General features: G+C 48.6%; 6 protein-coding genes and 1 long non-coding RNA gene across 17 annotated transcripts; 3 read left to right on the top strand and 4 right to left on the bottom strand.

Annotated features, from left to right (window-relative positions):
- Positions 1-1,876: 1,876 nt before the first annotated feature.
- LOC118975520 (uncharacterized) lies at positions 1,877-4,118 on the top strand. The gene is made up of 3 exons (XR_005064083.1): positions 1,877-1,963; positions 2,276-2,802; positions 3,563-4,118. It is a non-coding gene; the product is annotated as an uncharacterized LOC118975520 (long non-coding RNA).
- An 11,468-nt stretch (positions 4,119-15,586) lies between these two features.
- Positions 15,587-19,308, bottom strand: AOC1 (amine oxidase copper containing 1). The gene is made up of 4 exons (XM_037029534.1): positions 17,721-19,308; positions 16,539-16,824; positions 16,078-16,210; positions 15,587-15,926 (listed from the first exon to the last, which is right to left on the bottom strand). Exons 1-4 carry the CDS (start codon positions 19,306-19,308, stop codon positions 15,657-15,659), a joined length of 2,277 nt encoding a protein of 758 aa, XP_036885429.1. The 3' UTR covers positions 15,587-15,656.
- A 30,110-nt stretch (positions 19,309-49,418) lies between these two features.
- Positions 49,419-55,205, bottom strand: TMEM176A (transmembrane protein 176A). Its single transcript, XM_037029486.1, has 7 exons — positions 55,100-55,205; positions 54,267-54,456; positions 52,062-52,181; positions 50,962-51,018; positions 50,631-50,825; positions 50,082-50,192; positions 49,419-49,698 (listed from the first exon to the last, which is right to left on the bottom strand). Exons 2-7 carry the CDS (start codon positions 54,450-54,452, stop codon positions 49,642-49,644), a joined length of 726 nt encoding a protein of 241 aa, XP_036885381.1. The 5' UTR covers positions 54,453-54,456; positions 55,100-55,205; the 3' UTR covers positions 49,419-49,641.
- Positions 55,206-55,629: 424 nt separating this feature from the next.
- TMEM176B (transmembrane protein 176B) lies at positions 55,630-66,796 on the top strand. 3 transcript variants are annotated; one of them, XM_037029485.1, is made up of 8 exons: positions 55,642-55,742; positions 56,463-56,565; positions 62,038-62,249; positions 63,997-64,107; positions 64,454-64,510; positions 64,763-64,972; positions 65,925-66,044; positions 66,476-66,796. In XM_037029485.1, exons 3-8 carry the CDS (start codon positions 62,046-62,048, stop codon positions 66,563-66,565), a joined length of 792 nt encoding a protein of 263 aa, XP_036885380.1. In that variant the 5' UTR covers positions 55,642-55,742; positions 56,463-56,565; positions 62,038-62,045; the 3' UTR covers positions 66,566-66,796. The 3 variants fall into 3 exon arrangements, with proteins under 3 accessions (XP_036885378.1, XP_036885379.1, XP_036885380.1); XM_037029483.1 differs by lacking the exon at positions 56,463-56,565 and having other exon boundaries at positions 55,630-55,742; XM_037029484.1 differs by lacking the exon at positions 56,463-56,565 and having other exon boundaries at positions 55,637-55,742; positions 62,041-62,249.
- Positions 66,797-80,132: 13,336 nt separating this feature from the next.
- GIMAP5 (GTPase, IMAP family member 5) lies at positions 80,133-90,305 on the bottom strand. The gene is made up of 2 exons (XM_037029464.1): positions 88,034-90,305; positions 80,133-81,168 (listed from the first exon to the last, which is right to left on the bottom strand). Exons 1-2 carry the CDS (start codon positions 88,074-88,076, stop codon positions 80,291-80,293), a joined length of 921 nt encoding a protein of 306 aa, XP_036885359.1. The 5' UTR covers positions 88,077-90,305; the 3' UTR covers positions 80,133-80,290.
- A 15,356-nt stretch (positions 90,306-105,661) lies between these two features.
- On the bottom strand, positions 105,662-110,203 carry LOC118975497 (GTPase IMAP family member 1-like). 9 transcript variants are annotated; one of them, XM_037029455.1, is made up of 4 exons: positions 110,089-110,203; positions 109,296-109,567; positions 107,877-107,956; positions 105,662-106,887 (listed from the first exon to the last, which is right to left on the bottom strand). In XM_037029455.1, the coding sequence occupies exons 3-4, from the start codon at positions 107,953-107,955 to the stop codon at positions 106,028-106,030; spliced, it is 939 nt and encodes a 312-aa protein (XP_036885350.1). In that variant the 5' UTR covers position 107,956; positions 109,296-109,567; positions 110,089-110,203; the 3' UTR covers positions 105,662-106,027. The 9 variants fall into 9 exon arrangements, with proteins under 9 accessions (XP_036885350.1, XP_036885355.1, XP_036885356.1 ...); XM_037029460.1 differs by having other exon boundaries at positions 107,913-107,956; XM_037029461.1 differs by having other exon boundaries at positions 107,913-107,961; positions 109,301-109,567.
- Positions 110,204-127,480: 17,277 nt separating this feature from the next.
- On the top strand, positions 127,481-130,425 carry GIMAP7 (GTPase, IMAP family member 7). The gene is given in 3 exon segments (XM_037029465.1): positions 127,481-128,253; positions 129,698-129,764; positions 129,766-130,425. Coding segments are annotated over 2 exon segments (678 nt in total). The 5' UTR covers positions 127,481-128,253; positions 129,698-129,738; the 3' UTR covers positions 130,418-130,425.
- Positions 130,426-140,294: the final 9,869 nt, after the last annotated feature.

Here is a 140,294-nt window from a genome sequence, read left to right as displayed (position 1 = left end):
TTTTTTATTAGTTCTTAAAATTTGTCTGTTCAATTTTCTACACAGATCATCATATTGTCTGAAAATAGTGTCATTTTTATCTCCTTCCTCCCAATTCCTATGCCTCTTATTTCTTTTTTCTTGTTTTATAGCATTGGCCAGGATCACCGGTTCTTTGTTACATAATAGCAGTGCTAATAGGACTTCTTATCTTGTTGCTTATCTTAATTGTTTATTAAGTTTCTTCATTAGTTATATTTGCTGTGGGTTTCGATACAGAACCTTCAAAAGTTGAGGTGGTTCCGTTTAAATTCTAGTTTTTAGAATTGCTCAGTGACTCTGTGCTGTGAAGGGCTGTCTGTCCCCATGTCCCCAGCCCCCACGGCATGGCCTCACTTTCGCCTTTGGCTCCACACTGCAACTTCATGACCTAAGGGCTTTTAAAGTAAAATGGTGCCTTACCTATAGGATGTCCCTACTCATGAGAAGCATCCTCCATCATGGTCCTGGGGGGACATGGCTCAGCCCAGCTGGAGAGCGGTGACGTCCTCCTGTTATGCACACACACACCTGGGCCATTCCTGGTGTGCAGACAGGAGGGTGTCATGGAGAGAACACCGATCCTGAATCAGGTCGTCTTGGGTTAAAAACTGGGACCTGCCACTGACTAGCGGTGCGACAATCACAAACTAGAGATTTAACCTCTCTAACCCTGGGCTTCCTCATTTGCAAAATTGGGGAAATAATTGTCCTTCCTTCCCTGGGGAAGCCACATGGGAGGTTGTCAAATAAAACCATCCAGAAAAGCATGTAGCCAGGAGTTGTATTAGTAACCCATCCAAGGCATATCACTGAGACATGAAAAGTCTCACAGAACTTTTAATGACACACAAAATGCCTTTGATAGAAGATTAAGTGAGAGCTATAAACAGACTTAGTCGACACTTGTTTAAACATCGTTTTAAATCTGTGTAAAGAAAAGACGGAGGAGAAATACATGGAAATGAGGGATTGCAGGTGATTTTTAAATGATCTTTCTATTTTTTTTTTTTGTACTTTCCAATATCTCTCTAACCAGCCCAGGGGTGACTGCTGCAATCTGGAAGATGTGTTTTATGGAAACAAAGCACTCGGTGATTCGGGTCTGACAAGGCTGCCGAGAAAGCCAGAGCCGTCTCTCGGGGCCCTCAGGGAAACGGAATGCCCGGGTGGGGAGGGAGGAGCCCACACGGCTTGGCATCACCCCAGCCGTGCCTGGATCCGCCGTTTGTTTAGCCCTGAGCCTAGGTAACCATGGGGACCTTGAATGTCATGGAGGAACAAACATGCGGCCAGCGTGTGAAGGCCTTGGGATCTATGGGGGAAACAGGGAGAGAGTGACACCCGAGGGGGAGGAGCAGAGGAGCCCCCAGCTTGGGGTGTGGGGGCCAAGATGCCACGTGGGGGTGGGGTCAGGGGGGAGGAGAGGGAAACAGAGATGGGGAGGAGAAGAGAGGGATAGAGACAGGCGGAGACAGAGGGAGAGGGGGAGGGAGGGGAGAGAGAGAAATACCAGTGTCGGGAGAGGAGCCCATCTGAGCCCGCCCACTGCTTTGCCCACACCTGGTGCCTGGACATTTTTCAGAGCACTGACCTGCCCCGTCCCAACCAGGTGTTTCTGGATTCCGCCCACTGCCCGGTGGTCCATGGGTCCTGGCCACACAATGGTGCCCCCCTCTCGGGCGAGGATGAACTCACCCTGGAGGACTCGAGCACCAGGCTGGACACTGACCCCTGGCAGTGGACCATCCTCCTCCTGGGCCTGGTCCCCTAAGCCTCCTGTGCGGGGTTCTCAGGGCCGGTTTCTTTTCCCGACACCTTGTTCAGGCTGGGTTCTGTCACTTGGAACCAGAAAGGTCTCGAGGAGCACAACGTGACAGATGTCAGTGGCACAGAGGAGCTAAAAGGAGAGGCTCTGAGGAGAAGGTGGCGAGTGAAAGACACGGTGAAAGACATGTCACCTGCTGGCTCCAGGGCCCGTGCGCTCCCTGTCTCTCTGTCCCTGCCTCTCCCTGTCCCTGTCTCTCTGTCTACAACAGGCTTCCCCCACCGCACCCCCGTCCCTCTCTGGGTGCTGGTGCCATCCCCACACCCAGCCGTGACCCCCTGCAAGCTCCTGCCTCTCCTTCCTTCTCTCCCTCCCAGGCGCACCCGGTGCTTGGCTTCCTGGGTTGTCCTGGAATCTCCCTCTCTGCTCTAACCCTCCCACTCTTGCCCTGATTTAGGGCCTTATCATCTCTCCCATTAACGTTTCCAGGGTTTTAAATGGTCTCTCTGCCTGCACTCTTGTTCCTCCCAAATCCACCCTCCTGGCAGTCACCAGGGCAAGCTCACGCAGTCACAGATGGCGTGGAGCCCCACCCCGCCCCGCGGAGGCCCCATCACGGGGAGTACATCTCAAGGTCACCACTCCAGCCCAGCCTGCACCGGGCAACTCCCTGCCCTCCACATCCTGCTCCGGTCTGGGCCCCACGGAGGGGCTGGGGCTCCCTGCTCCGAGCAAGACGCTTCTCTTTGTGTCTCTGCTCAACAGGCCACCCTCGTCTGAGCCCTCCCCTCCCTGCCTGGACCTCTTATTTAGGCTCAGATTTCTGTCCAGTGGTGGTAACCGGATCCCATCATACACGTCCGCCCAGGGCGCGGATGTGTCTGCGTTTCCAATGCCATTTCCAGCGATGCCCTCGGAGGTTGGTGCTTCCTGCTGAGCAGGCCTCTCACCACGCCTCCCTGGAGTGTGGTCCAGAGCCAAAAGTCAAAGGAACCCACTGGGTCTGGCCCTGCAGGGTGAGGCTCTCCTCGCCAATGCCATTAACATTGTGTGGCTTCCCTGCCCCAGACCTGGCCTGAAGGGCTTGACAAATCAGGTTTAAGGAGGTCAGATTCCCCTCCAGAGGCCAGGGGGGGGCTGCTGAGATGGTCTGGAGGAGAGGAGACTAGGGGGCACCTCCGGGCTGTGGTGATGAGCAGGAAGTCACTGTGGGAAAGGGGAGGTGAAATGCAACCAGGAAATGTTGAGAAGGGGGATTGACAGGGTGAAGAGGCTTGTGGAGGGAGCAGTGGGTACCCAGGTTGGCTTCCAGCACTCGACATAGGTGGGATCCTCCAGCTGGGGACTGAGTGAGGGGCGGGGCAGGCTCAGAGGTGTGCACTGTGAGAGTCCCATCAGGCACTCAGGCCTCGGAGTTCAGGGGAATCTAGACATGGACGCACACTCGAAGCCATGCCAACTAGAGGGGGTGGGACAGTGAGGGTGGCCTGTGTCAGCCCCATTTCCGGGGGTCGGACAATACACTGCGTGGGTATAAAGGAATTTCCGGTGGCATATAGTAATATGTGGCTGACATTGCTAATTGCTTTTGACTCGTTTTTTCTCACATTCTTCTTCCAAACGAAACTCTGAATTATTTGGGGTAGCAATGTGCCAGTAAAAGATGCTGGTCCTCCAGCCTCCCTGTCTGGCCAATGACTTGTAAGTAGAAGTGATTTCCCAGACGTTCTGGGAGAGTTCTTCAGAGTGTGAGGCCATTTCTCTCCCTTCCTCTAGCCTACCTATAGCCTGGCACTCAGATGTGATGGCTGGAGCTCCAGCAGTCACTTTGGACCAAGAAGCTGAGGGCCACATCCTAGGCGGCTCTGGTGAAGAGGAAGTGGCTTGGACACCTTCATGGAGGTCCCATACCACCCGCCCCAGGCTGCTGTTTACATAAAGCGAAACCTCTCTTGCTGAAGCCACTGGGGTTTTGTTTTTTTTTATTCTGTTAAACTCAGCTGAACTTGGTCCAAATGAAACATTGTAATTCTGCAATATTTGGTCAAGCTACAACTTGTCTCCTGGGGACATTTTTAGGCTCTGTTGTGTTCATATCTCTGGGGTGGGTACCAGGGAAAGGCCAGCCAGCTGCTCCAGCAAGCTGACCTCTAGCGTGTGCTGCGCCACCTGGTGGACACATGACTGATAGCAGGTCTTTCAAGGAAGACGCCACCCAGAGCTGGAAGCTGGGATGCTCTCCTGGGCTGCCAGGCTTTGACGTGAAATCGCACCTCAGTTTGCTAACTTGACCTCAGCCCCAAGTCACCTTTAACCAGCTACGGAATGAGCGCNGGAGGGGGAGGGAGGGGAGGGGAGGGGAGGGGGAGGGGGAGGGGGAGGGGGAGGGGGAGGAGCTACCTCTGGGGTGTGCTCCCCTCTCCTGGTTGAGGACTTCTGTACTAAATAAAGGATTCCATGTGACCTCTCATCCTGCAGACTCTGGTCTCAGGAAACAAGTTAGAAGTGGAGAAATGAGGCGATGACTCGTGGGCTCGGGAGCCGGAAATGAATACGGGGGTGGGGGGGGTGGGGGAGCCCGACCTGGCTGCCGCCTGGAACGCAGGGGTGTGCGGTCACCTGAACCTCGGGTGAAGTGGGCTCTAGTGGGCGTGGGTGAGGTGCTGGTTGTTTCCTTCTGCTGACCACGGGTACAAACCCAGCATGTCCGGTAATGTCTGAAGGAGAGTTCCCATCGCCAAAGCCAGTCTTGGAGTTTTAGGAACCCGAGAGGCTTGGTAGAAAGCCCCCTGGCACCTGAGCAGACACGTGTCCCCTAGCCTGCTGCCCACGGTGTGTGACTGGTGCCCAGCTTCTCTCTCCAGGCTTGCTCCACTTGGTACTGGAGGTGGTGGGGACACCTGAACACCTTATGCTCCCAATGTTGTGTCACTTCCAGGACCTTTGTGGTAAGCGTGGCCCTCAGTCACTCAGGTGACATAGCAGAGGCTTTGGAGGAGAAGCACAAACAAGAACAGGGGGAAATGACTTCTCCGGCTTTCACCCCAGAGCAGAAGGGGGGAGGGAGCCTGTGTGTCTGTGGTATGTGTGTGGGAAGGTCCATGTTCTGTGGGAAGGGGTGGGATTCAGCAGGTTCACCTCTGTCCTTGGTTTTCTCAGAAGGGACCTGTCTGGCTGAGTGGAGATGAGAAGGAAAGTCACAGGCAGGGTCCAGAGAGAGGCCCCAGGGTCAAAGGCAGTGGGTACTAGGGAGATGGGGCTGGGAGGATGAGGTCTGGGGGTGGGGGAGGGGGATGAAGATTGCCCTGGCCCAGAAGCTCTGGACCTCAGGGCTGCAAGGAAGGCCTTCAGAGTCAGTCGATTGTTTAATGGCGGAACAAACTGGATCCCGGAGGTTATGTGACCTGAGGGTTGTTGGCAGAGGTGGGGTCAGGCCAGACCCTCCATGTGCCCTGGCTGTTGGGGTTCGAGTCCCGCTTGCCTGGAATCAGCACCCAGACAATGGGGAAGCCTCAAAATTCTTCACCCTTTTTACACTAAAATGGCCAAAATGTGTCCATGTGTTGGCCAGGTGAGATGGTCCCTCTGCTTCCCTTTCCCGCCTCCCCAGAGTCCCCCTGAATCCGACACTCTCAGAAAAGGGCTCTAGAAGCAACAGGTTCTTGGTTCCCTCAGTTGTCTGGCACTCTCCTCCTTATGTAAAGCAATGGCGTTCCTGCTCAGCTTTCTGCATTTGCATCTCCGCCTGGAAGCTGGAAGCCACAGACAAAACAACATCCGTTCTGTCTGCACACCTGTTGTGTGTGGGGCCTGCTGTGGAGGGAGGGGTGGGCAGAGGGTGTGAGTCCTGTTGTCTCTCTTCTCTCCCTCTTTTGGGTCTTTGTGGTCCTCTGCATAGAAGGTTCTGGAAGGCTGGGGTATCCTTTGCCACTCAGAGCCCAGTCCCCTGCTTCTTTTTCTGCCACTTCCACACACGCTCGGCATTTCAGCCTGTCCTGGGGGAAATGTGTAAGACCCTCAACTCCTTCCCAGGGTTGGACGTCCTGCAGGAACGTCCTGCAGGGATGAGTAAGCAGAAATTTGTATAACGGGGGTCTCCCTCCTGTACGTCCTCGACCCACCGGCAAAGCACCCAGCGATGCCCAGGCTGCCCGAGAGTGTCCCTGTGGCTGCCCCATGTGTCCCCAGACCTGTGAACTGCCAGAGGGCAGGCCAGCCTGGCCACGTGGAGGCACTCGTGACCTGGGCGGAGTAGCCTGTCCACCCCAAAGGGAGTGGGCGGGTCTCCTCAGGGGGTTAACCAGAGTGACTTTGGCTCCAGACCCCCCTGGCCTCGTCTGAACACCCTCTGTCCTGTTTCCTCAACGGGCTAGTGGGGTGCCAAGTACAAATGAAGGTTCCTCCTTTCCCGTTCTCTGCCATTCGACCTGCCCCACCACTCCGGCTGAGGACAACCAGGGACACAAATGTGGGTGGGGAGACAGATGGGAGTGGGGACCCAGCCTCCTCTGGTGAGCCTGGCCCCTGGCTCTGGGACCAGCTCTCCTCCCTCCGCCTCTGCCCCTGGGCTGGCCGTGGCCCCTGCCATCTCTGTCCCCGGAATGCCTAGCCCTGCTTGCTTCTCAGTCCCTCCGTCCCCTGAGCTGTCGGGTGCCTGACTTCATGGGTCTCTGTGCTCAGCACCCACATATTTCTGGTTCCCGACACCCACGTTCACCCAGCTCTTCCACCCTGGGTCACAGCTGGGGGCAGACCCTACCATCAATGTGTGGTTATGTTTGGGGGTGAAACAGCCTGTTAAGTTAATTTAAATCCAATTCAAAGTTTTTCTTCCCAGTTCAGCCTGAGCCCTGTCCAAGGGTTCTGCCTGGGACAGGCAGGGTCTGCTTTCTGCGCCTCGCTCAGGGTCCCAGGGGGCCAGGTGGGGGTGGCAGGGGTCTGAGGAGATGGGCTCTGCTGGCTCAGAGGAGAAGAGACCTGCAAGGCTGAGGACCAGGCGGAGTGCAGCCCGAGGCAAAGAGAGAGAGAGAGAGAGAACTCTGGAGAGAACGGGACCTCTCGGCTGTCTTCAGGTTGGCGTCGCTCCGAGGCGTCCAGTGCAGGACCTTCGGGCTCACATGCACTGGGTGTTTCATGCTCGCAGCACTGGACATCACACAAGGTTCATAGACACCGACAACATCCCATTCCACGACTTGTTGCCTCTTTCTCATTTTCCTTTTTTAACTAGCGACTCTCATGGCGAGAATTCAGGCATCTGCTCAGGCTTACGGTCAAGTTGCAATCTGCTCAATTACTTCTTGGCAGTAAACTGTCCCTCAGTGGGGCCTGACCTGCCGGGCCGCTGACACTGGACACTGGGCCGGGTGGCTGGCGGCCAGACCCTTTGGGTTTAACTCCCATCCTGACACTCCCTCCCTGTGGCCACACAGATTGTTTATGGACGGCGGCCAGGAATCCTGGCATGGGGCAGAGCTCCCGGTGGCTTGGGGCACAAGTTATTCCCGAGGCCACATCCTGTGAGAGGCGCTAGAGGCAATGAAGAGGGTTCCAATGCTTGCTCCCAGAGCCAAAAGGGACCCCTTCCCTTCCCTCTTAAAAAAAACCCCCACAGTAACAGCTTTATTGAAATACAATTCACCCACAATACAACTCACACATTCACAGTGTGCAATTCAAGGATTTTAAATGTATTCACAGAACTGTGCATACACTGCCATCCTGAATGTTGAAACATTTTCTTAAAAAAAAAAAAGATGTTATTTATTTATCTTTAGAGGGGAAGGGAAGGAGAAAGGGGAGAAATATCAACGTGTGGTTGCATCTCGTGCGTCCCCTGCTGGGAACTGGCCTGCAGCCCAGGCATGTGCCCTGACTGGGAATCGAACCTCGATCCTTTGATTCACAGGCCCGCGCTCAATCCACTGAGCTACACCAGCCGGGGCACAAAACATCTTCGATATCCGGATAAAGAAAGCTTATTGCCATTAGTTGTCATTCCCCCTTGCTCCCCAGCACTCTCCAGCCCTTGGGGGGGTCACTGCCCCAAGGAGGGTAGGAAGGAGGCAGCGCCATCTATGGTCCCGCCAGCTGCGGAGGTGCTTCCAGTTTCTGCGCATGTGCACTCGCCATAGTGATTGCCTGCCTTTGATTCCAGCCTTCCCAGTGAAAGTGGGTTGGGTTTGCATTTCTCTAACGAACCATAGCATTTTTTAATATGCTTATCGGCTATTTTATCTTCACCCGAGGACATATTTTCCTCCATTGCTTTTAGAGACAGAGGAAGGGAGAGAGAGAAATATCGAGGCGAGAGAGAAGCAGGAGATTGGTTGCCGCCAGCACACACGCAGATGGGGCATCACCGCCCAGACTAGGGGGTCGCGCATGTGCCCGCACCCAGACCGGGGATCGAACTCACAACCCAGGCATGTGCCCTGACTGAGAATCGAACCTGCAACCTTTTGGTTACAGGACGATACTCCAACCAACTGAGCCACACCTTATTGTCCACTTTATATCTTCTTAGGAGAGATATGTACTCAAACGTATCTTTTTATTGAGTTGTAAGTGTGTGCGCATCAGTATCTGTTCTTTCTTTCTTTTTGTTTTGTTAACCTAGGGGTTAATAATACAATATGTCAGACGTTAGAAATGATGCTAGGTCATAGGATGCTATTAATAGACCCACTAGCTAATGTCAAAGACACTCAACTTTTAACTCAAGGAAAACATGATTAGAAACAAAGAACTTTGAAAGCACAGCGACCAACTTCCCCAGCAAGGCTGAAGGTTAAAAGTACAGAATTACAAAGCAAACACATTTCCTGGCTTCTCTTCACAAGAACGTATTGTCTACTGAACCGCTAAGCCTTTTTGCTTAGGAAGATTAGATTTTTTTTCCCCCTAGTGCTAAAAGAGTTGCTATTTCCCATTCCTTTTATGGCCATTCACAAGCCTTTGTCTTTGGGTGGCTTCAAAGCTTTGGAGCAATGTTTAGGCGATTTCAAAAATTTAAAAAAATGCCAAGATAAAAATGGTCACTGTTTTAAATATGGTATCAGTTGTTATAAAGGGGCCTTGTCAAATCCAAGAATGTATGTCTTCATGGTGTGACGATGAAAGGTTTTGGGTTCATCTTCTTACTGTCCTACAAGCAAAAGGTCTTCAGACTGGTTTCTGAAACGTTCAGTAGAACTGAGAGTTTGTTCACTTAATCAGTAACCCTTAGACACCAGAGGACCCAGAATAATCCTGCCCCTGACCATGGCCACACATTCCCACAGAGTCTTGAGGCAGGATAGAGACAACCAGGGTCAATGGCAAAGGCCAGTGAGGTTATCCAAGTGAGATGGGTGGTCAGCAGGGCATGGGCTCTGAACCAGGTAGGGTACCCCACGCATCTTCCCTTGAGGGGGTGACAGCAGATTATGCAGGGCAGCTCCATGCATCCCCCTTGAAGCCCAGTCTCTGACCTCCCCACTGGCTGATGCTCTGAAGGGAGAGAAGTCACTGACGACCAGGGTGCTGGGCTGCTCCCCCTCCCTCCCCAGTTTGGATGGAGGATGAAGGACCGGAGGGGGAGGTAGAAGGTGAGGCCCGCTCCCAGCAGAAGCGTGATGGAGAAGGAAGAGTGGGCTGCATCTCAGTTCCTGCGTCATCTCCTCTCAGAGAACAGAGTAGAAAGTCTGAAGAGAGGTGGGGATCCAGGGCGAAGAGGCTTCTCCTCTCCCTGTCGTTCTCCATCTTTCATTGTCCCTTGTTAACCTGTAGAGTTTGGCGGCCAAGTGTGGTTGGCCAGGTGTCTGGAAGGCTGCAGAAGAGTCCTCTTCTGTACGACACAGTCAGGGCAGCGCCATGTGCTGACAGTCCGCTCCCCCCTTACGCTCACGCTGGCTGGAGGTGGTTCCGTTACTCCAAGTAAAGACAAGAGGAAACTAATCTACAGAATTAGAATAATGCACTAAGTCAACAAATGGTGCTTTCCTTGCTAATCAGAGAAGTGCTTGTGTTTTGGGGGGTGCTCTTTCCTGCAGACCTGTTGTTTGCCCTTCGGATTCAGCAGTGAGTCACGGGGCAATGAGGCCACGCTGGAGGTTTGGGAAGAGAGGGTGAAGTCCCAGTCTTCGGTGGGGAGACCAACAGGGCAGGAAGTAATGGAGGGAAGCATGCAGATAAAATGTGCCGGTGCCCCGGGCTTTGGGGAAGACACTCCCTGCAGGAAGGCAGGCATTTGGTCACTCTGTCTTTAGCTTTCCAGCCCTCCCCGTCCTCCCCTGGTGCACCTGTCTGGACCTTGAACTTGCAAGCAGCAGAGCNTTTCCTTGCTAATCAGAGAAGTGCTTGTGTTTTGGGGGGTGCTCTTTCCTGCAGACCTGTTGTTTGCCCTTCGGATTCAGCAGTGAGTCACGGGGCAATGAGGCCACGCTGGAGGTTTGGGAAGAGAGGGTGAAGTCCCAGTCTTCGGTGGGGAGACCAACAGGGCAGGAAGTAATGGAGGGAAGCGTGCAGATAAAATGTGCCGGTGCCCCGGGCTTTGGGGAAGACACTCCCTGCAGGAAGGCAGGCATTTTGTCACTCTGTCTTTAGCTTTCCAGCCCTCCTCGTCCTCCCCTGGTGCACCTGTCCGGACCTTGAACTTGCAAGCAGCAGAGCAGCCTCCAAGCCCCAGTTCAGTCAGGGCTTGCAACAGCTCATGGGCGCCACCTAGCGCCCAGCTGGTGGCGGCGCCGGGAAAACTCAGTGCTTCCCATCTGCCACCCCGCAAAAAAGCAAAGGAGGGGAGCCCAGAAACGATAGGTCTTCAGTGCTTGGAAAGCCCTAGTAGAGAGAGGGCATGGAGGTGAGGAGGAAAACAAGCTTAGGAACAGCCTGAGACCCCTTCTCTTTTGACATACATACACTTTTGAATTCATGTGTTCTTGCAACAGCCAGTTATTGAGATGTTAAGATCCTGCTTCTTTTCTCTTTCCTTCTTCAGGGGCCTGGTTACTTTTAGTGAAGTAGTCGTTGCTGGGTTACCCAGATGCGGTGTTTTGTTTGCGTGATCCAGCTCTTGAATGGGGGCAGTGGGGCGTTTCTGAGATGTCTTCCTCACAATGGTTGTGCATGCCATAGGCCTGTCTTTCTTTTTAAATTTTAATCTCCCCCTTTCCCTTGCGCTTCATTTGACATATTGGCCCTGCCTTAGCTCTATCTAGGTGTCTGTGTGATGATTTAACACACGTAAAGATTGCAACACGATCTCCACAGTCTAGTTAACATCCACCGCCTCACAAAGCTACAGCTTTTTCCGCCTGATGCCCACCTTTAGGATCCACTCTCCCAGCACCTCTGCACCAGGCGAGACTGTGCTGCGTGTCACCACCTCCCAGGACTTGTCAGTCCTCTGACTGGATGTCCCATTTCTGGCAACCACACGGCTGGCCTGTGCCTGTGTGTTCCATGCCCTTTTCAAACAACTGACCGATGAAGGAAAAAGAAACCTGGAAAAAAGAAACACGAGTTTTGCTCTCTTTTGCTTGAGGGTTGGTGCCCTTATTTTGTCCAGATTCAAAAACACCCTTTTACTTTGAAGTAATTGTAAACTCATGAGGAGTCGCAGAAAGAGCACACCAGTCTGAGTTCGCTGCGTCCCAATCGCCCCCAGGGTGACATCTTATGGGTTGTAGTACAATGTCCCGAACAGCACTGTGACCCTGGTATACGACTGTGAACTAGACTACAGAAGGGACTCAGTTTCAACCACGTGTATCTCCAGTGTAGACTTGGGAATCACCCCGGCAATCAAGACACAGAACCGCCCCTTCTGCAGGAAAGCCCTCTCCCCGAACCTCTACCACTTCACTCTTGGCCCTCCCCTCACCCCCACCCACCTCAGTGGTTTTCTCCTGCCGAGGTGCCATCTGAATAATGTCATACTGGTTGCAACACTTTGTGGTCGACTTTTTTTTTCTTTCCTTCACTAAGCACAATGCTTAGCGAGGCCCATCCAGCTCCTCTTCTGTATTAGCTCATTCCTTTTTTAAAAAACATTTTATTTATTTATCTTTAGAGAGGAAGGGAAGGAGAGAAGGAGAGAAACATCAATGTATGGTTGCCTCTCCTGAGTCCCCTGCTGGGAACTGGCCTGCAACCCAGGCATGTGCCCTGACTGGGAATCGAACCGCTGTCCTCTGGTTCGCAGGCCCGTGCTCAATCCACTGAGCTACACCAGCCAGGGGAGCTCATTCCTTTTTACTGCCGACCAGTGTTCTGTGGTGCCAGAGTTTGCTCCACGGCTCCTCCACCGAGGGACGTGTGGGTCGTGTCTGGTCAGTTCTGATGGGTAATCTGCTGTGACCTGCAGAGTGCAGGCTCTTGTGATGTGAATGTAGGAGTCCGTTTCCCTGGGCCAGATGCCCCTGAGTGTGATTGCTGGTCCAGTGGGAACTGTGGGTTTAGTTTTATCCATTTATCTAAAACGGAAACTAGAAACTGCAGATTATGGGATGTGGATCCAGAACTGGCTCCAGGTCAGAGGACCATACAATGCAGTGGAACAGTCCCTTCTCTCACCTGTGGTGACAAATGGCAGATGTCACGCCCTGACTTGGAGAGCAGAGAGAGTTGGAGAGATTAGAAAGACATTGAACACTCGTGTTCTGAGAAACTGCCTACAGCTGGCCAAGAGTTTAGGATTAGTCCTTGACGTATTTCCAGTTGAGAAAAACGTTTGACTGATCATGTCTTCTTAGCAAGAATGATGTTTACTCCCGTTATAACTTAGAGTTGAGTGTGTGATTGCTGCAATTTGTGTAAGCTTGAATTGAATTAAAATGATGTATTATGGAGATGAGCCTGTTGATTGAATATTTCCTGCACCTGGGGAACGGCTGTGGCCTGTTGTGCGTGCAGCGGGACTGGCCCTTTTCGCACGTGGCCTTAATTTGGAAGGCTACATTGTCACCATCTTCAGATTCTTTTTTATTTTATTTATTTATTTTTTAGAGGGAGAAGGGAGAGGGAGAGAGAGAAACATCAATGTGTGGTTGCCTCTCATGCACTCCCCCATTGGGGACCTGGACCACAACCCAGGCCTATGCCCTGGTGGGGAATTGAACCAGAGACCTTTGGGTTCTCAGGCCAGCACTCAATCCACTGAGCCACACCAGCCAGGGCCCACAGGGGAGGCATAAGGGAGGGGAATGGCAATGGAGGCTCAGTCCACTGGGCTACTTGGAGGGTCAGGCAAAGGCCACCCGCACAGTCTCAATGCCCCAGCTCAGAGCCCCAGGATGTTGGGGTTGACATCCCTCCAGCAGGGAGATTTTGTCCTTTCTGGGCTGCCTTCAGGCCCTGTGAGAGCTGGCAGGCTGTCATTAAGAAGTTCCAGTCCCTAGCTGGCTGGGAAGGCCATACCATCCCAGCATGGCTGGACTTGGGGGCTTCTCAGGGGGCACAAAGGATTGGTCAGACTGCTTGTGAGGATTCTGGGGAGTTGCTGTCTTGGGTCAGGGTCTGGGCTGGGGTGGGACACCAGCTGGTCTTTCTCACTCTTGAGGGGGCCTGACGACTGGGCCACCTTCCTGGCCTGGGATGCTGTGTGCTGGAGAATGCTGTGGTCACCCTGGGCTCCAGCTCAGTCCAGACTCCCTGTCCCTGCAACAAGGAGACCGCCTGAGGAGAGGACCCTCAGGCTGCACCGCTCTGTCTCTCAGGCCTGTCTCCCCACTGTGACCATGGACATCTGGGGACGGGGACTCCATCTTCCTTGTCTCTATGCCCCTTTGAACCCTGGGTTTGCATCATGCTTAGAGCAAGGAGGAGAAATGAGAGAAGTGGTGGAAAGTAGACGCCAGGGACCAGAAGGGAAGGAGGTTGCAAAGTCACCACCTGCGAGGACCAGGGGGACCCAGAGCTCATGAGAGGGAGACGTGAGCTCTCTGGGGTTCTTGGGGCTGCTTTTGCGGGGGGCTGGGGAGACTCAGGTTCTCTTGGTATCTCATGGTGGGAGGTGGGGGTGGAGATGGTGCTGTTGTAGCCCAGGAAATGATCAAAGTCATGATTAGGACCGAGGGACAAAACCCAGACAGGGTTGGGGGAGGGGAGGGTATGAGCAGTAGGTCACATCTGCAATTGGCATATCCAATTGCAGGACCATAAGCACTGCTCTGGCCCTGGCCGGGTAGCTCAGTGGGTTAGAGCGTCGCCCCTGCTACACCAAGGTTGTGGGTTCAATGCCTGGTCAGAGCACATACAAGAATCAACCAGTGAATGCATCATTAAGTGGAACAAGTCTCTGTCTCTCTCTCTCAAATCAATAATTTTAAAAAAGCACTGCAGCCCTGGCTGGTGTGGCTCAGCCTGAGAACCCAAAGGTCCCTGGTCCGATTCCCAGCCAGGGCACATGCCTAGGTTGTGGGCAAGGGGCCCAGTAGGGGGCGCGTGAGAGGCAACCACACACTGATGTTTCTCTCCCTCTCTCCCTCTTTTTCCCTCTCTAAAAATAAATAAACAAACACTATCTTTTAAACAAGCACTGCAGAGTGCCCACTGAAGTCCGTGCATAGACACTGCTACACAGTGTGATGATGGTAGGAGGCGGGGCCTTTGGGAGGAGCTTAGCCTCCTAAGTGCCGCTAAGTATGGTAATAGTATGAGGGCGGAGACTCCAGACAGATCCCTCCCTTCTTCCAACAGGTGAGCACAGACGGGAGTCAGCAGTCTGTCAGCCCGGAGAGGGCCCTCACGTGACTTTGCTGGCGCCCGGATCTTGGACTCCGGGAACTTTGAGCAATAAACTCTCACTTATAAGCCTCCTACTCTGTGGTATTTTGTTATAGCTGCTTGAAGGGACTAAGACGAGAGGGAGTCAATTTTATCAGTGCCTTGTTTATCTTTTTAGGTTTTTTTTTAAAAATTATGGATTGATTTGTAGAGAGAGGGGAAGGGAGGTAGAAAGAGAGGGAGAGAAACATCGACGTGCGAGACAAACACTAATCAGTTGCTTCCCATATGCGCCCTGAGCAGGGATCCAACCAGCAACCTAGGCATGCGCCCTGACCGGGAATCGAACCTGCGAAATTTTGGTTTGTGGGACGATGCCCAACCCACTGAGCCCCACTGGTCGGGGCTCTAGGGCTTTTATAAATCAATATAGATACATACATAGATACGTACTTCTAAATAAACGTATACCCTCCTCTCTTATAGGAAAGGCAGCACGGCGTACCTATTATTCTCTACCCATTTTCCTTTTTTTCCTCCCCCCAGTCGGCGCCGAGAACGTCCTCATCCACACGCTGCTTTCGCGACCCCCTCGCCCTGCGCCGCGTGGATGTGCTGCAGCCTGTTCAGCTCTCCCGCTGGTGAGCGCCCGCCTTGTTCCCGGACTTCGCTGTTACGAACTACTGCAGCGAGTCGCCGCGCGTGCGTGGTTTTCCGCGACTGCAGGCTGACCCCCGGGATGCGCCCCTGGCCTTTGGGTCAGGGCGTCCTAAGAGAACAGCGCCGGCAACCGTGCTCCGGCCGGCCGCCCGCGGGGTCTCCCCAGGGCTGCCCTCCTCTGCCTCGACGTAGGGGAGTTCCCCCCCCCCCATGCTCCCCCCTCCGACACAGGCTCCCAGGAGGGAGCCAACTTCCCAAAGCAATCTGAGCGGCACACCCAGTATTGCAGGAGGTGTCACGCACCTCACGGATGGAGCCTCCTCTCGGCGGAGTAGACCACAGTGAGTGGAGGCCAAGGTCGTGTGCGTCCGGCCCACCGTGCCTCCCCCGCCTGCCCCCCTCCCAAGAAGCAGAACTCGGACCTGAGCACTGAGGGGCTTATTATTTCTGGATGGGGAGGGGGCTCAGGCTTCTAGTTAGGAGTTAGTTAGGGGCAGGACACCCTTCACACAGGCACGTAGGTCCCGTTGTAGCTAAAGCGGGGATGTGGGAAGCAGTCCCCACCCGCCTCAGGGATCCATTGCTGGACATAGTTGGAATCGTTGTCCCCAGGCCACACCATCACAGTGTCTTTGGATGCCACGGATGGGTCTTCTGAGAAGAAGTTGAAGGGACGGATCAGGAAGCCCACGGAGTTTCCCGGGGTGGCCGTGTTGGGGATGTCCTCTGAGTGGGGGATGTGCAGGAAGCCCACTGTCGCCCAGGCCACCAAATCCTGTGGAAGAAAGGAGTGGGTCGTGCTGAGGAAGCTCGGAGAGGAGAGGGCTGGGCAGTCCCCGCAGGCCCCCTTTGTAGGGAGCGCGCAGGTCCAGCCCGGGGTGCAGATGTGGTTCTGGGCTGGGGCTGGGAGAAGGCGGGGCCGGTACCTCTTCCTCGATGTTCTCGTTGTTGCGAAGAAACTCCTCAAAGACCACAGGCGGGTCCCAGGGGTCGTTCTGGTTATAGATGCTGCTGCTGTACAGTTCCGACTCCTGGTACTTGGTCACTGCCAGCGGGTACCTGTGGGCAGAGAAGCCAGGCAGTTTCCAGGCACTGGGAGCTTCCCAGCCCCTCCCAGGGTCAATGATGTGTCTCTCCCCCAATTTCGAGATTATCTCCTGGGAGTCAGCCAGACTGCCCCAGTATCAACTGGGGCTCAGGTGCACAGACAGGGCCCTCCACACCCCCTCCCCAAACAGAGCGACACCCTGGAAACGCACATGCACGCACACGCACGCACACGCAGACACTCCGTTGCGCAGACTCCGAGTCTCATAGACGGAAACACAGACGCAGGAAGACACGGGGAGGGCCCTCCAGCCCTCCCCAGGCTCCTGAGCCTCCTCACCTGGCCCAAGTGACACCCCGCTCCACCTTAGAGCCAGGGGTCAGCACCTGGTGGGCCATGGAGTTGAGCTGCAGGCGGTAGCTGCGCTTGTGGCCCCAGCGGTTCTCCTTGGGGCTGTGGAAGAGCAGGTACTTGGGCAGAGTCTGTCCGAAGCGGAAGGCTGCCTGGCGCTCCTGGCGGTACCTCCTCAGCTCTAGAGCCGGCACCATCAGCTGGTGTCCCGGGTTCCAGGGGCTGGTGATGTTCTCCAGCTTCATCCCCAGGGTCTGGAAGCTGTTCTTGGAGCCTGCAGGTGTGCAGGGAGATGCGGAATGAGGGTCCAGCACCCCAAGACGACACGTCCCCATTCTGCCCTGGGACCTCCGTCCCAGGTCCCATCCAGCAGCAAACCATGAGGGACGCAGGAGGCTTGGGGGTACATGCAGAGCTAGCTGTGGGGTGGAAGGGAGAGATTAAAAACAAAAAAACAAACAAACAGGGGAACCAGAAGACAGCTTCCCTCGATGGGTCATGGCAGCTGCAGCGGTTCTGGTGTGAGTCTGGGCCGTTCCTTTTGAGACCGGTGTCCCCAGCCTGAGGGCTGCGCTGCAGTCTGAAAGGAGGAGCAGCCCATCTTTCCCAAGTGGGGACTCTGTCTATTGCCCTCTGTGCCTAGGGGGCTGAATGGGGCTGAGATAGCTGGGGAGGGCGGGGCAAGGAAGGGAAGCCACCTCTTTGGTCCTGGGGGCCTGTCGTGACATGTGATTGCATGCCAGGCCAAACCCTGTCCGGATGCCTGCGCCATGGTGACGCCATTAATCTGGGAGACACGGCAGGTGTTCTCGATGACACTGCACTCGTCTCAGAGTGCCAGGCAGCAGTGACATGGGTTCCATCCTGAGACATTATCCTCTCCACTACCCTGAGCATACCTTTCCACCCAACCCCCTCATCTAGGGGGGTCCACGGGGCCCCCGAGCCAGGACAGGGTCCACGGCGCTCCATCCAAGGCAACACTGGGGTGCTGTTCACCTTCACTATTTTTCAGGGGCACTCAGCTTGCAGCCCTGCAGGTTTCAGACGCAGGCCGGGCACATTCCCCTGACAGTTTGGCTTCGGGGGGTGGGGGGGTGGGTCCCCATCATCTGCCACGGGTGGGAGTTAGCGTCTGGATGGGGATGTGAGGTGGGGCCCGAGCCTTACCTGCCACGTCCAGGTCGATGCGGTAGTGAGCCAAGTGAGTGTGTATGTTGCCGAGCAAGTGTGTGTGCACGCGGGTCCCATGGCGCAGCCCCTCAGGGGTGTAGAAGGTGGCGTGGATGTAGCCGGAGGCGTGCATCTTGGCCTCCATCACCCCGTTGGGGTAGAAGATGAAGTCCCAGATATAGTCGTAGTTGTAGACAGTGGAAATCGTCCGCAGCACCAGCACCTGGCCTTCGAGCCCTGAGTAGAAGTTGAAGCCACCTTTGAAGTTGGAGTCGAAGTGACGCCGAAGGGGCACCCCTGTGGGCATCTCGAAGAGACAGAGGGCACGGGGGTAGTGGATGGGGGCGTCGGCATCATAGTAGTGGACGGCATCCAGGAAGGTGGCGGTAGCTGGGCAGTCGATGCCGGGGGCCAGTTCGTGGGTGAGGGAGCCCATGCCCCAGCCCACGTCCAAGTACTGGGTCTGCATGCCCGCAGGTGTGTGGCCTCCGTACAGCGACACGGCCTCCTGTATGCTCACTTCGTAGGCAACGCGCTCCCCCTGGAAGCGCATGTTCAGGACCTGCAGCCCCGTGGAGGACCGCAGTCTGAAGGCGAAGCTCCACCCTCCGTAGAGCACTGAGTTGCCCTCCAGTCTGTAGCGGGGACCTTCGGGGTTGACCACGCGGGGGCTCTGCATGGTGATGGGGCTGGTGAACTCCCCGCGAGGCTTGTAGGAGGAGAAGAGGGGCGGTTGCTCCTTGCCCTCTGCCCCCTCGCCCTTGGGAAGCAGGTCCTCCAGGACCACGACATCCACCTCTCCGTCCTCGTACTTCTGAGCCAGTTCTTCTGGGCTACTGTAGAACTTCCCGTTGTACCAGACCTGTTCCACCGTCCAGTCCTGGGGGTTCATGCTTCCGTGGTCCAGGAGGAGCTCCAGCCCAATGGGGTGCAAGAAGAAGCCTTCCACGGAGAGCTGTAAGATGAACCAGGAGCGGCGCTGGCCTGAGGCAAAGCCCCGCGGGGCCACGTCTGTGAAAGTCAGGCAGCGGGTCTGGCAGTCGAGGAAGGTGAAGCCTGTGGTGTTAATGAAAAACTGGTGCAGGGGCTTGGTGGCCTCCTTCAGGGTCTGGCTCATGAGGGTACTCTCCACCGAGGTCAGGGGCCTGGAGGCCCAGGAGGCCCGGAGCCCAGGCCTGTGGGGTAGTTTGCGCATGTAGTAGGGCTGTGGCAGGGGTCCCACGGCGAACTCGGTGATGTTGGGATGCTCCTGGGCTCCGAAGAAGATGATGGCACGTGCCTCCCGCACCGGAGGCCTAAGCCCCTTGTTCAGAAATTTCAGCACTTTCTGCTTCTTGGGCAGCAGCATCTCGATGAGGAACACGGAGTTCTTGGCGAGGGTTGGTGTTCTGGAGGGCTTCAGCCTCAGCTCCTCCTGGGACCAGAGGAAGTCGCGCACAGCTTTCAGCTCTTCGGCACTCAGGTCTGCAAACACCTGGTTGGCCTTGCTGCCTGGGGTCTTTGCAGCGGGCTTCGCCGAGGCCAACGCTTGCAACATTAGGGCGGCGGCCGCCGCCACACTGAGGGCCAGGCTCTCTCGCCTCATGGCTCTAGAATGCAGAGGAGATGAACTTCATTGGCTTATGGGAAGACATGGGCTCCCACCAGGCTGGGCTGGGGACCATGATGCCCTCTGGCCCTGTAGTTTCCCTGCAGACACAGCCCCCTCCCCACCCAGGCTGGGGCCCCACCTGTGCTCCCCATTGATTCTGATTCTAAGCACTCCTCACTTGTCTGTGAGCCCCGATTAGTCCTGCGGGTTTCCTTCCCTACATCAGCTCCATGTCTGTGTGTATCTCGGCCTGGCTGTACCTCCACCTTGAAGTTGCTCAGCTAGGGCCTGTGTGAATCAGGGCACTGCCTCCAAATGCCACTGAGAGCTTCCTGTGCCCTGGGGCTGGATGAGAAAGGGATGCTGTGGTACCTCATACATTCCTCCCGGGGCAGGTCATGCGGGCGGTCACAGCCTGGGGCCTATGACTTCTATAGTGAAAGGTGTTTAAGCCAGCCCTGCCCATGGTCCTCATCCACTTAGGTGAATGCACCTTTGAAAAGCAAGAGTGATCCTCTTTTTTTGCACCTCGGAGGTGTAACCAGCCTCAAGAGAGCACTCCATCTCGTTAATTGACTCCCACCCTCACTTTCTCGCATCTTCATGGAATCCTCCTTAATTCCAAGTGTCTAACTGAAACCATAGACGGCCATTTTCGGAAGCCTTTGAGATCCTGCTTCCTGTCACTTGTCATCTGCTTGGGCTCAAATAAACCCCTATAAAAATCACCTGCAGGTTGGGATGTGTCTCATGTCGACATGGGTATGAATAGCACAACTACACTTTTGAAATACCAGAGTATATTCCATGTCGATAAAGTCTGAAATGTAGACCCTGGCTGCTGTGGCTCAGAGGACTGAGCACTGGCCTGAGAACCCAAAGGTCACTGGTTCGATTCCCAGTCAGGGCACATGCCTGGGTTGTGGGCTAGATCTCCAGTAGGGGGTGTACGAAAGGGAACCACACATCGATGTTTCTCTCCTTCTCTTTCTCCCTCCCTTGCCCTCTCTCTAAAATTAAATACATAAAGCCTTTAAAAACATTGCATTGTAGTACAGAAGTTCAAAGAATGGGCTGTGCAGGCAGACTGCCTGGGTTCAAGTGCTTGCACACTGGACCCACCCCTAGGTCCAGTGTGCGACCTTGGGCGGGTGGCTTAAACTCTGTGCGCCTCCATTTTCTCAATCATACAACAGAAATAAAAACCACAGTGTCTGCCTCCCAAGGTGGTTGCGAGAAATCAATCGGACGATGGGAAGACGTGCTCAGAACCTGCTTCCCTTCTCGGAAGCGCTCAAGAACCCCCAGCTACTCTTCTTTATAAAGCCCACCCTGAGGAGACCGTCGGTGGTACCAGAAGACTTAAAATGTAAGCAATATTGACTGATTTGACCAAGGGTAGGTTGTAAGCCTGGGGCTCTGAGGGTGAGGCCCTGGCGGCCAGTCCTGTCCCGGCTGCTTTGCCCTTCTGGTGGGGTGCTCAGGCTGCCTGACCCTCCAAGGCTCCTAGGAGGGAAGCTCAGGGTGGGGCCATCCCGGGGGGGTGATACAGGGAGATGCCCTTCCCCTTCCATTTTGGGGGTAGGTGTGGTCAGGGTCTTCACTTCATAGCCCGTCCCCCAGAACAGCCAGGTACTCGCCTGATTGGCGCTATCCAGTCTGCACCAACCCGTGAGACACAGGGGCTTTGGGAGAAGAAGGGTACGGGCTGAGCTCTTGTTTTACCATTCAGTTGTGATTGAGCTTATCTTTTCTTTTTTTAAAAATATATTTGATTGATTATACCATTACAGTTGTTCTATTCCCCCCCTTCATTCCCCTCCACCCGCACACTCCCTCCCCCACCATTCTCCCCCTCTTAGTTTATAACCATGTGTCTCAATTTCTTTAGATTCTATATTTCCCCCACTATTCTCGCCCTCCCTGCTATCTATTTTCTACCTACCGTCTATGCTATTTTCTGTACCTTCTCCCCCCTTCTCCTCCTCCCACCCCCCTGTTTCTAACCCTCCAGGTGTTCTTCATTTCTATGGTTCCACTCCTGATCTAGCTGTCCTCTTGGTTTGCTTTTGTTTTAGGTGTGGTTGTTAATAACTGTGTGTTTGCTGTCCTTTCACTGTTCATATTTTTCATCATCTCTTTCTTATATAAGTCCCTTTAGCATTTCATATAATAAGGGCTTGGTGATGATGAACTCCTTGAACTTGACCTTATCTGAGAAGCACTTTATCTGTCCTTCCATTCTAAATGAAAGTTTTGCTGGATAAAGCAATCTTGGCTGTAGGTCTTTGGATTTCATGACTTGGAATACTTCTTTCCAGCCCCTTCTTGCCTGTAAGGTCTCTTTTGAGAAATCCGCTGACAGTCTGATGGGTACTCCTTTGTAGGTGACTGTCCCCTTATCCCTTGCTGCTTCTAGGATTCTCTCCTTCATTTTAGTCTTGGCTAATGTAATTATGATGTGCCTTGGTGTGTTCCTTCTTGGGTCCAACTTCTTTGGCACTCTCTGAGCTTCCTGGATTTCCTGGAAGTCTATTTCCTTTGCCAGACTGGGGAAGTTCTCCTTTATTATTTGTTCAAATAAGTTTTCCACTCGTGGCTGTTTCTTTCCCCCTTCTGGTACCCCTATAATCCGGATGTTGGAACGTTTAAAGATGTCCTGGAGGTTCCTAAGCCTCTCCTCATTTTTTTGAATTCTCATTTCTTCCTTCCTTTCTGGTGGGATGTTTTGTTCTTCCTTCTGGTCCATTCCATTGATTTGAGTCCCAGTTTCCTTTCCATCGCTATTGGTTTCCTGGACATCTCCCTTCATTTCAATTAGTTTAGCCTTCATATGTTCCTCTAATTTGTGACTGTACTCTACCAATTCTGTGAGCATCCTGATAAATAGTGTCTTAAATTGGGCTTCTGAGAGGCTGGCAATCTGTTGGTCGCTTAGAGTTATTGGCTCTGGGACTTTGAATTCTTCTCGCACCATCTTTTGGGCTGTTTGTGCCTGTTAAGTAGCAGGATCGGAGCCCTAGGTTTTCACCAGAGCAGGGCAACTCAGTCGCTGGGTTGTGACACTGTATGTGGGGGCGGGGTCACAGAGGGACAATGGCTTCCCTCCGCCCCCTGCTGCCGTGATCCCCACCGGCACCGCAGCCACCACCGTCACCAGGCCCACGGGCCTCGCTCCACTGCACTCGAGTCTGCCACCGCCGTCAGCCCTCCACCACTGGGTTCGCCCCCTGGGGCCTGCGTGGTCCATCTCACTGCGCCCGAATGTGCGACCCTGGTCAGTCTGCCCCGCACCCCGACTAGTTCCGGGCTGCCTGCGCTCCTAGGTCTGTCCTGCCCGACCCAGCTCCGCTGCTGGCTCCGCCTCTCTTACCGTCCTCATTGAATGGTTCGTAGCTGTCGACTTCCGTATAATTCCATTTTCTGGTCTCTGGGTGTGTCTTAATTCTCCAAAACTTTTGTTGTATTGAAACTTGGTTGTGGGAGAAGGCACAGTTTTTCCACCTATGCCTCCATCTTGGCGGAAGTCCAGCTTATCTTTTCTTTACTTTTAAACAGACTTGACTTTTTAGAGCACTTTTAGGTTCGCCGCAAAACTGGCGGAAGGGAGAGAGCTCCCCCATCTGCCCCTCTGCCCCCCATCCCCCACGCCCAGTTTCCCTACTACCCACACCCCCCATGAGAGCAGCGCATTGGTTATTTGTGACCTCCAGGGGCCCATCATCGTCACCCAAGGTCCACAGTTTACCTGAGAGGTCCCTGGTGCAGTTGTGTCTTCTCTGGGTTTGGAAAGATGTATGACAACGGGTACTAGCACTGCAGTCTCTCCGTCTCTCCGTGGCCCTCACAGTCCTCTAGGCTCAGCTGTTCGTCTTGCCCCGCCCCTAGGCCCCCTCCCACAAGCCCTGGTCTCTATATATGGCCTTTTCCAGCTGGCTCAGGGTGGGGCTCCTACTGAGCCTTTTCAGACAGGCTCCTCTCAGTCAGGAGTACCCACGCAAGTTCCTCCACTCTCGGGAGCTGACCAACACCCGTCCCGCGACACAGTCGGGACAGATGAGGTGCACAGCAGAGGCAGCTGTGGCTGGACTATCTATCTCTCCCTGCAGGCGTGTCTTTGCGGTTAATAGGTGGTGGGATTTTTAGACACCTGTATTTCAGGTCCAATGATCCGCAGAATTCCCATGAGGTTGTGCAAAATGACTTCTTGCCCATAGAACAAAAGTCCCCCCTGGTGAGGTAGCCGCTGACCGTCTGAAAGTTGATGGACTAACAGCCCCTCCTCCACCTCGGGCAGGAATGTATATTAATGGAATTAGGTAAAGAAACAGGAGAAGCTGGCTCACTATTACAAACTGAGCACATAGAAACAATTGCTAAGAAGTTAAAGTCCAAAGTACATAAAAGTAATATTTTAGACAGAAAGATAGATAGCTAAGTTAGACACCACAAAGGTCTTGTAGTAAATTTCCTATAACCACTGTTCAGTCTAGTGTATCCTTTTGACCCATGCCAAATTCTAAGAACTTTAATAAACATCTGTTCATCAATAAGACATTTAAAACTCTGCACGTACAGTTATTTCTAATCGTCTGATTAATGGCTCTCCTGGTCAAAATTACCTTTGTTTAACATAACTGAATCTATGGAATTTCCTGTACTTTTTCTAGTTACCTCTGTATTGTTTTTTTCTGCTTAACTGATCACACCATGCACCCGTTCTTTTAATGTTATGTAGCAATCTCTACAAAAATAAAGCGTAGGTAAATCAGACTTTGGGAGTTCGGTCAGACCCACAGAGGCTGGCTGTTCTCCGGCATCCAGTCGGGTGTCTGACTCTTCATTCTCGCCTGCGCCGTCCATGTCCATCCATCGGGGACCCTGAGACCTGCTGAGGCTGGACCCTGGCACTCTATGCTTCCCCCCCCCCCACGACTGTCTTTCTGCTCTGGAGAGGATAGAGAGAACCTGCCTATTCCTTTAAGCTTATCTTCCCTGGGACAGAGTGGTGTTCAGGGTCCAAGCCGCCAGCTGGGGTGTGAACTATGGCACTGCAGTTACAGGGGTGGGGGAGGACGAGGGGAGGGACCTTAGCGGCAGGTCTGCTCGTCCACTTTCTCTCTGCCTTTTCCATCCTGTCCCTGAGCGGTTGCTTGCCCTCTCTGGGCCCTCCGTCTCGTGTGTTCATTTCTCCTGGTCTCTGATTCATCGGGCCCCTTCCCCACACCCCCAGTCATCTCCTCGACTCCCCCAACGTCCCATTCAGAATATACCTGTGTGCTCCGCTTGCTCGGCTCACCTCGCCTCTGTTGTCAGTCTTTGCCTTGGCCTCTTCCTGAGTTTTATGGCTCTCTGGACCCTGCCCTGTAGGGGCAGGGTGAGGGCTGGGCCAAGCAAGGTGGGGAACCACGTAGGGCTCCGGGGGCTCAGGGGCTCAGGGGCCTCCACTGTGGCCAGGGGCGCTGGCTTCTGCGGCCCCTACTTGAGCCCAAGTTGGGAGATGCCCCAGTCCTGCCCCCCTTCAGTAGCAGGGTGTTTGCTGTTTGCCCCAACAACACACAGCTCCTAGGTGTGTTTCTATCGCTCCACAAGCAGTGGGATGCCCGCATGTGTTCAAATAAACATCGCGCTTCAGAGGCCGGAGATAAGGACGGGGGGGAAAGTTACTCGCAAGCAGTCCCAGCTGACAAGGACACACGGACAAAGGCAGAGGCTGGTAGAGGTGGACACCCACGTCGAAAGCAGGAATTTGTTCATTTTGTTTGGGTTTTTGAGTGGGTGTGGCTAGGTGCCAATAAAAGGGAATGGCAGGACACCTGTCAAGGAGAGAGCACGCCTCTGGATGCTTCGGCCACTCCCTCAAGAGGGGAGCGCCCTGACCCTTGCTGAGACAGGCTTTTATTGTTTTCCTGGGGTCTTACATCCGAGAAAGATTTATTATCTCTTACATACACTATTTTTTGGGGGGGGGATTAAATAGTTTTATTTATTTTTTTAATATAATTTTTATTTAGTTCTTGTTCAAGTACAGGTTTCTGTCTTATATTCCCAACCCTGCCCACCCCCCGCCCCATGCTCCCCGCCTCCCTCCCCTTTCCACCCCCCACCCTTAGTTATTGTCCATGTGTCCTTTATACTTGTTCATGTGAGTCCATCCCCTTTTCCCCATGATTCTCTCCCCTCTCCCCTCTGGACCCTGTCAGCCTGTTCCTTATTTGAGTGTCATTGGTCGTATTTTGCTTGCTTGTTTGGTTTGTTTAGATTCCTGTTAACGGTGAGATCATATGATATTTGTCTTATTGTCTACATTTGAGGTACAATCAAGGAAATGAAAATGACATGCAGAGGGGAATGGTGATGAGCCGATTAGCTTCGTCCTTGGGCAAATGCACACAGGCCTTGGAAATTACCTTGAAGATAGACAATACACATTTGTTGTTTTAGACCAGGGTGATGGAGTCTTAGAAAGAGCAAGCCATAAAAGTCTGAACGCATTTTCTAGGCCTGATTCCCATGGGAAAACTCGGTTTGAAGGTCTGGCTCCTGCCCATCGCTTTGCTTCTGTAGGTTTCCCATACAGAGCTGAGTCACATTGGCCAGACCAAAACAAACCGCTCCCCTACCCTTCTGCCCCCTTATCTTCATAACAATAGTTGGATCAGGGCCCATTCTACTCAGGTATGAATTTTTCTTAACTAATTATATCTGCAATGACCCAGCCTCCTAAAAAGGGTGCATTCTGAGGTTGTGCTTGATGTGGGGTTGGGGAGGGAACGGACCAATGATTTCTGGAACTCGGGCCTGTTAGCCTGCCGCCAGCTCTTTTTGTCCGCTCTCCAATCTTGGGTCTGCAAGCTGGTCTCTGGCTGTTGAAGCTGACCTTGATTTTGGAGGTGTGATTTCTCTCTTTGTGGGGTTAATGATTGGTGGCTGTTACGGAGAGCGCCTGGGCAAAGACTGCGCCCTTTAACTTCCAGGCTTCCTGCCCTTCTTAAAGGAGCAGAACCGGAGGCCTTGGGGGTGAAGATGTTGAATGTCACGGGCAGGACGCCCAGTCTGGGGGAGGGGCAGTGTCACCTGTGAAGATCGACTCGGTGTCTGGGCTTCCTGTCCAGAGATCACGGCCTGCAGCTTCCCTACGGCTGGACTTTGGTACTTCGCTGTCATGAGGTCGCCATACATCAGAGACCGTGGGAGTAATCTAGAAAGTGGAATTGTTTTCATGGAAGCACAGGAAGATTCCCATGGGGACTGGGGGCCGGCTGGAGAAGTCCCTCGATTCAATCTCCAGGCTAAAGAAGGCAGGAACTTAGATTTCACCTCTGGTGAGGACAGGCTGGTTTACAAAGAGAAACTCCCCCCATTTTTCCAAATGCAGGGCTTCTGGTCCCAAGGGACCCTGGCCGTATGGATTCTTTTCTTTAAAAAATGTTTATTTATTTATTTTTAGAGAGAGGGGAAGGGAGGGAGAAAGAAAGGGAGAGAAACATTGATGGTCAGCTGCCTCTCCCATGCACCGGCAACAGGGGACCTGGTCCTCAGCCCAGGTATGTGCTCTGACTGTGGGAATCGAACCAGTGACCTTACAGTTTGCAGGATGACACCCAAAGCTGGTGCAGCCCTGAGCCACAGCGGTCAGGGCTACACCCCTTCATCTTTATCCAGTCCCTCTCCATGGACCCTTAGGCAGCTTCTGTATCTTGGCTACTGTAAATAATACTGCAGTGAACACAGGAGAACACAGATCTCTTAGAATTAGTGTTTTTGTTTTCTGCAGAGAAATACTCAGAAGTGCAATGGTTGGGTTGTATGGCAGCTGTATTTTTAATGTTTTGAGGAATCTCCATACCGATTTCCATAATGGCTGCACAATTTATAATCCCGTCAACAGTGCCTGAGGGTCCCCTTTTCTCCTCCCTCCTCACCAGCAGTTGTTATTTGTTGATTTTTTGATGATGCCCATTAACTGTTCGCACATCTATCTCTTCCACCTGTCCCTTGAAGAAAGGAAATGCATTTCAATTTCTTTAAATATACAGAGGCTGTTGCATTCACCAACCGCGAGAACAAATGTCGGAGACTTTCGGGGTTCCAAAGATGTTACTTTATTGGCCAAGTTTAACCTGCGCAGGGGCGAACTCTCCAAAGTGTCCGGAGACACGGTGCCCTCAAGGGCTGCAAATGAGAGTCGCGCCCAACGCTTACAGGCTTAGGGTTTTAAGGAGGCGCGCAAGCAAGCTGGATACAGAAGCAGATGTGGCGGTTAGCGGTTGGCTCAGGGGCACAATAGGGTCACTGATTATTGGTGAGTTAACTCGTGCACTGGCTCGTGCTCCTTTACTTGATTGGTCAGTTGAGCTTGTGCACAGGGGTAAAATTTCCCTCCCTAGGAACTGTCCAGATGGCTATCTGCCTGACTCACCTTGTTGCTCTTACACCACATCCTGGAACACACCCCGCTCTTCGGATGTGTCCCAGAGCCTCTTTGCCTTAGTTAGTAAAACACCTTTTGCTTCCTTACAGCTATGTTCTGGCTAGTTCCCCTTTGCCCTCAACAAGGCCAGTACAGGGCCTGGCGCAAGTGTGGGGTTTGTTTTCAGAGTAAATGAATGGAAAGACTGTGTAGATGAGGGATGTGAGGGGGGTCGGTGAGGTGGGCTGTGAAAGATTTCACAAAGAGAAGAAAGTTGTAAAGTTTTTAATTACTCTCCAAGAGAGGACAAGTGGTGTGCAGAGATACACGAGCCTTGTGCTTTTGGGTTTTTATTGGATTATAATTGGATTAAGAAAGAGTGGAGGGTTGCAGTGTGTGGTCCCTGGGCTATTGGTGCTTTGTAAGTTTATCTTCCCCTTTGGCTACAGGGAGCAGTTGGTTAGTTCCCCCCACCCCCCAGTCATTACCAGACCTGGGGACATAAACTCCGATTAGTAAAAGGACAATCATGTTTAACAAGGTGATAGGCCTGAGGGGCAAATGGTGCCACAATAGCAAATGGGGTTGGCTTTGTCCTCTCATTCCGCTCTCTGGTTTTATTTATTTTTTTAAAGATTTTATTTATTTTTAGAGGGGAAGGGAAGGAGGGAAATATCAATGTATGGTTGCCTCTCATGAGTCCCCTGCTGGGAACTGGCCTGCAACCCAGGCACGTGCCCTGACTGGGAATTGAACCGCTGTCCTCTGGTTCGCAGGCCCGCGCTCAATCCACTGAGCTACACCAGCCAGGGCAGAACTTTAATATATATATCAAACAGTCTGCAAGGTTTTAAAATGCTGTACAGGATGTATCAGAAGTGTGCATTGAGTATTGGAAACAACTCATAAATTCCCAAAGTGTGGGTTACAGACACCCAGAGTACCACTGCTTGATGTCCCCACAGGGAACCATCACCCTTGGTCTGCCCAATGTCATTGAGAGGTCACCTGCTATCCCTGAGAGCTTCCTGTTTGAAGTTGCACTTGAATCTTTGCAAGTTCCTCACAGGGGCAGGTTGAAATTTCTAGAAAATCTATTTTGATCAAAATATAGGTATCCAAATAAAATAGTTATTATTATTCTGTTTGGCAAGGCTTCCCCTGCCAAAATTCCCCCGTGTTTAATTTTGAACACATTAAATTGGTCTAATTAGTTCAAAAACTTCTTTTTTTTGTGAGCAGAGAACAGATCCTGGAGGCACTGCAAGGGCCCATTGGAATAACTCAAAGTCATTTCTCAGTTTTGTTGTTTTTAAAGATTTTATTTATTTACTTTTAGAGAGAGGGCATGGGAGGGAGAAAGAGAGGGAGAGAAACAGGGATGTGTGAGAGGTACATTGATTGGTTGCCTCTCCCACGCCCCCTACTGGAGACCTGGCCTACATACAACTCAGGCCCGTGCCCTGACTGGGAATTCAACAGGTGACCTCTTGGTTTACAACCCAGTGCTCAATCCACTGAGCCACACCAATTAGGGCCACACCAACTAGGGCCATTTCTCAGTTTTTAAACTTTAAACTTTAGGAAGATTGTCAAATATACTTAACCAAAAGCTTAAAATATGAACTTTTTAAATTCACTTTTATTTATTTATTTTTAAAATTTATTTAATTATTTTTCAAGTACAGTTTTCTGTCTATTACTCCCATCCCCACCCACCCCCCTATTTTATTTTATTTATTTATTTTTAGACGGAGGGGAAGGGAGGGAGAAAGAGAGGGAGAGAAACATCAATGTGTGGTTGCCTTTTGAGCGCCCCCTACTGGGGACCTGGCCTACAATCCAGGCAAGTATCCTGACTGGCAATTGAACCAGCAATGCTTGGGTTCATAGACTGGCACTCAATCCACTGAGCCGCACCAGCCAGGGCAGTGTTTAATTTCCTTAGGTCACTAAAATATTACACTGTACTTATGCCATTGGGAGGCAGAAAATGCATCACATGTAACACACGGACAAATGCATATCCCACACAGACCACACACATGAAGACTGAACACATAAAGACCATACATGTAATTTGAATTACTAGCTTTTGTAGAGAAGTATAAAGTGTCTCTTATTTGCTTTTGAGAACTTTCAAGAAGACTGGGAAAGGAATGGGAGGTCTCAAATAACAAACAAGAAGACCTGTAGAGACTCTCAATAAAAGTTCTAAGGACTGTTGGTGAGTGGTGGAAATACTCTCAGCTCCCGGACATCCAGCAGCAGGGGAGGGCCAGGGCGGGATGCTTTGGCTCCGGAAGGTCAGAAACCTGGCAACGGAAGATATGTGCAGATGGGGGACCAGGAATTAGAGTCCACACCAACTGAGAAATACAAAGAGATGGATGTGTACCCTGTGCCTGATGGTGGCCTTGCCAATGACCATAGCACCAGCCAGATGCCCTGGGGATGGATTTAACCCGTGCAGACAGGGGACTCAATAGAAAGCCCCTTTGAGAGCAGGGCAGAAAGAGAGAAAGCCTGTTTGAAAGCCCGTTTGTCCTGTGGATGTCTTTACTCCGTCCCCTGAGAGTGGCCTTACCAAATGGGTTTGGCACCAAACACATGGGTCCCTTTGGACATCAGGGGTGATCGCTTCCTGACTCACTGGACCCCATGTCCCGGGTATCACCTGGGGACAGTTGTGTAGGCTGGCTCCATGTCCTTACCTTCTATCTCAGCATTGACAAAATGCATCTTGATGAAGGATTTATTCCATAGCTGACAGGTAGGTTCCCCACACAGACGAGGGCAAGAGAAAGTGTAATGGAAACAACCGCAGGTGCCTCCAGAGTCATCAAAGAATGTCACCAGAGAGAAATTAGGTGGAGGAAGGGGCACCAGAGCCTGAAGTTTCTTTCTTCACAAATTTAAAACATTCACAACCTTCACAAACCTCTCTGCAACTTTCACAAACTTTCTTATCCCTTTAGAAATAACCATTTTTAGAATAACTCACTTTTAATTTGTCTTTCAAAATTGCGTCTCCATGCCTTATGCTTTCTATTATTCAAACCATACAATTTATTTCCAACTTAATTTGAATTTAAGTTCTAGAAACCTTAATTTCTCATAATGATTAGGAGTAAGCAACAGCAATTTCTGGCCAAGAGAGAGGCATAGGTAGGTACACTGTGTCTACTTGTACAACCAAAATAAGAACAACAATACATTTAAAAACAAAAAACAACCACAACTGTCAGAAAATTGAACTGCATGAAGTCTGATGATGAAGATGTTAAAGAAAAAAAAAAAAACATTTACCCAGACTGGTGGAAGGGCAGAGAAGGGCAGCCGGAGTGGAGAGGACTTGAGGCAAGGAGGTGGTTGGCTGACCCAGTAAGGAGGTGGCTGGTTGACCAGGTGGTCCAACACTGGCATGTGGATAAACCAGAAGGAACAACTGGGGAGCGAGACAGATCAAGCACCCAGGATTTCAGTGCAGGGAAATAAAGCCTCCAAATTTCTGACGGAAAAAACCTGTGGGGGTTGCAGCAGCAGGAGCAACTCCCAGCCTCACAGGAGAGTTTGTTAGACCCACAGGGTCCTAGAACATATATAAGCCCATCCACCCAGGAATCAGCACCAGAAGGGCCCAATTTGCTTGTGGGTAGTGGAGGAAGTGGCTGAAAGATGGCAGAGAGCTGAACAAGCAGCATTGCTCCTTCTAGAACCCCTCCCCCACATACAGCATCACACCGCAGTGACGTGGGTTGCCCCACCCTGGCGAATGCCTAAGGCTTTGCTCCTTACTACCTAACAGACATGCTGAGACCAAAAAAAAAAAAGTGTCCCAAATGAAAGAACAGATCAAAACTCCAGAAAAAAATACAACTAAGCATTGAAGAGATAGCCAACCTATCAGATGCAGAGTTCAGAACACTGGTAATCAGGATGCTCACAGAAATGGTGAGTATGGTCACAAAATAGAGGAAAAAGCGAAGACTATGAAAAGCAAAGTAAAGGAAAATGCACAGGGAACCAACAGTGAAAGGAAGGAAACCAGGATTCAGATCAGTGGTTTGGACAAGAAAGAAGAAATAAACTTCAACCAGAACAGAAAGAAGAAACAAGAATTCAAAAAAAAAAATGAAGAGAGGCTTATGAATCTCTGGAAAAACTTTAAATGTTTCAATATCCAAATCATAGGAGTGCCAGAGGGGGAAAAGGAAGAATAAGACACTCATTTGAAAAAATAATGGAGAACTTCCCCAACCTGGCAAAGGAAATAGACTTCATGGAACATCAGGAAGCTCAGAAAGTCCCAAAGAAGTTGGACTCAAGGAAGTGCACACCAAGCCACATCATAATTACATTACCCAAGATGAAAGAAAAGGAGAGAATCTTAAAAGCAGCAAGAGAAAAGAAGACAGTTACCTACTAAGGAGTTCCCATAAGAATATCAGCTGATTTCTCAAAAGAGACCTTGTAGGTAAGAAGGGGCTGGAAAGGAGTATTCCAAGTCATGAAAGGCAAGGACCTACATCCAAGATTGCTCTATCCAGCAAAGCTATCCTTTAGAATGGAAGGGCAGATAAAGTGCTTTCCAGAGAAGGTCAAGTTAAAGGAGTTCATCATCACCAAGCCCTTATTATATGAAATGTTAAAGGGACTTATTTAAGAAAAAGAAGAAGATAAAAAATATGAACAGTAAAGTGACGGTAAACTCAAAGCTCTCAACAACAGAACCTACAAACACAAAAACAAAAAGTAATCAAACAACTGGAACAGGAGCAGAATCACAGAAATAGAGATCACATGGAGAGTTATCAGTGGGGGAGAGGTGGGGGAATGGGGAAAATGTTACAGGGAATAAGTCGCATAAATGGTAGGTACAAAATAGACAGGGGAAGCTTAAGAGTAATATAGGAAACGTAGAAGCCAAAGAACTTATATGTATGACCATGGACATGAACTAAGGAGGGGAATGCAAATGGGAGGAGGTGTGCAGGGTGAAGGGGAATAAAGGGGGAGAAATGGGACAACTGTAATAGCACAATCAATAAAATATATATATTTTAAAAAGTAAGAAACTGGTATTCCCTAGATTGATTTATGAACACATTCCATTAGAAACAGATTCCTCTCTTGGCAAACACACTTTTGCTGTTAAGAAACACACCTTCAATAAAGCCCGTGACATTTATCTACAGCTCCAAATCCACTCTGCAGCCTCTTTGTAGTGAAAAGCCAAAAGCAGGTCTAGCAATCTATGTTTCGGTATTTCCTGTTATTTCAAAATACCTAGACGCTCAATACCTTTAGTCAGAATTTACTAATTTAGAAAGAAATGGCTGAAATAAATGAACTCGATATGCTCAGCTATAGCTAAGGGTTTCCCCCTTTTGAGAAGAACAATCTCCCCGAAACTTGTGTTTTAAAAGGTGGCCTAGACAAGAGTTCTTGAAGAAGACCGGGTGTTTGCACTTCAAAAAAGTAGGGTGAGAAATGCCAGCTTCTTTTAGAAGGACTTTGGTTTCGTCAGGCACAGGGGTGGAAAAGTGACTTGAGTTTGAACTGCCACTTTTTTCCTCTGCATTGGGAGGCAGGCCTAGTTTTGCCCAGGATCCAGCAGCTCCCAAGTCTCCAGGAAGAGAACATAGAGTGTTTTGCAGCCAGGGCGGAGGAGGGGTGAGATTTTCTCCTTCTTCTTGCCCTTGTTTTTACGTAATGTAGGCACAGTAGAACCAGGCTAATTCTAGACGGAAATTGAATGCAGGACTTGGTTTAGGCAGTAAGGAATAGCTTCACTCCTGCTATTGATTAAAAGAGTGTGGCCTTTTAATATTGATTATTTAATATTGATGCAAAGAGCATGGTCTTAAGGGGTTAGAGTGCCATTCAGCTGGAAAGAGATATGGGGGCTGAGGGGGTGGTAGCATGAGGCAAATTTGAATAAAAAGGCCTAGTTAGGAGAAAGAAGCCTAGAATTCCAGCTGAAGGTTAAAATCTTGTCTTCTCTCAATAACTAAGGCTAAGGACGGGATCGACAGTAAAGGTCGAGCTGGAAGATAGTATTATAGTTAAGAGATCTGTCCATGGGCCAGACCTGGTCACCCAGTCTGTGTTGAGGCCAGGCCGTGTTGCAATAGAAAACCAAGCACCTGGGCTTGAGGTCGGTGAGTCCCAGAGCCTTCAAGTTCTCAAGGAGACAACCCAATGGGGAGTCCTTGGGTGGGTCAATTGAGTACCGCCCATGGTGAGAACTATGAAAAAAAAGGGTGGGAAATCTCAGGGACCAGAACCACCGAGGGGGTGGGAAGGTTTGAGGAGGGTGTCCCCAACTCAAATGACCTAGAGGTCTGTGGCCAGAGCTGAGCATCCCTGGGCCCTGAGATCAGACGGAACCAGCAGGGACATGGGTGGAGGCATCCCTCCCAGCCACAACCCTGCAAAAGTGCTAGACCCAGTACTGGGGTGTACCACAGGGGTACGAGGAGATAAGCTATTAGCTTTGATAGGATGTTTTCATCCTGAGATTCAGAGAGACTCACCAATCCCTGGCCATGAAGATGGGTGAGGAGGAGGCTGCCCAGGGAGATGGAGAGGGGTTTGGATCCTCTCTGAACCTCACAGAGACGGGCTGGGGGGTCAACCCAGGTTCAGCTTCCACTGACCACTGCTCCCCTAGTTGCAAGTCTCAGGAGGCTGGAGGAGAGGGGGAAATAGAGATTGTCTCCTTAGGGGCCACCAACATGGGAGGGTGGTTGGTGCTGTGGGCTGTGAAAGAATTCAAAGAGAAGAAAGTGTAGAGAGTAAAGTTTTTATTCACTCTCCAAGAAAGGAGAGCGGCATGGTCTAGAGACACCAGCATTGAGGGATCGGATTATAATTGGATTAGAAAAAGTCGAGAGGTTGCTCTTGTGTGGCCCCTGAGCTGTGAGTGCTTTGTAACCTGAGGCTGAACTTTGCTCCGATGTTATCTTCTGCCTCTGGTTGTAGGGAGTGGTTAGTTCTGTTTTTTTTTCCTAGTAATTTCAGTCCTGGAGACAGAAGCTCAGATGAGTAAAAGGGCAGTCCCGTTTAACAAGGCCATCAGCGTGCTCAAACGGGGCTGCGCTGGCAAATGGGGCAGACTTCGTCCTTTCCAGGGAGATGAGAGAAAGGTTACGGACCCAAATGTCGGAAAAATTTTGATTAATCATTTTGTGGCATTCTAACAACAAACACACAAAAACGCTCCGTAGCAAAGCTTCAACCAGCGTTCTTTCTTTAATGGACACCATTGTGTGCGTTCAGGGTGTGGGGTGTGTTGATGTGATACATTTACATATTGCAATTTGAGGGCTGCTGTGGCATTGGCCAACTCCTCTGTCATGTAACGTGATTGCCATTTCTTTTTTTATGGTGAGAACGTTTAAGATTTATTCTCTCAGAAACTGTTAAGTGCATTATACAACCCTGTTATCTATAATCATGGTGGACCCCAGGACTTACTCGTCTCTGAGTGGAAGGTTGTTCTCTTTGACCCCCATTTCCGCCACCCTCCAACCCCTGGTAACCACCAGTCTACTATTCTTTCTTTCTACGAAGTTTCCTTTTTAAATTCTGTACGTAGGTGAGATCACACAGTATTTATCTTTCTCAGCATAATGCCTCCAAGGTCCATCTGTGTGGTTCTAAACCCCAGGGCTTCCTTCTTTCTCATGGCTGAACGGTATTCTAATGTGTAAACCACGTTTTCTCTCTCCAGGCGTCTGCTGAGGGACGAGCTGCGAGATTCCCTCTCTGGGCTACTGTGGTATTGCTGCAATAAACACACGAGTGCGGATATCTCCTTGAGGATGTATTTTCATTCCCTTTGGAAACATCCTCAGCAGGGAGCTTGCTGGGTCATAAAGTAGTTCTATTTTTAATGTGTTCTGAGGACCCTCCATACTGCTTCCAGAGGGGCTACGTTAACTTACATTCCCATGTACAGTGCTTCCCTTTTCTCAACATCTTCATCAACACCTCCCTCTTGTCCGTTTGATAACAGACACTCTAACAGGCGTGAAATGCTGTCTCACTGTGGCTAATTAGTGATGTTGAGCACCTGTTTTCAGGTACCTGTTGGCCATGTCTTCTCTGGGAAAAGTCTATTCAGTTCCTCTGCCTGTTTTTGAATCAGATTTTTTTTTTGTTATTGAGTTATAGGAGTTCCTTACAGGTTTTTGATGATTAGCCCCTTATTGGATATAGGACTTGCAAATATTTTCTCCCATTTTGTAAGTTGCCTTTTTGTTGTATCATTTCTTCTGCTGCACAGGCTTTTAGTTTGATGTGGTCCTTCAGCGAGGCCACTGTTAATGAAGATGGCCACACAGCTGGGGTATCGGGTGATCAAATGGGGGAAGGGTCTTTCTGTGGTGTCACAGGCCCCCCAGCACAGGGCACGGGCAGCCCAGAGTGCCGTGAGTCCCACACTCAGCAGGGCCCCCAGTTTAATTCTCTATTACCACTGCCTTCAAGTTCCTAACTTCTCAGCAAGGGGCCCCACACTTGTATTTTCTACTGGGCTCTGCAATTTGTGTAGCTGGTCCAGGCTTTAGAAGGTCAAGGTTCAGACTTGACTTTAGAAGGCCAAGGAGGGCTGGGCGGGGAGATGGGGGGAAGGCAGTCAGGGCAGTGCAAGCAGGGAGTGAAGGTAGATGGACTGGGGTGATCACATGACGGGGTGAGGCTGAATGGCAGAGGGACCTAGGCAGGGACAGGGGTGCAGGCTGCAGCAGCAAAGAGGTAACAAGTAACCGAGGCCAAAGTCTCAGATGCCTGACTCTGGGCACAGCCCTGCTGCCTGCTCTCCCTCGTCTATGGTTTGCCCTTTTAGGCCTGCTCCCCTCATCTGAGGACGCTGCACGGTGGCCGGGTTCCCAGGTGCCCACTCACAGTGTTCCTGCGCCAGGTCGGCAGGGGGTCTGGGGAACGGAGGAGTCTGACATTTGTATCATCAGACAGCGGAGGGCAGGAAGCCCCGGGGCTATTCAAAAACCTACACTCCAGTCTGCAACCAGCCCCATGAAATGCAAGGGCTCCCAAGCCTCTGAAGTTGTGCCCTGGGTGCTTCTTGTCCAGCTGAGGCTGCTGTTGTCGTTATTCATCGTCATCACTGCCGCCGCCATCATTTTTTGCTCAGGGCTGTGGGATTGCATAAATAGAGGGAAAAAGAAAACATATGTTATCATACAGTATCCACATCCATAGAGGGATGGATGAGGCCCAGACAAGTAGCTCATATAACAGCCAGATCAAGAATGAAGACCTCAGGCTGGGGTGGGGCTGGGCTGAAAGACTGTGATGAAGCAGGCTTCTGGAGCCCAGTTCTGTGGGATCATCACCCGCCTGCCAGCTTGCGCACTTGAACTTATAAGCAAGTGCATCACCAGGTGGGCAAGAGAGCAAGCGAGAGGCTTTCTCTTGGGGCCATGGCCATGTGACTGCTGAGGTTGTGTGGCCCATGGAGGGAACAGGTGATGCACTGTGCTAGTGCAAATCACAAGCCAGTGAGCGATGAGCAACAGAGAGACAGAGAGAGAGAGAGAGAGAGAGAGAGAGAGAGAGAGAGACCGAGACCCTCATAGAGGCTATGGGCCACATGGCTGCTAAAGCTACGTGACCCACGGGGAGAGCAGGCCAGAACAGGTCAGGGCACTGTGCCAGTGCAGGTCACACACCCACGAGCCACAAGGAAGTGTGAATCTTTCTTTGTTCCCCTGGGATTATGTGAGTTTGGGTGTGGGATAGGCCAGGTGCTTCCTCAAAATGACCAACCAACTTCCCAAACGTTTCTTCCCACCCCACTCCAGGTGAGTCCACCTGTGGCCTGATCCCTTCTTTCCCCAGGCTAGATGGATAGGCTTCTTTGGTGTACCTGCCCCCACTCCTGTGCCATTTTGACTTGTATGGGGCTTATGCCTGCCTTCCCCTGGTCCCACTCCCAACCTGGAAGCAGGAGAGGGTTGGGCTTTCCCATATCCAGTTTTCTCGATAGCTTTTCACCTGCCCAGGCCCCATCCATTGATATTTTTAGTTCGGGGCATGCTCGTTATTTAAGAACCTCCTCCCACCGCCATCCCAGCCAATGGGGGAGACTCCACATGCTCTGAGGGACCACCCACCGGTAACATCAGCAGTGGGGGGTCAGCAGTGCACCAGGAGGGACGCATGGTGTTTCTGCAAGTGAGAAGTTTCCTTGCTCATGCAAGTTGGTTAGAATCTAGTGGGTTCCCCCCAGGGATGGCGCTGACTTCCTAGCCACCAGCACAATGGCCTCTGCCCAGCAGGCTGCCTTTACTTTAGACACAATTTGAGGCTTCTAGAGTTGCCGGAACACATGAGTCAGCGTTTTTCATTGGCCTCCATGGCCCTTGAGATTTGAAATCGCTCAGGGTAGAAAAGCCGCCCCCCACCTCCCAATAAGGCTCTGACACCACTTAGACAAGCAAGATCCTGGCTATGCTTCCCCTCTGTGGTCACAAAGAAGTCCATCTCCTGCAAACTCCAGACTCAACTTTAAGTAGTTTTTCTCTCGTTTTTGTCTTCAGGTTGGGCCGCATGACCTGGTAGGAAGAAGGCTCATAAATCGAGTTTCTAGGGCAGAACCTAATTGGTTTCCACACGTTCTATTCTGAGCAGCTGAATTTGGTCCATGCGCTTCAGGCAGAAAAACATCTTGCCAGCGAGGCTAATCTGAAGGGTTTGGAGCCCCGGAGGAATTCTGTGCCACCGCGGATCCAGCAAACGTTCTTTGCCAGGTAACGGAGTGACAGGAAAGTGAATACTATTCTGAACAGGCAAAGGGAACGCGCGTTGCCCTAGGGGCTATGTCGAGCCGGGTAAACTTGAAAGAGACCCGTCACCAGGACATCCACAGGTAAGAAGCTGGGAGATGCAGACACACCCGAGCCAGTCCCGACTGCAGGGTTTGCCATCTAGTTGAGGAGGTTAGGCAGCTACAAAGAACACACAGTGTGTGCCTGTCAGGCGGGGGCTTCCGGAGAAAGGAAAGGTCGTTTACTTGAGAAAGGGCTGTAAACACACGTGGGACGGTTCTCCGGGTCAGGTGACGTGAGCCAGGTGCTGTAGGAAGCCGGGGGAAGGGGGTTCCGGGGCAGCCCTTGGAGGCGGAGATGAAGACTCTAGGTGGGGATGGCCTGGGGGTGGGACCAGCTTTAGGATAGGGGGGCCTTTAGAGGCCACATCTCTGCAGTCTAGGGATTCTGACGGTCCCCAGGTCCCAGTTCAAGGCCCACATCGCGCACATCAGGCCGTGTCCTTTCAGTCCGCCTGTGCACAGCTCCCTTCTCATTGGCTGTTAGAGAGTGAGCAGCAGGCAGATCGTCCATTAGCTACAGGATATGGGGGCTCTGCACTCTAAGCCCCGCCTTCCTGCCTGGACCACAAACAGCACCACCTTGTGTCAGGGTGGTGAGTTTGGAAGCCCTTTTGTTCTGGTTTCAGTTTCATCGCGTCAATGTCGAATGCGTGTCTACTGTGGGCAGACACTACTGATGCATGGGGCTAGCACTCCCCTTCTAAATTCTGCCCATCTTTTGCCAGGCCTCCAAACCACATGACCCTTTATGAATTCAGCAATGGGATGGGAGTGTTTCTAGCTGTCATATTTTTACTTGGTCCAATCCTTATGTCCAGCCCCGGCTCCCCCAACCCCCGCATTTCCCATTACTTCTGGCTTCAAACTTTTCTGGAACTAGGGGCATTCCAGATATTAGTTTTATTTTCTTCTTGAAAGTGCTGCTAGACATACGAATTTCTCTTTTTTTAGGTTGTGCTCCCCAATTTTGGGGGATGCGTTTTGAGTTTGCTGAGGTTTCCTACAGCTGTGTCTCCACCCATGTTGCTTCCAGTAATGAGACACCCTGAACGACACCCTAAAACAGGAACTGAACAACATAAAGGAGATGGTCATTTAGCTTTCCCTCTTAGATTTGGGCTATATTTCTAATTTTCAAGTCAGATTATAATCTGTGACCACTCCTCTAGATTGCTACCCCAGTTCAATGAAACCTTCATTTCTGCTCTCCTAAAGGTTTGTCAAGAGATCTTTGAACCTGGCAGAATTCTGAGTTCTTTAGTTTTTGTTTTAATTGTAAAAGATAACATATAACAGAATTTCAAGTTCTTTTCTTTTTTTAAATAATGTATTTATCTTTAGAGGAGAAGGGAAGGAGAGAGGGAGAGAATATCAATGTATGGTTGTCTCTTGTGGGCCCCCCTCCGGGATCCATCCTGCAACCCAGGCATGTGCCCTGACTGGGAATCAAACTGTGATCCTCTGGTTCGCAGGTCCACACTCAATCCACTGAGCTATACCAGCCAGGGCTTTATTTTTCTTTTTTAATTGTAAAATATAACAACAGAACAATAAACATATAAGTGTGTTGGATGACTAATTATTAAGCAAACATATATCCCTAAATCAAGAAATAACTCATAGTCCCAGAAGTACCTCCACTGACCTCATAATGACCCCCCTTTCTTCCTCAGTCCTCAGGTGAGCCACACATGAAGGCTCATGTGAAAATCGCTTACTTGCATGTCTTTAGATGATAGTTTTGCCATCTATGTGTGCTTCCCTAAAAGGTATAGGTTGGTTTTGCCTGTTTTGAATTTTATATTAAATAGAGTCTTACTGAAGGTATGTTTTTGCATCTTGCATATTTGGCTCAATTTAGTTGCGCGCTGTTCATTGGGAGGCAGTTTTCTACTCTGGGAATTTGCAACAATTTATGTCCATTCTGCAGAGGGTGGATATTAGGCTCGTTTCTGGCGTGGGACTTTAAGAACAGTGTTTCTGCTCATCTTCTTGTGCAAGTGAGCTGGTGACTCTGTTTAACTGGGTGCAGTTAGAGTGCAATGGGGTGGCCTTCAGCCGCATAACTCACTAGCTCAGGCATGGTTTTCAGAGTGGTTCTTGCAGGTGTGGGGAAGGTCTTCCTGGTGAATCAGCAGACACATCTCACGAGCCAGGGTTGGCACAGGACCAAGCTAATGTCTCTGTGGATGCTCAGGCAAGGAGGGCTGAGACAGGGGCTGACTCTGGCCCAGGGCTGGGATATCTGGTTCCTGAATTGTGTGTCCCTGAAACAGATGAAATGGGACAGGGGGAAAATTGGCTGGAGAGAGTAGGAAATCCTGCCACCAGCCCTAATGCTGGGGCGTGGGGGGATGGAATAGCATGATTCTGACCAATTGGCTCAATCAGAGCAGGTGGTGTGGGGGTACCTACAGTACCTGGCACACAGGAGGTATTATTAAATAAATATTTGTTTAATGATGTGTTAATCATTTTCAAAGAATTGTGTGAAAAAAAATTTTTCTCTTCTGGTTTCTTCCAAAGAAAATTCTTTGTAGCCACTAGGTGGCAGTGTTGCTAACAACTAGACGCTCAAAAGCGGGGAAGGTGGGGGTGGATTCCGAGGTGGCCTCAGGCATTTTAATTTAAATTCAATCTTGTTTCGAGTCTGTCTCTGAATGTATTAATCATTAAGTTTGAAAAACACATTCTGACCACGATAGAGGTATAGGTAGATACACTTCCACTCCTCCCACGACCACAAGAAGGACAACAACACATTTAAAAACAAAAAATAAACAGAACTCCCCAAAAGGTAAACTGTATGGAAGTCCAACAACCAAAGAGTTAAAGAAACATTCATCCAGGTTGGTAGGAGTGGCAGAGATAGGCAACCCCAGGTGGAGAGGACTCATGGCAAGGTGGCAGCTGGAAGACTGGGCAGTCCCACATTTATGTGCAGATAAACTGGGAGGAACAATTGGGGAGTGAGACAGACCATGCAACCCAGAGTTCCAGAGTGGGGAAATAAAGCCTCAAAACCTCTGACTGAAAAAACCTGTGGGGGTTGCGGTGGAGGGAGAAACTCTCTGCCCCACAAGAGAGTTTGTTGGAGAGACCCATAGGGTCCTAGAATGTACACAAACCCACCCACCCAGGAATCAGCACCAGAAAGGCCCAATTTGCTTGCGGGTAGTGGGGGAGGTGACTGAAAGCTGGCAGAGACCCGAGCAAGCAGCATTGTTCCCTCTAGGACCCCTCCCTCATATACAGCACCATAACCCAGGGACTTGGGTTGTCCAACCCTGGCAAATACTTATGGCTCTATCCCTTACTATGTAACAGGCATGCTGAGACAAAAAATATGGCCCAAGTGAAAGAACAGATCAAAGCTCCAGAAAAATACAACTAAGCGATGAAGAGATAGCCAGCCTATCAGTTGCAGAGTTCAGGACACTGGTAATGTAATCAAGATGCTCACAGAAATGGTGAGTATGGTCACAAAATATAGGAAAAAGTGAAGGCTGTGGAAAGTGAAATAAAGGAAAATGCACAGGGAACCAACAGTAGAGGGAAGGAAACTGGGATTCAAATCAATGGTTTGGGCCACAAGGAAGAAATATACATTCAACAATAATAGAATGGAAAAAAAAAGAATTCAGAAAAATGAAGAGAGTTTGAGGACCCTTCAGGACAACTTTAAATGTTCCAACATCTGAATCATAGGGGTGCCAGAAGGAGAAGAGGAAGAGCAAGAAATTGAAAACTTATTTGAACAAATAATGAAGGAGAATTTCCCCAATCTGTCAAAGGAAATAGATTTCCAGGAATTCCAGGAAGCTCAGGGAGTCCCAAAGAATTTGAACCCAAGAAAGTGCACACCAAGCCACATCATAATTACACTACCCAAGATGAAAGAAAAGGATAAAATCTTAAAAAGCAGCAAGAGAAAAGGAGAAAGTTACCTACTACAGAGTTCCCATAAGACTATCAGCTGATTTCTCAAAAGAAAACTTGCAGGCAAGAAGGGGCTGGAAAGAAGTATTCCAAGTCATGAAAAGCAAGGACCTACGTCCAAGATTACTCTATCCAGCAAAACTTTCATTTATAATGGAAGGGCAGATAAAGGTCAAGTTAAAGGAGTTCATCATCACCAAGCCCTTATTATATGAAAGGTTAAAGGGACTTATCTAAGAAAAAGAAGATAAAAAATATGAACAGCAAAATGACAACAAACTCACAACTATCAACAACTGAACCTAAAAACAAAAAACAAAAGCAAAGTAAGCAAACAACTAGAACAGGAACAGAATCACAGAAATGAAGATCACATGGAGGGTTATCAGCAGGGAAGGGGAGGGGCGAGTGGGGAAAAAGTTACAGGGAATAAGAAGCATAAATGGTAGGTACAAAATAGACAGGGGGAGGTTAAGAATAGTATTGGAAATGTAGAAGCCAAAGAACTTACATGTATGGCACATGGACATAAACTAAGGAGGGGAATGCTGGTGAGAAGGGGCAGTTCAGGACAGAGGGGAATAAAGAGAAAAAAATGAGGCAACTGTAAGAATATAATCAATAAAATATATTTCAGGAAATGAAAAAATAAACTAGTGGGGAAAAATACATTGTCGCCCTGGCAGGTGTGGCTCCCTTGGTTGGAACATTGTCCAATCCACAAGCACACGTCCAGGTCCAGGGCATGCAGGAGGCCGCTAATGGATGCACATGTCCAGGGCATGCAGGAGGCCGCTAATGGATGCTTCTTTCTCACACTGACATTCCTTTCTCTCACTCCTTCTCTCTCTAAAAGCAATAAAAGAAAATATCCCAGGGTGAGGATAAGACAAACCAAACACACATGCGCACAGAGTGTGGTGCTCTGGCAGGTGAGCTCGGTTGGTTAGAGCATCCTCCGGATCCACCAAGGTTGTCGCTTCCACAGGGCCCAGTGAATGCATAACTAACTGGAACAACAAGTTGATGTTTCTCTCTCCTTTCGTCTCTCTCTCAAAGTAATAAATAAAAATGAGAAAACCCATCATCATAAGAACTATTTGCAGGATAACACTGAAGTGAAGATCCCAGTGAATTAGTTTCTTCCTCAACTAGAGATGTCGTGAATTTCTCTCCTACAGTGTTTCTAAGTCGGTCCTTTTATGGCCAGATAGGATGTAGATTCTTCCCATTGTTCATTTTGATAAATGAAAGTCAACTCAATTTGCCCTTCCGCTCAAAAGCGGTCTTTTGCCAGCAGAATCTGGCAGTCTCCTTTGCCGAATGCATTAGGCGGATCTGAGTCTCAGACACCCCTTCCACTGCCTTTTCTCTGACTTACCCTTCCCAGGGCTCCCTAGCTCTGTCTCCCTGGGGGACCCTCCCTCTTTCCCGGCAGCCTCAGAGTCCCAGCTCTTTGGTTTTTCTCTTCTGTGGCAAATCAGATGTCACAGCATCCCTGTCTTTCCTTTTTTTTAAGTGCAGAAGCTATTTGATTATTTGCAACCACAGCTGAAGTCACAGGCTTGAGTTTCCTGTTTCTGTGGGGAAAAATGATGATGTGAAACTAGAAATGACTTGGAGATGTTGACATAGAGATAGGTAAAAAACCACTCCTTACTGATAACTTCTCAGCATCATAAATGATCGTCATAGTAAAACTGACCCCTCCTCGCTGTGCATAGTTCTGTGATCTTTGATACATGTATAGATTTGTGAAACCAACACCATGATCTGGATAAAGGACAGCGTCCTTGCCCTCAAGAAAACTCCCTGTGCTACTATTGTTCCTCTTCTAGTCACACAGAGATGCTGCTCTACAGCGTGGTGTCTATATTTAAAACTACCACAAAAAAGCCCATTTGGCCACTTCCCTGGCCATGACGGTTTCAAGTCTGGATTGCTCTTCTCTGTGTGGGTCATGGGTCATTTGTGTTCAGCTGGTTTCATAATTTTTTCCTCTAGTCTTTTGCAGTTTGATTAAGATATGTCTGGGCTTATCCTTTGTTGTGTTAGTCCCGTTTAGGGCTCACCGAGCTCCTTGAGTTCAAAGGTTTGTGCCTGTGAGAAGTGCTTCACTGTAGTTCTTCACGCACAGATAAAAGCAATTATTCTGGATATTTTCTGAATGCCTCTCTAGCTGTTCTTTCCACATCTGTCTGGCCTTCTCTAGTCCCCAAAGGGGTGTCTTCCACGGATCACATTACAGAGCTCTCCTGTCCCATGGCTTCCTGTTCAGTTTGGCCAATAGGGACACTAGCAGGATCTCAGAGGGGCGTGGTTTGGGCATTTCTTCCCAGGATCCCTCATGGCCAGGGGAGGCCAGGTCAGCTGTGCTTCTCTGGGACAACCCAAGTCAAACACCATCGCCATCCATTTGCTCAGTCTCCGGCTGACACGAATTCCTCCCTTTGCTCCTCTTTTGCCCCCAGGGCTGATGACACCCTCCCTGACCTACCTTGGCCACCAACCCTGGTACAGCATGGTCACTTGCAGTTTTCCTAACACTCTGCTGACATGTCTGTAAATAGTCCCTTTATCAAATATGTCTCCAAAAACGACTCAGTTTGAGCCCTTGACTGTCACCACCTGTTTTCTGCTTGGACCTCAACAGAAAGAGTGTTTTGGGGGGACCGTAATCAGCTGGACTCTGGCGCCCCCCAAGCTGCCTCCCAGTGGCCTTTCAGGCTTTGGATTCTCTTCCAGGTTGGGCACCCTAAAGCCAAAACGTCCATTTGGGGACCACTGATGAATCTGACATTCACTGAGATAGTTAATGACTTTTGTGCTAGACATTGATTGCGTAACTTAGGAAGTTACAAAGTCCTGCCCTGGCTGGTGTGGCTCAGTGGATTGAGTGCCAGCCTGTGAACTGAAAGGTCACTGGTTCAATTCCCAGTTGGGGCGCGTGCCTGGGTTAGGGGCCAGGTCCCCAGTTTGGGAGTGTACAAGAGGCAGGCAGTCTGTGATCTCTTGCACATCGATGTTTCTTTCTCTTTCTGCCTCCCTTGCCCTCTCTCCAAAAATAAATAAATAAAATTTAAAAAAATATGTTAAAAGAATAGGAAGTCCTAATGTGTATTTATTATTGAGATTAGATCATTTGCACAGGAGAGGGTATGTATATATCTGCACTTCTGGTAATCATAACCATGTGTCCACCATCTTGGTTAAGAAGAGAAGTTGACCCCAACTCCAGACCTCCATGCAGCCCTCTGTAGGAGCGTCCGTCCCTGCCAGGAAGACTGCTGTCTTCCCTTCCGTGTTCCTCGCCTGCCCACGCATTTCTCCCCTAGACATTTCTCAGTCTGGAAACACGTGGGTGTGATACAGGCTTTGACTCGGAAGACCCCAGGGGCACTAAGATGTGAGGCGTGTTGGGAAGGGTCAGACCGGCATTCCTATGTGGGGATCGTGCGCTGGATTCTGCTTCCCTGCGTGTTGTAAGCACCCCTTCTGAGGGCTGTCCATGGAGAGCTCTGAGCAGGTCTAGGGGAGCATGAGCTCCCCATCTCTAGGGCAGTCAGTGAGGCTGCATTGGGGTCAGGAGGAATATGGTCAGTGGGTCCTGTGACTCACAGGACTAGACTAGGTCGAAGAAGAACACTACTGTGGAAGGTGACAGGAGTGTCCTCAGTGTGGGGGTGTGATACAGAGGGAACAAGAACAGGGTCCAGATGATTCAAGCAAAATGGAGAGCTTGGCCATCTCTCTCTTGGGCTCGGTGTTGGTCGGTCACACCCCAGTGTTTCTCCTCTGATTCTGTTTGGCTCGTGTTGCCCAAACAGGGCTTCTTCTTTAAAGATCTCGAGTTTCAGCACGCTACCATCAGGTTGTGCTTTCCAGCATCTGCTGTGGGAGACAGTCATTTTTGAAGTGGTGGATTTTATCTACAATCTACTGGCTGGGCGGACATAGCTCTCATTATTCTTGAGGTGAGAATATATTAATTAGAGTGATGTCTGGCTGTAAGTGACAGAATCTTGAACATTACACAAGTTTCTTTCTCACATACATATCTAGACGGCACTCAGCTGCTCCCATGAACTCACCAGAATTACAAGTGAACTACAGAACAGTCAGCATGGATCTCCTGAAATCTAACTGAATGGAAATCCTGTAACTAAGGATAGGGTGAAGATGCCAGGTGAAGACTGGTGGGAAGGGCAGATTCAAAGGGGCTGCCCCACACCCACATGCGGCAGCTGAGAATGGGAGTGGTTATCTCAGCTGTAGAGGTTCCTCCCGAGGAGTGAGGGGTCCCAGCCCCGAACACCGGTGCCAGGAGGGGGAGCCCCCATAACATATGGATGTGAAAATCAATGGGGATTCCACCTGTATTACTCAGCCATAAAAAGAATGAAATGTTACCATTTGCAGAACATGGATAGACCTAGAGGGTATTGTGCTAAGTGAAGTAAGTCACACAGAGAAACACAAATACCATGTGATTTTACTTCCATATAAAATCTAAAGAAGAAAATAAATAAACAAAACAGAAACAGATTCATAGATACAGAGAACAGACTGATGGTTGGTTGCCAGAGGGGAGGGACGGGGGGAGGTTGGGTGAAAAAGGTGAAGGGATTGAGTACAGATTGCCAGTTACAGAACAGTCATGGGGATGTAAAGTACAGCATAGGGAATATAGTCAATAACATTGTAATAATGGTGCATTGTGTGCTAGGCGAGTACAAGAATTATCAGGGGGAATCCCTTTGCAAATTATATAATTGCCAAACCACTATGCTGGACACCCAAAATAAGTATAAAATAATATTGAATGCCAATGCTAATTGAAAAATAAACACAAGCAAACAAACAACCATCTTGGCAGACAACCCAGGATTAGCACATTATGCTTGGGGTCACACTTCTGTCCTGTTGTCCTGCGATGAGTGGACTCCATTTCCACATCACCTTATGGTCCAAGGTGCACCTTGTTCAAGTCCAACTGTCACACCTGCATTGCAAACCTCATAAGAGGGCATTGTGGGTAAGGGATTCACCCCCCGCTTACAGGACACTGCCCAGGATGTACACACTACTTCCTCTCACACCTCATTGCCTAGAAGTAAGTCTCTTGATCATACTTGGTTGCAGAAGAGGCTGGGACACCCAGCCTGCATTCTGAGATGGGATGTGCTCTGTCCATGTCCAGGGGACCCATGACAAGGAATCCAGGGAGAAAGAAAACTGGGAACAGTACTCGTCTGTGTTGCCGGGTGTGCCCACTGCTATTGCTGCTCAGGGAAGACGGAGCACACCGTCCGATGAATCTGTTCAGTCCAGTCCTGCTGATGCCCCACTCAGCCCTGGTGCCCCTAACACCATTCCAGGATCCTGGGGAACATTCCCATCTGGGGACTCTGTCTTACATTATTTCACGGAAGGAGCTGAGAGAATGTGGGGACTGGTGAATACGTTCTTTTCTCCCAAATTCTGTCACCAGTAATCCACACTTGATTGACTGATTTTTTTACTGTGTGGTGTCCAACACTACCCATTTTGGGTGTAACTGTCCCTAGGGTTTTGGATGTAACTGTCCCCATTTTCCAGGGGAAAAGACCATTGCTTGGCAGGTGTTTACAGCTGAGGCCATGTGGATGGGCTGGGAAGTCACAGGGCTGAGGCCTGCGCTCGGGTCTTCTGGCCTCTAGTTCGCTCCCTGCTCCCTCCTCCCCGCTGTTTCCATCTAGTTCTGCCCACTGGGCACTTCCTGGTCTGAACACTTGCCTTGTCCAACCCATCGTTTGGGCTTCAGGGGACAGTGACATTGTCATTGCTGTTCTTGGTCTTTTGATTCTGAAGCATTTGAGAATTGGCTAAAAAAGTGCTAAGAAAACTCAAGATTTTGATTGGAATCACATTGGATTTAGGCTTCAATTTAGAGGGAGATGTCCTTACAAAACCGAGTCCCCTCTTCTATGGACAGGTTTCTGTATTTCCATTTATTTAGGTACATAAACATTTTTCAGCCCTGGCTGGTGTGGCTCAGTGGATTGAGTGCCAGCCTGTGAACCAAAGGATCGCTGGTCCGATTCCCAGTCAGGGCAAATGCCTGGGTTGCGGGCCAGGTCCCCAGTAGGGGGCACTTGAGAGGCAACCACACATTGATGTTTCTCTCCTTCTGTTTCTCCCTCCCTTCCCTTTTGTCTAAAAATGAATACACAATAAAATTTTTTAAAATAAACATTTTTCAACAATGTTTATGGTTTTATTAGTGTCTTGTCTACATTTATTCATAGTCAACTTTGTCCCTACCATTTTGTTGCTATTGGTTTAAATGGTTTAAAATTGTTTTCTTTTTAAAAAACCAGCAAGGAATTATTTTTTTCTCACGTACAGATGTTCAAAGGTGAGCCATCCAGGACTGGTTTGTCGCATTCTGCTGTGCTGTCGAAGGCCAGGCTCCTTGGGTCTCTCTCTGGCACCATCTCCTGCCCACAGCTCTTACTTACCCTCCTGGCCACAGGCTGCCTCCCCTGGCTGGAGCTATGGGGTCCCGGTCCCAGGAGGGAATGAATGGATTGGGAAAAGGAAGGAGAAAATGAAGCAGGACCGACCACCACTGGCCTCTTCATCACTAGGAATGAATGCTCTTTACCTTGAAGTCTGACATTAATCGCACTGTACCAATTTAATTGTTATATATATTTTCTACTCTCTTACTCTTGATCTTTCTGTATCCTTGTTTTAGATGTCTTTCTTGTAAACTGTACATGAGTACATTTTTATTAAAATGCAGTGGGCCACCAACTCTAGACGCAGAGAAGAGGCTGGGAGTGGGCTTGCTCTGGGCTCACTTCCCACAGCCCCCACAGCAGGGGAATGAAGCGGGTAACTACACGAGAAGCGGACAGCTGCAAACTGAGTTTATTGTCATCACTGTTCAGACGGGACATGAAGCGGGGCAGGGTGAAGGTGTGCAGGGAATGGACGAGAGGCGCTGTGACTGCCGGTGAAGCCGGGCCGTGGCTGAGGACAACCCGGACCAGAGGAAGGTCTCATTTTCGGGGGCTGATTCTTCTTCTAGGACTCAGATGCACAGACTGCTGGAGCTCTGAGCAGGGAGTACTCAGGAGAGGCAGGGCTGAGTTTCACTTGCTCCCAGCAGTGCCTTCTGGTCTTTTTCCTGAGGGCAGGGGATGGGGGTGGGAAGGAGAGAAGGAAGGAGAGGAGGAAGGGGAGGTGAGTGACCCTCTCCTCCAGGGCAGCTTAGCTCTGGAGGGAAGCAGATCCAACATCACCCTCATGGTACCTGATGCAAAGAGCCCCAAGGTCCCAGTGAGGGTGAGGACTTCCCTGGCCTCCTAGGGTCTTAAGCTTGGGAGCCATGTGGTCAGGGACAGGGCCTTTCTGGCCTGGGCGACCACTGGGGTAGAGAAGGGCACAGCGTGCCTAGGGGTTTGCTGTCACGGGGCCTCCTCTGCTGCCCAGCTCTGTACTCTCCATGGCTGTCCCCTAGCTGCATAACCTGCGTGCCCAAACACTCAGACAGGCACAGGAGGGACTCACCGCCTTGCACTGGAATCTTCTCCAGCAGAACAGCAACACGGGAACCAGAGAGACCAGAAGCGACAGGGCCCAGATGCTCAGCAGTATGCCCTGAAGGCCCAGGGACAGGGTCTGCGAACAGAGGAGCAAAGCTGCAGGCACCAGACTGACTGCACCAGACTGACTGCGGCGGGATGGGCTCTATCGCCAGCCTCTTCCCCAACACGTGGTCCCTCCCACGTCTGTGCCTGCTGGAGGGAGGGGGCTGCAGAAGGAGTGCAGCCAGGGACCCCTCTCCTCGGGCCTCAGCGTTCTCATCTGAACAGGAACAGGCCTGGGTGGTGACTTGGTTCCCCAACCGCCCCAAACTTGAGAGGACCCAGGGAGAAGGTGCGTCCATGCGTTTACAGCCCCGCACACACGGGCGATGGGGATTCACTTATCATGATTTCAATGGTCGGGTGACACCCACAGCCGCGGAAGTGTTTCTCTTCGTTCATGGCTGCCATCTGTGGGGATGGTCGTGAAGGCTGGTGCAGGACAGGTGACACCCTTTCCTTGCCCACCTACCTTGCCCATGTAGTTGTAGGACAAGCACAGCTCCTCCCTGCGGGCTTCTTCAGGAGTGCTGGGGGGCAGGGTGAGGTCCCAGCGGTCGGGGAGATCGCACGAAAAGTAGAGATAGTCGAAGTACTCAGCCACAATACGTATGGCGGCAATGGCTGTGGCAAAAGCTGCCAGAGCGAGCAGGGTCCTCAGCAGGGCCTGTGGTGAAGAGACAGAGTGACCTCGTGACTCAGTCTCTCCTGGTGCCCAGCCCAGGGGGACTGGGGAGAAAGGTGGGGCATTGCGGGCAGGAGGCTTGGGGTGGCCTCTGGCTGCTGCCCTTCCCTGTACTCACCCAGCAGGTGCCACCCCGTTTGTCATAAATGAAGACGACGATTCCAGCCAGCACGGCCTGGGGAGAGAGGCGGGGCGGCAGTAGGGTCCGAGTGGGTCACACACACCCTTCCGGCCCTGGCCCACTTCTCTTTCCCTCTGTAACTCTCATATCCGCAGAACACGCCCACGGGGCAGGGGCCAGGATCCGGGGTTGAGCTAAACTGCGTCCTGTGCTGCAAGGTGGCAGCGAGGGTGTGGAGACCTAGGTCAGGCTCCTCAGGCTACAGGGTCCTCTTTTCTGGGGAGGGGGGTGGGGGTGGGCACGGGGGGCCGAGCCAGGGGGTGCCCTCTCTCCCTGCCCCGGAACCTTCCTTCTCAGGCCGCACCAGGTCTCTCTGGAAACCCAGGTGGAAGACCTGGGCTGTTGGAGGAGCTCTCAGTTCGGGATGAGTGTCCCGGCTGCCTCAGTGAAGCGGCTGACCCTGCATCACTCTGCTCTGGGGCTCCCAGACGGGAAGCCCGGCCCATCAACTAGGGCCCTTCGTCCAATAAATACGTCTTGCTGTGATTCTCTGAGCTGAGTGACTTTACCAAAGGGCCTCCGTCCTCCTATGGGCTGTCCACCAAGCTGTTACTGCAGAGAGCACACAGTGCAAACCCCCCCCCCATTTAATTGTTGTTCAGTGACGCCCACAGGGCGCCCCCTGTGAAAGGCCTGCAGAGGGTGAGCAAACCACACAGAAGGTGCCCCTTTCTTCCTTCTTTCCCTCCTTGTGGCAGCTACACTCTCCAGCACTGCCTGCCTCCCCCATCTCTGTGTGCGGCCTCTGCAGATGAGTCAGGCTCTGGATGCTTAGTTAATACTGGCTGCCAGCAGGGAGCGGCCCTCGGCCCGGTGGGGGACATCCTGGGAAAGGAGCTGGGAGAGTGGACTTAGGCCGCCATTTCCCTCGGCTATTTTCTATTTTCTCGTCTGCAGAAACAGGATTGGAGTATCTCGGGAACGGAGTTTCAGTTGCTAATGCTCTACAGTACTATGCTGGCTGGGATGGGATGGGGACACGTGGTCCCTTGGGACACACCCGTTGGTTCAGTCCACCATCCTCTGGCCCCACTCACCACAACCCCTGTCCAGATGCCGGTTTCGAAGGTGCGCAGCATATACCACCTATCGTAGAATAGGAAGCAGCCGACGCCTCCCAGGGTCCCACTCAGCAGCCCCAGCACAATCTGCGCCACCTGAAAGATGCAGAGCCTAAGAGCCCGGTCCCCCAGTCTCAGAGAGGCTTTAAGAACCTGCCTTCCACCCTGGCTGGTGTGGCTCAGTGGATTGAGCACAGGCCTTCGAACCAGGGGATCCCAGTTCGATTCCCAGTCAGGGCACATGCCTGGGTTGCAGGCCAGTTCCCAGCAGGGGATGCATGAGAGGTAACCGTGAGGCAACCACACATTGGTATTTCTCTCTCTCCTTCCCTTCCCCTCTAAAGATAAATAAATAAAATCCTCAAAAAAAAAGAACCTGCCTTGCTCCAGGTACTGACTGTTCGAACCCCATAGAGAGAGAGGTCCATAGAGAGGTCGGAGCACAGAAAGGAGAGAAGAGGGGAGGAGAGAAGAGGGGAGGGTGCCACGTCCAGTGCTAACCAGGTCGGCTGACACAGTCACGGCTTGGGGACAAAGGCTTCACAGAAGTGTTTTCCAGCAGGACGGATGTGGCATTAGTGGATATATGGTGTTGCTTTTATTCTCACTGTTTCTTAGTATTCTAACCTTTGCACTTCTGATAATTTGGAATCTCCTAGAATTAATGACCACTCTCAGAGAAAAAACAACAGTTGGCTCAAGTCCTAAGCAATATCACCCTGGCTGAATTAAGGCATCGTACTTTACTTATTTGTTCCTGTGAAAGCCACCCAAGAAGGAACAGTTCAGGGAAAAATATGTATTCCCACAGAACTGCCTCATAGAATAGCAAAAACCCCTTTAGAAAATAGCCCCTGATTGTTAAAGAGTTGTTAGAGTAACAGCCCCTCCTTTACCTTGAATAGGAATATATATCAGTTAGAATTCGACAGGCATAAAAACAGAAGAAGCTGGTTAGCTATTACAAACTAAGCACTTAGACACAACTACCAAGGAGTCAGAGTCCTCAGTATACAAAAAACATTTTAGATAGCAAGATAGATAGCTAAGTTAGATATTACAATGGCTTATAATGAATTTCTTAACCTCTGCTTGGTCTAAGCATACCTGTTGCCCATGACAATTTCTGAGAACTTTAATAAACAATAAGACATTCAAACTGTATACATAAAACTATTTCAAATTGTCTGATTAATGATTTTCCTGGTCAAAATAACTTTTGTTTAACATAACTGAAACTATGGGAACTTTCGTACTTTTCCTGGTTACCTTTGTATTGATTTTTTCTGCTTAATTGATCATGCTGTACACCTGTAAATGTTAGTCTATGCCAAAAATGAAAATATAAAAGATCAGCTTGTACTTGCAATAAACGGAACAGCGCTTCACCTGCCTTTGAGCTGTGTAGTTGCCTGTTACCCAGCGTCGACCCCTGCTCTCACCTGAGGACCCTTAGATGAGCTGCGGCCGGACCGCGGCAGGAGGGAGCCAGCCAGGCTTCCATGTCTAGGGGTTGGGGGGTTGGGGAAGCTGGGTTCAGGATTCCACTGCTGGGCCTGGAAGTGCCATGTGTCTTTAGCCCACAGTGTGTCCTGCCTACAGCTCAGGCCAGAAACAGAGCACAGGAGACCTTGGTTTCGAGGCATCATTTGAGACTGAACCTATGTCCTCTGCAGACTGAGGCTGGCCAAAGGTGAGTGCCGAGACTGCCAGGATGGGTGGGGTGGGACAAAATGGCAGCCGGACTACAATCCAAATGGCGGCCGGACTACAACCCGGAAAAGACGGCTGACGTCAAACCAGAGAGCTGGAAGGGCGGGCTTTGCCAAAACGGACATCCGCGTAGCAACCTGAGTCCCAGGAAAAGCCACCAATGATGTATTGCCGCTTTGTTCAGAGGGGACCAATCCCCAGCTCCCATGGGGAGCCAACGAAAATAAAACCCTGCCATTTTCCCTACTCAGGTGGTAACTTCCCCGGCCCCACTCTGCGGACCGGGGAACCTCTCCTGGGTGCGCAAACCCCAATAAAACTCTTTACTGCCTGACTTTGTGGCTGATCGGCATTTCTTTCTCTGCGGAGCCTAAGAAAACCTTTCAGAGACAAAACAAGGTGTCTCCCCTTTTCTGATACTGGGACGCTGGGTGCTGTCCCCACCCCTTCTCCAGCAGCCCGACTCACCCAGGACGCCACCAGCACTCGCTTGCTGCCCAGGGGCTGCGACGGGGTGGGAGTGTTGGGGGCAGAAGGCCGCTGCACGAAGCTCAGAAACAGGGGCTCCTGGTGGATGTGCACATCGATGTGGGTGGGCTGGGGGGCCCCAGGGGCCACCTTATCACCAGCTGTGGTCCCCATGCCTGCGGACATCTGCCTGAAGAAAGAGTTGGCAGGTTTTCACAGATTGCAAGCATCCCCGTCGAGGCATGAAGCATGTCCTGGCAGGGCAGCCAGACTTTGCTGAGCCCCTGGAACACCTCCCTTTCACCTTGTATCTGTCCCCCATCTTCCCCCGAGGGCCTGGAGTCTGGAGCCTGCACCTCATGCCTCTCCACCCTCTGCTCCCTGGCTCTTCTCTCAGCCTATTCTCCAAGGCCCTCAGTCTACCAGACAGAAGGACAGAACCAGAGGCCCTTGCAAACCTGTTGTGCTTCCATTGCTGCAGCTGGTGACACCCCTCTGCTCCTCAACACCTCTCTCAAACCCTCCCTCTCCGCCTGGTGAAGCTCCCTGCCCCCCATGAACGGCTGAGTGGTGGGTGAGGGTGAAGGTGAAGGTGAAGGTGAAGGTAAGAGGCCAGGCTGACTTGGCATCCAATGGGAATACGCCTGGCATCTACTCTTGCCACCTTCCTGGAGTCACATTCTCTACCTAGTGGTTGATGATTCCTTTCCTCCCTCCCTCTGTGCCTGCCAGCAAGCTCTGAGGGGCGAGGCTGCAGAGGCCTGTGAGGGGGCAGGTGGGGTTAGGGGGTGCTCCTGACCTTGGGAAAGGTCTGGGGCTAGGCGCAGCCTCACCTGCTCTCCCCAGGGGTCGGAGGCGAGTGGAGCAGGGAGGCCAGGAGGAGCTGAGCGGGCCGAGAGAAGGCGGAAGCAGGAGAGGGATGGGTGGTTAATAGAATGACAGGAAGTGTGATGTTTTTGTTTAGCAGTTTCCCAGCATCCAGCTGGGGCCAAGGGGCCCCTCTGGGGTTTTCCAGCTGCTAGTAGATCACAAGAAGCAGCGAATGAAGGTGGTGACTTGGGGGACCTTGGAGCTGAGCAGCTCTGGGAAATCCTGTGGGGGCTGTTCTCTCCCCAACCCCCTGGGCAGGGGCTTTCTGAACGAGGCTTTGTGGGTGCCGTGAGTATACTCGCCCCTGTGTGTGTTGTCTGAGTAGATGAGAGTGTGCGAGTGTGTGTGTGTGTGTGTGTGTGTGTGTGTGTACATGCTCTGTGTTCTCCATCTAGACCCATGATCTGCTCAAGACCAAACCCCCCCAGGAGGGCCCCTCTGCCCCTGCTGTTTTCTGGGAAGTTGTGAAACTGAAGGTCAGGTCCTCCCCAACTCCCCTCCCCCCTTCGTCCTGCTCTTCTCCCTCCCACTGCGCAGAAGGTTCTCAGCGCCCGGCCAGCCTCCCCAGCCCTGCTCCGTAGGGTGCAGACTTCCAGGGGACAGCAGGTGAGCAGGGACCTCACAGTTCAGGTGGCCCCTCACTGCAGGATCTCTGTCTGTCCCTCAGTCCTGCAGACCAGTCCCTAAAACCCCCATCCAGTCCCACAGGATGCCATTCTCCTAGCCTCTACCGCCAGGTTTCTGGTTCCCATAGGATTGTCTGGGAGCAGAGGGATGTAACCCTAGAAAAAGGCTGGGGAGGGAGGTGGGGTCTGTGCTTGGCCACGGCAGCCTGGCACTGCCTCTTTCTCGCCTCTACCAGGACGTCACACCTTTATTCTCGGTGGGGGCAGGGTGGCTGAGGCTCAGCAGGTTTGGTGGTGAGAGATCCTTCCAGAGTGAAGCCCGAGTGGGTGGCCCAAGGTGTTTCTGGGATCCCAGTCCCCTCTCCCCAGCTCCAGGGGTGCTGGGAGAACCTGGGTAGCAGGGAAGAGCCCACAGCCAGGAATCCGGGTCATACGGGTGGGGAATCTTCACTGCGATGTTTGGGGAAGAGTAGGGGGCCAGGCTGATCTGGGGGCTACGGTGGGGTGGGGTGTCCAGGGGGCTCATAGGGAGCTGGAGCTCAGGATGCATTCAGGGCTGTGACATGATGCTGATGCTCGGATCCCCTGAGAAGATGTGGTTGGAACCTGGGCTGGACTTCCTTGCTTGTGTCTGTGAAAAAGTGGGAACTTCCCTGGGCATCTGCAGAATTGTCAGCTACCTGTGCTTTGTACTTTAAAGGAGGCCAGGTCCGTGACAAGGGACCCACTCTCAAAAGCACACAGAGTACAGATAGAAGAATTTAGGATTATTGTCATTGCTGCTGTCATTAGAACTGTTATAGGTAATTGTTTTTTAAAGGGAAGGAGAAAGAGAGGGAGAGAAACATCAGTGTATGGTTACTTCTTGCACACACCCCGCTGCAGGCCCCATTTGTCTTTCTCTGACCTATTTCACTTAGCACAGTACCCTCAAGGTTCACCCATGTTGTGGCAGATGGCAAAATTTCATTCTTTTTTTTTTATAGCTGAGTAGTATTCTATGGTACATGTATACCATCTCTTCTTCATCCACTGGGCTGTTGATGGACTCTTAGGTTGCTTCCGTATCTTGGTCATTGTGAATAATGTTTCAGTGAACAAAGGAATGCATATGTTTTTTCAAATTTGTGTTTTGGGTTCTTTGGCTGAATACCCAGCAGTGGAATTGCTGGGTATTTCTTTGTCTCTTGTTATAGCCTTTGTTGTAAAGTCTATTTTTTGTCTGATATAAGTATTGCTACTCTAGCCCTTTTTGGTGTCCATTGTATGAAATACCTTTTTCCGTGTCTTTCAATTTGAAGTGGATCTCTTTTAGGTGGCATACGTATGGGTCTTGTTTGCTTATCCATTAAGCCTCCATATGTCTTTTGATTAGAGAATTTAATCCATTTAAATTTAGAGTAATTACTGATAAGTATGTAGTTATTGTCATTTTTATTTATCTTTTTAATCTTTTTTTTTCTTGGAGAAGTTCCTTTAAAAATTCTTAAACTACTTGTTTGGTGGTGGTGAACTCGTTTATCTTTTTCTTGTCTGGGAAACTCTTTATCTCCCTTTTGATTCTAAATGAGAGCCTTACTGGGTAGAGTAATCTTGGTTGTAGTTCCTTGCTTTTCATCACTTTGAATATTTTGTGCCAATCTCTCCTGGCCTGCAGAGTTTCTGTTGAGAAATCAGCTGACAGTCTTATGAGAAATCCCTTGTAGGTAGCTAACTGCTTTTCTTTCGATGCTCTTGAGACTCTCTCTTTGTCTTCAGTCTTTAGCAGTTTACTCATGATGTGTGTTGGTGTTGGCCTCTTTGGGGTCATCTTGTTGGGGACTCTCTGCATTCCTGGATTTGTATGTTTCCTTCACCAAGTTAGGGTATTTTTTCATCATTATTTCTTCAAATATGTTCTCAATCTCTTGTTCTCTTGTTTCTTCTTCTGGTACCCCTATGATGGAAATGTTGTTACACTTGATGTTGTCCATAGGGCCCTCAAATTACCCTCATTTAAAAAAATTCTTTTTACCATTCTGATTAGGTGTTTTCTGCTATCTTGTCTTACAAATCACTGATTTGATCCTCTGCTTCATGTATTCTACTGTTGAGCCCCACTAATGTATTCTTATCATCACTGTAGTCTTCATTTCTGACCAATTCTTTTTTTATGTGTTTTTTAAGATTTTATTTATTTATCTTTAGAGGGGAAGGGAAAGAGAGAAGGAGAGAAGTATCAATGTATGGTTGCCTCTCATGAGTCCCCTGCTGGGAACTGGCCTGCAACCCAGGCATGTGCCCTGACTGGGAATCGAACCGCGATCATGTGGTTCGCAGGCCCACGCTCAATCCACTGAGCTACACCAGCCAGGGCATTTTTATGTTTTCTATCTCCTTTTTTATGTTTGTGATTTCTTTGTCAAAGTTCTCACTAAGCTCATTGAGCATCCTTACAACCAGTGGTTTGTACTCTGTATCTGGTAGATTGCTTGTTCCATTTTGTTTAGTTCTTTTTCTGGTGTTTTGCTCTGTTCTTTCATTTGGGATATGTTTCTTTATCTCCTCATTTTGGCTGCTTTCCTGAGTTCGTTTCCACACATTAGGGAGAGCTGCTACACCTTCCAATTTTTGTAGAGTGGCGTTATTGCGTAGGTGTTCTATGGGGCCCAGTGGGCTAGTCTTTCCTGTCACCTAGTCTTCCCAGTCACTTGGAGCTGGGTGCTCCAGGAGTGTCCCTTGTGTGGGTAGTGTGTGTACACACTCCTGTTGTAGTTGAGCCTTGATTGATGTTGAAATGTCAATGGGAGGGACTGACCCTCAGGCCGATTGACTGAGAAGACTGGTCATGATTACCACAGAGAAGCTGTTGTGTGGGGACTGACCCCGAGGGGCAGGATTGACCTTTTTGAGGCTCTGGTGCCTGCTGAGTCTGCCCTTTTGGTGTGTCATCTGTGGAGGTGGTGGTGTGGTGTTCTGGGGTGGTCCGAAGTTGGCCACCGGGTTTGTTGGTTAGGGGACTCTTGGGAGGGGTTCCATCTGTCCCCTGCCAAGGGCTATGTGGTATGAGCTACAAAGTAATCTTCAGATTGCTGCCACTTTTGCTGGGATTAGAGGTTCCTGGGAGAGGCTAAGCTACAAACCAAGGCTGGCTGCCAGTATTGCCAGGCTTGGGGTTACTTAGTAAGAGATACTTAATGGCCTCACATGCCTAGGCCATTCAAGTTGAGTAGGGTGGGGTCTAAGGAAATCCCCAGTGTGAACAGTGCGAGCCACATTTATGGAGACTCAGATACGGTGCCCACCTTCTGGCTCTGTGGGGGCAGGGTCTCAGAAAAAGGACAATAGCTTTTGCTAGCACTTCTATCTGGGATAAATCTGCTCATTTGGCTCTCATCCTGTAGCCAGACAATTCAGTTCCTCCCTGTATGTTCCTCATTTTTTGAGCTGCTGTCTCAGCGCTGGAGCTCAGAGTGAGTTTGAGGAAGTCCATGCATGGGTCCTCAAAGAGGAACTGCCTGGGACTCTAGAAGCCTGTGTCTCCCTCAGCTTCAATCCCCACTGGTTCTTACAGGCAGACATTATGGGTACTTCTTTTCCTGGCTCTGGAACCTTGAGCTGGGGGGCCTTACATGAGGCAAGGACCACTCACTCCTCAGGAGGAACTTCTGCAGCTGAGATTTCTCCTGACTTTAAACTGCCTCACGTGGGTGTGGGACCAGCCCGTTCTGCAACTCCACCCATTCTATCAGTCTCAGTGTGGCTTCTTCTGCATATTCTTACTTACAGGACCTCTGTTCAGCTAGACCCTGGGTGGTTCTGAAGAAAAAACAGAATTATTTTATCATCTTGAAATGAGAATGTTCTTTTAAAGTGTGATGTAAAAACCATTAAGGAGACAGAGAATTTGATTGTGTAAAATGAGCGAGCCCCAGAAACAAATCACATATTGTAAAGAAATATTTGGAACTCATGCCACAGATGGTATTTTTTTTGGAGCACACAAAAACTCCTATCAAGACCAAAACAAAATAAAGTAAACTGAGGAGGACACAGGGTATGAATGGAGCACTCCCAACAGAAGGAAGAAAATGGCTTTTAGCCCTGGCTGGTGTGTCTCAATTGGTTGGCGCATCATCCCATTTAAACCAAAGGGTTGTGGCTCCAATTCCCGGTTGGGGCAAATGCCTAGTTAGGGGGCTTGGTTCCCCAGCCCGGGCATGTATAAGAGGCCACTGATCATTGTTTCTTGCACACAAATGTCTTTCTCTCTCTCTGAAATAAAAAAAAAGGAAAGGGAAATGGCACTTAAAACATTTGAAGAAACAACCAACCCCAACTCTCAGATGAGAACCTCAGATTGAAACTGTACTGGAATAGTCCCAGAGAGCAACTCAGAAGTTGCTTGGGGCCAGGGGTTGGGAGTTTACTGGACAGGGGACATTAGGAAACTTTTTGCAACATAGAAATATTCTATATCTTGAATGTAGTTGTGGGTGCACAAATGTACAGATTTATCAAGACTTGTTGAGCTATACATTTAAAAGGGAGTGTTTGATTGCATAAAGTTGATTAAAATCTACAATGCAATGTAATTTTTCTGATGTACATTTGAAAAAGATTCAAAAGTTTGTTGGCACTATCTGCTGACCAAAGGAGGGGCAGTGAACACTCTTCGATCTTGCTCCTGTGTGGGGATTGCATAGAGGGCAATATACCGAAATTACAAACACAAATTCCTATTGACCTGCCAATTCCATGTTGTGTATAAGAAAAATTAAATACCTACCTACAGGGGACTGCTTAAAAAATTATGATGCATTCAGACAGTGGAATACTATGCAGCTGTCTAAATACTGATGGAGGATTATTTAATTTTATTTATTTTATTTTACTGTCACCTGAGACATGCTTATTGCTTTTAAAGAGAGGGGGAGGGTGGAAGAAAGAGAGAGAGAGAAACAGTGATGTGAGAGAGAAATATCGATTGGTTGTCTCTTGCACATGCCCCGCCCAAAGACCAAACCTGCAACCTAGGCATGTGCCCTGACTGGGAATTGAACCTGTGACCTTTTGGTTTACAGGATGATGCTCCAACCCACTGAGCCACACTGGCCAGGGATGAGGGAGGATTATTTTAAAAACAAGGTTCTATGAACAAATCATTGTGCAGAGTAGTGTGTACAGTGTCTTACTATTTGTGGGAAAAGGAGGAAAAAGAATAATTTCACATGCTTTTGTATGCAAAAAATGTCACTGTAGGAAAATGACAATATTAGCTTCCATCTGTAAGGAAACTAGGTGGCTAGGAGAGAAGAGAGGGAGAGATGGTCTTCAAGGTATACCCTTCCACAGCTTTTGAAATTTTTAACCACATGAAACTATTATGTGTAAATGTGTAAGTACACAGTTGACTCTTGGACAATGTGGGGGTTAGGGGCACCGACCCATGGCACAGTTGAAAATTCTTGTACAAGTTTTGACTTCCCAGAACTTAGCTAAGAGCCTACTGTTGATTGAAAGAAAATCTTAGTGAAAACATAAACATTTGACTAACGCATATTTTGTTCTTGTATTATTTGCTGTATTATCACCATCAAGTAAGCTAGGGAAACAGAAATGTTATTAAGAAAATCATAAGAGCCCTGGCTGGTGTGGCTCAGTGGATTGAGGGCGGGCCTGCGAACCACATGATCACGGTTTGATTCCCGGTCAGGACACATGCCTGGGTTGCAGGCCAGGTCCTAGCAGGGGACTCATGAGAGGTAACCATATATTGGTACTTCTCTCCTTCTCTCCTTCCCTTCTCCTCTAAAGATAAATAAAGAAAATCTTAAAAAAAAGAAAATCATAAGGGAAAGGAAATACATTTATAGTATTTATTGAAAACAATCCACGTACAAGTGGATTTGAACTGGTGCAGGTGGTTAGAGGGTCAACTATACGTACTAAGTCACTGAAATAATAATACAGATTCCTTTCTTCATCCAACCCAAGACCCAAATGAGATGTCTCAGACCATTTCAGGGAGGGGCCCAGGAATATGTGTGGTGAAGACCTCGAGAGGTTGTAGCCCAGGTCGAGAGGTTGTAGCCCAGGTTGTAGCCCAACCTGTAGCCCAACCTGTAGCCCAGGCCCACTGTATTCACAGTGACATTGATACCTGCCTTGGGAAGACCCCTGGGGTTTTGATAAAGAGACATTTTTTTAATCTCTCCTTTGCCTCCTGGGGTGTAGTGTGTTCCTTGTCACCCAACCCAGTTCCCCAAACTCATTTTTGTATGTCTTCTCCCCAGCAGGCAGGATGACCCAAAACACGGTGACCGTGAATGGTGTTGAAGTAGCATCTACCCTGTCCCAGCCCACCCACATCAGCATCCACATCCACCAGGAATCTGTTTTGACACAACTGCTAAAAGCCGGGGGCTCCCTGAAGGAGCTCTTTGTCAGCCGGCGGGACCCGGGCCCTCCTAAGACTGGGATAAGCTATGGGCTGCTAGCTGGAGGGGTAAGGTGGGCTGGAGAGGAGGGTGAGCAAGCTAATGGAGGGCAGTCACTCTCCTTCCTCAGCAGGGTACAGGAAAGGAAAGGGGACTGAGTTCCCATGAGAACTCACTATTTATGCTCCATCTTGTGTGGGAAAAGAAGGTTTTGGAAGTTTCCCCAAGGAGATTTGGATGGAAAGGAATGATGGAAGTCTTCTTTGGTGCCAGGTAGGGGTGGTGGGTAGGTCAGCACAGTCCCAGCCAGAGGTGGGGGGTGGGAGGAAGATCCCTGGAAGCTGTTGATTTATTTTAATTTAACCTCTGTGGACAGTGGCCCTGTAGATAAGGCGCCATAATAAGTGCTTTGGGAAAACTCCAGAAAGAATCCCTGGGGTATGTAACCTCTACCAGGAAAACAATCGGGAAACCACAGAAATGCCTGGAATTAAAGGTAGATCAGCTAGTGTCCTTGGGAGGCAGTCCTGCAGGAGTTGGCATCTGACCTAGACCTTGAATGGAGAAGAACTCATAGACAGAGGAAGAAAAGGAAATGCAGGGGAGGTGAATGGCTGGGCAAAGAAGCCAGACCCCACAGGGAGTCCAGGCAGAGTAAGGAGGATGGGACTTCAGGTGGTTCCATTGAACAGGTATAGGGCCCTGGGGCTGAGGGCTTGCAGGACAAGGTGAGGAGTTGCCCCGAGTCAACTCCTACAGTGGGAGGGCTTTGGGTGGTTTCTGAGCAGGAGCCTGGGCCTTAGGTTGCTCCTAAGGATGACCCAAAAGGATGGGTGGATGGCCACTCCATGGCCAGGAGCTGTCCAGATAAGAAGTATGGAAGGGTCTGTACATGCGCGGTCATGGCAGAAATGATAAAAAAAAGAGGGGAGTCCAAACCCTTTGTGGACGGGGTCCCTGTGACTTGGGAATGCATGGGCTTGAGGTACAGGGGAGAAGACAAGTTGAAGAACATGCTGAGGCTCAGAGCATGGGTGGGCAGGAGGCTGGAGCCCTGGAAGTCAGGAGAGGCACGCCTTGGGGGTGCGGGGTGTCGGGGCTGGGGCTGTCATTTGGACGTGCTACTCTGAGAGGTGGGCAGAGCATGCAGGAGGTACTGTCCAAGATGCTGTGACAGTCGGGGTCTCCAGGAGGCGGATGTGAGCCAGGGTCAGGAGTGCCAAGGGTTTACTGGGATCTAATTACCTATGAAATGAAAAGGGAGGGAGCGGGATTGGGTAGGGAGGGCCATCGAACCATAACGCAGCCCTGACCAGGCCTCTGCCAGCCAAGCAGGGAGCTGGGGAGCAAAGACTGCCCACCAAGGAGATCCCTGTGAGGTGGGCGGTGGCTTAACCACTGGCTGGGTGGCCATTCCCAAAGATTGTGCCTTTGCTGAAAGATGAGGGGACCTGAAGGAGCTGATCCCCGTAGGCTGTGAGCCAACTGCTCTCCTTTCTGGAAGGAGGTCTTGGCAGCCCATCCTGGGCAGGATGATGGCTCTCTCCAGGATGATGGGGACCCCAAGGAAGAACAGAACCTTCAGGTGGGATGACCATGTGTGGTGCTTTGGAAAATGTAATGAAGGACAAAAGCCTGGCATGTCAGCGGGATTGGGGAGCACCAGGCCATGTTGCTTCATGGGTGTTAATGGAACGGAATGTTCTAGAATCATAACTGTAGAGAGGTCAAGACAGAAGAAAAGAAGAGGAGGGCAGCAAATAGGAGCTGTGTGGGCTTTTGGGAAGGGGTCTGACCTTTGACCCTGTCTGGCAGGTGATTCAGATATTGCTGGGGGCAATGAGCTGTGCCTTTGGAGTGCTTCTGTACTTCGGGCCCTGGACCAAGCTGAGTGCCTCTGGCTGCGCTTTCTGGGCAGGGTGTGTGGTGAGTAAGAAAGCAGAAGGCAAGTGGCAATTGGGCCCAGAGAGAGTCCCTCTGGGTCTGGGATGGGGATTTTGGGGAAGAGACCAGTGACCCAGAGTCCAAATGCCCTTTGCCAGGAGGAAGCTGACTGAGGGGATGAGCAAGACCCTTCTGCTCTGCATGTCCTTTAAGGCAAGGGTGGGAAGGGGGGGTCATGGTGTGGAGCCCGGGAGCTGAGCTGGGTTTCTTTGCTTGTCCCTTGGCTCCTGCTGTGCACTGGCTCTGGTGGGAACTGTCCAGGGGAAGGGTGATGTCGGGGATCATTTCAGGGGAGTAATGGGGAGGCCTCTGCTGGGTCTTCTCCCAGGCGATCGCAACAGGAGCTGGGGTCATCGTCCACGAGAAGCGCCGGAGCATCCTTTCTGTGAGTCAGGCACTTGAGGTTCCCACCTTGTTCTCTGCCCCAGCCTGGGTCTCCGGTGTTCTGCTCCGCTGTTTTGTGTCTTCTCCCCTTTGGGTCCCAAAATCCGAGATCTTTCCTGGAGGGTTGGGGAGGGTTTCCTGGGGCCAGGGAGCTGGGGAAGAGGAGGTGGTTGGAGGCTGGGACCCCCACACCACAGCTCTGACAGTCACAGAGAGAGTCTGAGAGTTGGCCTTTGGAACTTCTCTCTTTTAGGGCTGGGCGTTCCGTCTGCTTGCCCTGGTGGGCATCCCCACAGCTGTGGCTGCTGTTGCCCTCTGTGCGAATAGCATCGCCTGGGAAAACAGCATCTTCTTCTCCTCCATATGTGACTCCCTGGTCCCTACCACCCCAGCCACTTACTACAGATGGGGACAGGCTTCGTGGCAGGAGGATGGCTGCAAAAGCTTCATGCAAACGCTGAGGGTGAGAACGGGGGGTCCTGTCTCCCAGGGACCCGTCACAACCATTTGTTCCTAAGGAACCGAGCACTGGAGGGCAGAGATGGAGGCCCTTTGAGCTTGGACCTCATCCTGGGTCTTTGGTTCAGGAGGTTTTAACTGAAGCCAAAGACATTCCTTCATACCCTTATGGCATGAAGGTTCTCAGAATCAAAGGAGATGAGGGGTGAAGAGCAGACATTTAAGAGTGGATGTCATGGTTCATCCATCCGTCTTTTCTAGTGGGTGGGTGTCCTGTTGCTGCGTCACACACCGCTCTCCAAGGTAGTGGCTTAAACCTGCAGGTTATTCATACTTCTCGCCATCTGTGGGTTGAGTGGGCTCAGCTGGGCAGTCCTCACTCAGGTTTGCTCGTGAAGTCAGACATCAGTTGGGGGGGGGGTGGTGAAGTCATCTGATTGCTGGCCTGGGTTGGACATCCAGGTTGGTGCCCTCCCACGGCTGGCACCTGAGCCATGTCGATGGCTCTTGGCTGGGTGCTGAGTTGGGACCGTCAAGCAGAGAGCCTACAATGGCTTCTCCACGTGGCTGGGGCTTCTCATGTGGCATGCCAACCAGGTTTGGGCTTCGCGCATCCCACGGTGAGCTCTTTAGGAGGTTGGAACGGAAGCTGCCAGGCAGGTTCAGGGCTACCCTGCAACTGTCCTTGTGTCGTTTTCATGGTATTTTATTGGTCAGAGCACCCACAGGTCCTTCCAGATACCATGGGTGGAGAAGTAGACCCCACCTCTTTGCAGCAGGTGCTAAGGTCACATTGCAGACAAGCAAATGGTGGGATCCACTTTGGTGGGAAGTAGTTGGCCAGAGTCTGATTCTTGGAGGGGAGAGAAGTAGGGATTCTTGGAGGGTAGGATAAGGTGGTAGTCAGAGCAGAATCAGAGGGTGGACTCCTGACTTTTTTCTTCCTTTGTCTCCAGAACTTGTTCCTAGCAATCCGTATTATGCTCCTGGCTGTCTGTGTCCTGCAGCTCATTGTGTCCTTGGCTTCCCTGGGCCTGGGGCTTCGAATCTCATGTGGCCAGAGTTTCCAGCCCACGGTGAGCTGTGCTGGAGGCACTGGGGCAGAGTGGGGCCAGTTGGGGAGGCCCAGGGCCAGTTGGGGAGGCCCAGGGACAGGGATGCATGTGGGGCTAGGAACACTGCCTCTCAGAGCTCATGCCTGACCTTCCTCGACTTCTTCCCAGGGCTGGGCTCTGCCCTTGGCTGTCTGGGGCCTGGGACCCATCACTGATGGACCTGGGTAGCCCATCACCCGGGTTACTTTTGGCCCTCCAACCTCACCATTTCCCTCCTTCACTCCCACCTTCACATTGTCCCTTTCTTTGTGTCCTCCATCTCTGTCCCGCACCCCTTCCTTTGTCACTCTTTCCTTCCTCTCTCTCCTTTTCCTGATTTCAAGTCCTGTGAAGCTGCCACTGCTTCATCCTCTTCCTCCGCAAGAGTTAATTTTTACCCCTGTCTGTTTTAGGATGAGGAAGACACAGAGAAGAAGCTACTGGGGGATAATTCAATGCCTCCCTCCTCCTCCAGGAAGACCACTCCTGCCATGGTCTTGTGAGCAGCCAGAGACCCTGCCTGGACCCCTGCTTGTCCCTCCAGAGCAGTCCAGGGCCTGTGGGGATGACAGTGTCTGCTCCCAGGGCCCCTCACTACCCTGTCCTTCACACTTGCCTCTCTTTTGCCCACGGTCAAACCCCTCCTCCCTCCTCACCATCCTCACTCCAGCCTCTTCGATTCAGTGAGCACTGATTAAACAGAAACAGTTACAACGTGCACTAAAAACCAAAAAGGACACGGTCTCTCTCTGTTTGAACACGTGGCATGCCGTGACAGACCTCTGTCTGTGTCGATACATGTGGGGTTACATGAGAGCCAATCTATGACATGGAAACAGGGTCCCTACAAGATGACATGGAATTACGTTCTGCTGTGTCCCAACTAGCAAAACTGCTCTTTGTGGTGTTCAACGTGAAACGAAAATAACTCTCATATACTTAGAATGTTTTTGCCTGCTGAGATTGTCTTTAAGCAATCCCACCTTGACCTGTGGGATTTACAGAGCTATGTGGAGGGTGGAGCAAGATTCCCCCCCCTCCCTTCCCCCCTCCCTCCCTCTCTCCCTTCCTTCCTTCCTTCCTTCCTTCCTCCCCTCTTCCTTCTCCCCCTCCCTTGCAATAATTAGTGTTGTTTCTCTCTCAGCATACACACACCTATTATTATTCTTCACCTTCAGTTTAAATGATGATCAATTTTTTACTTTTTTCATTCTCTTTACACTGACACTTATGTAAATACAGAGACAGAAGCCTTCCTAAAGGGTAGGAGAGCAGGGTATGGGTGTAGCATTAAGATGGGATGATGATTCTGGTGTCCCCCCCCGCCCCAGGCCAACACAGCAGGTGACCTCTAATCTCCAGTGTGACTTCGGAGGCTGTGAGGGGAGCTTCATTATTAAGCAGGCCCACATGGGAAGAACTGGTCTTGAAGCAAAGTGGCCCAGAGCCCTACTGCCACCCACAACAAAATACAGAATCGGGGACTGTGCAGACACGTGCCAGGCATGGCCTCAGTGGAGGTGAGGGGCACGTGAGAGTGGAGGGCCCAGAGTCTGTCCCTGGGGCTCTGTGCCCACCTAGTCCTTAGAGAGTTGTACGTGAGCTTATGTAACAAAAGGTCACACTAATGAGGCAGAAATATGTTCAGAGTATTGGGTGGTAAACTGGGGTATCAGATAGGGGTTGGCAAATTACTGCCTGAGGGGTCAAACCTGTCAGCCACCTGTTGGTGTAACTAAAACTTTATTGAACATAGGACAGAGTTGAGTAGTCTTAGGAGAGAATGAATAACCCACAAAGCCCGAAATGTTTACTACCTGAGAAGCACAGGCCTAGAAAAATGGTCACATCCACAGGGCTTGTCAGGGAGAATCCAGATATGGAATAATGCTCTTGATTTGATCCCTTTGTTTTAATTCTTTTTATGAACTTGTTGACCTTAGAATTTTTTTTTTAGTTCTTACACGAGAGATATGTTTATTGCTTGAGAGAGAGAGGAAGAGAGAGAGAGAAACATCAATGTGGGAACCATCAATCGGTGGCCTCCCATAGGCCCCCCAACCAGGGATAACCTGCAACCTAGGTATGTGCCCTGACTGAGAATGGAACCCACAACCTTCTGGTATATGGGATGATGCTCCAACCAGCTGAGCCACCTGGTCAGGGCTGGGAGAGCTTTTAAGAGGCCTGAGCAAGGATCTTGCCCCAGACCGTTCACATCAGAATCTCTGCAGGTGGGCCCTGGCATTGTACTTAAAAAAAAAAAAATCCTCACCTGAGGATATGAGGATATGTTTTATTATGATTACTAATTTCTATTTGTTTTAATGATTTTATTTATTTGTTTTTAGAGAGAGGGGAAGGGAGGGAGAATGAGGGAGTGAAACATGGACTGGTTGCTTCTCATATGCCCCCAACCAGGGACTGAATCTGCAATCCAGGGACGTGCTCTGACCGGGAATTAAACTGGAGACCTTTGGCTTTGCAGGAAGATGCTCAACCCACTGAGTCACACTGGCCCAGGCTGTTTTTCTTATTTGTAGGATGTCAGATGACTCATCCCACTCCCCTGGCTTTTGTTTACACAGAAAACCTAAAATGTACTTGTCTTTTTGCAAAGCACAGTCTTGGTGGCCAAGCTGTACATATAAAGATGAAAATGACTTCATGACCTTGACTTGGGGTCAGGCAAATAGCCGACAACCTACGTATGTGCAGTAGTGTTTACTGAAGGATTTAAAACCATCCAGAGTATAAACAGGAAATGGTCCTGGATTTCTTTTCTACTCTTTGCTTCGACCTGTTCTGTTCAGTCACTGCATCTCCATTGGAGACCGGGGCCAGATTCCAGACTCCACAGCCTGGCTGTTAAAATGGTCTCAGGTCTGGTCTTCAAGACCTGCTCCTGTTCATTTGTAAAATTGCAGTCCCCAGAGTCGAAACCCCTTCCCAGAGTTGACCAGGCGGCTTGGGGAAGAACCCGTGTTTTTGGACCTCTCTCCCGGCAATGGCAGTTGCAGGAGTGGGTGGAGGGCGGTGGAGGGGGATCTGGGCTCTCTTGGCTCTGCCAGCCGGCCGAGACCTGCTGATGTCATGTGGGTGGCGTCTGTTCTTATTGTTCAATTTGGGAGGCAGCTGGGAATTTCCAAGGTTTCTGCAGGCAGCTGCCTGCGCCCATCAGAAAAACATCCCGGAAAAGTATATCCAAAGGACAGAACAGGAAATGTGGGAAGGGGCGGGCTGCCCTCCAGTGGGGATGGCCATTGACTCCTTCCTGCTGCCTGGAGCCTCATACCAAGTCAAGCACACAAAGCATTTGCAGTTAGGTTTTAGAAAACCCCCATCAACTTCTGAGGCAGGAAGAAAACATTACAGTTTGGTTTCACTCTTAGGTGCTGCTACAGACTTCTTTAGCGTGTCCTGGTTTAGTTTAACTCTTCTCTCCCCTCTCCAACGCCCCACTCTCCCTACAGGGGGGATTCTGTTTGTTTGTTTTTTAAAAGATTTTATTTCTTTTTAGAGAGATGTTAAGGGAGGGAGAGAAGGAGAGAAACGTTGATGTGAGAGAGAAACATTGATCCATGGCCCCCCAAACGCACCCCTACTGGTCCAAACACACAACTCAGGCATGTGCCCCGACCAGGAATCAAACCGGTGACCTTTCTTGTTTCAAGGAATGATGCCCAGCCTACTGAGTGAGCCACACGGGTCAGAGCAGGGCTTTTATTTTTTTTAGTGGTTTTCCTTGAAATCTTTTTTTGAAAAGCATGTGTACTTCACCAATTCTGAAGGTAATCAACATTTTTATCCTCTCTCTGAAAAATACAATGCCTTTAGAATGCTACTTGTTAACATATTCTTTTCTTGAATTTTGATATGCTTTATCAAAGCATATTGAGTTCTCTCTTGGCACACTTTAACCCCAGAAAGTAGATAGTTTCATATCTAATTTCATGCCTCTTTTGTCCCATCGAACAGAAGAGGCATGAAATAGGAGAGACAACATCAGGTCAGAAGAGGACACCCGGCCTGGTGGCCACCATTCTAACGGGACATCCACTCACAGGGGCTTTGAGAAAAAGAGCCGAGACAGGGCGACGGAGGGAAAGCAACCAAAGACTGCTGCACAGAGTCAAGGAGAGGCTGTGTTTTGCTGAATGAAATGGTCTCTTAGTGGCAAGTGTAAGAAATAGGAAAAAAACACCCCTCTTTTCCACTTACACCCATCGTCATGACATTTCAGAGCACTAAGGAAAAGGAGAAGATTCCGAAATGGACCTGAACACCTCGGGGTGGGGGTGGGGGTGGGGCTCACAAAGGTATGGAAACCAGGTTGTTACCAGACCTGAAACCAGCTGGAGGACAATCGGAGTGATGTCTGCAGAATTTTGAGAGGAGTCGATTTTGAGCTGGGATTTGTAAATGAAGTCCATCCAGCTATGGAACGAAGCGGCAGGGAAAACGATTTTTTTTTTTACACTGTCAGGAATTCAGGAAGTTTGCCTCCCACNAAATAGGAAAAAAACACCCCTCTTTTCCACTTACACCCATCGTCATGACATTTCAGAGCACTAAGGAAAAGGAGAAGATTCCGAAATGGACCTGAACACCTGGGGGTGGGGGTGGGGGTGGGGGTGGGGGTGGGGGTGGGGGTGGGGGTGGGGCTCACAAAGGTATGGAAACCTGGTTGTTACCAGACCTGAAACCAGCTGGAGGATAATCGGAGTGATGTCTGCAGAATTTTGAGAGGAGTCGATTTTGAGCTGGGATTTGTAAATGAAGTCCATCCAGCTATTGAACGAAGCGGCAGGGAAAACGATTTTTTTTTTACACTGTCAGGAATTCAGGAAGTTTGCCTCCCACATACCTTTTTGAAAGGGAGGTGTTTGAAAGTTTATGCTGGCAGAGGTAGGGAGAAAACCAGCTGAAGGAAAGGTGAGATCCACCACTGGCTCTGACCTGGAGGAGTCCAGTTGGCAGTGGGTGGGACAGTCGGCATGTGGGAGGAAGGGCAGGGTGAAGCCAGCCTCAGCGACTGTGAAATAGCCTCTACGGTCCATGGAACAAGAGTCAGGTGTGCAAGATAAAGGAAGTGCCACTGGCCGGGGGCGGGGGAAGGAAGAACAGTAAATAAAACTAAAAGATAACTTAGAAATGGGATATATTTACTTAAATCATGCATATGTAAGTCCTAAAACCAAACCTCTCTCGTGAGCACCCACTTTATCTATACATGGATAGACACATTCAGTTCTGAACAATCTTTTGGGGACAACTTTATCACACCTTGGCACTCAGCCCGCTCTTTCTGTGAACAGCTTCCCCCCTCCCATGACGTCTCTTAGGGAACACCCTATCCTCCACCCAAGTCCCAACACTGCCTGACTCTAACTCCACCCTTCCCTTGGTCCCCTTGGCCACCGATGGGTTTAGAGATGGGCTGTGACCCAAGGCTGACCCACCAGGGGAAGGGAAGGAGAAAGAGACTGAGGGGAACATTGATTATTGCCTCTCGTTCACAACCTGACATGGGGCAGAACCTGAAACCCAGGCATGCACCCTGACTGGGAATTGAACCGGCAACCTTTCACTTTGCGAAACGTCACCCAACCCACTAAGCCACCCCGGTGAGGGCGGTTTTTATTTTTTAGTGCAGGATTTTTTCCTTTGTAACTTCTCTGCCATTTCTTCTGCCAGCCTCACTTCACACCCCCCTCCCCATTCCTTCAGCCTGTTAGTACTTTTCTTTGTATTCACTGATCTTCACTGAGGCGTAACTGATGTACAACAAACTACACATATTTAACCTCTACAATTTGATGTTTCAATGCAGATAAGCACCCAGAGACGTTACCACTCAAGTGACCATATCTATGACCTCCCTGTAACCAGTCCTCATGTCCCTTGTCTATCCCTCACTCCTGTCCCTTTGCACCCACCATTCCCAGCCAACCGCTGATTTAGTTGTTAGTGTAGATTGGTGTGCATGTCCTAGAATCTTAGGTAAGTGGAATCATACCTCAATCGTGGGCTCATTGTTTTGTTTGTCTTTTTTCACACATTGTGATGACTTGGAGACCCATTAGTATCGTGGTGGGCGTCCGCAGTCCATTTTTCTGTCAAGCTTCCGTTGCGTGGGTCTACCGGGGTTGCTTTATCCATCACGCACCTGTGGGTGGACATCCAGGTTGGGTCCGGATTTTGGCTAGCACGGAGAAAGTGTCTTTGCCCAGGCAGGCCCACGTTTTGTATGAACACGTGCCTTTTTTTTTTCTCTTGAGAAAGACACAGGTGTAGAATGGCCGAGATGTATGACATACCCTGGATGTATGTCTACTTTTTAAGAAAGGCTCCGACTGTTTTCCAAAGTGATCGCACCACTTTCTTTCTCCGCCAGGCCCTGCACATCCTTGCCAACACTCGGTGTGGCCAGTCTGCTCAAATCGTGCCATTCTAATAGTCCTTTTAACGGCTGCACGACTGTCCTTCTGATGAACACCACCTCGCTTCCTGCATTTTTGCCTCTACAATCTCCTGGGCTATGCTGCCTGGAGCTGTTACAGGCAGGCGATTGCATGTTTGGAAGAGAAGTGCTTATTGAAGTGGGAAATATTCCAAGGTGCAATAAATACAGGATGGGCAAAAGTAGGTTTACAGCTGTGAGTACAACTGCTCTTCCTTTTTTATTGATTGATTTTGTGAGTGTGTGTATGTGTGTGTATGTGTGTGTGTGTGTGAGAGAGAGAGAGAAAGAGAGACATTGATTTGTTGTTCCACTTATTATTATTTTTTGTTCCACTTATTTATGCCTTTATTGGTTGCTTCTTTTTTTAAAATATAATTTTTATTTAATTCTTGTTCAAGTACAGGTTTCTGTCTTATATTCCCAACCCTGCTGGTTGCTTCTTGTATGTGTCCTGACTGGGGATCAAACCGGCAAACTTGGCATACTTAACTGAGTTACCTAGACAGGGCCCACGGAGTTTATTCTTGTTTTTTATTATTTATTAATTATTGTATTACTTTCTATATGAACTTGTAAACCTACTTTTGCTCCACCCTGTATTTCAGAGAGCTCTCCAAAACGTTGCTAAGAATTTATATTTCACCAGCAGTGCATTGAAATGTCCTTGGGCCTTCTTGCTAACCTCTGTACTAATATTGCCAGTAGTAGGCATCATAACTCTTTTTAATTCTTGCAAATTGTTACTTTCATTTTCAGCGCCTTGAGGGTGTTGATCTTAAAAATAGAAGTCATTTAACTGCTCCACCAGCAAAAAATGGGTTTATTCGGGATCAACAAATAATTGCACTTTGGGACAAGCAAGCTACAGCCAAAGCCATAGGCAAGTCCAACAAAACATATTTTTTTTTCAGAAAAAAGAGGACATTGGGGGAGATTATTTTGAACCAAAGTCTTTTGCAGAAGAGTTCAGAGAGATGAAAGTTTCTCATTGGTTGAGTTGCTTGGGTGGTTGATCTCTTGTAGGCAATGCAATGTACATCTTGTCTTGTTGGGAGATAAATTGTGTTTCTTTCCTGTTGACATTCTCCCCTTGAGGTCTTCAATTGACAATGCTTCCTGTAATTGACAAGTTGTACAGTGTGAGAGCTCCCCCTGCTGGCCTTGCAACTACCTTCTCCTGAGGTTTCCCTTCATTAATTTTCACAGTGATTTATGAAGTTGAGTATCTCTTCACATAGGTATTGCTTATTTATTGTTCATCTTCAAATATATGTTGTACATTTTTTGATTTTTGTGTGCTCTTTTTATAACATAGATTTTAAAATTTTATCTTTTTTCAAGTCTATTTTTTATATTTAACTTTAGGATGTCTTTGTCATAATAAATATTTAAACCTATCTCTTTTGATAATTTATGGCTTCATGTCTTGGTTAAGAAAGTATACCCAGGACTTCCGCCAAGATGGAGGCATAGGTGGAAACACTGTGCCTTCTCCCACAGCCAAGTTTGAATACAACAAAGGTTTGGAGAACAAAGACACACCCAAAGACCAGAAAATTGAATTATACGGAAGTCCGACAACTACGAACCGTTCAACAGGGACGGTAAGAGGGACGGAGCCAGCAGTGGAGCTGGGTCAGGCAGGACAGATCCCCCAACCTAGGCGAGCAGGCAGCCCGGAACCAGTTGGGATGTGGGGCAGACTGACCAAGGTCACACATTCGCGCACAGTGAGATGGACCACGCAGGCCCCAGGGGGCGAACCCAGTGGTGGAGGGCTGACGGCGGTGGCACACTCGAGTGCAGTGGAACGAAATGCATGGGCCCGGTGACAGTGGTGGCTGCAGCGCCGGTGGTGGCTGCGGCGGCAGGCGGCAGAGGGGATGCCATAGTTCCTCTCTGACCCCGCCCCCACATACAACCTCACAAGCAACTTAGTTGCCCTGCTCTAGTGAACACCTTAGGGCTCCGATCCTGCTAGGGAACAGGCAGGAACAGCCCAAAAGATGGCGCAAGAAGAACTCAAAGTCCCAGAGCCAATAACTCTCAGCGACCAACAGATTGCCAGCCTCTCAGAAGCACAATTCAAGACACTGTTTATCAGGATGCTCACAGAACTGGTTGATTATAGTCACAAATTAGAGGAATATATGAAGGCTAAACTAATTGAAATGAAGGGAGATGTCCAGGAAACCAATAGCGATGGAAAGGAAACTGGGACTCAAATCAACAGAATGGACCAGAAGGAAGAACAAAACATCCAACCAGAAAGGAATGAAGAAATGAGAATTCAAAAAAATTAGGAGAGGCTTAGAAAACTCCAGGACATCTTTAAACGTTCCAATCTCCGGATTATAGGGGTACCAGAAGGGGGAAAGAAACAGCCACAAGTGGAACACTTATTTGAACAAGTAATAAAGGAGAAGTTCCCCAGTCTGGCAAAGGAAATAGACTTCCAGGAAATCCAGGAAGCTCAGAGAGTGCCAAAGAAGTTGGACCCAAGAAGGAACACACCAAAGCACATCATAATTACATTAGCCAAGACTAAAATGAAGGAGAGAATCCTAGAAGCAGCAAGAGATAAGGGGACAGTCACCTACAAAGGAGTACCCATCAGACTGTCAGCGGATTTCTCAAAAGAGACCTTACAGGCAAGAAGGGGCTAGAAAGAAGTATTCCAAGTCATGAAATCCAAAGACCTACAGCCAAGATTGTTTTATCCAGCAAAGCTTTCATTTAGAATGGAAGGACAGATAAAGTGCTTCTCAGATAAGGTCAAGTTCAAGGAGTTCATCATCACCAAGCCCTTATTATATGAAATGCTAAAGGGACTTATATAAGAAAAAGAAGATGAAAAATATTAACAGTGAAAGGACAGCAAACACACAGTTATTAACAACCACACCTAAAACAAAAGCAAACCAAGAGGACAGCTAGATCAGGAGTGGAACCATAGAAATGAAGAACACATGGAGGGTTAGAAACAGGGGGGTGGGAGGGGGAGAAGGGGGGAGAAGGCACAGAAAATAGCATAGATGGTAGGTAGAAAATAGATATGGGTGAGGGCGAGAATAGTGGGGGAAATACAGAATCTAAAGAACTTGAGACACGTGGTTATAAACTAAAGAGGGGGAGAATGGTGGGAGAGGGAGTGTGCGGGTGGAGGGGAATGAAGGGGGGAGTAGAACAACTGTAATGGTATAATCAATAAAATATATTTAAAAAAAGAAAGTATACCCAAAGCTAAGACTGTCCATATATTGCCTATATTTTCTTTTGAAGTTTTTGTTTTATATATTTTTTCTTTTTTTAAAAAAAAGATTTATTTATTTATCTTTAGAGGGGAAGGGAAGGAGAGCTGCTCTGTAGCTTCAGGATTCCTCCCTGGAGTGCGAACTTGTGGGGCCGCAGCGGGGCCATCACCCTGCTGTAGCTTCCGTCGCTGGGGCCTGCGGCTGCCGCCGAATGGACTCTGTCCCTGGGGCCCCGAGCCAGAGGCCGCTCACACCCCCTAGTCCGGTGAGCATTACAGCCCACGCATCTGAGTGCTGATCTCAGAGCCAGGGAACGGGCACGGTCCAGGGCGTGGAACTCGACTTGGTGTTCACCCGCCCAAGGCCTAGCCAGAGAGGACTTAAGAGTAGGGGGCGTTTCCTCTGCCCTTTGTTTAAATTTCCCAGCCCCAAATTCCATGCGCACGGAAGCGACCAGTTTCCTAGCCAATTCCATAGGCTAGACCATCTGCCCCTCCCTGTGTTGCTGTGACCTCTCTGCCCCCTGCAAACTCTGTTCAAGATCGCCCCCTCTCTTACGCAGCTCTAGATCAGTTGCTAGGGCAACGCGACACTGTCCCACTGGTGTGTCCGCCCTTTACTCTGAGGGTATGGACATCCATCCCACCCCACGCTGCCGCCTCAGTCCTGTGGTCTCCGGTGCTTCCTGCAACCGCTCCCTCCCTCAGGCAAAACACCGCTATCACTTCTAAATATTTTTCATCACAAATATTTGCAAAGAATGAAATTTCCACCACATTATAGATGTTAACCTTTAAAAATAAATTGCTACTTCTTTTTTTTTAAAAACATAAGTAACATAGAAATTGGGTACTTATAAGCAATTTTGAAAAATATATGAACAAGCTCATTTCTAACAGTCAGAAATTTTACTTTGTCCCTCTTTCTGCCTGACCGCCCATTCACGTACCCAACAGAATTGTATCTCTTTAAAAACAGATTTAAAATACATAATTTATCTTTTAAAGATATTTATTTTTAAAGAGGGGAGGAAGGAAGAGAGGGAAACATCAATGTGTGGTTGCTTCTCCTGCGCCCCCTACTGGGTACCTGGCCTGCAACCCAGGCCTGTGCCCTGACTGGGAATCTAACTGATAACCCTTTGGTGCCAAGGCTAGCACTCAATCCACAGAGCCCCACCAGCCAGGGAAAAATTGTATCTTAATGTAATCGATTTTTATGCTGAAAAATCTTGATCACTCTCGCTTACATTTTTGTCACAAAAATCTATATGAAAATTGGGAAAAAATTCTGTGACCACAAAGCTTTACATGTGAAACCTCTCTCCTGTATTTAGCTATCATTTTCAAAGTGTTATCAGCACACAATTGATGGAAGCAGCACAAACATCTGTCACAACATCTGTAAAATAAGTATTTAACAGTAACTCTTTTATTTCAGAAAATCATTTCAGTGGGTCAGGAGAGACTTTTTTATGTATGTGTGCACGACTGTGATCCTTTGCTGGAATGAGGCAATGCTCAGGCCAGTTCTGCTCCTATCTGTTTTAATATACCTTGTTAACATAAATAAATAAACAGGAAGGAAACAATGTTGTTATGACCATGCCCCTCAGTGCTTCCAGCTCCTTCTAGGATACTGTGACTGCTGAAAACCATGTAGCAATCTATCATTCATTTTTAATGATCTGTTAATGGATACATCTGCCTTCCTGTTTGTTGAAAACAAAGTATTGTAAACTGTCCAACTAGCAAAAGGCTTTACTAGTCAGCTGTTACAGACATTAGATTTTCCAATGTCTGGGAAATGCACCAAAAAGCCTTTACCAAGTCCTATCATGTGACTCTACTAAATCTCTTGCTTTTTCACTTGAGAGGCCGAAAGGTATCTGTTTTTACCCAATATACTAAAACTTTTTTTAAAAATGAAATATTGTAAACTTTGATTGATCTTTGACAATGTGTTTTGAAAACTTAAAAAAAAAGTTTTTACTTAACTATTTTAGAGAGGGGAAGGGAGGGAGAAAGAGACAGAGAGAAACACCAAAATGTGGTTGTCTCTTGCGCTCCCCCTACTGGGGACCCAGGCATGTGTCCTGACTAGGAATTGAACCAGCAACCCTTTGGCCTGCAGGCCAGCAGTCAATCCACTGAGCCACACTAGCCAGGCTCCCCTGGACTTTCTTGGGCCCAATTTATGCCTGGTCCCCTTCCCCGGAGGGACAATGAGGTCACCCATTGTCTGCTGGAGGACTGGATGCTATATTTCTGAGGGTGTCAGAGCTGGCACATACTCATCCAAAGTCCTCACCCTCCTCTGCTCTGCCTGCCCTTCCTCTGAGGACACAGGGCAGTGAAGAGAGCCACATGTCGCAGGGTGGCCCAGCGTAGAAACCTGGTTCCCTCCCCAGTATTGCCATCACCAGTCACGTTTTGTGGATTTCACAGCCCCCCTCCCCTGTTCCCACTCCTCCCCATTCATTTTGCTGCGGCACAGACCCTGATCCCAAGATGGAATTCTTTCCTTCTAAACCTTCTCCCCCTCCCCCAGGTTTATACATTTGTAGTTCACCTACAAAGGAGTACCCATCAGACTGTCAGCGGATTTCTCAAAGGAGAAAGCTATCATGTCGCTGCTGCCCTGTGATCTTCTTGAAAACTGCTCACCTGCTGGAAACCTCCACGGACTTCCTGCCCTCCAGTCCTGAAGGTGATGCACAGGCCCTGGCCCACAATCCTCCCCCTCTGCACCCCTCCCCGTGTGTGATTCTCATTCCTGCCCTTGACCATGGCCTCCCTCTGCCTGGAGTGAGTCCCAGAGAGGCTGGCAGGTTCTGAGCAGTTCCAGCGCAGCCCGTCTGGGGAAGTCTCTTCTGAGCCCACGTGCCGTCCTTTTGGCCAAGGATGCCCAACCTCTAAAACTTTCCTCCTGCACCCCATTTTCCTGAGCCTTCATTCGTCTACCATATAGTAGTCTTGGGGAGCAGGGACCTTGCCTTCTTTCTCTTACGTACGTGGTGCTGGTGCCAGGCACAGAATTGGACACTCAGTAGTATTTGGGTAAACAGTTCTGTACAGCTGGGCTGCAGGAAGTCCCGGAGGGGAGAGACCTGGCCAGGTTGGACAGTTTGGGAGGGCTGCATTGAGGAGGTGGTCCTTGGTCAGAGAACTCAGGGACCTTAGGGTGGCTGCAGTTTGAGGAGCTGGTACATCACCCTCCTTGTGGTGTTTGGGGTCAGTCATGTGCTACATCTGGGCGACACCTCTGACTCCAATAGAGGTTTGGAGAATGACACCTGCATGGCCCTAGTGAGGTCCTAAGACTCACCCCAGATTTAATCAGTTACCCACTTGGTCACAGGCTGCCTGGGACGGCTGTAGGTTTCCTGTAGAGGGTACAAGTGAGTAGAGAAGGGGGTGGGGCAGCCACCAAAAGGTGAAGTGGTTGGGGGAGGGGCCACGTGGGGACTTCATCTGACTTCCCACTTCCAGTGACATTGGGACTTCTGCCCAGATGTCACCCTGGTGTCTGCCCTGTTCCCTTCGCTACCATGAAAGTGGGGAACATCCCTTCTTCCCTAGGGTCCCAGACATCACACACGATGGCGCCACTTTGGGGCTGGAGGTGGCCTTAGCACATGGCTCCAGCGACCGTGGGCTACTTCACAATGCGGCTGGGACCACATCCGGACCTCCGCCCGTGTATGCAGCCTGTGAGCTAAGAAGGAAGGGCTTTTACATTTTTAAAAGATTGAAGAAATCAAAAGAAGAATAATGTTTCATCGCCACCTATGACAGTGACGTGAAATTCAGATTCCAGTGTTCAGAGTGTTGGATGGGATCACAGCCTCGCACATTCCTCACACCCTGGCTCCTTTTCCTCTACAAGTGACTGAGATCCTGCCGCTGCTTGGCCTGAAGTAGCCATTGTCTGGCCCTGCTCTGTGAAATTCCAGCTTCTTCTTTTCCCAGCCTCTGACTCTGCCTTCCCCAAGGCAGCCCCCCATCCCACCTGTGACCCCTTTTTCTCTCGAGTGTCCAGGTCCCTTCCTTCCTTCCCCTCACCCCATCTTGCCTCCAGAATTCCCCTCCAGAATGCCCTCATCACCCTCTTTTGGGCAGGGCTGGTTATGGGTGTTGTCCCTGACAGCCTTCGATGAAACCAGAGTATGTTTCTGAATAAAAGAAGGAATTCCATTATCAGTTTCTAATGTAACCTGTTTCTTCTCTCAACGTGTAATATCACAGTCCATGTTCCCAAAGATTTCAGAAAGATATCCAATTAATCATTTACCTCCATGGTTCTTAACAAAACACAACAACAACAACAACAACAAAGAAATGTTTTTTTCCTCTGGGTTTTATTTCTCTATAAGCACTTGGGCATGTCTGGTACAAGGAAGAGAAATTGAACCTGAACCTACATAAAAAGCAAATAAAGTATCTTACAAACACAGAGGTGGTGAGTGTGGAAACAAAAAGCCAACTGCAGAAGTCAGTTGGAAATGCTTAGTGCGAATGAGTAATGCCCCAGTTAATTAGAATGGCAAGATAAACCAGAATGCATATCAAAATAAATGCAGACAACCCAATGTGAGACCAGACCCACTTTTTCACTCTATGGAGTGCCTTGGACAGCATGTGACCCTCCAGTTCCTGCTTTTGCTTTTCAACCTGCGCTTGCACCTGGGCCAGGAAGCTCCTGTATTCTCTCCCAGGGATCCTGCCCCTGTCTCTCTTGTACCCCTGTGCTTGGGAGAAGAGGTCGTTGCTGTAGAAGTTACCCTGGAGCTCCCCCTCCAGGCTCTCGACCACAGCCATCAGCCCTGCCAGCTGCTTCTTCTGCTCCTCCCCGGTGGCCCGGTTGTTGAAGCCATAGTACCTGCCCCCACACTCGTGGACTAGGAGCCGCAGCTTGAGGTTGTTTGTGTTGTCTACGTACTCATTCAAGGACTCGTGCTCTAAGTCCTCCATGTGGGTGAAGAGGACCACCATGTGTCGCATGACACCTGCCCCAAAGACCTCCTTCACCCTCCTCATTGCCACCATGTCCTGGGCAGTGTAGCGGCCCAGCTGCGTCACCAGCAGCAGCACGTGGGGCCCTGGGGCCGAGAGCACGTAGCAGTCCCCGATGTTCTTGTACATCTCTTGGTCCAGGGCCTTTTCCTCAAAGATGGAGGGTGTGTCAACCACCAGGATGTTCCTCCCATTCCATGTGACCGTGCCCTCCTGGCATGTCTTGGTCACTGTCTGGGCTGACATCCTAGACTCGAACTTGGGCTGGCAGAGGATGCTGTTCCCAGTGGCACTTTTTCCACAGCCGGATCTGCCCACCAGGATGAGCCTCAGTGAGGATGATGATTCTGACTGGTCATCTTTTACTGTGCCTGAAAAAAAAATTGCATCTTGCTAAGCTAGTGATGCTTGAGATGTTTCGGTCATGGACCCTCCTGGTATCTTATATAAAACACAGACCTTTGTTCCAGGAAAACAGTCCTATCTAAATACATACAAAGGTATGTCAATGACTTTAGGAGGTGCTTGGTCAGAGGAAGTCCACCTAGGAAGCCTGCGTGGCAGCCATACCCAAGGATAAGAATGGCTACACTTGGGAAGGGTGCTCCAAGCCTTCATCAAGACCAAGGAAAAATTTCTTTCTGAAAGACAAGTGGCCCCTGTGTTTTTTCAGGATGGTACCCAGGCTGGTTTCATGGTAAATAAATGTGAGATTAGAGGGAGGCAGAGGATAAGTCACACAGGGGAAAATATTACCACCTGTGTTCCTAGTTATGTCTGTGTAGAGTGCTCAACACATTCACCTAGACCTTGGGAGGAACGGAAGTGTCAGATGTGACCTTCCACCAAGGACCAGCCAAGGGTCCCAGGTCTCTGTTCTTCGGGTGGGGAGTTGGATGCTTGAAATTGAGACAACAGAAATGAGAGGGAGAGAAGCAGGGATGGGCGGCTGAAGAGGAGTGGAATGTAAAACCACCAGAAGTACATGCATTGGAGAAATCATCTACTGGGCTGAGTGAACCACAGGAAGTTAACAAAAGTGGTGTGGGAGAGGGAACTTGGAGCTACAGCCTTTGAGGAACCAAGGAGGGTGAGAACACAAGGAGTTCTCAAGTTCTCGTGAGCCCGGATGAATTCCGAGTTCATCGTAGGCTCCTCCAATCTATTGTTTGTCTTCTGCTCTAGGTTGATTCTTCCTTTCCCAGAGTGACCTGGGATGTTTTGTAGCAAACACTACAACTAAGTCTCTCTGGGGAACTTCTCCATTTTTCAGCTGAGGGTGAACCAGGAAAGAGAAACTTTATTCACAATTCAGTTCAAAGTTCTTCTAACATCTGACTTGGAGTTTCATTTCCACATTTCCCACACAGCACAGAACTGTACTGTGGGGGTTGGTGGGGGGTGTGATGAGGGGGAGGTAAAGAATGAATGAGCTCTGTCTTTTCCTTCTGCAGTTTAAGATACAGGGTTTCTCAGAGGAGATTAAGATGGCGAAAGAGTAGCATGGAGGGAACCCAGCTCCCGTGCACCTGGTAGAAAATCCAGGCGGATCTACTGAAGAACAGCACAATCAACCAACAATCCCCCAACATTTATGAAAATAAGAGACCAGAGAGTGTGACAGAGGAACCAGACAGCTGCAGAAAGGAGTAGGTGGAAGTGGAGAACACCAAGATACCTGCAGGAGACTGCACCGCTGAATTTCACAGGTATCCTACCACAGAAGTTCACACCATAAACCCAGGGAACTAGAACAGATCAATTTAAGAAGCTGAGGCCAACAAGAAGAGTATCGCAAACAATGGGAAGACAAAGAAACAATCCCCAAATGAAAGAAAAGGAGGAAGTCTCAGAAAGAATGTTAGATGAAATAGAGGCAAGTCAACTATCAGATATGGAATTCAAAGCACCGGTTATCAGGAAATTCAAAGATCTTACAACGAGCTACCAGAAACTACAGGGAGCTACAATGAACTCTCCGCAAACTATAGCAACATGAAAAAGGAAATAGGAACCATCAGCAACGGCCAAGAGGAAAGGAAGAATACAATTTCTGAACTGAAGAACACAGTAGAAGGTATGAAGAGTAGGATCGATGAGCCAGAAGACCACATAAGCGAGATTGAAGACAGGGTAGAAAGAATCTCCCAGATGGACCAAGTAATGGAAAAGAGAATCAGAAAGAATGAGGAGTGTTTAAGAGAAATGCAAGACAATATGAAACATAATAATATCCTAATAATAGGAATACCAGAAGGAGAATAAGAAGAACAAGAGATAGAAAATCTACTTGAAAGAATAATAGCCGAAAATTTTCCTAATTTGATGAGAGATAAAGTCACACAAATGCAGGAATCGCAGAGTCCCAATTAGGTGTAACCCAAAGAGACCTACTGCAAGACACATCATCATTAAAATGGCAAAACTCCAGACAAAGACAGAATCCTAAAGGCAGCAAGGGAGAAAAAGGGAGTAACATACAAGGGAGTCCCAATAAGGTTGGCTACTGACTTCTCAATGGAAACATTCCAAGCAAGAAGAGAATGGTAAGAAATATTCCAAGTAATGAGAAACAGAGGCCTACAACCAAGGCTACTGTACCCAGCAAGGCTCTCAATCAAGATAGAAGGCCAAATAAAGAGCTTCCAAGACAAAAGAAGACTAAAAGAATATGCCTCCACCAAACCAGCTCTACAAGAATTACTAAAAGGGCTGCTTTAAGGAAAGGAAGGAAAAGAGAGAGACGGTGAGGAACACAGGTACATAAATGGCAATGAATAAGTACCTTTCAATAATAACCTTAAACGTAAATGGATTAAATGCACCAATTAAAAGACATAGAATAGCTGAATGGATAAGAAAGCACGACCCACACATATGCTGCCTACAAGAGACCCACCTCAGGTCAAAAGACCACCACAGACTAAACGTGAAAGGATGGGAACAAATTTTCCAAGCAAATAGACAAGAAAAAAAAAGCCGGGGTAGCAATCCTCATATCAGACAAAATAGACTTCAAAAAAAAGGGCCATAAAGAGAGACCCAGAAAGTCATTTCATATTACTCAAGGGAAGAATCCATATCCACATGATGTGTTCCATCAAGAACACATCAACATCGTAAATATATATGCACCCAACATAGTAGCACCCAAATATATAAAGAAAATCCTAGAAGACCTCAAGAAAGATATTGGCAGCAACACAATTATAGTAGGGGATTTTAACACCCTACTGTCAAAAATGGACAGATATTCCAAACAAAATATCAACAAAGATATTGCAGCATTAAACGACACCCTAGATGAAATGGACCTAATTGATATACATAGAGCCCTTCATCCCAAAGAAGCTAAATACACATTCTTTTCAAATGCACATGGAACATTTTCAAAGATAGACCACATGATAGGACACAAAACGAGTCTCAACAAATTCAGGAAAATTGAAATCATACCAAGCATTTTCTCTGATCACAAGGGACTGAAATTGGAAACTAACCCTACAGGAAAAAAACCCAAACACCCAAAATCATGGAGACTGAATGGTATGCTATTAAACAACAAATAGGTCAATATTGAAATTAGGGAAGAAATCAAAAAGTTTCTGGAAACAAATGAAAATGAACTCACAACAACCCAAACTTATAGGACACAGTGAAGGCAGTCCTGAGAGGGAAGTTCATAGCCATACAGGCTTACCTAAAGAAGATAGAAACATTTCAAACAAACAACCTAACCCTACGCCTGCAGGAACTCGAGGAACAACAACAAAGACAGCCCAGAGCAAGTAGAAGGAAGGAAATAACCAAGATCAGAGCAGAATTAAATGACATAGAGAATAAAAGCACAATTCTAAGGATCAATGAATTGAAGAGTTGGTTTTTTGAAAAGATAAACAAAATAGACAAACCTTTAAGTAGGGTCATCAAGAAAAGAAGAGAGAGGACCCAAATAAACACAATCAGAAATGAAAGAGGAGAGATTACAACTGATACCACAGAAATAGAAGGGATTGTAAGAAATTACTATGAAGAACTGTATGCCAAGAAATTTGAAAACCTAGGTGAAATGGACAAATTTCTAGAAAAATATAATCTTCCAAAACTCAATGAAGAAGAAGCAGAAAACCTGAACAGGCCAATAACAGCAACTGAAATTGAAGCAGTAATCAAAAAACTCCCATTACACAAAAGCCCTGGACCAGATGGTTTCACAGGAGAATTCTACAAAGCTTTTAAGGAAGAGCTAACACCTATTCTTCACAGACTATTCCAAAAAATCTAAAAGGAGGGAAAATTTCCTAACTCTTTTTATGAAGCCAGCATCATCCTAATTCCAAAGCCGGAAGAGACACAACAAAGAAAGAAAACTTCAGGCCAATATTGCTGATGAACATAGACACTAAAATCCTCAATAAAATATTGGCAAATCACATCCAACAATACATCAAAAAGATCATACACCACGACCAAGTGGGATTCATCCCATGGATGCAAGGATGGTTCAATATTCACAAATCAGTAAATGTAATACATCACATGAATAAAAGCAAAGACAAAAACCACATGATCATATCAATAGATGCGGAAAAAGCTTTTGATAAGGTATAACACCCATTTATGATAAAGGCACTCAGCAAAGTGGGAATAGAGGGAGCATTCCTCAATATAATAAAGGCCATATATGAAAGACCTACAGCCAACATCATACTCAATAAGCAAAAACTAAAAGCTTTTTCACTTAGATCAGGAACAAGACAAGGTTGTCCACTTTCACCACTTCTATTCAATATAGTATTGAAAGGTCTAGCCACAGCAATCAGACAAGAAGAGGAAATAAAGGCATCCAAATCAGAAAGGAGGAAACAAAACTGTCATTGTTTGTAGATGACATGATAGAGTACATGGAAAATCCTATAGACTCTACCAAAAAACTGTTCGAACTAATACATGAATTTGGTAAAACAGTGGGATACAAAGTCAATATCCAGAAATCAAAGGCATTTTTGTATACCAACAATGAAGCAGCAGAAGCAGAAATCAAGAAAAAAATCCCATTCGATATAGCAAAAACAAAAATAAAATATCTGGGAATAAACCTAACCAAGGAGGTAAAAGACCTGTATGCACAAAACTACACAACACTGAAGAAAGAAATCAAGGAAGACACAAATAAATGGAAACATATACCGTGTTCATGGATTGGAAGAATTAACATCATCAAAATGTCCATACTACCCAAAGCAATTTACAGATTCAATGCAATACCTATTAAAGTACCAATGGCGTATTTCACAGACATAGAACAAACACTTCAAAAATTTATATGGAACCAGAAAAGACCCCGAATAGCTGCTGCAATTTTGAGAAAGAAGAACAAAGTAGGAGGGATCACAATACCTGATATCAAACTGTATTACAAGGCCACTGTAATCAAAACAGCCTGGTACTGGCACAAAAACAGGCACATAGACCAATGGAATAGAACAGAGAGCCCAGAAATAAACCCAACTCTCTACAGTCAATTAATATTCGACAAAGGGGGCAATAACATAAAATGGAGTAAAGACAGCCTTTTCAACAAATGGTGTTGGGAGAACTGGACAGCTACATGCAAAAAAATGAAACTTGAGCACCAACTTACACCATACACCAAAATAAATTCAAGGTGGATAAAAGACTTAAATATAAGCCGTGAAACCATTAAAGCCCTAGAGGAGAGCATTGGCAAGAAAATCTCAGATATTCCACGCAGCAATATTTTTACTGATACGTCCCCTAGAGCAAGGGATATAAAGGAAAGAATAAACAAATGGGATCTCATCAAAATTAAAAGCTTCTGCATGGCTAAGGAAAACAGTATCAAGATAAAAAGAGAAGCAACTGTTTGGGAAAACATATTTGCCAATGATACCTCAGACAAAGGTTTAATCTCAAAAATATACAAAGAACTCACATGACTCCACTCAAAGTAGATGAGCAACCCAATTAAAAAATGGGGAAAGGACTTGAACAGACATTTCTCCAAGGAGGACATACAGAGGATCCAGAGAAACATGAAAAGATGCTCGATATCGCTAGCTATCAGAGAGATGCAAATTAAAACCACAATGAGATACCACTTAACACCAGTCAGAATGGCTATCATAAACAAAGAAACAAACAACAAGTGCTGGAGAGGTTGTGGGGAAAAGGGGACCCTAGTTCACTGTTGGTGGGATTGCAGACTGGTACAACCACTATGGAAAACAGTATGGAATTTTCTAAGAATACTAAAAATGGACCTGCTCTCTGATCCAGCAATTCCACCGCTGAGACTGTATCCTAAAAACCCTGAAGCACCAATCCAAAAGAACCTATGCACCCCGATGTTCATAGCAGCACATTTTATGATAGCCAAGAGTTGGAAGCAACCTAGATACCCATCAGTCAATGACTGGATCAAAAAACTATGGTACATTTACACAATGGAATTCTATGCTGCAGAAAGGAAGAAGGAGCTCCTACCCTTTGCAACATCATGGATGGAGCTGGGAAGCATTATGCTGAGCGAAATAAGCCAGGTGGTGAAAGACAAATACCATATGATATCACCGTTAACAGGAATCTAAACAACAAAACAAACAAGCAAGCAAAATATGACCAAAGACACCGAAATACAGAACAGGCTGACAGGGACCAGAGGGGAGAGGGGAGAGAATCACAGGGGAAAAGGGGAAGGACTCACATGAACAAGTATAAAGGACACATGGACAATAACTAAGGTGGAGGGTGGGAAATGGGAGGGAGGTGGGGAGCACTGGGGGGGCAGGACTGGGAATATAAGACAGAAAATTGAACTTGAACAAGAATTAAAAAAGAAAAAGAAAAAAAATACAGGCTTCTCAAGCAAGCAAAATATAACCAAAGACAATGAAATAGAAAACAGGCTGACTGGGACCAGAGGGGAGGGGGGAGGGAATTTTAGGGGAAAAGGGGAAGGATTCACAGGAACAAGTACGGACAAAATTCACAGGACACATAGACAAAAAATTAAGAGGGGTGGAAATGGGAGGGAGGTGGGAAGCACTGGGGGGTGGGCTGGGATGGGAGTAAAAGACAGAAAACTGTACTTGAACAATAATTAAATAGAAATAAAAAAAGAAAGAAAAACTCATGAAAACAAAATACAGGGCTTCTGTCACTGTGTTTGAGGTGAGGGGTTGGAGTCTCTTGGGAACTTGGGGGCTATCTTACCTTCAGACATAGTTCCGTATGTGCTCTTCAGCAGTCCTTCCATTCTTTTCTGGAATAAAATCAGAAAAAGAATAAAAAACAAGTGTCCACATAGGAGTTGGTAAGGCCCGAGGACACCTCCAGTTGGGACCCCTAAGACTAATTCTCCTCGGAGGAGCCATTTCCAGTTCGGATTTCCTGACTCACGCCGTCCTATCTGAAAATGTGTATAAATAACTTCCAGCAAACCAGGGGATGCAACGCCATGCACGGTTGCTTTGTTTCCTCAGCTTACAGGAAATCAGGAAACGTGTTAAAACATATCACTTACTTATCATGCCCTCTAACTGGAAAAGGATGTCATCCAATGACACTTGCTCTAGGAACTTTCTTGTTCCCATCTCCTGCTCCCTCCCTTCCCCTCTCTCTAGAAATAAATAAAGTCTTCATCAACCCTTTGAAATTCAGTAGAGGCTCACGTCTGGCTCAGTGTTTAATCAACTGTTTCTCCTGGCTGGCTCCCAGGGTGTCCCCTATTGTTTTGTAATCCAAGAGATATAAACAGAAATTGGCACAACCATTGGCATCAATTGGCATAAACGTTTCATTCCAGTGAGGTGTCATATTGTGTTCCTCATCTTGGTGTCAGAACGGCCAGTATGCGACATCCAGCTCTGCCTAAGATGAGACTGTATTATTGTTTGAATATTATGCAGTTATGAAATGCAGATTTTAAGTGAAGAAGCGCACTGAGTTATAAAACAAAAGCCTACTGTGAGAAATGAACAGATGTAAGTATTTTTGGCATTTTTCCTGCAGTTCTCCTGTTTGATGCAAAGTTAAAGCATTACACATGGACTCCTGTGGCTGGTGTTTGACCCCCCAGGCTCTTTCTCCCACCCTCTTCCCTTTGGAGGCAACTAATAGTCTGAGGCTTTGACTTATCATTCTCAGGTGTGTATATCCACTTCCACATACACACGCATGTATAGGTAAAATCTAGTAATGTTTTTGCACATAAAGACATGATTTGTCTTTTAATCCGTTGAATCCAATTATTTATTAACACAACTTTAAGTTGTTTCAAAATACATGCTCACTGCAAAAGAATCCCCATATACTGTATGTCTCTGGGCACATGTACAGCAATTTCTCAGATGGCCAGCTCCCACCTGACTGGATGTTGCCCACCTGACTCTGAGAGCGCCGTGCTAATCCTCACTGATACGGGCCAAGTGTAAGCGTTCCCCAAATCTTCACTTGAACTTGTTGATATTCAACTTGTAATTTTTAAATCACTCTTATGAGCATACGTAAGGATGACTTCCACTTGGATTTCACCGATCATCACTGAATTCAAAATTAGTTTTCACAGCTTGTTTGCTATTCAGGTCGTTTCTGAAGTACAGATATAACCTTTGCACGTTTTCCCGTTCACGTAGTGGGGTTTTCGGCCCCACTTAGGAAAACCATCCATTTTCACATTGTCAGAGTATACTACAGCAGCTTCCTTCCTTCCTCCTTTTCCTTGTTTCCTTTTTCCTTCCCTCTCATTCCACGCACCCTCCCTTCCTGTTCTGAAGCCCACAGAAGAGCATTGCCTCACACCCCTCTCCCTTACACGGTCCTTGTCCCTGGGAAATTATACCCTGCCTCTTGCTACACCTGCACAAATTTTCTCACTATCTTAGACAACATTTTGTGAAGTTTGAAAACCTCAGGAAATATGTTGGAATCAACCTAATCATGTGATGAAGACGATGATGACAGCGGTGACCGTGATGACTGTGAACCACACTGTTATACGAATCTTCTGTGCAGCCATTTAAAATTTTCTAAGTTCTCTCATGTCTGCCCATTATTTTAATGGTTCTCTTCAATTAAGATAAGTTTTAAAATTTTAATGAAAATGTTAGGAAACTGAGCAATGAATAGCCCACCCACAGTCACACAATTGCCAAGGAACTAAGACCGAAAAGCAGGTCCATTTGCCTGCGTATTCTCCCGGATTCCACGGGAGAAAAAAGATTATTTCACGTAAGTCCACAGCCTCTTAGACCCCTACATGTGACGTAGCTATCCATGGTCAGGATCTAAAGTGACCCTGACAGGCTGGAAGCCTGCCCTGAAACAAACAGACAGTCGTATTGAAAAATCTGGAGTGTATGTTCTTGCAAGAAAAGACGATTCAAAGAGAAAACTGCAGGGGGCAGGCGTTGCTTTGAGTTGAAGCTGTTCAGTGTAAAACAAGCAACTCGTTGTTTTTCTGACTTGGTTATGAGCCAGACCCAAGTGGAGCAAGGTGCCTGTCACAGAAAGCCGGTCCAACTCGGGTCACATTCGTGGAGACTCAGTGCAGTGGTTCTCCTGGGCCACCTTCCTAATGCGCCAGGTGGCAGGAGGAGACGTGGGCGCCACAGAAGAATGGGCGTCCAGGCAGATATGAACCCATAACCCAGAGTCCGGGAAAAGTCAGAAAGGATATTGGTGGAGATGCTAAAATGAGTCATGAAACATTAACAGGACTGAATAAAGTCGAGACGTGGGACACGTCCACGCTGGGGCAGCTCAAAGCGTGAGGACAGAGAATGGAGGCAGACTCTTTCTCTAAAAGGAAAATTCTACTAATCTTTTCCCAGATGGGGCCGGCTGTCCCGGGAGAGCGGCAGGCAGTGGCCAGCAGGGACTAGAACAGTGTTGACGGGGACAGTAGGAGGGTCTAATTCAGGCAGGTGATTGAAGGAAATGAATATCGTGTACCTTCCGACTTTAAAATCGCACCCGCCTGCCTTCATCCTGATGATACCTTATCTTATCACACCGGGAGAAACCGGGCTCTCCCATGCTGTTTTAGGGATGCCAAACCGTTTCGTATCTGCTTTGTTCATGAAATGTCTCCTCCACTAATCTGCCACTGGCCCCATGTTTCCTGGTTTTCGGGCCCCTTGTCTTGTAGTTTAGTTCTTGTGATTTCTGGATGCCTCTCTCACAAAGGGCTCAGTGGACCAAGGGGTTGCTCAATGTGCCTTTAACATAAGTCTGTTTGCCATGCAGCTGCCTCCTACGTGGTGTGGGAGGGAAGGAGTGGCGTGTTTGGGGAAGAATGCCGTGGTTTCAGAAGGTCAAGGTCATGAGACAACCTGTACTCAGGGGTCTCCTGTGGAAAATGTAGCTTGCTGGGGTGGGCTTAAGAAATTAAGAGGGTAAACTGATCTAGGCCCCCACATCTAGGGAGGTTCAGTTTCCTCATCTGTCAGGCGGATTGAGGCTTTGTGTCCAACTTCACGGAACCCTGCGAGTGCCCATGAAGACCCCGGGGGTCTAAGCTGTAGACAATTAGGCGGGAAGCTGAGGAGTGTGATGGGCCGGCTGTGGGCGATGGGCGAGTGGTTCCCACTCCTGTTTCCCCACTATCCACCCACTGTGGATGCCACCGGCCCCTTTCTCCGATGGGTGAGCCCAGAAGTGGGATCCCAGGACCGGGGTGGGATCAGTGGCTGTGAGTAGGCTGTGGGCTCTCAGGTTCTCATGGCGCTGGGACTCGCCCCCTCTCCCGCCCCCAGCCCCTTACCTGGGTCGGTGCTGCGGGCACAGCGCTGGGCGGCCGCGGGGACCTACATGCACTGTGGGCGCGCAGGAAGCCGGTGGATGCAATTAAAGAGGAGCTGCCCAGAGGTCGAAAGTTCCAGAGCGAGGCTGCAAGGAACTGAGAAGAAAGGGGAGTGCCGAGCCCGCCCCGCGTCTCCACCGACAGGAAAAGGTCCCGGGGAGGGGGTGAAACTGCTGCAAAGAGGGCCCAAACACCAGGGAGGGCGCCGTGTGCTGTTGGTCCGCTTAATGGGACGCTTCCTGCCACAGCTTGCGGGCTGCCAGGCTCCCTCTCGTTTTTTTTTTTATTTTTTTTATAACTTATCAAGATAAGCCGTAGTTGCAGGAAGAGGCTGTGACGCCCCCGCCCCCCCCCCTCCGCGCGCCTCCAGGTTCAGAGACAGACCTTGTGACACAAAGAAGCCCTTATGGGGCACCCGCCACCCTCTGCAGGAGCACCTGCCCAGCCCTACACCCCAGGGCCCTTCTCAAGGCTGTTTCTGGAATATTCCCTCTAACTAGGGACAGAGAGGCGCCACTGGTCCACCGAGGGCCTGGAAGACCAACTCCAAGGGCGTGACTTGGATGGGCTCCCTTCTCTGGCACCGGACAGACCAGCCCTATGAGGCTTCGGGGGACCGGCGCGTTCTGTGTCTGTTTATTCTGAGGCAGGTGGAGCAGGGCTGTAGTTTCACTATTTGTCAACTGATCGCACATTTAAGGCTGGGGCAGCGAATGTAGGACGGTTGCTCTGCCGAGGGAGATGGGCATACAATACGGGATACAGCTCCCTCAGTCTCTCCGTGAATTCTAATAGTTTTCTTTGGTTTATCTGCAGGTATAAGTGGTGATGCTGTTTTATCCTAATTATTAAACAAATTGATTTTGAGCATCAAACCACCCCATTTACATAAGCGTGGTTTGTGGGTCTAACCTTGATCCCAGTGGGTAAAAGTCCTTTAAGCCACAGCCTAGAAGAACACTTTTCTGGGTGGAAAGGTGGATGGCAGCTGCTTTATAAGAAGAAACCGGTGCTAGAAAATTCGGAACTAGGAAACTAGGATAGAGGGAGGGTATGGGAAAGCCAAGGTGACCATGCATTTCCCAAACATCTGATGGTCCCTGGCATTTCACATGCCAGGCACTGTATTGGATCATGGGGACACAGGTGAAAAGGTCAGAATCAAAGTGTCTGAAAAAGGAAATCACTAAGGAAATGCCACCCGTAACCCCTGGACACACAGCAGTGTGGTGACGGCTGGAGGGGGGGCAGGATGGGGGCTGGCTGGAGGCAGGCCTGGGTGGGGGTCGTGGGGACATCTGGAATAGAGACATGCTATCGACCACGAGGAAAAACTGTCAAACCTCTCTAATTATGTGATTCAAATTGTCGAAAGCACATTCTGAGGATCAGATTGGGGATGTCAGATGACATCCAGTCCCTCTCTTTGTGTTTTATACAAACACCTGCCACCATCATTGGAATATTGATGGTGGTAACTGTCAGGCCCCCAAACCTGAGTCTTCTTCCCAAGCCAACTGACAGTCCGCTCGGGATTCTGGGCTATTCTTCGTGTGATTGTAGCCTGTGCTGGCAGCCGTCTGGGAAGCCTCAGTTGGCAAATGCCTAAATGTCGCCAGGAAAGTTTGAACAACTCAACAAGGGAAACAGATGAGTGTCGTGGTTGCCTTTGCTTTGTGAAATCTACTAAAGAGACATAAACTTGCCAGAGCAAAAGTACTGGTACACTTAGTCTTGCCACTTTTGACTACTTGGGGGTGTTTAAAACTCTTATTTTGCAAAGATGTTTTTTAATGGAACTTGACCTCTGAGGCCCATGGATCTTTGCAAACCTGACATGGTGTGTCAGTCAAGGTGAGACCCCAGGAGGGCCGTTTAGGAAGGTGCTGTTCGACATGCTCTGGGATCCAGTTAATTCAACATGACCGTGTTCGTGGCGTTACACTCTCAGCCGCTCCATCAGAAAGTGTCTTAATTTGAAAAGTATAAGATATTTTAAATTATGCCATTTTCTTTTGGAACTCATCAGATTATATGTCAGCAGAGTGGTATAACCATATTCTCAAAAAATTAAGTTATGATATTTGAGGACATACACATACGTAATACAAAATGGATAAGCAGGTGAGTGAAGAAGCAGTTTACATTCGATGGGGAGCTTGGTTTGGTGAACATGCCCAGAGGGGCCAGTATGGAAAAAGATGTTCCACTTCTGATATTGTCACCTTCGATTCTCAAGAAATCCCTTAACTCACAGTAGATTATTTTCCTCTTCAAATCAAAGGAAGTTAATGATAATTCTCCCTTGTACTTCATGAGCTGGTTGTCATCATAAGCTATTAAGAACCATCTGTCTGCCCAATCCTGGCACTGCCCTGGGCCCCTCAACCTGGTCAAAGGAACTCCTCCCAGGCTCTGAGGCCCGGCATGGCTGCTGAGGAGGCTAAAAGCAGGAACGGACAGTGGACATTTTCCCAGGCATGCTTCATGGAGCCCAACTCTGCAAACAATAGGGCCCTCAGGCTGCAGCCCACCCTAACCCGCCAGCCCACCCAGAGCCTCCTGGAGCCCTTAACTCCTTGTGCCCTCAGAACACATGCCCATAAACCCAGCCCCTGTGTGTATAAAGACGATGATTTCCTTTAAAAGCGTCCTGTCATATTCAGAAGTAGAAATAAGAAAATCCTATTTACTTATTTTTTATTTACACAACCTAAGGATGTCATCTGGTTTTCTAATAGTGGCTTTGAACAGCTTTTGTGGGCTGGCCTGGCCCCCATCACACCCAATGGTACAGCCACATAGGCCTCACCTCGATGCCCTGCAGCTTCTGCCAAAGCACCAGCTGCTGTCTCACTTCTCTAAGGACAGCGAGGAGAGCTCTCTCTCTCTCTCTCTCTCTCTGTGTATATATCTATATCTATACCTATATCTATATCTACCCAGATAGAAGACATTACCCTTGATTTCCCCCAAATCCTGCTTTATTTTGGAAAGACATGAACCATAATGCACACCAGAAAGCTGGAAACTGCCAGACTTTCAATACAGTTCATTTAGCCTGGCATCCCTGTCATAGATGGTAACAAAACTCAGCAAGGATCACAAAGGGAGACTCCTACCCTCTGTGAGAACTAGAAGGTGTTAAGGTGGGTCAGTGTCTGCGGTGGTCTGAATGTCGATGCCCCCCCAAAACCCAACATTGAAAACCCGATGCCGAAGGGGATGGTGTGACGGGGTGCCCCATCGGGAGGTCCTTCATGGTGGAGCTCAGTGCCCCTATGAAGGGGCCCCAGAGGCTGGGTCTTCCTTCCACCACTGGGGCCACAGTGGGAAGCTATCCACCTGCAGCCCAGATGAGAATCCCCTGAACCTATCACTGTGGGCCACCTGCTGCTGCACTCCACCTGCCAGGGCATGAAAGACAAATTTCTGTTGTCTATAAGCTCCTAGTCTGTGGTATTATTTCTTAGATGCCCTAATGGACTAAGGTAGTGTTAAAATCAATTTAAAATAATTGATTTTAGAGAAAGAGAGAAGCAGGAGGAGAAACATCCATGTGTGAATCCACTCATTTTTGCATTCATCTCTTGCTTCTTGCATGTCCCCAACAGGAGATTAAACTGTGATCCTGAGTAGTCAGTTGGTTAGAGCATCTTTCTGATAGGAGAGTGTCTAAATTTTTATCATTATTTATTTATTTATTTTAAAAAGATTTTATTTATTTATCTTTAGAGGGGAAGGGAAGGAGAGAGGGAGAGAAATATCAATGTATGGTTGCCTCTCTTGAGGCCCCTGCTGGGAACTGGCCTGCAACCCAGGCATGTGCCCTGACTGGGAATCGAACGGCAATCATGTGGTTCACAGGCCTGCGCTCAATCCACTGAGCTACACCAGCCAGGGCAAATTTTTAAAGAACGTTCAAAATAAAAATGGTTGTTGTCTCTTTGCCTTGATCCTCTTTCTACTAAAAACTGCCAGCCACTCCACTATTTTTCTAGAGAGGAAGGATGCATCGGGACTAATAAATATTCCAGGTAGACAGACTTATTTTAAAACTGTGTGCCCAGAGTCAAAAGAGAGACTTAAAAACTTAATGAGTGGACTTGAGGGATTTGCAAAGTTGGTTGTGTGCAGATCCGTGTGTCATTAAACTCTGAAGCTACAGGACTCTTTCGCGATGAAGTTTTAGTTTCCACTCAGCTCCACGGTTCCTTTCCTGCCAGATGACCTGCCTTTTCAGACCTGGGCTATGGGTTGGGCCTGGACCTGAGCCTGGTCAGGCGCAGGCAAAGCAGGCCCAGGGTGCCCAGCAGTGAGGCTGCTGCCACTTCCCCGCCAGCAGCACCCCCCCATCCCCCATCCCACACGGGCCCTGTGCACGTAGCCTGCCAAGCTCTGGGCTACCAGGTGCCACCACCGTTCATCAGGACACAGGAAGCTTCAGACCTTTTTGCAGAGCTGACATTTGAAAAGCAAAGAGAAGAGGCAGCAGGGTCACATAAAGAGACCCTCAGCCCCGACAAAACTGGTGATAACCCAGAGAATTTTGGGGAAAAGGCAGAGCAGTGGCCACTTCCTGCATCTTGCATCCAGCCTGCAGTAGGCCAGGCTCCACCAGGGAAGGCCTGGCTCTACTCAAAAGCTAAGGTGGGTCATGACAGTGTCAGAGCTGTAGGCTGTCAGCTTGCTGTACAGAAATCCACACTTTGTCATCATCTCTTGCTTTTCAATGCTGTAGGTTAGATTCCTACTGAGACACAAAGGACTGAAAGTGACTCATGTAGAAATAAAGTCTGAACATCCCTGTAAGATGTAAGGAGGTTAAATTAGTAATTAAAAAATTCTACCGAACATTTAAAGAAGAATTAACACCAATACTTCACAAACATCTTCAAAACACAGGAGAGGAGGAATTCACAGTTCACTCTATGAGGTCGATAGCATTCAAGGATGTCACAGAAAAGAAAACTACAGACTGATATCCTTTATGAATATAGCTGTAAAATTCCTCAACAAAATAGTAGCAAATTGGATATGACACCTGATAAATAGAAATACATGTCATGAGAAGTATGTACCATATATAAGTACAGATATCTGGGATTTGTAATATAATGTTTATTAAGTTATAGCCCAATCTCCAACACGTCCCAGACCCTCGATTTAAAATTTGTCAGTCACCCATCAGCTGAGTGTCTCCTTCTCCCTGACGACCCCATGACGTTCGGTCTAAACCAAGGGGGCACAGTGTGGAAGAGGTCAGAGTGCTCCCCCTGCCTCTAGGAGCTTGCTGTCCTCTGGCCTCAGCCTCTCCCATTCCCTCCTTCCTGGGAAATCCTGCACGATTCTGCTTCAGCCTGGGACTCTGGAGCCCAGCATGCAGTGTTTTTACTGGGGTTTTAAACATATTTATGCCCAATTATTCATATTTGGTGTTTTCTTTTAGTTGTAGAAATTTCGCTGGAGCTGCTGCACATGAGGAGAATCAGCACACAGACGTCCTCTTAACCTCATCTCTCTCTTCTTTCGGCTCTTCCCTTTTTTCCTCTAAATTTTAAGGCACTTTCATTTGTGTATATGAGATCCTGTCCCTTAGTGGATTAAAACAACATTTCTCTTTTAAACCGTCCAACTTTGGTTAAAAAAAACCCCACCAAAAACCATAATCCCTCTCCTTCCCATGTTATAATGGAAGGTAGAAAAAGTCTATTTAACAAACATGTAAACATTTCCCATATATTCAGAATATTGGATAAATTAGAGACGAACACTAAGTGTGCACCAAAGGACATTCAGGGTGCTCCAGGTTTGATGAGAAGATATATTTGTGCTTATTTCTAGAAGCCAGTTCATTACCAATCATGATTTAAAAGACCCAAATCAGGACTTCTGGCCAAGATGGAGGCATAGGTAGAAACACTGTGCCTCCTCGCACAACCAAGTTTAAAGACAATAAAGAATTAGTAGCAAAAATGCAACCAAAACAGAGAGAAAATTGAACTGTATGGAAGTCCAACAACAACAAACCATTCAGCCAGATAAGTGAGAGGGGCAGAGTCAGTGGCTGGCGAGAGGGATTGCGCAGGAAAAAACAGCCGGACCGACCCAGGTGCATAGGCAGCAGTTGGCAGATCACAAGTATGGGGTGGCAATGGGTGGACCCAGTGAGGGTGTAGGGTGGCTGGCTGACCCCAGTCACACATTCACATGCAGATAAACCAGGCAAAGGAGCGAGCAGTGAGACAGACCACGCAAACCAGGGCCCCAGCGATGGGAATTAAAGCTTAAAAGGACCAATTGGAAAAACTTTCGGGGGTTGAGGTGCTGGGAGAAGCTCCCAGGCTCACAGAGAGTTCGTTGGAGACACCCACAGGGTCCTGGAGGGTGCACAAGCCCACACACCTGGGAACCAGCACCAGAACAGCCCAATTTGCTTGTGGGAAGCAGCAGAAGGGACCAAAATTCCAGAGAGAGCAGAACAAACGCCATTGCCCCTCTCTGACCCTGTCCCCACATACAGGGTCACAACGCAGCAACTGAGTTGCCTCGCCCTGGTGAACACCTAAGGCTCCGCCCCTCAGACGTGACAGGCACGAACACATCAAAACATTATGGCTCAAGAAAAAGAACAGCTCAAAGCTCCAGAGCCAATACTTCTAAGCGACTAAGAGATAGCCAACCTATCAGAATCACAGTTCAAAATACTGGTGATCAGGATGCTCACAGAACTGGTTGATTTTAGTTACAAATTAGATGAACAAATGAAGGCAAAACTAAGTGAAATGAAAGGAAATGCACAGGAAACCAATAGTGATGGGAAGGAAACTGGGACTCAAATCAAGGAAGTGGACCAGGAGGAAGAAAGAAATGACCAAACATAAAATAATGAAGAAACAAGAATTTTAAAAAAATGAGGAGAGGCATAGGAACCTCCAGGACATCTTTAAACGTTCCAACATCCAAATTATAGGGGTACCAGAAGGGGAAGAGGAAGAGCAATAAGTGAAAAACTTATTTGAACAAATCATAAAGGAGAACTTCCCCAATATAGCAAAGGAAATAGACTTTCAGGAAGTCCAGGAAGCTCAGAGAGTGCCAAAGAAGTTGGACCCAAGAAAGCACACACCAAGCCACATCATAATTACATTAGCCAAGACTAAAATGAAGGAGAGAATCCTAGAAGCAGCAAGAGACAAGGGGACAGTTACCTACAAAGGAGTTCCCATCAGACTGTCAGCTGATTTCTCAAAAGAGACCTTACAGGCAAGAAGGGGCTGGAAAGAAGTATTCCAAGTCATGAAATCCAAAGACCTACATCTAAGACTGCTCTATCCAGCAAAGCTTTCATTTAGAATGGAAGGACGGATAAAGTGCTTCTCAGATAAGGTCAAATTCAAGAAGTTCATCATCACCAAGCCCTTATTATATAAAATGTTAAAGGGACTTATCTAAGAAAAAGAAGATAAACAATATGAACAGTGAAAGGACAGCACACTCACAGTTATTAACAACCACACCTAACAAAAGCAAATGAAGCAGACAGCTAGATCAGGAGTGGAATCATAGAAATGAAGAACACATGGAGGGTTAGCAACAGGGGAGTGGAAGGAGGAGAAGGTACAGAGGATAAGTAGCATAGGTGGTAGGTAGAAAATAGACAGGAGGGAGGGCAAAAATAGTATGGGAAATATAGAATCTAAGGAACTTGTGACACATGGACATAAACTAAAGGGGGGGGTAGTGGGGGAGGGGGTGTGCAGGGTGGAGGGGAATGAGGGGAGGGTATGGGACAACTGTAATGGCATAGTCAATAAAATATATTTTAAAAAATGACTCAAATCAAAGTCTTCCAGGGGCAGGAAGGAAGCTGCCTCTTTTTGCATTTGCTCCAACTGGGTTTTCCAGCTGCTCACTGGCTGAGGCATTGTTTCAGTGGCTTCTCTGCTTGTGTTTCTTTCCTAGGTTCTTCATTTGTTTTTCTCTCTCACAGTTTATGATGTTGGCTGAGAAGAGGTGTTCATAGTGCACTTCCTGTTGTGCAGCTCTTGGCCTCGTTCTTCTCTTGTTTCCCAGGGGCCGTGTTTGAGATGGCCTTACGATCTTGCCACTGTGGCCCAGTATTCTGGGCGGCTGCTCATGGGGCTTGACGTGGGTGACTTGCTTTTTGCTTGGAGCTGGAGTCCCAAAGGTCACTCCAGTAGGGGATCCTCCCTGGGTCCTTCATGTACAACTGCCCAGTGAGTGACCACAGTCACTGGACACTGTGTCTGAGAGTTTCTGTGGGAAAGAGCAAGCCCAACACAGACCCCAGTGCCCAGGATGACATGTAGCCTCATGCAGCTGTGACCTTGAGCCCCTCTTCATCTGGTCACCAAGCAAAGTAGGTAAAGTTAGAGGCCCCTGTGTTGGAAATAAGGTTGTGTCTTTTGACACTTCAAACCCTCCTTTGTCTCAAATTAGGGTCACATAGCAAGTAGCAACAAGCAAACTGTGGCCTGGACAAGAGTCTGGCTGCTTGGGGTCAGTTACCCAAAATGGGGTCATTTTGGGTAGTTACACTGTAGCATTTCCTTCATTTGTTGCAAGTACAAGAATGCTTGAGGTCCTCAGCAGGAAACTGTGGTTTTGTGACCCCTGTCTCAGCCTATTATGAGCTCATCAGTAACTCTTACATCCCATATCTTTGCACGTCTCTTGGTCTTGAGACTTCAGTGGCTGAATTTTCATGATATTACTCATGGAAATTCACTCAAGAATACCCCAAGTGGTGAACTCAAGGGGTTTGCCGCTTGGGGTATTCTGTTCAAGAATGCAGCCTGGTTGTCACAAGGTCATTTTATTTACTTGCAGCAAGTGAAGGAGATGGGAATTCATATCCAAACTCTGTTCCCCACAGGGAGGCTGAAGCCATCGATTTTATACCCACTATTTGGTTAATGACACATTGGTTTCTGCTTTGCAGTTGGCTGCACTCGTTGGGTTGGATTGGGTTGGGTTCCTGACAAGGCTGTGCTGCTTACAGCAGTGCATGCAAAGTACAGTGTGACAGTTTACCATTTAGAACAATGCATTTTGCCCTGGCCAGGCAGCTCAGTTGATTAGAGCATCTTCATGCTGTGCCAAATATGTGGGTTTGATCCCTGGTAAGGGCATATACAGGGCTTAAGCAATGAAGGCATAAATGAGTGAAACAATTCTCCTTCCAAAAATCAATTACCCACCCCCCTGTATTTATTAACAGCCTCCCAGACCTTGAGACACTGGTCTTGTCTAGCAATGACATTCACCACAGGAAGGTCCACATTTATGCCTATAAAAGGAGGTGCACCTGACATACATCCACTTGCCTGTGGCGTATGATCCTTTAAATGGCTGTAGAGTTCAGTTTGTTAGTGTATTGTTCAGTTATGCTTCATTGATATTTGTCAGGAGATTATCCTGTAGTTTTCTCTTCATGTAGCGCCCTTGTCTTGTTTTGATATCAGGGTTAGTCTGGCCTCACAAAATGAGTTTGGAAGTGCTCTTTCCTCTTCAATTTTTGAAGAGTTTGGGAAGGATAGGTTTTAATCGTTCTTCAAATGTTTGGTTGAATTCATTCGTAAAACCATGTGGTATGAGTTTTGCTTTGTTGGGAGATTTTTGATGCCTGCTTCAATCTCCTTTCTCATTATTGATCTCAGATTTTTTGTTTATTTGTGATTCAGCCTTGGTAGGTTGCATGTTTCTAGGAATTTTATGCATTTCTTCTAGTTTATCCATTCATTGGCCCATGGTTGTTCATAGTTGTCTCTTTGATTCTCTGTATTTTTGTGATATCAGTTGTAACATCTCTTTTATTTTTGATTTTATTTATTTGAGTTTTTTCTCTTTTTAAAAAAATTGGTTGAACTCAAGTTTCATATATATTTTTTATCCTTTCAAACATAGAGCTCTTAGTTTGGTTCCTCTTTATACTGTCTTTCTGATCTGTATTTCCTTCCTCTGCTAACTTTGGGCTTACTTTGTTCTTCTTCTTTTGGTTCCTTGATATAAAGTTAAGTTGTTTATTTGAGATATTTCTTCTTTCTCAGTTTGAGCCTTTATTATTTTAACCTTCCATCTTAGAATTGCTTCTGCTGCATTTTGTGTGTTGTTACCATTTTTTGTTTCAAATTAAAAAAATCCCCCTGATTGTTCAGGAGTGTGTTGTTTCATTTCCATGTTTTTGCGAATTTTTAATAATTTTAGTTTCATAACATTGTACTCAGAAAAGATACTTGGTGTTTTTAAGTTTGCTAATACTACTTTTATAAACATACTATTTCCAGACGTTGAACAACAGGCTGCTCAGGGCTGACCCAGAAGATGGGTCAGGGTGAAGAAAGTGAAAACAGAGACAATTGGCACCTTCGTAAGGACTGAGAACAAAAATAGTGAGTTGGTGGGTACACAGAAAAGATTCTTTTTATCACTGAGAAGTTTCTGCAAAAGGCAAGTGACTCTTAAAAGCAAAACAAAAACAATATGTAGTTCAGTTTATATTTTCTGTAATGGTAAAAGGCAGGACAACAATAATGCATAAATGGGGAGGGAGGAAGCAATGGTAGAATGTCATAGAGATCTTACAGGACTTGTGCTGTGATGGACTATTCACTGGAGGTAGAATGTAGGTTAAAGGTGCACACTGTCTATCATGGAGTAACCACTGGGAAACTAACATGAGGTACAGCTAATAAAGCAGTAGATGAAATACAGTGAAATTTTGAAATTCACCAAAAAGGCTGAAAAAAGGACTGATGGGACAAACAGAAACAAGTAGCAAATTGATGAATTTAAACACAACCATATCAATAATATTAGATGTAAGTTATCTAAATTATAAGACTGTCAAGTGGGGTTTGAAAAGCAGGACCCACCCATGTGCTGCGTGAAGGAAATCCCACTTTACATGTAGAGACCCAGACAGATTACAGGGGAAGAATCCAAAAAGACACACTGTCAAAAAGTGAAACCACGCACAGGCTCAGCATTTGACACCTGCAGTGGCTGTATTAAAGTCAAACAAAGTAGGAGCCAAACAATACCATCTTCACACGTGGGATGAAGAAGGACCTTTCAGAGTGACATATAGATTAATGCATCCACGAGACAATAATATTGAATGTACCTCCTAAATCACGGAGCTTCAGAAAACAACAGAACTCTCAACTCCAAGGAGGACACACCGACCCAAACAAATGGGGAAAGTGACAACCCCACACTTACAGTTGGAGATTTCAACACTCCTTTCCAAATACTAGGTATTATTTTCTTGTTTTCCCAAACTGAACACAGATAAGGAAGAGATATGGGGTTGTCTGATCATCTAAGTTTCTCCCCAGTCACCTCTGACTTCTGGTTTCACTTCCGCACATCCCACTGTCTTACGTCAAGAGGTTCCTGGAAGGACAGAGGGAGCTGAACACCTAGGGTCTGGTCTGGACCCTGGGCAGTGGGCAGCCTGTTGGGCACCATCTATGCTTCCTTGGCCCCTGGGGGAAAAGAGACAGCAGTTTCTTTGCTGTTTACAAGAAAGTGGGACTCTTTGCAGTCTCTGTGAGTGGGGAGTGGCCAGAGGAGGAGGCTGTCTGAGGTGTTGCAGGGACCGGGTGGGTTGGTGGCTGGTGAGTGTTCAGTGAGGTTGACTCCCAGCAGGGCCTGGTAGGTGTCTTCCCTGACAGGACCCAGATTTTCACAAAGAGGCTAAATTGCACCAGGTGTAGCTGATCACACACCCAGGGTTAGCACACCCACACTGGTGGGTGGGGCTGGCCAAGGGTGAGCAGAGACTGAAGCTGTCCCTACTTGAGCAAGGACATCTGTTCTCTAAGTGGAAACAAGTATGGGGTTGTTGGAATGAGGAGACCAAGATGGGGTGGAAGACATGGTCATCTCTTCTCAACAGGGAGACTGGTTTCACCGATGGGTAGAAAGAAAAGGAGAATGTCCCTTTACCCCTTACTCTTCCATCCTTCAGTGACAGTGTTGTGAGTGTCTTCCAGGTCCAGAAAAGTCCTTTTGCAGACTTAGAATTTGACCTTGGGGAGCCATCAACAGGCCTTCTCCCAGGTTCCAAGTATGTACAGGGAGCCCCAGCTCTGCTGGCCGCCGACGATCGGCGAAGGAGAGGCTCCTGAGTCCTCGCTGGATGCCACTGTCGTCCGAGGACACGTCCCACTCCATATCAGCTCTGCTACATGCGGTGGGATTTGTGTTGAGGCCCAGGACAGGGCCTATCCTGTCATGTGATCCATGTGCACCGGAAAGACATGTGTCTTCTGTAAATTTCAATTTCCACAAATACCAGTTAGCCCCGTTGAGTGACGGTGTGAAGGATCCTTCTAGACCCTGACTCATTTTTCAGGTAGCTGTTCTGTTGATTGTAGGGGGAGAGCGGCGAAGTGTCTAATCACGATCGTGGATTTGCCTGATTCCCCTTTCAGTTTCAGTTTCTGCGCACACATTTGGCTTCTCTGGTTTTGGAGGAAACATTTAGGATTTCTTTGTCTTCTTGGTGGAGGGGCCTTTTTACCATTCTACACTGTTCAACTTTCTGCACCTGGGAATTTTCTTTGTTTTGAAGTCTAATTTGTTTGCTATCAATATGGCTATTCCTTCCTCCTTTTGCTTGATTAATGTTTGCACCATTTATTTTTTCTATCCCTTGATGTTCAGCCTGTTTCTACCATAATATTTGAAAGGCTTTTTCTGAAAGGAGCCCATGTTTGGAGCATGAGTTTTAACCTACTTGGCCAATCTGTGTCCTTTTATTAGCAAACACTCTCTTCTCTGATGTGCCTGGGTTGCAGCCGTAGTGGGGTGTGTCTGCTCCCTGGAACCCCTGGAGGCTCCTCCCTACACCCCAGCAGCTCCATCACTGTCCCTGGGGGACCTCTGGGCTCCATCCATCCCCAAACAAAGGGCAAGAATCACGTGTTTCATTGCTTCCACTGGACACTTTGCTTTTCTTTCTCATTTGTTTACCACTCACCATCTCCCATCTCAGCTGAGGGACAATGGTAGCCTTTTCCTGTTTGTTCCTTGCAAAAGGATATTGAAAAGTGGACAAGACCAGATTCCAGATTTCCCATCAGGGCCCCTGCTGGGATCTGTGCATGACCCTGGAGGCAGAGTGCCCTTGGCAGCAGAGGAAGTGCTGAGTCTCAGCCTTGGCATTGGGTTCCCGTTCATGTTTGCAGTGGTTCCAGGAGGGGCTGGTGGGCCTCTTTCTCCACTGGGTGCTCAGCTGTTGCAGATTATTTCCCCTTTGATGTGCTCTTCAGTGATGTGAGGGCATCAGTGACCTGGGACTCTCTGTCTGTGAAGCACTGGGCAGAGGACACCATAGGGACCCAGCAGGATCCAGGGTGAGCTTGAGTTTGTGTGTGAGGGTGGAGACCCTGGGGACAGAGCAAGTGTGGGTGCAGAGATAAGTTGGCTAACCTGGCTCATTGTACCTGGGCCCGGAGCTGACCCTCTCAGATCTGCATGGCACAGTGGGAGGGATTCTTTGCCCACCATGGCGACACCAGTGCTCAGCCCACTAAGGCCTGTCTGCCCTTTATAAGGAGACTGGGATAAAAATTTCAACCCTCTTAATTTTTCTGGCTTTACCACTGCGTGGAAAAGCATACCCCCACCCTATGAGCATGCCGTCCAGTGACAAAAGTCCTCTGGGGCAGTGGACTGTCCTCAGAGTCTCTGTGGCTCTCAGGGACTTGAGTCTGCAGTTTAAGTTTCCTTGGGCTTCAGCAGCCTGTGCATTCAAGCTGCTCAGGGGTCTGATAGGAACACAGACTCCCCTGGGGAGATGTCCCCTGCAGTGACAGAGGGATGGTTCTTCAGGGTCTTCTCTTCCAGTGGGCATGCACCCTAGTGCGTGTGTGTATCTTCCTGCACTTGGGTGTGAGTGTGGTGTTGCAGGTAGGGTCAGGGATGACAGAGCAGTGCCTTTGTTCAGTGCTCACATCAGGCGGATGAGCTAATGTCTACAAATACTGATGTCGGACAACACGATGTAAATGTCCAGTGCATTTATTCACTCAGTTCATGGTCAACTGAAACAAGTGGGAATGGACTGAGGGTTTGGGTGGGTTCTCAGCCTTTGTCTGGTGGGGACACTGGGGTTGATTCAATGACAGGGGACACAGGCTGAGGTCAGTGGAAAAGAGGCAAAAGCAACAGTTATTTGGCTTAAGTAAGAAAGGAGCCCAGAGATGTTACAAAGGTACATTTCGGGGAAGAGATGGGACCTGGTAGGACTTTGTTGTTGGTAGATTACTGCCAGGTGAGGGACACAAGGAAAGCCTGTGGATCCTGGAGGCACAGACATCAAGGGTGAGTGTGAAGGTCAGCTGACCAGTCAAAGTCCTGTTTATAGCCTGTTACTCAGGACGAACTTGGGACTCAGACCCTTGTCTGGTGAGCAGCCGGAAGAACAGGACCATAGCACCAAGCACCAGGGCCACGAACATCTTCTTGGGTGGCACCCAAGCCCACAGCCTGCCCAGCAGCTGATGCTCCCACCAGCCATGAGCACGGTCCGCCAGTTTCTTGGCCACCTTGCGCTTCAGCTCCTCTGGATCCTCTCTGGCCAGAGTCTGCACCAGGTGGTACATGTCATTGGTGAAAGGGACACCGGAGTGGTCCCCTACCAGGCGCTCCACGAGCCGCAGCAGCTCCTGCACCTGGGCTTCCTGCTCTGGGCCCACTGCCCGGTTGTTGAAGGCACACACGCGGCCCCCACACTCAGCCACCAGCCTCCTCAGTGCTCTGTTGTCTGAGTCACGCACGAACTCCTGCAGCGAGCCCCCGGCCAGGTCCTCCTTGCGCGTGAACAGCACGATGGTGTGAGCCGTCACGCGGTTCCCGAACAGGTCTTTGAGCGCTCTTAGGGCCTCCTGGTCCTGCCTGGTGAAGCGGCCCAGCTGAGTCACCAGGATTAGAGCATGGGGCCCCGGTGCCGACAGCAGGTAACAGCATGCCCGCTCCTGGAATCCTGGGTCTGTCTTGGGGACTTGGGAGCTGAAAAGGTCTGGGGTGTCCAAGACTTCCACGTGCCACTGACCCCACCTGCAGCTCCCCACCTCGCATGTTCTGGTCACTGAGGTGGCCCCCAGCCTGGAGACGAAGCACTTCTGGCCCAGGATGCTGTTCCCAGTGGCGCTCTTCCCTGCCCCTGTCCTCCCTGCCAGGACGAGCCTCAGCTTGTTCTTCTGCGGGCCCCTCATGCTGTCTTCGTAACCTGGAGGACAGGTGGTCTGTAAGCTTCCTACCCTAAAGCAATTAGGTATTCTGGTTACCTGGTCCCCCCACCCAGAACCCTCAGAGCCCTGTAACAAAGGAGAACAACAGCATTTCAACTCTGCTTTCCAAGCAAATCCTTACTGTGGTCATTGGTCAGACCTGTCCCCACCCTAGGGGACCTTCACCATCCACCCCTGTCCTCTCAGCTTCACCTGTAAATGACCGTCACCTGGTGGGCATTCCTCTAGAGGGCGTCCCTTTGTAGTCCCAGGCACGGCCTGCTCTGCATTACCCCCTGGTCATCCCCATGGTGCAGAGCTGTCCCTGCTGGGCAGCATCAGTGGCCACTTCCACACTCCCCCAGGGTCCAGCCCAGGGAAGAGGGAAGGAGGGGGCAGTGGCCCTGGGCGTCAAGGGCTATGTGGAGTCCCAGACACACTGGGCTTGACTCCCAGCCTAGCCGTGGGCTGGCTGTGCCACCTTGGCAGTTGCTTAATCTAAGTGTTAAACCTTTGTGCACAATTGGGAATTACAGTGTGGTGTTGTTTCGTCCTGGGGATGTTGGGGGCATTAAATGACACCACTTCTTTCCTTCCTCCTCCTCTCCCTCTCTTCCTCCTCTTTCCTCTCCCCATCCCTCTTCTTAACCATGCTGCCTACTAATAAGACACCTGTGTACCCCTCCACCCTGGGTCTCTAACCCTCTGCCTGGAGTGTGACCCCCCCTCCAGTGCAGGAGCTGATGCCCTCTCCATCCTCCTCTGTGGGGTCAGGGTGGGTTTAGTGTCCTCATTTTACACTTTGGCACCAGGGGGCACAGGCCAGTGAAAGATGTTAGTACCATCCAGCTGGGCAGGGGCAGGGACTCAGATACAGTGCACACATTGGGACTCTTGCTGTGTTGCCCCTGACATCTTGGGGCACCCTTTAGGGCCTGTCTGTTCAGTCCTGAGGTCGCCCATTTCCATCATTACCCAGAGCTCATACCTGGGGTCAAGTTCTCAGTGAGAGAAGTGCTCTTACCCCAGGGGTTTTCCTCATCTCTTGCCATCTTCCATCCTCCCATGTTCAGCTGGAAGAGTCCCAAACAACTGGTTCACTGAAGTGGTACAACTACCTCCAAGAGCTGCTGACAGCACGGTGACAAAGTCATGGTCCCCCTTCCCCCTGAACATGGTACTTGAGGGAGCAACATTGCTAGGGCCTGGGCAGGGTGGAGCTGATGCTGGGAGAGGTTTGCTGAGCTCATTCTGTCTATTCAGGGCCGCCAAAGGCAAATGGCCAAGGGGAGGTTGTGACAGTTACTCAGGTCAGTGAGTAAGCTTCAGATGCTAATTTCCCCCAGGTAGCTCTGTGTTGGGGACCACAGCAGTAGATGCTACATTTCCCAGGAGTCTTTGGGAAACTAGGAGAGCAGACAAGAGGCTCGGTGACTGAAGGAACCACTTAGTGGGGTTGGCTGGGAGACACACAGGATGGGAATTGGAATTGGGGTTTGGGGAACTGGAAAAGAATCCTGTGTCCCAGGTGACCTGAAGAGCCTGTGACTCTGCTCTAGGGAAGCCAAATCCTTGTCCTGTCTTGGTGTATCTGTTGGGATCAGTGTCCCTGAGAGCTGGGCCCTTCCCCTCCACCTCCTGACATTCTGCCCCCAAAGCTGTGGCTTCTCCAAGTCAGGTGGTTCCAGACACTCAGGCATCATGAACTTGAAATGTTCTGGGATCACCGAGTCCCTGAGCACAGCTCCCCCTGTCCTCAGTCTCCTCTCCAGAATCATGGCGGTGACCCCCTCACTGGGTTGCCCCCTCCACCCTCACCGAGAGCAAATGTCAGGCCTTTCCCAGCCACCTGTGCTCTTACAAGTGTGACCATTCAGCCTCCCCCAGGCCCTGTCTGAGCCCTGTCTTTGCTGCAGGGTCCATGTCTAATTCTACCTGGTGACCACAGGTTCTCTCCTGGTGGCATCACGTAGGGAAAGGCCAAGAGGAGGAGGTGGCTGAACACCTTGTCTCTGGGGAAAGGACTTAGATGATGGGCTGGCCTGGTCCTCAGTCCAAAGGCCTTGGCGTTTCTGCAGGAACATGGCTCCCCTCCCACTCTGAGCCTACACTACTGTTCACACCCACCACCCCCAGCCCCTCCTTATGAATCAACACACTCCCATGGACGGCAGCAGAGCAGAACTGGAGAAAGAGCCACAGATTCAGAGCAAAAAATAGTAATTTAGTGAAAGCAAAGGGTCTTGGTCCAAGATGGAGAAGAGAAGGTACGGGGATTGAGCTGGACCTGAAGGTGGGTCCTTCAGAACATCCTATAGAGTCTGGGGGGGATTTGGAAAGTTCTCTGCCATTCCAGAGAGCTGACCTCTGGGCTGCAGGTGTGCGAAACCTCTGAGGGGCAGGTGCGCTTATCTTGCCCAGGGCTTCTGACCCCCTGTCTTTGGGCGTTATCCAGGGAACTCTGGAAAAGGTATATTTCTCAGCGGGTTTGGTTCACGTGTCCGAACCTTCAGAACAGGAGCAGCCCCGCGCCCTAGTGCACTGGTGATTCTGAGGAGCTCAGCCTGGCTGAGTCTCCGGGTCAGTCTCCCCAGTCCAGCCTCTCGTCCTGCTGGGAGTGTGGGGAGCTCAGGGTCTCAGCCGTTCACACACCCTGGCAGCTCAGGTTTGGAGCAGTGTCTAAGGGCAGAGTTATGACAGGTGTGCAAAGACCAAGTTCACCATCTTGGCCGCCTCCTCCACCAAGACCCTCTGTGAACGGCTAAAGCAGAGTGGAGTGTTGGGGCAGTTCAGCCCAGGTGCCCACACTACTGTCACTTTGTCTCTTGTTCTCAGGGGACTTGCTTTTATATCCTCAGAAATCTCTTGCCTGTTCGAATATGCATGTGGGAGGGGGGAGTCTGCTGCCCTCTAAAGGAAGTTTTGGTCCTTGCAGGAGTGCCAGTCGACCCCCTCCCTGCTTGTGAGGGGAGCCCTTGTGAGAGGGCTGGTCCTGAGGGCACTGGGGCTGGGGGAGCTGCGGCCATAACCTGCTCTGCGTGGGACTCAGGGGGTCCTGAATGTCTCCCTCTGGGTCCTGAGCCCCTTCCCACCGCCCTCTCTCCCAGAGCCACTCACTCAGGGAGCTTCCTGCCCACACTGCATCCCTCCCCATCCTCACAGCCCTCCTACCCTGAGGCGCTGTCCCCCACTGGGCTCACCTTTCCTGCAGAGAGGAGACAGTACCAGATCCCCGACTAAATGCTGTCCTCTGGTTTGAGTGCAGCAGGCTGTTCCTCCTGCTACCAGGGGAAGTGTCCTGCCTCTCAGATCTCAGGGAGCAGGAAGCCCAGGGGTGGGGTGGGGTGGGGCCAGGGTGACAACTTAAAGAGACAGGAACACTCCTTACTGAGGGAGTGGGGATGCTGAGTTTCCACTGGGAAATTACGCTGTGGTCCATGGTGGTGTCCTCTGAAAGTCCCTGTGATACTAACAGCTTGTCCCCCAGGGGTTCTAACCTCAGAGGACAAGAGCATGTAAGGTTCTGAGGCCTGTATTTCCTTCTAGCCTTGACCACAAGTTTTAACTTCTTTTGCTTGCTGGGCATTTTCCTCTAAAATGCCCTCTCGAGAGCCTTTTTCCTTGGACCAGTGCCACAGAGGCCACCCTGTCTGCCAGGAACACCCCAGGCATGGTCTCTGGGTTCTCAACAGAAAGGAAGGCCTCCCCGAGAGTCCAGCACAGGGCTGCAGGGAGGGGGGGAGCACTCTCCCCCAGAGCTGCCCCAGCCCCTGTGCAGGTGTCCCCAGCCAGGGGGCCAGGAGGCCTGAGGAAGGTGAGGAAACAGACAGGTTTGGTGTAGAGGGAGGGAGGCTGCCCCAGGGTCATGGGGGTGCAGGGCCTGGGCCTGGGCAGGTGAGGGTCAACACGTGACAGGGCCTGACTTACTGAGGCTCCCTGGAGGTGACATTACCCATAGACAGTGAGGGATTTAACTTCATCTGAAGCTCATGGGCTGGGGTCTGATTTTGGCCCATGTTTGCCAGCTCATCATTTGTAATGAAGAACCCAATGCCCACTGGACCCCACCTACTGTCCCTCCATCCCCCCAGCTCTACTGAGAAGTGCAACACTGTGGACGTTGAAAGTAGGGAGCGTGCTGATTTGATGCATTTACATGTCGGCAAAGATGGTCTGCGCCATAGCGTGCGTTGGGGTGCTAACACCTGCACCACTTCCCATGATTCCTGTTTCTGTTCTGTGCTGACAACACTGAAGATCTGCCCTCTTAGCAACTTTCAGGGGCAAAATGCAGTGTCATTAACTCCAGTCACCATGAGGCACATTTGCTCCCCAGAACTAACTTATCGCTAAGTGGCTGTTGTGGCCAGACGACCTGCCCCCCATTCCCCACCCGCCTGCCCCTGCTAACGGCCAGACTGCTCTTGTCTCTGAGAGTTTGGGTGTTTAAAATCCTGCATTGAAAGTGATGTTGTACAGTGTTTATTACCCTGTCGGACTAACTTCACTTAGCAAATGTCCTTCACTTAGCAAAAGGTTTACTTTTTTTTAAGCTGTTATTTTTATTTTATTTTTTATTTTTTAAAATATATTTTATTGATTATACCACTACAGTTGTTCTATTCCCCCCTTCATTCCCCTCCCCCCTGCACACCCTCTCCCCCACCCTTCCCCCTTTAGTTTATGACCACGTGTCAAAAGTTCTTTAGATTCTATATTTCCCCTACTATTCTTGCTCTCCCCCTATCTATTTTTTACCTACCGTCTATTCTACTTATTTTCTGTATCTTCTCCCCCCTTCTCCTCCTCCCACCCCACTGTTGCTAACCCTCCATGTGTTCTTCATTTCTATGGTTCCACTCCTGATCTACCTGTCCTCTTGGTTTTCTTTTGTTTTAGGTGTGGTTGTTAGTAACTGTGAGTTTGCTGTCTTTTCACTGTTCATATTTTTTATCTTCTTTTTCTTAGATAAGTCTCTTTAACATTTCATATAATAAGGGTTTGGTGATGATGAGCTCCTTGAATTTGATCTTATCTGAGAAGCACTTTATCTGCCCTTCCATTCTAAATGAAAGCTTTGCTGGATAGAGCAGTCTTAGATGTAGGTCTTTGGATTTCATGACTTGGAATACTTCCTTCCAGCTTCTTCTTGCCTGTAAGGTCTCTTTTGAGAAATCCGATGACAGTGTGATGAGAACTCCTTTGTAGGTAACTGTCCCCTTGTCTCTTGCTGCCTCTTCTAGGATTCTCTCCTTCATTTTAATCTTGGCTAATGTAATTATGATGTGACTTGGTGTGTGCCTTTTTGGGTCCAACTTCTTTGAGACTCTCTGAGCTTCCTGGATTTCCTGGAAGTCTATTTCCTTTGCCAGACTGGGGAAGTTCTCCTTTATTATTTGTTCAAATAAATTTTCCACTCGTGGCTTTTTCTTTTCCCCTTCTGGTACCCCTATAATTCGAATGTTGGAACGTTTAAAGATGTCCTGGAGGTTCCTAAGCCTCTCCTCATTTTTTTGAATTCTTGGAACTTCACTTTTTTCTGTTTGGTCATTTCTCTCTTCCTTCTGGTCCACCCCCTTGATTTGAGTCCCTGTTTCCTTTCCATCACTATTGGTTTCCTGTGCATTTCCCTTCATTTCAATTAGTTTAGCCTTCATATGTTCCTCTAATTTGTGGCTAAAATCAACCAGTTCTGTGAGCATCCTGATCACCAGTGTCTTGAATTGTGCATCTGAGAGGTTCGCTATTTCCTGGTCACTTAGAGTTATCAGCTCTGGGCCTTTGAGTTCTTCTTGGGCCATATTTTGGACTGTTTGTGCCTGTTATGTATGAGGGACAGAGCCCTAGGTGTTCACCAGGGCCGGGGACCCAGTCGCTGGGTTGTGACGCTGTATGTGGGGGCGGGGCTGAAGGAAAGAAATGGTGGGCACCCTTTGCTTCCTCCCGCAGCCACCGAGGGCTGCTCAATTCGTCCCACTGCGTGAGTTCCACTGTTCGCAAATGTGCCACCGCTGTCAGTCGCTGCTGTGTTCATTGCTGGGGGCTGCGTGGACTGTCTCACTTCTCACTCCCGCCATCTCGAGCCCTCACTGGGTCCGCAGGATGCTACCCCGGATGCCTGGGCACCTGGGTTGGGGGATCTTTCCTGCCAGACCCTGCTCCGCTGCTGGGTCCACCCCCTTTACCTGTCCGGTAGAACGGTTCATTGTTGTTGGACTTCCGTATAGTACAATTTTCTGTTCTTTGGCTGCGTCTTTGTTCTCCAAACCTTCGTTGCATTCAAACTTGGTTGTGGGAGAAGGCACAGTGTTTCCACCTACACCTCCCTCTTGGCAGAAGTCCCAGGTTTACTTTTTTGTAAGTATGCACAATAGAGTTTAATATTGTATCATTCTTCATTAATTGCTGTTTTTGTACTCTCCACCCTACACCCACTTTTGCTCCCTTCTGCATACTCTGTCCCTGGTACCTCTCATGTGACCTTTATCTGTTGGTCCCTACACAGGGCCTTAGGTGGTCCCCACACTCTGGCTGCTGTGAGTAATGCTGCAGTGAGCCTGGAGGTGCCAAGGCCTCTTTGGGGTCCTGTGCTCATTCCCTGTGGATGGCATCCATGTGGACCAGGTGGTGGTGCTGTTTTCAGTTGCTTGGTGACTCTCCCTGCTGTTTTCCAGAGTGGCTGCCCCTCTTTACATTCCCACCAACAGTGTACAAATGTTCCCTTCCCCCCAGGTCCTCACCAACACTTGTTATCTCCTGTGTTTCTGACAACAGGCATTCTAACAGGTGTGAGGTGCTGTCCCATTGTTGCTTTGATTCTCATTTCCGTGATGATCAGTGATGCTGGGCACCATGTTCTGTTGGCCATTTACATTTCCTTTTTAAAAAGATGTCTATTCATTCTGTCTGCCCACTTTTAAAGAAGGGATCATTTGGTTTTTGCTACTGAGGTGTAGGGGTTCCCCTTATATTTTGCATGTTTTCTCCTGATCAGACACATGATTGGCAGGTATTTTCTGCCATTCTGTAAATTGCCTTTCCACTGTGTGGGTGGTTTTCTGTGCTCGGCAGGAGCTTATTAATTTGATGTTGACCCACTTACTTATTTTTGCCTCTGTTTCCTTGGTTTTGGGGTTAGATCCAAACAATGTTAACCAAGACTGATGTCAAGGAGCTTACACCCTTTGTTTTCTTTTAGGAAGTTTATAGTTTCAGGTCATATGTTCAGACCTAAGTCCACTGGAGTTGATTTTTGTGTATGGTATCAGACTAGAGTCCAAACTTCTTCTTTTTCATGTGGTTGCCCCATTTTACAGCACCATTCACAGAAGAGACTCTCCTTTTCCCATCATATGTTCTTGACTCATTTGTTGTAAATCAATTGGCCACTGATTTCTGGGTCTTTGTCCCCCCCTCCCCCATTGAGGTATGTGTCTGTTTTTTTTTTGTGTGACAATACTATCCTGTTTTGATTAGTATAACTTGGTAATATAGTTTGAAACCAGTATATGTGGTACCTCCAGCTTTCTTATTCTTTCTTAAGACTGCTTTGGCTATTCAGCATTGTTTCAGTTTCTACAAAGATTTTAGGATTTTTTTTCTGTTTCTATGGAAAATGCCATTGGAATTTTGACAGAAATGTTGTTAGGTCTGTAGAGTGTTCTGAGTCATATGGACATTTAAAAAATACTAGTTCTTCAAATCCATAAGCACAAGATAGCTTTTCATTTATTGTGTCTTCTTCAATTTCTTTTTAGCAATATATAATAGTTTTCAATATACAGGTCTTTGAGCTCCTCTTTCAACTTAAATTTACTCCTTGGTATTTTATTCTTTATGATGTTATTGTATGTGGGATTATTTTCTTAATTTGTCTTTCTTTTTTGAAAATTTATTTAATTATTTTTCAAGTACAGTTTTCTGTCTATTACTCCCATCCCAAACCACCCCCCTGTGCTCCTCCCCTCCCTCCTATTTCCACCCTTCTTAGTTGTTGTCCATGTATACTTTATATTTGTTCCTCTAAATTCCTCCCCTATTTCCCCTGAAATTTCCTCCCCTCTCTCCTCTGGTCACTGTTCCCCTGTTCTCTATTTCAGCGTCTTTGGTTATATTTTGCCTGCTTGTTTGTTTTGTTGTTTAGCTTCCTGTTAAAGGTGAGATCATATGGTATTTGTTCCTCAACACCTGGCTTATTTCACTCGACATAATGCTTTCCAGTTCCATCTATGTTGTTGCAAAAGGTAGGAGCTCCTTCTTTCTTTCTGCTGCATAGAATTCCATTGTGTATACACACTATAGTTTTTTGATCCATTCATTTACTGATGGGCACCACCAACCTTGGCACCACCAAGGTTGCTTCCAGCTCTTGGCTATTGTAAATTGTGCTGCTATGAACATTGGGGTGCATAGGTTCTTTGGGATTGGTGTTTTAGGGTTCTTAGGATACAGTCCCAGCAGTGGAATTGCTGGGTCTAAAAGCAGGTCCATTTTTAGTTTTCTGAGCAAATTCCGTACTGTTTTCCATAATGGTTGTACCAGTCTGCAATCCCACCAACAATGGACTAGAGTCCCCTTTTCCCCACACCCTCTCCAACATTTGTTGTTTATTGCTTTGTTTATGATAGCCATTCTCACCGGTGTAAAGTGGTATCTCATTGTAGTTTTAATTTGCATCTCTCTGATAGCAAGCGATATTGAGCATCTCTGGATCCTCTGTATGTCCTCCTTGGAGAAGTGTCTGTTCAAGTCCTTTCCCTATTTTTTAATTTGGTTAGTTGTCTTCTTAGAGTGAAGTCATGTGAGTTCTTTGTATATTTTGGAGATTAAACCTTTGTCTGAGGTATCATTGGCAAATATGTTTTCCCATACAGTTGGTTGTCTTTTTATTTTAATGCTGTTTTCTTTAGCCATGCAGAAGCTTTTTATTTTGATGAGATGTGAATGGGATTTTTTCTTGATTTCTGCTTCTGCTATTCCGTTGTTGGTATACAAAAATGCCTTTGATTTCTGGATATTGACTTTGTATCCTGCTGTTTTGCCACATTCATTTATTAGGTGGAGCACTTTTTTGGTAGAGCTATACGATTTTCCATGTACACTATCATGTCATCTGCAAACAGTGCCAATTTTGTTTCCTCCTTTCCAATTTGAATGCCTTTTATTTCCTTTTCTTGTCTGATCGCTGAGGCTAAAACTTCCAATACTATATTAAATAGAAGTCGTGAAAGTTGACAACCTTGTCTTGTTCCTGATCTTAGTGGAAAAGCTTTTAGTTTTTGCCCATTGAGTATGATGTTGGCTGTAGGTCTTTCATATATGGCCTTTATTATATTGAGGAATGCTCCCTCTATTCCCACTTTGCTGAGTGCCTTTATCATAAATGGGTGTTGTACCTTATCAAAAGTTTTTCCGCATCTATTGATATGATCATGTGGTTTTTGTCTTTGCTTTTGTTTACATGATGTATTACATTTACTGATTTGCGGATATTGAACCATCCTTGCATCCCTGGGATGAATCCCACTTGGTTGTGGTGTATGATCTTTTTATGTATTGTTGGATGAGATTTGCCAGTATTTTATTGAGGATTTTAGTGTCTATGTTCATCAGCGATATTGGCCTGAAGTTTTCTTTCTTTGTTGTGTCTCTATCTGGCTTTGGAATTAGGATGATGCTGGCTTCATAAAAAGAGTTTGGAAGTTTCCTATCATTTTGGATTTTTTGGAATAGTCTGTGAAGAACAGGGGGTTAGCTCTTCCTTAAGTGCTTTGTAGAATTCTCCTGTGAAACCATTTGGTCCAGGGCTTTTGTGTGATGGGAATTTTTTGATTACTGCTTCAATTTCATCTGCTGTTATTGGTCTGTTCACGCTTTCTACTTCATCTTCATTGAGTTTTGGAAGATTATATTTTTCTAGACATTTGCCTATTTCACCTAGGTTTTCAAATTTCTTGGCATACAGTTCTTCATAGTAATTTCTTACAATCCCTTCTGTTTCTATGGTATAGGTTGTAATTTCTCCTCTTTCATTTCTGATTGTGTTTATTTGGGTCTTCTCTCTTCTGTTCTTGATGAGCCTACTTAAAGGTTTGTCTATTTTGTTTATATTTTCAAAAAACCAACTCCTGGATTCATTAAACTTTAGAATTGTGCTTTTATTCTCTATGTCATTTAATTCTGCTCTGATCTTGGTTATTTCCTTCCTTCTACTTGCTCTGGGCTGTCTTTGTTGTTGTTCCTTGACTTCTTGCAGGCGTAGGGTTAAGTTGTTTGTTCGAAATGTTTCTATCTTCTTTAGGTAAGCCTGCATTGCTATGAACTTCCCTCTCTGGACTTCCTTCACTGTGTCCCATAAATTTTGGGTTGTTGTGAGTTCATTTTCATTTGTTTCTAGAAACTTTTTGATTTCTTCCCTAATTTCAATCTTGACCCATTCGTTGTTTAATAGCATACCATTCAGTCTCCATGATTTTGGGTGTTTGGGGTTTTTTTTGGGGGGGTTGTTTCTAATATCAGTCCCTTGTGGTTAGATAAAGTGCTTGGTATAATTTCAATTTTCTTGAACTTGTTGAGGCTCGTTTTGTGTCCTATCATGTTGTCTATCTTTGAAAATGTTCCATGTGCATTTGAAAAGAATGTGTATTTAGCTTCATGGGGATGAAGGGCTCTATATATATCAGTCAAGTCCATTTCATCTAGGGTGTTGTTTAATGCCGCAATATCTTTGTTGATATTTTGTTTGGAAGACCTGTCCATTTTTGACAGTAGGGTGTTAAAATCCTCTACTATAATAGTGTTGGTGTCAATATCTCTCTTTAATTCCTCTAAGATTTTTCTTATATATTTGGGTGCTCCTATGTTGGGTGCATATACATTCACGATGTTAATGTGTTCTTGGTGGCTTTTTCCCTTGAGTATTATGAAGTGACCTTCTGGGTCTCTCTTTATGGTCCTTTTTTTGTAATCTATTTTTTTCTGATATTAGAATTGCTACCCTGGGTTTTTTTCCTTGTCTGCTTGCTTGGAAAATTTGTTTCCAGCCTTTCACTTTTAGTCTGTGATGGTCTTTTGTCCTGAGGTGGGTCTCTTGTAGGCAGCATATGTGTGGGTCATGCTTTCTTATCCATTCAGCTATTCTTTGTCTTTTGATTGGAGCATTTAATACATTCACGTTTAAGGTTATTATTGATAGGTACTTATTTATTACCATTTTTGTACCTGAGTTCCTCTCTGTCTTTCTCTTTTCCTTCCTTTCCTTAACGCAGTCCTTTTAGTATTTCTTTTTTTTAAAAAGATTTTATTTATTTTCTTTAGAGAAGAAGGGAAGGGAAGAAGGAGAGAAGGATCAATGTATGGTTGCTTCTCTTGAGTCCCCTGCTGGGAAGTGGGTTGCAACCCAGGCATGTGCCCTGACTGGGAATCAAACTGCGACCGTGTGGGACCTGCAGAGGATCGGAGATGGGCTGGCATCTCCTCGCGTTTCCACGGAGTCCTCTGTGCTCGCGGCCAGCTCAGACATGCATCCTCTGTTCTGATTTTCAAGTGATGCTGCTTCTTAACCATCAACACTAGGAAACTGTGGGGCTGCTCAGCTGCTCATTCACCATGTAGGTCTGAGAGCTGTTTTGTTCGAGGTTGAAGGTCAGCAACGTCTGGGCGCACCTGCTCCAACGTGGGGCAGAGGGCATGCTGTGGGGCTCCATTCAGAGTCCAAGTGTTCGGGGTCATGCTTGGGATCATGCCTGCTCTGTTCCAGGACCTGGTGTGGGTGGGAGACTCCCCGGAAAACTCCTGCACCCCATCCTCTGGTGGCTGCAGGTGGGAGGGTCCTGGTGGGTCCTGAGCACAGGTCAGGGTGGTGTCCACAGAGAGGAATCTTCTTGGCCCAGCCTGTCTCCTCTCACTTGTCTGAACACACAGCAGGTACAAATAAGGGATGTGAGTTCTGTCACTGAGCTCTCTACACTGTCCTGTGACCACAACTCAAAGTGTCATGTCTCAGGAGGACGTGAGGCAGGAAAGGGCTGTGGCTGAGGCAAGACGGATGCCTTCCTGTGCACAAGCGAATTCACAACCAGACATCCTGTAGCTCATTTCTCTGAAATGAGATTATGAGAAAGAGAAAAGAAACTTTTTGTGCTTTGTGCTGAGATATACATTAAAATTGTCCCTTTGTTCCTTGATACACTTCTATTTATAGCATTTATCACTAGTAATAAAGCACTGAAGATATTCTCTTTGGCCCTGGCAGGGTAGCTCAGTTGTTTAGAGCATCACCAAGATACACCGAGGTTGTGGGTTTGATTCCAGGTCAGAGCACATGCAGGAATCAACCAATGATGCATTGGTAAGTGGAACAACAGGACAATGCTTCTCCCCCTCTCAAATCAATAAATAAAAATTTCAGAAAATAACATCAGTTTATGGTAGGCGGGGATTGAAGGAACAAAAGATGTCAAAATAAATGGAAATAAATGTAGAACATTAGAAATTGTGCAAAGCAAACTGAAACTCCCAGAAAGAGGGCAAGGGCCTGAAGCTACCAGATGGATCGGGCTGCCTCTGAATTCTCCCCAGTGCCTGTTCTAAGCAGCCTCTCACTGTGCCCCTGGTACCTCAGGATGGTGAAGATTCAGGGCGGGTGCTCGAAGATGTGTGGGTCCTGGTGGGAGGGGATGGACCAGCCTTGGCTGATCAGAGAGGAAGGGGCCTGAGGTTGGGCTGAGAGTGGCAGGAACCAGGGGAAGCTCACCTGCATCCCTGCTTCTTGCTTTGTTGGCAGCTGGTGCCAGGTGGTGAATGGACAGTGACTGACACCTGTCACTGTCTGTGACTCTCCCTCCCTATAATGACCCCTGGGACTTAAAAGAGGAGAAAAGGGGGCTCCTCATAATACTACTCCCTCACACCAGACCCTTGAGGCCAAGAGTTCCAGAATGGGTTCCTCCATGTGAGCTTCCTTGGAGGACCCTATTTGTCATCTCAGGTTTATCACTATGACCAACCAACATCTGAGAGGTGAGGGTGTGTGGCCAGGGCTCAGGATTCACACCCCTGGGAGGATCTGGGCCATTGTCCTCATGGCCAGGGCCCAGACATTGTCCTGTGATGTCACCCCCTGGGAGGCATGGGACTCAGTAATCTGACACTCCCCGTCTCCCAGCTGTAAAGTCACCTGGGCTCAGAGGGGTGTGGTTGTGTCCAAAGCCTCAGATCCTGAGAGTGGCTGGTCAGAGCCACTCACCTTTCCTGATTGCAGTTCACAGGTTAATGGCAGACACCTGTGCTGATGTGTTCATAGGACAGGTGGCTCTGAAGCCCAGGGAGCATGAAACTCGTATTGTCTTATTTTGTAAGGGATAGTGCTTCCCTCTATGTTTTAGATACAAACTCTTTATTCTTTTTACAAGATTAAATTTATTGGGGTGAGATTGTTTAATAACAGTATACAGATTTCCAGTGTACAATTCTCTGACTCATCATCTGTGTATTGCACTGTGTGCCCACCACCCACAGTCAGCTCTCCTTCTGTCACCTCACATTTGACCCCCTTTATACTTTACACCACCCTCCTTCCCCATGGTGAGCACCCCGCCGTGTCCATGTCTGTGAGATTTTCTCTGACTCCTCCTTCTGGCCGGTGGGCCTGTAGCTGCTGGGTCTCAGCAGAGGGGGTCTCAGGACCTGCGGAGCCCACCACAGCCTGGCTGGTGGCCCATCCACTTAAAAGTTCAGAGTCCCTCATTTCCTCTGTCTCTCTCAAAACAAAACTGTTTTTGGTTTTGTTTTCATGTACCGAGGACAATCACAAACTTCTTTGTAAGGGGCCTGAGATCAGAAAGTGAAACAGTGAAGAGGATGTGGTGGGAGAAGCTTGGGCAGTGAGCACAGGGTCAGGCAGAGTTCGAGGTTTTTCTGAGAAAGCCAGCAGTTCTTGGTCCCCAGACCCCCAAGTCCTCCTGGCCCAGGTGTGTGGGTGCCACTGGCAGGGACACCCTGGAGTCACGGCACACTCACACAGTGAAGGGGTCTCTGGTTGCGCCAAGGATGGAACAGGAGGAGGCAGGAAAGTTAGGGAGCAGTGGAGGAGGGTGTTGTATGGGATTCTGAGGGTGGCTGAAACACTGTCCACATGCTGTGTCCCTGAAAGCTGCAGAAACTTCTGTCTCCACAGGCCTAGGTGTCCCACAGGCCTAAGCATCCCACAGGAAATGATCAGCTGAGTCCTGCTCACTTTGAACACTCCTCGGAGGGTCTTTTCTGGCTGGTGTACAGCTTCTCAGGGCAGCTGGCAGTCTTTGGAGGTCCTTGGCTGGAGGCTGCAAGGATCGGACCTCTTGCCTTCCACACTTGACAGGGAGAAACCAGGTGGCACTCCCACACTGAGCTCGGACACCCCTCAGCTGAATACTCCAGTCCATCGCTTACAAGCCCTTCCTTCTCCCCAGCAGCAGACATGACTCCCTGACTCTCCCCGACTCTGGAACACCTCCCCTTTTATTCTGGGGTCCAGCGACAGGGTCCTTGCTCTGATCTGAGATCTGGTGTTTAACAATCAAATTGTTAAATAAGGTCACCTTGTCCCTCCAAGGTCACCTCCGCCTTTGCTCCCATGTGCTTCTGTGTTCCCCCTGCACCTTTCCATCTCCAGTCCACAGTCCCTGCCACAGGGCACGTAGGTTTAACAGTGGCACCCACTTCCTGATTCTGACTCCAACTCATGAAGGAAATACTCCATTTTATTAATTTTATTACTATCTCTGTCCCCTTTATTGACACCATTGGTGCTGACCTTGGGAAACAGAACGATGCAGGTATCAGGTGTGTAACCCCACAACTCACCATCTATACCCAGTATTGTGTGTTTGCCACCCACGTCAGGTGTCCGCCCATCACCATGTAACCCCCTGTGCTCTCCTCCACAACCCTGACCCCTCCCCTGGGCAATCACCACACTGTTGTCTGTGTCCATGAGTTTTCCCTTTCTTTTTTGTCCAGTCCCTCCACCCCAAACCCCACCCAGCTTTCCCATGACCTCTCACAGCTGTCAGTGTGCTCTCTAGTAAATTCCTCATTTTACCATCAGCAATGTGAGCGGCGGAGAGCCTCACTCACCCACCCCCAAGAAAGCTGTGTCCCATCCCCAGACCCTGTGAGTGTTATCTTATTGCTAAAGGGTCTTTGCACATGAGGTTCATTTATGATGGGGTGATGGGGAGATTGTCCTGGGCTCTCTGAGTGGGTCCCACACGGAACCACAAAGGTCCTGAGAGGAAGAGGCAGGACGATCTAAGGAGGAAGAAGCCATGTGATGACGCAGCCTAGACTGGAGTGATGTGGTCACAAGCCAAGGAATTCTGGCAGCTTCTAGAAGGGGGAGAGGTGAGAGGGATTCTCCCCTGGAGCCTCCAGAGAGACCAGCCCTGATGACACCTTCATTTTGTCTCCATAAGACTAATTTGAGGCTCCTGCCCTCCAAAGCTGTAAGAGAATGTATTCATTTTGTCTTAGGCAACTAGGTTGTTGGCACTTTGTTATGGCAGCAACAGACCCACCAAGGCTGACTGTTCATTCATGTCAGAGTTAGGACAGTGTGAGGGACCGTTCATGTCACCTCCTGTTGTTATTTCTGTGATACTGTAGTAGGTTTGAGCTTTGAATTTATCTAGATCACAGCGGTGGAAAACATCCTGAACTCCACAAGGCAGACCCTGATAAAACATGAAGAAATGTTTTTTTAATAACTCAACTTTTGAAAAATTCATATACATCCACTTGTGTGTGCATATGATATGAAGAACAAACAGAAAAAGAATAAAAGGAACTGTATGAAAGAAAGTGTGGCTTTTCCCACATTCATATTCTTGCTCCTGACGGTGTGAAAGGAGCAACATCCGGGGAGTGGGAGGAGCAACTTCAGGAGTCGCAGGTGGGGACCAGCAGCAGGGGGACAGGTGGCTTACAGCAGAGCTGGCAGTGGACAGGAGCCCCTCATGATGAGGAGCCTGGCCACGTGAACAGTCAGGAGAGAGGTGAGATGACCCTCCTTCTGTCACAGTCTCCTAGATGCCCTGCCTCCTGTGTCAGGGTTATGGTGGGGCTGTCATGTTCTAAGAGCTCCTCCGAGACCAATGGCCTCAATGCTCTTCCCATTCTAGACCCGTGTGCCATCTCTGCAGCATCTATGGATTCTCTCAACCTCTTCCCTCTTCCCTTTGGGGACTAGACAGTGCACCTGAGCATCATTTCTGCAGAATCAAGGAGTTCACCAGGAAAATATGCAAGGCAGCTTCTGGCAGGACAGGGTTCACTTAAGGACTGTAGAGAGTGACCAGAGACTGGGCCAAGGGTGTAGTTTGAGCAGGAGACTGGGTGTAGTTTGAGCAGGAGATGAGGTCCTGGCTGTGCTGCTGAGTCAGACCCATGCAGCAGGGCCAGGTCAGGGTCAGGGTCAGCCCCCTGGGGAGTGACCTGTGGGGCTGCTCAGGGCCCTGTGCTGAGAGGGGCCCCTCACATGGGATGGTGCGCTGTCAATGGCGTCCTGAAACCTTCTGATGTTTTAACAGTGGGCTTGGCATTTGCTGTGTGTGAGTCAGACCCGTGAATGTCAAAACTGGTCCTGCTCTGTGTCACTGCTGATGCAGGAAACTGTTACTGGGCCCTTCACGGTGACTCGAGTCATTAGAACCAATAATTGGTCAAATGCTCTGGACCAATGACATGTCATGAACATCTTACTTCTTGCCACATCTGGTCCTCCTAGTACCTACCCAAAAGCTTAAGATTTGACCCATCAAATTTCTCAGTCTAATGAACCAAAATATATAATAAAAAACAATATTTGATGGTGTTGCAACAGACGACTGGAACGTTGTGTCCACCGTGAAAGCTTTGGCAGCCCGCCTCTCACTGGAAACTGGTCTAGGAGCCTGTGGCATGTGTATTCTGGTGAACCTCAGACAGGTGCCTCCTTTTGGGCCTGGGGTGGGGGAAGGCAGAAAGGGTGGGAGGGGAGTTGGGTCCGCTCCCTGGGAGCATCTTCACCTGTCAGAGCCTGGGGCACGTTCAAGCTGGCAAGGACCATGTGAAAAACGCAGAGGGGCTGTGTGGTCACAGAGACTTTTCCCCAACCCCCCCTTCCTCTCTTCCCCGTGGCTGCCAATGGTGTAGACCCCTTTGGCTCTGGACCTGGGACCTGCAGTTTCTGAATGAGGAACTGAGACCCTCCTGAAAGACTGGACTCAAGTCTCGCATCACACAATCACTAGCAGCACCCAAGGGAGCCCCAAGTCACCTGCCTGACTTCCTCCTTCTAGAATCACCCTGCTGTCACCCACTGTACAGCCACAATGACCAGATTCTGTGCCTGGCTTTCTGGGAGAGTCTTGGGTCACTTGATGAGGGCCTTTTCAATCCACCATTATCACCCAAAATACTGAACATAGCTTTGGAAATTCTGGTGTGGGAGAGAGCACATCGACCCAAATTTGGAATTTGGCAAAAGTGTAGCACCACCAAATTAGGGGACACTGTCTCTGTCTCTTTAAAGACAAACAGGTCTTCCACCGGCCCCACCCCAACCTCAGCTTCCTGGATCAGCACTTTCAGGGGTGAAAACTCTCTCCTCACAGTTAAAGCAGAAGGAGCAGCTGAAAGAGCTTCTTTGGGGAAGACCCTGGAACTCCTCAGTGGGTTGAAGGGAAGTTGAGCCTGGCTGAGACCCAGCTGAGCCATAGAGCTGGGAGGGCAGTGGGGACAGGGCAGGTGTAGGGGGTGGTTCTGGTCTGAGGAGGCACCAGGCACTGTGCCAGCCCCATATAGGAAGGAGGGTGCTGTCAGAGGGTAGTGGTGGGTGGTGGGGAAGGGAGTGAGGGGCTGTGTTATTGGCACAATGTCCTGCATCTCATACTGACAGGACATGTGCGTGCTGACGGGGGCACCTTCATGTGTTTGCTGGTGTGATGGACCCTGATGCTGCTGCTGAGCCTTCCTTGTCCCTTGATGGGAAACTCGTGCCCCCAGGGCAAGTGATCAGGGCTGAAGGCCATGTAGAGACTAGGCCGTCCAAGTGCCTCTGTTCACTGCCAAAATCAGGATCCCAGGCCGTGTGGTGGCCCTCCAGGGGTGGCCCTCATCCCTGGTGGCAGAGGAATCTAGGACGCAGGGTCTATAACTCAGCAGAGAGAAGCTGAGGTCCCACCATGTGATGTGGGTGGTGCAGAGAATCCAGGGGGAAAGCAGGGCTCTTGTGTGGGAGTAGTGCAGAGAACCCCCACTTTTCCCACAAGGCTGGTGTCCCTTCAGTTGTGGGTTCTTGGAGGGAGGGGGTGCCCATCCCTGCCCACTCCCTGCTCTGTTTGACTGGTAAGATTTTAGAGTTGGGGCCAGGAGAGAGTCAGGCAGAGGCCACTGTGGGCCCTGGTCAGGGGGAAAGGCGGGAGGCAGAGGGACTTTCAACTGGACCCGTGGGCTGCCCAGTACCTGTGAGCACCGTGATCTTGAGCAAGTGTCTCAGCATTTTGGAGCCACATCATGTCCTTATTTTAAAAGTCAGCATAACAGCCCCAGTGGGTTGCTCAGTTGTTTGAATGTCTTCCTATCCACCAGAAGGTTATGGGTTCAATACAGGTCAGGGCACATACATAGGCTGTGGATTCAGTCCCCAGGTGGGGCATGCGTCAGATGCAACTGATCAATGTTTCTCTCTCACATGGACATCTCTCTCTCTTTCTCCTCTTTTTTCTCTCTAAAATTAATGACCATATCCTGGGGTGAACATAAAAAAAGCCAGAATAATAAAATGAGTTTCCTTGCCAGCTCTTTTTGAGGAGTAAATGAGATAATGCAAAAATATTTATCTGGGTGCTTGCTGTGGAGTGTTCTGTAGTGGTTACCCTACACCCGGACTAAATTTTTATTTGTGGAAGTTTTAACTGTTTCCTGATAAAGGGAAGAGTAAAGGGATCTTCCATGACCTGGACCAAGCTTCGACAGTCCTCATTTGATGCCAGTCTGGTTTCATCCGTAGACTCGCTACTCCCTCCCCACCCCACATTATTTTGAAGCAGGTGTCAGATATTGCTTTGTTTTCCAGTGAATATTTGAAACCATTTAAAAAGATTGTCATCCCCAGACTTCAAAAAGCAGCTACAATTTTTATTCAAAATTGCATTTTTAAAATATTTTATTTATTTTCAGAGAGAGGGGAAGGGAGAAAGAGAAAAGGAGAGAATCATCTATGTGTGGTTGCCTCTCACATGCCCTACTCGGGACCTGGCCCACAACCCAGGCCTGTGCCCTGACTGGGAATCCAACCTGCGACCCTTTGGCTCACAGGCTGGTGCTCAGTCCACTGTCCCACACCAGCCAGGGCAGCAACTAGAATTTTTAAAAAACAGTTACCACCTGCACTCAGATTTAGCTGATTTTTTTCATAATTTTAAAAGTTGTTTGAAGTAGGATCCAAATAAAATCCATAAATCACAATTGTTCCATATCTCTTAAATGTAATTTAATATGTTGGTTTCTACCTTTTCTGTTCCTTTCTGGGAGATTTCTCTGAGTAAGAAAGAGGGGTCTCCTGTCCAGTAGAGTCAGTTAGTGTGTGAATGTCCTGTTGGTTCCATCAAAGGTGTCAGGTCACCTGCTGCTCTCTTTCCAGCGTTCATGTGAATTTCTATCTAAGGAGAGGCTTGATCAAGTTAAAGGTGGACTGATTTTGGCTGGGGACACTTCATAGGTGCAGCAGGATGTCTGTTTGTCTGTCTGTCAGAAGGAACATAATGTCTGGTTGTCTGTCTGTGACACTAATGGCTACCTTATTCTCATTAAGGGTCACAAGTGATGACACTCAAATGCTGTCACTCCTTCCTCATGTATTGGATGGAGTAATCCTGTGGAAAGAAAGCTGCCCTCAAGCTCTCTCTCATCCCCACCAGGTGCAGTCCTGTGAGAGAGACAGATAAACGCCCGACTCTTCCCCTCTGTGTGTCGACATGCAGAGCAGTGAGATGCTTTCTAGCAGATGCCCCAGGGAGAGAAGGGCCACTTTTAAGAAGGCATTGCTTTGACCCCATGGATTTCAACATACTTGATGCCTTCCCATTCACTGGAATTATTATCAGTGTTCAGATTGTGCACTCTGGGCCCTGTTGGATTCTTAGTCCCTGTGACCCTGAAGTGGCCCTCAGTCCCTGTGATGAGATGCTAGTGAGTGGTGAGCACACCTGGGCTGTCTGGCTGACGAGGGCGTGTGGGCCCCATGCACCGGGTCCTGCCTGGAATTGGTGCTTTCTCCTCAGAGCCCTGACCTTTGGTGGGAAATGACTTCTGAAGGGCAGAGCTAGGCGCTGAGGGGGCCCCTTGTCACCCGGCTCATCCCGGCCTCTGTGCCATTCCAATGGCTCCACACACACACACAATTAAGGTGAGGATTTGTGAAAACGATTGGAGATATTTTTTTAGGTTTGGATGTTTTTGTTGTTGTTGTATAGACACATCTCACTGGAAATGGATGATGAAATGACTGCATTTTCAAGTCTCCTGGACCAGTTTCTTATATAGTTCATTCACCTCACAAAATGGCATTAGATTTGTTTGTTTCATTTGCTTTTGACATTAGAATTTTAAAGTATAATTTTTGGTGTGTAATTAGGTAAACTACCTACCTGGCTTCAAGATCAACCCTATGAAATCTACATGCACCCAGGACACCCAGCTTCGAGCCCCTGTCCCTGTCCTCCACCCTGTCTCTCCCATCCCCACAGAAGAAACTTTTGTGTTGGTTCAGTTTTCAGAGTATCCTGCTGTTAACTTTTCATAGAAATGAATAATGTACACGTTATGATTTTAGATGATGTTCACAATTCCCCTCATTGGAGAAAGGGTAGGTGAACTCCACATCATTTCCTTCCCTTGGTGAAAGACACCCTGGCGGTCTCCCTGCACTGGTGCAGAGAAACACTTCTCAGTCCTTTTCACAGCTGGCTGGTCCTTCCCGCTATGGATACACCTTTGTTCATTCAACCTGTCCCCTACTGGTGGCCAGTTGATAGGGTTTTGTTTTTTGCCGTTGAAAGTAATGATGCAACAAAGAGCCTTATGTATGACTTTTGCTGTAATTTTTGTCAGCATAGTTCAGGGACATTATCTAACATGGGGGATTGGTGACCAAAGGGAAGATGCGTGTTGACTTTGCACGGTGTTGCTGGCTTCTGCTCTGAGGGTTTGGACTGTGTTTCCCTCCTCACCAGCCATGCAGGGGAGGACCCGCTGCCCCCAGCCCCTCCGACTGACTCTCAGCACAGGTCTGCAGTTCTGCCAGACCTGGAGGTGACACATAGCATGTCACTTGGGAAATAGAGGTGTGATTTAATATTATTTTATTTGGTTATATTATGTTTGTGTTTTGATGTATTTTTCTCTATTATGAGTGCATGATACTTTCTTTTGATATATTCAAGGCACATTAAAATTTTCTCTAAATGTTTATTTCCATCTCTTTCTCCATTTTCTGTCAAGTTGTTGAACTTTAGTTTCTGTGCTTTTCGATGTTCTTTGTGTAATTGGGAAATTCACCCCCCTGATATAAGTTGGAAACTGTTTTTTCCCCAGTTTGACACTTTTGCTTTAATTTGTCTCTGCTGTTTCTTTTCTCACATTATCTGTGAGATTTGTATATAATCAAACTTATTAGTCCTTTTCCTTACTCTGTGTCAATCTTAGAAATATTTCCCCTATCCCCAGGTTACAGAGAATCTGTCCATGTTGTTTCTGTTATTTCCATGGATTTGCTTTTCCATGTAAACCTGGAATGTGACTGAACCCTGAGTGGTGTGAGGCAGTGGAGGCAGTTCCCTCACTCCTGTGTGGTCACCATGAGCCCAGAGTCACTCTATTACCCACCTCTCTCCCTGACGATGTGAGATGCAGCCTTGTTTAATCTACGGTAACATTGTAATTAAATGGAATGTAAATAAATACAGTATGAATAATTTGGTCTATTTCTGAATCTTCTACTTTTGTTGGCTTGTTGTTTCTGTTCATGCACCAGCCCCATACAGCTGTAGTTACAGAAACTACAGGTTTGACTCCTGGTAGAGGTAGTCCTCTCTCCTTATTCTTTTTATTGGTGGTGCTTAACAAGCTTATTTTTTATTTGTTACAAATAACCTTTATAATCCATTACTTTAACTTTAGAGAAATATTTATTAATTGCATTTTTATGAAATGTTTTAACCATGAGTCAGTGTTGAATCCTGTCAAATGTCTTTTCAGCATCTGGATAGTTTTTTTCATCTACTAATGGGATGTGTTGTAAGAATTTTCTCATGTTGAACCATCCTAGTATTTCTGAAATAAATACCTCTTAACTATGGTGTGTACTTTTTAAAGTATGTAATAACATATTTAAGACTTTTTATTACTATTTCCAAATGAGAGACATCTATATTTTATTTATTGGTGAAATCTTGGTTAGCCTTTGAGATCAACAATATACTTGATTCCCAGAAAGGACTGAAACTTCCCCTTCTTTTGTGTGTGATCAGGGACAGCTCGGGGATCACTGAGAGAGCAGAGCTGTAAGGTGTGGGCGCGCTCCCCTGGCAGGAATCTGGACCTGGATCTGGCACTCCCTGGTGGGAAAACTCTCTTATTTCCTCTGTAGTAGTTGACCCATGCCATCTCTCTGTTGTCACTGGGATCAATATCGATAATAGACTAGCACAACTTTTTGATGGGGGCAGAGAGTTGGAATGGTCCTCACTTGCCTAAGTTGACCCCTCCCCATCTCCTTCCACTCCTCAGGGTCTTGCAGGAACCTGTACCCAGAGCCTTTTGACACCAGCATGGCCGGCCTTCAGGACAACACTGTGCATTGTTCTGGTGGGAAAAACTGGATGTGGGAAAAGTGTGACAGCAAACACCATTCTCAGGAAAAGAGCGTTTGATTCTAGAATTGCTCCCGAGTCTGTTACCAAGAGCTGTCAGAAAGAAGAGAGGGCCTGGGAGGGAAGGAAGCTTCTCATCATGGACACTCCAGGGCTCTTTGACACCAAGGAGGCACTATTGACCATCTATAAGAAAATCAGCCAGTGTGTCATCTTCTCCAGCCCTGGGCCTCACGCCATCACCCTGGTTGTACCGCTGGGCTGCTTTACGGAGGAGGAGCACAACATAGTTGAATTGATCAAGCCTATCTTTGGGAAGCCCACCATGAAGCACATGATTGTCTTGTTGACGAGCAAAGAGGAATTGGAAGGTCAGGAGCTGAGTAGCTTTTTAGAAAATGCAGATGAACGCCTAAAAACCATTATGAGGGAGAGTGGGAATCGCCGCTGTGCCTTCAGTAACAGCAAAGACCTAAAAGATGCTGAGAAGGAAGCTCAAGTGCAGGAGCTGGTGGAGCTCATTGAGGCAATGGTGCAGGAGAACAGAGGGGCTTACTTTTCGGATCCCATCTACAAGTACATTATGCAAAAGTGGCAACGTGTGGAAGGGGCACTGAACAAAATCGCTGCTGAATGAGCAGCTATGTAAAAACAGGTAAAAGAGAGATATGAACGAAAAGAAATATCAAAGCAAGAAATGGAGGAAGCAATGGCGTCCATAAAGGAGGAATATGAAAACAAAATGAGAACTGTAGGGGAAGAAGGGGAAGAAAATATACTTAGAGGTGTTTTCAGTTGTATTTGGGGTATGCTTTCAGATATATGGCATAGGTTCTGGGACTGATGCAAAGTTTATTTTTTCTTCTTAATTTACTATGATTTATCAATGTGGTAGATTGTATTGGCCAAAGGTGGCTACAGCAATACCCTCTATCCGAGCTCTGCTTCTTGCTGTTGCTCCTTCTGCGCTGGGTGACGGGGACTCTCTTCCCTGTCCTTGGAATTTTATGGACTCTGACTGCTTTGATGAGTAGTGGCTGGTCTGACTTCTAAAGTTAGACAGGGACAGTCCTGCTTGCTCTTGGGGGTACATGCCCTCAGAAGGTTGCCCCCATGCCATGAGGAAGCCCACATTGCTCATTGAGAGGCCCCAGGAAGAGGACTGGAACCCTGGCCCCGTCCCCTGCCTGCTCTCCCATCTGTCAGCAGAACCACCTGCCCACCATGCAAGTGTGGCCACAGGGCAGTGGACTTTCCAACTGTCAGAAGAGACACCTCAGCGGAAGCTGCAGAGAACAAAGATGGGCCATCCCCACCACATCCCACCCAGTTTGTAGATTCATGAGAAAAATAAATGATGTATCAAACCACTAATCTTTGGGCTGGTTTTCTCTGTAGCGATAGCTCACCAAAGCATCTTCCCAGCTCGTCCCCCATCCCCACAGTGCCAACACAGTTAAGGAGTGACTGATGGGCACAACCAGGCCAGAATACACTGTGTAGAGTTCAAAAACTGAATTTAGGAAAGTCAAATAAAAAACCCATGTATACCACGTGTCAGCCTCATCTGGTGGTGTTCATTTTCTTTGTCCATGTCTAGGAGCCCACGGTCAGTAAGGAATAGACTTCTTCAGCAAGACAGTTCTGTGGTCCATGGAGGTCCAGGAGGTGCTAAATCCTCATATTGTTTTTCTCTCTTTTGTTATTAATTTACCATGCTAATGTAAAATGTCCCTGACTGTAACTTGAAAATACATTCTATGCCAAATATTTTTCCTTTGCCTCTGCAGATCCACACTTTGCCCCCTCACCCTAGCTCTGTGCCCCAGGAAGCTGACCTATGTGGGCCACATTGTTACTGAACTCAGAGGGTTCTCCACCTCAGTAGTTCTGTTCAGTGACAAGAAATGGCTGCCACAAGGTGGTTTTATTTACATGTAGCAAGTGAAGGGGGTGAGGGATACACATTCCAAGATTCTCTCTCAGCCCTCGCTGGTGTGACTCAGTGGATCGAGTGCCAGCCTGTGAACCAAAGGATCTCTAGTTCTATTCCCAGTCAGGATACTTGCCTGGGTTGTAGGCCAGATCCACAGTAGAGAGCAGGTGAGAGGCAATCACACATTGATGTTTCTCTCCTTCTCTCTCTCCTTCCCTTCCCTTCTTTCTAAAAATAAATAAATAAAATATTTTAAAAAAAGCCAACCAAAATTCTCTCTCACAGGAGGGAGGCTGAGCCAGTGCTTATGTGCGTTCACTGGTCAGTGGCACATGGACTTCCTCTTTGCAGTTGGCTTCACTTATCTGGTGGAACTCTTGCCAAGCGCATCCTGCTTACAGCTGGTCTGCAAACACTGCACTGAATGTGAACATGTGGCAAGAACAGCGCTGAGTGAGAGTGGCCCCCACCTGGAGGGCCCCATCCTATCTGTTCACATCAGTGGGTCCCCTGGGTCTCTGAGACTTGCTGGGCTCCTGCCAGTGGGAAGTTTGAGCAGGAGGCCTCTTTGGGGTAGAAAAACGAGATCGGGGTATTTGGTCTCCCACCTCCCTCCCTGCAAGGTCATCTATGACCTGCTGCAACCCAAAGCCAGGTTTATACCTCCTGCACCCATCTGCACTTCTGGATCCCAGCTCTCCTCCCCCTCAGGGTTAGGGTGTCATCTCCTCACTGCTACCAGCAATGTCCCTTGTCACTTGCATACCCTGTGTCCACCATCTGTAGGAAAGCCCTGCACTTGACTCTCCCCCAGTACCTCATTAGAGGGATTGATCCATCTGAGCCACACCCACAGTTGCTTCTCTGTCAGACACACCCTGATCTTTATTGTTGCATTTTAAAAAGTCCCCTCAGTGATTTCTGACACCAGAAACATTTCTCCTGCGATCTGAACTCTGTCACTGTTCAAGCAGAAAACTCTGCATTCATACCTGACGAGTGTGCTAATGTATCACGTTTACTGAATCACATGAGGATAGAACTCAACACCCTGCAGGATCCGACCCCCTGCCCGGGGGGCTTGCTAAGTCAGTGGTTCGGGTCATGGGGTTCTGGGTGTAGAAGGTTGTTCCTGATTTTGGGAATTGCTGTCTTACCTGTGTTTTCTCTCTCATGGGACTGCAGTGTTGCTGTGGCATCTGTGAGCAGCCACCAAATGGGTCACCTCCGAGCATGTGAAGCTCCTTCAGCCCTCTCAGGGCCCACTACAGAAGAAGGGGGTTATGTGCAATTGTATAGGCGGTCAACAGGGGTGGGGTGTCACTGAGAGGTGGGACAAGGGTCTAAGCCTGGGCACTTCTTCCTAAATGCTAAAATGTTGTGCTGTTTTGAGCAGAGGAGCTGAGACAGGATGAGCTTGACCTGGGATATGACTGATGGTGAGCCTGCTGCAAAGAGGGGCTCAGTGTGGAACTGCCATGACGGTGGGTGTGAGCTAAGGTGGAGCCTCCCCTGGGAGAGGCGGGGCTTTTGAAATCATTCCTCTGTGTCTCCCACTTGTCACTCACAGGAGTAGACCTGTTTCTTCCACCAAGAAAGAAGTGTCCCTTTGGTTTTGGGTGTGGAGTGGTGAACCCACTGTGTCTGTTACACTGGCGAGGTCATGGGGAGGATGTGATCTCCAATCAACCTGAAAGGTAGACCCAGTCTCCCTGCCCCCTCAACCCATCCTCAAAATGTGTGGCAGCTTCCTTGAGAGAGTGACGTGTTGTTGAGACCATCTGGATGGTGCAGGTGACTCAGCCCAGCCAAGGCATCTATATACACTCTTCAGACCTGGCAGGTGCACAAAATCTTTGTCCTGGGGCCACCCATGACAAGCCTTGTGAGTAAGTTTTCTGGATCATTAGACAGCCACCACCCCACCTGCAGTGGTCTGCTGCTATCCAGGGTCCCTCCCTGCTCTATGGGAAGCCTAGTTTCAGATTACTCCTGGGAGCTTTCAAACCAACACATGTGTTTTTAAAAGAGGAGTCTCATCCTGGCTGATGTGGCTCAGTGGATCTTGCACTGACCTGTGAACCAGTGGGTCACCGGTTCGATTCCCAGTCAGGGCACATGCCCTGGGTTGTGAACCAGGTCCCCAGTAGGGGGCATGACAGGCAAGTACATGTTCACATTTTCCTCTCTTTCTTTCTCTCTTCTCCTCTGTCTAAAAATAAATAAATAAATATTTGAAAAAAGAAAAAATAAGAGCGGTCTCATCTATGTTTACAAATAAATGTGAAAAATCGAGTAGCTACACCAATGATTCTCAAGTTCTTACTTCCTGTTAAAAAGACTGCTGATTTTCTAAGATTCTTCCTAAATTGGGATTTGGAATCAACAAACGGCCATGCCATGGAAATCGTCAGCATCCCCTGCTCCGGTCCTGAGGCTTCAGTTCTTAGGCAGCATCTCAGCCCCTCACGTGTTCTGCATATTCCATGGTATGTTCACCGCCCAAAGTCAAGTCCTCTTCTATCACCGCACATTTGAGCCCTTTCCCCTCTTCTTTCTTCCTCTGACCCCGAGTCCCCTCTGGTAACCACTCATCAGACTGTTGTATCTATGAGGATTTGTTTGTCTGTTTTTCTTTGTTTGCTTGTTGCTCACTGGCTTATATCCCACCTTTGAGTGAAATTATATACTTTTTGTCTTCTTGCCTCTGATTCACTTCACTTGTCATGATTCTCTCCAGATCCATGCACGTTGTTGCCAATGGCACTACTTCATCCTTCCCATGGCTGAGTGTGTACCATTGAGCACACATGCCACATTGTCCTTGTCCAGTCAGACATCAGAGGGCACTTAGGTTGTTTCTATGTCTTGGCTACTATCAATAAAGTTGCAGTGAACATATGGGTGCATATATCTTATTTTAAAAAGATTGTTTTTTTTTTTTACTTTTAGGGAGAAGGGAAGGGAGAAAGAGAGGGAGAGAAACATCAATGTGTAGGTGCCTCATGAGCTCCCCCAACAGAGGACCTGGCCAGCCACCCAGGCATGTGCCCTGACTGGGAATTGAACCCAGGACCTTTTGGTTGCAGGCTGATGCTCAATCCACTGAGCCACACTAGCTAGGGCACATTTTACATTTTTAAAAAGGTATGAAATGTGGCCATTGTTCACATGTCTTTTTCTGCACAGTCCAAGCCACATATGTGCGTTGTTGAAAGAAAAGCATTACTCTCTTGAGTAGGTTTTTCTGGTGTTGGTGCAGTCTCACTCTGGATCAGTGCCTGACTTTGCTCCTGTGGTTTTCAAGAAGACTCCCTGCCGTTTATTTGGTTGTTTGAGAGGGGTTAGCACATCCAAGAGAGTAGACAGTGTGGGACCAGGGTCCTCTGAGCGGTAAAAATCAGAATGAGGAAATGGTGGGCCGAAATTGCCCCGGAGGACCTCTGAGGGGTTCAAGGCTGAAGGGAGGGCGCTGGTGGGCTCTCCAGAGAGCATCAAGGGTTTTCTTGCTTCTGGAGGTGGGCCTGTAACAGTGTGAATTTTCATCTTAGAACTGCTCTTGCTGTGTCCCACAAATTTTGGGTTGTTGTATCTTCAGTTGCATTTGTCTTGGGGTATTGTTTGATTTCTTCCTTCATCTCCTCGTTAACCCCTTTATTGTTTAGTAGCCTGTTATTCAGTCTCCGTGTATTTGTGCGGTTTTCTGGTGTTTTTTTCTTGTTCTTGATTTCTAGTTTCAAACTATGGCAGTCAGAGAATATTTTTGTTATGATTGCAATTATCTTAAATTTATTAAGACTTGCTTTCAGTTTCAAAATGTGGGCTATCCAAGAAAATGTCCCATGTGCTTTGGAAAAAACTGTGTGTTCTTTTGCTCTCGGGGGAGGTGCTCTGGACACGTGCATTAAATTCATGGGATCCAGTGCATCATGGAAGGCTGCGGTTTCCCTGTGAAATTTCTGCCTGAAAGACCTGTCAATGATGCCAGGGGGGTGCAATACCCCCACCACGATGACATTGGTGAGCATCCTTCCCTTCCCGTCAGTCACTATTTGCCCCCCACACGAGGGGGCTCCTGTACTGACTGTATAAACACTTACCCGGGTCCCATCCTCCTGCTGGGCTGACCCCCTCGTCCTCCTCACAGCCGGCCTTCTTTGTCCCCAGCACAGCGCTTGTTGCGAAGTCTACTTTCTGTGCAGAGACCTCTTACAGGAGTCAGTGTGGACATCTCCTCCCCTCACTTCTTCTCGCCTCCTTTTCCTGCTCAGTGTCCTCACTCAACTCAGCCCTCAAAGTCAGAGACCCTAGCAGGACGCAGATTTTCCAGGTAGAGGAATGGGGGTGATCCTGTATGTGTAAGGGGAGGAAATGTGGGATGTGGAGCATCAGAGTCCCCTTGCCCACTGCCCCCGGGATCCACATTAAACCTCCCCTTACACTTGCTTTCAGTGTGGATTTCTCCTCGCTTCCTGTCTCCTGTCTCTGCTGCCTGACTTTGGGTGTGATCTGCTGTGAAGGCTGAGCCCTGCAAATTCGCCACTCTTACAGGTTTGCTGCTCAGAGTGTATTTGTACAAATAAACGATTGTTTTCATCTCCCACAGAATTTATAAATACACTTGAAGCTTTCTGGGGTGGAGATAGGTGAGCGGGCAGATTGGGCTCTGAGGGCAGCTGGTGGGCAAGGAACGCAGGGAGGTGTCGGAAGCAGGGGCTGCCACACCCAGGACCAACTGTGACTTTGTTGCAAAAGCAGATTTCTTGAAGAAGTGCTGGGTTTCTATTCTCAGTTTACAAGAAGGGGGTTTCTCCTCCCTAGCTCCAAGGGATTAAGACATAACTCTTCTTTCAAAAGGACCATCTGTCTTTCTAACTTTTTCAAGTATGTGTTTGACAGCTCCTATCAGAGGAGCCTGTCCTTCCCCACTCACATTTTCAGTCTGTCCCAGGCAAAGTCCCCTCCACTCCCAGTTCTTCAAATGGCTCTGCCCACTGCCAAACGTGTGTAGGCAGCGAGGAAACAAAATATTTACAGTGAAATACCATGCTTCTGTGACAGTGAGCATTGATGAATGAGGAAGGGCAACCTTTTTCTCAGATGTACGCTGAACAGCAGGCAAGCAACAATCAGAGGGAGTTTTGATCAATTTATTTATTTAACAATATGTGTTGTGAAGAACTCTGTGTCTAGTCACGTGCTTGTCCCAGGTCATAAGGGAATACAAGACTGGATGCTGCCTGGGAGGGTGCATCATCACGAAGCTCACAGCTGACCAGGGCAGAGTAGAGAGAGCAGATGCAGAACTCCCTACGGAGGTCTGTGTTCCATGGGGACACCTGGGAGCGCTGGGAGAGCCAATGGCGAGGGGGCCTCCGTGCAGCTGTCCTGTGGGTGGTGAAGGCATTGTGGGAACAGGTGTTGGAGAAAAATAATCAAAGTTGGGTTTTAAAAACAGTCTGATTGTAGAGGTAGAGCAGGACTGAGGTTGAGAGGGTGGGTTAGGGACTGTGAGAGGGAAACCAATCCTAGTGGCCTGGCTTCATCTGTGGTGGGAGCAGGGATACTTCTACATGTTTTGGAGGTCAAGTCTGTGGGATGGATGAGCAAAACTAAGGAGAGACTCACTGTAGGACTCTGCAGGAACCCTGGGCTGAAGGTTGAGGCTATCCACTGAAGAAGGGGGCAGAGAGTGGGATCATCCTGGTGAGCTGAAGGCAGGACTGGCTGGACAGCAGGGTGGTCAAGGATTTCCTGGGGCCATTTCTGTGTGAGATGCCCATGAACTTGCCCAGTGGAGAGGATGAGTGAGATGTGAAAGTCACAGAGCTCTGGGGAGAGTCTAAGCTATAGATAAAGTTCAAATGGTGGTAAGAACAACAAGTTACTGAGGGGACACAGGAAGGGTGCCAGGAAGTCCAGCTGAGGAGGCACCTGAAGCCTGTATGTTTGTGCAGAGAAAGAGCAGGAAGCAGAGAGGAGACTGACCAGGGGAGTGGAGCAGAAGTGCTGGGAAGGAGGAGAAATCAAGTAGCCAGTCCAGGGGAAGAAGGGGCTGCTCGCTTTGGGAAGTTTAGTTTGCAGTTACTCTCCATTTCCCTGAAATGAGTTGTGTTTCTCACCCACAGGAACTCACACGACGATGGCAGCTCCACTCCACAGCTCCAGTTTCAGCATCAGCGAACCCGGGACCAGTCATGGTGAGAGGGGCTCAGGCTCCCCAGGCCAGGCTGATGGAGGGGACTTGCCAGGGGCTCTCCTGTCCTGTCTGCCAGCCCCCAACTGAGCAGGACCCAAATACCCCACCCCCATTTCTCATTTAGTCTTCAACGAGTCTGCTCTTTCTTTTTCTTTGGCCCTCTACCCAGGCCCTTCCTGATGTGGCCTCACTGCTCAGAGGAAGAGAGGTTACAATGCCCTGAGTAATCTAGGTTTGATGCTCTTGTCTCCCACTTCCTAACATGTGCACACAACAGAAGGGCATGCTCTAGCCTCTCTGTGTGTTTCTCTGCCCTTCTCTTCAATCCTAGAGAGGGTTGGGAAGAAGGAACGTGAGAGTAATTGAATTTTTATTCAGGTTCCTATTTATACCGATGATAGGTTCTTATCATCTCAGCCAGACTTGCTCATGTACACAGTAGTAAGTTGTGGTTCAGTACAGAATTGGATAATCTTTTTTTAAAATTAAATGTAATGGGCTGACTTTGGCTAATAACACTATATAACATTCAGGTGTACAATCCTATTGTCCATTATTCATGTACTGCACCCTGTGCTCACCACCCAAAGTCATGTCTCCTCCCATCACCACACATTTGACCCCCTTTATCCTGTTCACCGCCCCGCCCTCCCCTTCCCCTGACCTCCCCTCTCTTTTCTTCTGGTCACCACCATGCTGTTGCCTGTGTCCATGAGTTTGTTTTGTTTTTTTCACCTGTGGCTTCCTATTTTATATTCCACATGTAAGTGGAATCATATGGCTCTTGTCCTTTCTTCACGTGACTTATTTCGTCTAGCATGATGATCTCAATATACAGAAACTGGATACTTTGTAATTGGTAGCCTTATGGATGTGTCCAGTAGTGAGTAGGCTCTCAGGCAAGGCTGATAGTGATAAGTGAGCTTGTGTCCCTCATCACCGAGCTGGCAAGTGCAGCCTCTTCCCAAGGCAGCTGCGGGGCTCTTAAAAGCAGGAGGAGACAGCCAGCTGGAAACATCCACACTTTTAAGACCTACGCTGGCATCACACACCTTATGCCTTCATGTCCACAAATGCCACTCGGCCCACCTGGATTTAAGGGGTGGGAAATGGACTCAGTCTTTATAAGCAGGGCTGTAGATTCACATCCCAAAGAGGCATATGTCCTAGGTGTGAATAGTCCATGTCCACAGCAGCACTCTGTCACATAGATCGCCATGTGTCCTCAGCATTGGCAAAGTGCTGCAGGGTGGAGCTGGCCTGGGCTGGCCTTCTGTTTCACCTCTCAGGATTTTTCTACTCCCTGTTTGGTGACAGCTGATGCCCTCAGGGTGTCCCTAGGTGGAGTCTTCCACTGTGATGCTAAAGGCACAGTGCTCTCAGCCTCACCCACATTCCCCTTGTTGGTAGCCATCCTGTGTGCCCTGTTCTCAGCTTCTGGAAACTTACTCTCTCATTCTAGGATGCTGGTTATCAAATGTGGAAAACTCGCCCCCAGGAGTGGTTTGGCTACTCTCTGGATTAGCAACAGCTGCCCCACGGAGTGTGTGGAAGATGGGGAATCACTAATGATCTCGTGGAAGCCAGAGATGGGGTTTCTGACAAATCTCCCCTTTGTTTAATGGATATTGAAAAAAATCATTCTCATTATAGAATAGAAGGAAGGGGCATACTAGAAACATGGAGGAGAGTTAGGGGACAGCTGTGGCATGGATGGTGATGTGGTTTGGGAAGACCATGGATGATGGTCTTCTGCATGGAGAAAAGCGATCAGATTATGGATGGAGGGAAGAGAACATGCCGGTGGGTTGGAGCTGGAAAGTAAAGGGTAGAGAGAAATCAAAGGAGATTCCTAGACTTTTGGCCTGAGAGCCTGGGTGAGGGTGAGGATGTCTCTGACAGGGAACTGCAGTTATCACTCATGTCTCTAATGTCATTGCTGTGACCATGTGGGCATGGACTGTTAGAAGAGATGGTGGCTGTGGTACAGAGTTCCTCTGCGGGCCTGGGTCTCACACAAGGGCTGCACTGAGGGTGTTCATTCTCAGGAACACATGCCCTCAGGTGTGGTTGTCAGTTGTCTTGTCTGGTCCTGGGCTGTGCTCACCAAATCTGGAAGCTTCCACTGCGAGACCCATTAAAGATAGAAGCAGAGATCTACTAAACAGAAGTGGGGAAAGTGCCTAGAGATGACCTGGTGTTTAACCTTCAGAGTTATTTTGAAAACAGAATTCGGTTGGTTGGCTATGCTACTCTGTTATTAACCTCCAAGTTTCCTAGGCAGTAGATACACCTAAGCAAGTGTGACTAAGAAAGTACATAAATGTAGTGATGCTAATCTGTATGAGTTGTTACTATTTACGTATCAAGGGATTGTAT

This window comes from Sturnira hondurensis, unplaced genomic scaffold, assembly GCF_014824575.4.
Source record: "Sturnira hondurensis isolate 20B ecotype Veracruz unplaced genomic scaffold, ASM1482457v3 Scaffold0020309, whole genome shotgun sequence".
Taxonomy (NCBI): Eukaryota; Metazoa; Chordata; class Mammalia; order Chiroptera; family Phyllostomidae; genus Sturnira; species Sturnira hondurensis.
Note: the sequence above shows the minus strand (reverse complement) of the source record. Positions and strands in the feature narration are given on the sequence as shown.

Excerpts from the sequence above, each read along its gene's own strand:
- TMEM176B (XM_037029483.1), top strand. The coding sequence starts at position 62,046 with ATGACCCAAAACACGGTGACCGTGAATGGTGTTGAAGTAGCATCTACC. Across the intron at positions 64,511-64,762 it reads AGCGCCGGAGCATCCTTTCT|GGCTGGGCGTTCCGTCTGCT; the intron begins GTGAGTCAGGCA and ends TCTCTCTTTTAG. Across the intron at positions 66,045-66,475 it reads GCCAGAGTTTCCAGCCCACG|GATGAGGAAGACACAGAGAA; the intron begins GTGAGCTGTGCT and ends TGTCTGTTTTAG.
- GIMAP5 (XM_037029464.1), bottom strand. The coding sequence starts at position 88,076 with ATGGAAGGACTGCTGAAGAGCACATACGGAACTATGTCTGAAG. Across the intron at positions 81,169-88,033 it reads ATACGGAACTATGTCTGAAG|GCACAGTAAAAGATGACCAG; the intron begins GTAAGATAGCCC and ends TTTTTTTTTCAG.
- AOC1 (XM_037029534.1), bottom strand. The coding sequence starts at position 19,308 with ATGAGGCGAGAGAGCCTGGCCCTCAGTGTGGCGGCGGCCGCCGCCCTA. Across the intron at positions 16,825-17,720 it reads CATCGACCTGGACGTGGCAG|GCTCCAAGAACAGCTTCCAG; the intron begins GTAAGGCTCGGG and ends GCACACCTGCAG. Across the intron at positions 15,927-16,077 it reads ACGAGAACATCGAGGAAGAG|GATTTGGTGGCCTGGGCGAC; the intron begins GTACCGGCCCCG and ends TTTCTTCCACAG.
- LOC118975497 (XM_037029455.1), bottom strand. The coding sequence starts at position 107,955 with ATGGGAGGATGGAAGATGGCAAGAGATGAGGAAAACCCCTGGGGTAAG. Across the intron at positions 106,888-107,876 it reads CACTGAGAACTTGACCCCAG|GTTACGAAGACAGCATGAGG; the intron begins GTATGAGCTCTG and ends CCTGTCCTCCAG.
- TMEM176A (XM_037029486.1), bottom strand. The coding sequence starts at position 54,452 with ATGTCCGCAGGCATGGGGACCACAGCTGGTGATAAGGTGGCCCCTGGG. Across the intron at positions 52,182-54,266 it reads GAGTGCTGGTGGCGTCCTGG|GTGGCGCAGATTGTGCTGGG; the intron begins GTGAGTCGGGCT and ends TGCATCTTTCAG. Across the intron at positions 50,193-50,630 it reads CCTACAACTACATGGGCAAG|ACCCTGTCCCTGGGCCTTCA; the intron begins GTAGGTGGGCAA and ends CTCTGTTCGCAG.